At 42.6% G+C, this 144,179-nt stretch overlaps 5 protein-coding genes across 12 annotated transcripts; 3 read left to right on the forward strand and 2 right to left on the reverse strand.

The window, feature by feature from the left end:
- The first annotated feature begins 1,483 nt into the window (after positions 1-1,483).
- On the forward strand, positions 1,484-13,511 carry syncrip (synaptotagmin binding, cytoplasmic RNA interacting protein). 5 transcript variants are annotated; one of them, XM_080526517.1, is made up of 12 exons: positions 1,939-1,952; positions 3,173-3,332; positions 4,200-4,318; positions 4,414-4,521; positions 5,442-5,555; positions 7,697-7,873; positions 7,996-8,131; positions 8,414-8,619; positions 9,232-9,381; positions 9,499-9,620; positions 9,790-10,313; positions 11,705-13,511. In XM_080526517.1, exons 1-12 carry the CDS (start codon positions 1,950-1,952, stop codon positions 11,728-11,730), a joined length of 1,845 nt encoding a protein of 614 aa, XP_080382643.1. In that variant the 5' UTR covers positions 1,939-1,949; the 3' UTR covers positions 11,731-13,511. The 5 variants fall into 5 exon arrangements, with proteins under 5 accessions (XP_080382642.1, XP_080382643.1, XP_080382644.1 ...); XM_080526518.1 differs by having other exon boundaries at positions 9,790-10,156; positions 11,702-13,511; XM_080526519.1 differs by having other exon boundaries at positions 9,790-10,156.
- Positions 13,512-14,471: 960 nt separating this feature from the next.
- snx14 (sorting nexin 14) lies at positions 14,472-30,430 on the forward strand. 4 transcript variants are annotated; one of them, XM_080525227.1, is made up of 30 exons: positions 14,472-14,608; positions 15,011-15,142; positions 15,431-15,551; positions 15,899-15,975; positions 16,357-16,435; positions 16,522-16,565; positions 16,656-16,743; positions 16,887-16,971; positions 17,110-17,266; positions 18,055-18,130; positions 18,311-18,355; positions 18,445-18,525; positions 18,765-18,879; positions 19,016-19,171; positions 19,317-19,441; positions 19,769-19,827; positions 20,102-20,128; positions 21,243-21,375; positions 21,613-21,799; positions 21,898-21,981; positions 22,142-22,242; positions 27,470-27,581; positions 27,681-27,721; positions 27,892-28,011; positions 28,402-28,525; positions 28,775-28,939; positions 29,305-29,400; positions 29,518-29,609; positions 29,711-29,767; positions 30,286-30,430. In XM_080525227.1, exons 2-30 carry the CDS (start codon positions 15,021-15,023, stop codon positions 30,325-30,327), a joined length of 2,811 nt encoding a protein of 936 aa, XP_080381353.1. In that variant the 5' UTR covers positions 14,472-14,608; positions 15,011-15,020; the 3' UTR covers positions 30,328-30,430. The 4 variants fall into 4 exon arrangements, with proteins under 4 accessions (XP_080381353.1, XP_080381354.1, XP_080381355.1 ...); XM_080525228.1 differs by having other exon boundaries at positions 15,902-15,975; XM_080525229.1 differs by lacking the exon at positions 20,102-20,128.
- A 3,243-nt stretch (positions 30,431-33,673) lies between these two features.
- On the reverse strand, positions 33,674-43,447 carry nt5e (5'-nucleotidase, ecto (CD73); the record flags this gene model as incomplete). Its single annotated transcript, XM_080527389.1, has 11 exons — positions 33,674-33,840; positions 34,120-34,320; positions 34,659-34,808; positions 34,939-35,047; positions 35,161-35,315; positions 36,021-36,218; positions 37,792-37,980; positions 38,166-38,388; positions 40,881-41,157; positions 42,076-42,095; positions 43,163-43,447. The coding sequence occupies 11 exons, from the start codon at positions 43,445-43,447 to the stop codon at positions 33,674-33,676; spliced, it is 1,974 nt and encodes a 657-aa protein (XP_080383515.1).
- Positions 43,448-65,630: 22,183 nt separating this feature from the next.
- mei4 (meiosis-specific, MEI4 homolog) lies at positions 65,631-100,655 on the reverse strand (the record flags this gene model as incomplete). Its single annotated transcript, XM_080527390.1, has 4 exons — positions 65,631-65,897; positions 92,502-92,633; positions 99,271-99,800; positions 100,412-100,655. 4 exons carry the CDS (start codon positions 100,653-100,655, stop codon positions 65,631-65,633), a joined length of 1,173 nt encoding a protein of 390 aa, XP_080383516.1.
- A 4,323-nt stretch (positions 100,656-104,978) lies between these two features.
- On the forward strand, positions 104,979-106,127 carry LOC308154221 (5-hydroxytryptamine receptor 1B-like; the record flags this gene model as incomplete). The annotated part of the gene is made up of 1 exon (XM_080527391.1): positions 104,979-106,127. One exon carries the CDS (start codon positions 104,979-104,981, stop codon positions 106,125-106,127), a length of 1,149 nt encoding a protein of 382 aa, XP_080383517.1.
- Between the last annotated feature and the right edge of the window lie 38,052 nt (positions 106,128-144,179).

Here is a 144,179-nt window from a genome sequence, read left to right on the forward strand (position 1 = left end):
TATGGCTATATATTTTTAATATGAAAATGAAAGTACATTCCATATACTTATGCCAGATTGGCTGTCCACCTACCAAGGACCCCACCGTTGATTTAAGAGACTGCTGATCCACTAGGGGCAAGTGGTCATGATCTACTACACCATGTACAGAAACGATACATGGAGGCTGATCTGAAGAGTGTTGCTTGTATGGCATGCAGCCACAAAACAACATGGAGTCAGAGGGGACCCACGAGAAAGGTAGGTTCGATTTTTCTTTATTCCTTGTCTTTTTGCTTTCAACTCATTGGAGGATAATCAGTTTTGAAGGAAACATGGAAAGGGGTTGCAAGGAATGGGGGACATGCTTTTGGGAACACATGGACAGTGTTTTTGTCCCCTCATACAATGAACACTTGATTCCATGCTTTGTGATGCCAAAACATGTCCCCCTGCCTACTCCCCAGAAAGAGGAAAGTGTGACTGAAGTCATCCAAGGATTGCAAGACCAGTCTCCAGCAGAACCTTCACTATTGTCCCAAGAACAAGTTAGTCTTCCTCTTACGCCAAAATAACCTAATTCCTGATGTCTTTTAGGTTGTGCACCTCAGATTTCATTAGGTTCAGGCATGGATGAATATGAATATATGATAATACATGTACTCGAACAATTTTCTCTTGCATGATAGGTACATGATGACAGAGAGCATCGGTGTGCTGACCTGGAGGCAAGGTCTGGCAGAAGACAGCCCGTGTCTGAAATCAGGGCTGAATTGGAGACAAACACTGAATCTGATACAAACTCAGATTGGGATTTGTCATCTGATTCTTCATGTGATTCTTCATCTGAATCTTCCTCTGATTCTACCTCAGAATCATCTGAATCTTCCTCTGATTCTACCTCAGAATCATCTGAATCTTCCTCTGATTCTACCTCAGAATCATCTGAATCTTCCTCTGATTCTACCTCAGAATCATCTGATTCTTCATGTGATTCTTCATCTGAATCTTCCTCTGATTCTACCTCAGAATAAGAGACTTCATTGTCTGAAGCAGATTCAGAGTCTGAATCAGATTAATACAAAATAAGACGGACAACCATCGATGCCACTGTAGTGGTTCAAGTCTTTTCCAAGTGTACTTTGCTTCATTAAATTATGCCTATAGGACTGGTTGTGACTGGCTGTCTTATTTTTGGCCAACACCTGGGAGCTCACTGCACACTCTTGAAATGAAACACAGATTAGCCCCCCCCCCAGTTTATTTAGAAAATGCATTTATGTATGATAGACAAATGCCAGGAAAAATGATTTCCTATGTAGTAGGCCAATGTTGCTTTGTGGGGTGACTTTTTTTGCTACCTGGTCTGCAAGAATCCGAGCCCCTGGCCTCCCGCCTGTGCAGGCTCAGCTGTGGACCAGCCCGTGTGTGTCAGTTGCAGAAACCCCATAGATGTGAGTACACTCGCGCAGAAACGTAGTCGCCATTTTACATCTACGGGAGTGAAAGAACTCAACCGGACGGACCTACGCCGGGGAGTCGTAGATATTTCCTTTTTTTTTTTTTAAACACCCTGATATCAGACGAAATCAGCACCTCGCAACTTAGTGAATAATCGGAAGGCAAGTAGCTATTCGCTAATTATGTTAACGGGTTAGGGTAGTACGCGAAGTTGTCTGTGCTGCCAGTGTTTTTAAACAATATGGAAAATGTCTTGTATGTGGCTAGGGAGGCTAGTAAGCTAGGTAGCTAGGACTAGGAGGATGGGATACTCCTATCCGGCATTTTGAGAATGGATTCCAGTTCATGGAGTAGATTTTGGGCGGCACGTCAGGATTGCGACTTAGTTTTTTGTAGTATATTGCAATGACCCAACTGGGTGCTTTCTATGAAATGTCACAACTTAAGAAGTAATTAGCTACATGAGCTAACCCTACCTAGCCTAAGCTCCTTTAGAGAGGCGTGGCTACATGGTAAGGACTTTCAGATGGTGGTGATGCTGGATTCACACTAACACAAACACCCATCGCCCTTACTGGAATCATTGTATATCGTCAGTGAAGCGGTTTCATATGCATTTCCATTTCTATAACAAGGTCGCACTAGCAATGTGTATTATTATTGTCATTATTATGTCTTTGTCATTATTATGTAATTTCTGTTACTTAGTCTCATGGTCAATTTGATATTCACTTTGCACATAGGCTAAGGCTATAGTGGGATTGCTTCCGTTTATTATTATCATCCGTTAGCCAATTTCCCCACTCTCCTTTTACAATTTTTAAGCTACGGTATTCACACCAATCCAATTTTACCAACTCGCGTTGCTATTACTTTATTTTTTATTTTTTACTCAAACTATAATTACCATCGTGGCATGATTATTTGGGTCAACATTCAGAGAGCACCATTGTAAATGCAACTGCTATGAAACTTTCACAATTTCGGGGAGACTTGCAGAACAAATTCTTAAAATGATTACACAAATGCACTCTTGTCTACCCATTCTACCCCTCTCAACCGCTAAACCAAAGCCAATCTGACAAAACCAACCATCTCTACCACTCACAACTACTAACCTACCAACTCTCTACTCACTCCACTGAACTATCCCATGCTCATCCTATCTAGGCTATATCTATCTAACCGTCTGTCTATGATATCTATCTGTCTATCCCACCCTAACCATCTTTTACCCAACCATCTTTAAACCTTTTCCACCATCAAACGAAGACTTTGCAAGCCCACACATGTTCTTCCAGAACTTATTTTTCAAGTTTTGCATGGCACTTGTTCAACATACATTATTTTACTATTGGCCAGAGAGTGTCAAATTTCTACACTAATTGCATGACAATATTAGGCCTGGTTCACTTGTCATGACAGTTTAATTGCATCTGTAATTGTATTTATTTGAACAGACCCCTAATGTTTTAGAAAAGTTCTTGATATTTATGTATACACCCTTGTTAAAACTATGACACTCTTCATGACAATGAAAATGCTTAGCATGCAATGTTTGAGGCCTGTAATCCAATAATGGGGAGGGGGGGAGCACCTAAAGGTGAAACTGAGTTGGCTACAACATTGACATTACAGTTATGCAATGCAAGCGCAGTAGGTAGAATGTATTATTTGAACTAGTTTTAATCTTTTGAACGATCAATTAATTTGACTTATTGCATTTGCACAGATGTCTGAAGACATGGCTACTGATCATGTTAATGGGAACGGTACAGAAGAACCAATGGACACGGCTGCAGCAGTTACCCATTCTGACCACTTCCAGACATTATTAGAGGCTGGTTTACCACAAAAAGTTGCTGAAAAACTAGATGAAATTTATGTAGCAGGTAAGCCACATTTGATCAACAAAACACTGTTGTTCTCATTATTTATTTTCTCCAGTGCATGTTCTGATCATTCAACCTCTTTGAAGTTTGTATTAATATATCAAGGAACCTTACGGAGTTTACTGTCAACATGGGTTCTGCAGAATTGTATGAGTGTAAATGTGAGTATGTTGTCTAGGCCAGAGCTGAGAACAAACAGTTGCTGAATGTGGATGAGAGTCTGTTCAGGAGTAGAACACTGTTAGAACAGAGAAGCTGAATGTGGATGATAGTCTGCTCAGGAGTAGAACACTGTTAGAACAGAGAAGCTGAATGTGGATGAGAGTCTGTTCAGGGTTAGAACACTGTTATAACAGAGAAGCTGAATGTGGATGATAGTCTGCTCAGGAGTAGAACACTGTTAGAACAGAGAAGCTGAATGTGGATGAGAGTCTGTTCAGGAGTAGAACACTGTTAGAACAGAGAAGCAGAAGGGGGTGGATCTTGATATGGTCTCAGGGGAACCTTGGGCCAGCTGGGCATATGCAAGAACAATAGCTGCAGCTGTCTGAGGCTGGAAGAGGTGATGTCCCCCAAATGCACAATGTGTGGTGGACATGCTAATTACAATACAGGATTGCTTGTAATAATTTGTACAACCATAGCTAACACTTATATCAGAAAATATAAATGGTCTTGGTTGTTGATGCTGAAGGTGATGTTTGTGCCCCCCCCTTATTGGAATTGTCATCTAGATGATATCTATTCTCAAATATAAAGTAACTTAATATTACTGTGATGGTTTACTGCGGAGATCTGATTAAATAATTACGTCCTTGTGTTGTCAGTGACAAAACTGGTTATCCTCTGAAATTCTCTGTTCTACAGGACTGGTAGCACACAGTGACCTAGATGAAAGGGCTATTGAAGCGTTGAAGGAGTTTAATGAAGAAGGTGCACTGCAAGTCCTGCTTCAGTTTAAGGAAAGCGATCTGTCACATGTGCAAGTAAGTGGACATTGTGTGTTACACTTCATCAGGGTTAATTTGATGTAAGCCACATTATGGCAGAGTTATCCTAAACCGTGGACGTTCCTTTACAGAACAAAAGTGCCTTTCTCTGTGGAGTAATGAAGACTTACAGACAGAGGGAGAAGCAAGGGACCAAAGTTTCAGATCCCACAAAAGGACCAGATGAAGCAAAAATCAAAGTATGTCAACACCAAAAAGTTTACATTTCATTCTCTTTCAAAGATATTTAAATTCAAAGATGTTCAATGTTTTTTTTATTTTTTTTTATGTCCCATTATATTAAAATCAAGATGAAAGCCTAGCTGTTACTCTATAAATTGTAGATGTCAGTCTGTCTAATAGTTACAGTGAATTAAATTTGAACTCCAACTACAATTAATCAGAGTATTATACCTGCACTCACTGAGCACTTTATTAGGAACACCGGTACACCTTTTCATTCATTCAGGTGGAGTAATGGTGTGTGGAATGTTTGCTTGGCACACTTTGTGCCCGTTAATACCAATCAATCATGGCTTGAATGCCACAGCTTATTTGAGTATTGTTGCTGACCATGTGCATCCCTTCATGGCCACAATGTACCCATCTTCTTATGGCAACTTCCAGCATGATAATGCACCATGTCATAAAGCAAAAGTCATCTCAAACTGGTTTCACCAAGACAATGAGTTCAGTGTTCTTCAGTGGCCTTCCCAGTCACCGGATCTAGATCCAATAGAACACCTTTGGGATGTGGTAGAATGAAAGATTCACAGCTTGAATGTGCACCTGAAAAAAATCAGCAGGAATTGCGTTATGCAATCATCTCATCATGAACCAGAATCCAAGGAATGTTTCAACATCTTGTGGAATCAATGCAACAAAGAATTGAGAGCAAAGGGAGGCCCTACCCAGTATTTTTATTGTGTTCCTAATAAAGTGTTCAGTGAGTTTCATCAGGTGTATATGTCCTATAGATAACTGACCAAAGTTTCATCAGGTCACATGTCACTCCTGGCTCCACTAAGAGAGATTTGTTAGTAATATATATATAGTAATAGTAACAGTCAATCTGTGTTTGTACATGATAGTAAAATTATCTTTTTCTTTTGACTGGCAGACTTTGCTTGAGAGGACCAGCTACACACTGGATGTGACAACAGGTCAACGGAAGTATGGTGGCCCCCCTCCAGAGTCTGTGTACTCAGGTGCCCAACCCACTATTGGAACAGAGGTAAGATCTTCACTAGGCCTGTAAAAATGATGAAATAACTGTCTAATGGCAATTTATGTGATCGCGGTTTCTTTTTTGAACCGCGGTCAAAGCATTTAATTTTTTAAATGTATTTATGAGATGGGGCAAAGGCAAAGCCATGACAAACCAGAGGGGAGAACCTGTACAGAAAATCGCTTTGAATCTAAACAAACAGACACACTGGTTTCCGACTGTGCTCCCACAAGCTAGCTAGCTAGCTAACAACAAAGAACATCGCTTTAGCTAGATAGCTGCTCTGCATGTTTAGCACATATTACAACATGCTGATAGAACATGAACATGCTAAAAACACATAACTATACATAACTAGATGACACACGGTTCCTTTTTTATTGATGAGGATACATGTTAAATTTTATGTTCACGTTTTATGATAATTAAGAGGCATGGATTACTTCATAGGTTGCTGTGTTATTACATTATCTGGGTCACATAACAGTGAAACAATTATATTGTTAATCGCAGTTATTTCTGAGACAATTAATTGTACAGCAACATTTTTAATTGTTACAGGCCTAATCTTCACATAAAGTTGTCACTAAGCAAACATTACTGTTTTGAGTAATGAATGAAGCCATCACATTAATACAGGTGTTGGCTTGGTTTTGCTTAATGATGATTGTAACAATAACTAAACAACAAAACTAACAATAACTAAATTAAATTAAATTGAAAGGACTGTATAATTATTTTGACTCTCTACACTAAATATTATGACTGCTAAACCTATAAATTAATTAGAAAGGGAGATGTAAAGCTACCGGCATACCTCTATGTATAATATTATATATGTAATTTAGATAGGTGGACACTTGGCTAAATAACTGGGGGAGGGACACAGGGATAAAGAATACACAAACATAAATACCAATAAATATGTAAATACAAATAAATACATAAATGTCAGATATCCTAACTATGGTACCAGGTTGGAGCTCTTGGATGGTGACACGTAGAGGGGAGAGTTCAGTGATGTGGAATGATGGAGGGGATATGGGGGATAACAGCGACGTTGATGGGGAACTATCCTGGAATGATCGGCGGGAGATGCAGGGGGGGCCACGCACACAGCTACCCGGAACGCAGGACGGTGGAGGCGGGTGTATCTCGCCCACTGTCCCTGGCAATCAGCGTCCCAAGGTCCGCGATACGTTGGTGCGGCTATGGCTAGCTACTGTTGGAAGCTCCGTTAGCAGCTAGCTAGCGCCTCCTCGTCTCTTCGCTGCACACAAGGCAGCTGACAGTCCAAACTATATTTACGTTCTATCCGGTTGTTAAGTCTGACGTCAAACGTGACGTTTTGCAAACCAGAAATTCTCTGCACCAGAATACCAGTGTACTACAGCGGTAGAATGACAGTTTAATCGTTTTTTAGACTCGGATCTATTCATACAACAAGGGACACAGCACTTTCCCGTTTTCCCCATATTGTCAGGGTATTTGAGCCTCGGAAAAGCGCTATATACATATAATTAATTATTGTTATTATTGCGGCATTTCGAAGACAGCGCCTCAGCCAACTTTGGACCCGGAAACACGTCACGACTTAACAACCGAATAATAACAACGTATAATAACGTTGGTTATTATTTCTCAGCTGTATCACTCACACTAAACACAACTAAATAATGTACTTTATTTTTTTACCGGCTTTGGGCTCCAAACATTCAACTTTCTTCCTCTAACCACTCACTGCTCAGCTCACTCACACACATCAACGTATCTAGACACTCGCGCGAGCACACACACATCAAAGAGCTCGCGCGTAGTTCAAAGAAAAGCCACCAACTGAACTACGGCATCATTACTTAGACACACAACATGTGTTTCAGACAAATGGCAAGAAAACAATAAACGAAATCAAAGAGAAAAAAGGGGGAAACCTAGCTGGGCGGGGGCAAGGTCATTTCCTATTAATTATTAATGACTCAAACTGAGCTTAATCAAACTAACTAATCGATGTGCATCTGGACCGTCGTAACAATGATGGTTTCTACTTCTGAAGTGACTTTTGGTTTACTGTTATGGTCATGCATTTTAGGCACTTTCTCCCCTGCTAACAAGACCTTCCTTTGTTTAATTATTTTGTTCTTTTCCAGATATTTGTCGGGAAAATCCCTCGGGATTTGTTTGAGGATGAGCTTGTCCCACTTTTTGAGAAGGCGGGGCCAATCTGGGATCTACGGCTAATGATGGATCCTCTCAGTGGTCTGAATAGAGGTTATGCCTTCGTCACTTTCTGCACTAAAGAGGCTGCCCAAGAGGCTGTGAAGCTGGTATGTGTATCCCTGTGTCCCTTGATCTCCTGTGATATCTACTTGAATCATAATTCTGTGCCATGTTTTGTTTGAATCTTGTGTTAGATGTCAACCTTATTGAATTTGAACATCTTCCACAGTGTAATAATCATGAAATTCGCCCCGGCAAGCACATTGGAGTGTGTATATCTGTTGCCAATAACAGGCTATTTGTCGGCTCCATCCCCAAGAGCAAAACGAAAGAACAGATAGTGGAAGAGTTCACTAAAGTCACAGGTAGGAAACTTTAAAATGGTCTCTGTGTTTGCAAGACAAATATTCTCTTCAGTTTGACAACTAATTTACTATTCGCTGTCATTATATTTCTTTGATGATAATCTAAGACTAACAAGACTGGTTTAACACCTAAGACTGGTTATGTAATTCAATAATATGAATGTAAACCACTTCAAGATCAAATTTGTTGTGTTAGCCATTAGTAATAGGGTATTAATGTTCGTGCAACACAGTGCAAACCTAACCAACTTCTTCCTCTCCCTCTCCCAACCCTGCCAACAGAGGGTCTTAACGATGTCATACTGTACCATCAACCGGATGACAAAAAAAAGAACAGAGGCTTTTGCTTTTTGGAATACGAAGACCACAAAGCTGCTGCCCAGGCCCGGCGCAGGCTACTGAGTGGCAAAGTGAAAGTCTGGGGGAACGTGGTTACTGTGGAATGGGCAGACCCTATCGAGGACCCTGATCCAGACATTATGGCCAAGGTAAACCTGAGCGTGATTTAAAATGTGATGAAGCACAACATGAATGAGGCTTATTGTATAACAACACATCACTTACCGGTACTTACTGCTAGTTCAGGTTCATTTGAGGCATTAGAGAGGGATACATTTCTTGACCTGTTTATAAGCTTTAGTTAGCTTTACTTCTGGCTTGCACATTAAAGCGTAATCTTACCCTGTAATCCAATGGATTTGTTCTTTTCATTCACCCAAAAATTATCTTTGAGTCAAGATGTCTTGCGTCATTTCAGATAAATTCCCACAACTCCTAAGATTTCACTCTCTTTCCCACGCGAGGCCCATCTGTTGAACAGCGCAAGAGCTAGCGCATACTGCTCTCTGGGAATCACAAGAGTTTTTTAGGAAGTAAACACAGACCTTGCATTTTGTTAGCGATGATGCAGCTGCAGGCTAAATGAAGACATTTCTAGACGTTATGCATTGACCAGAAATACACATTAAAAGGGATTTTGGGTAAACTTCGTCTTTAAACTGAATCAAACAGAAGTCAAGTAAAGTACAAAAACATTTGTGAGGAGCGCACTAATTCCTAACCCTTTCCCTTTTTTAATCCCTGTTTTTTTTAATCCACAGGTCAAAGTGTTGTTTGTCCGAAACCTTGCAAACAGTGTTACGGAAGAAATACTTGAAAAATCCTTCGGCCAGTTTGGTAAACTGGAGCGAGTGAAAAAATTAAAAGATTACGCCTTCATTCACTTTGATGAGAGGGACGGTGCAGTCAAGGTACTGATATACAGGTGTGATTGAATATGAGAATTCAAAGATGTAGTGTAAGCACATTATAATGCATTGAGGGTGAGTAATGGTATGAAAGCTGTAGTTTGTCCTTTTTCACCACAGGCGTTGGCAGAAATGAATGGTAAAGATCTGGAGGGAGAGCACATTGACATCGTTTTCGCAAAGCCTCCTGATCAGAAGAGGAAGGAACGTAAAGCCCAGAGACAAGCAGCCAAAACACAAATGTAAGAATGTCTCCAAAGTGTTTCTAAATGTAAACACCTTTGTCTGTGATGTGTATAGTGCACTCACTGCACTTTCAAACGTTGCTTAGTAGAATTTATGATTCCATGTACTGTAGGCATGTGTGTTGAAAATGTGGGGTTGTCCCCCCTCTACTTGTGTTTCTCACAGGTATGATGATTATTATTACTATGGGCCCCCTCAAATGCCCCCTCCCTCCAGAGGCCGGGGTAGAGGTGGTGGTAGAGGTGGGTATTCATACCCCCCTGACTACTATGGCTATGAGGATTACTACGATTACTATGGCTATGATTACCACAACTACCGGGGCGGATACGAAGACCCCTACTACGGCTATGATGACTTTCAGGCTCCCAGCAGAGGAAGAGGGGGTAGAGGTGCACGGGGCGCTTCCCCATCCAGAGGCCGTGGTGTTGGCGCTCCCAGGGGCAGGGCTGGCTTCACTCAGCGAGGTGGTCCTGGATCAAGCAGAGGTGCGAGAGGTTCCAGAGGAGGTGTGCAGCAGAGAGGCCGCGGGGTACGTGGTGCGAGGGGTGGCCGCGGTGGAAATGTAGGAGGAAAGCGCAAAGCTGATGTTTACACCCAGCCAGATTCCAAACGGCGCCAGACCAATAATCAGAACTGGGGCTCTCAACCTATTGCTCAGCAACCGCTCCAAGGGGGTGATCATTCTGGTAACTATGGTTACAAATCTGATAACCAGGAGTTTTATCAGGATTCTTTTGGGCAACAGTGGAAGTAAAACAGTAGGGCTTTGATTACACATCTTTTCTAGAGGCGTGATCATCTGATTGGCCCTTAATCCCTACGGTTGCCTCTTTTTCAAATTGGTGACATCTGGCAAGAATTCTTTTGTATATATTTTAATAATACGCTTGGACTTGGAATAGTGGTCACACTCCTACCTGCTTCTGGCGAACTGGTTTTTATTATTTTTAAGTTGATGGATCGTAATCAGGTTTGAAAATTTAGATTTGCAATCATGTGCTCCAGCTGTCTATTTGGCTATAGTATTATGTATGTTTTTAGTGACTGGTCCATGTCTTAAGTAGCTGACAGCAACAAAGCGTATGTCTCCTAATCATGTATTTAAAACAAATGAAACTACAATTTGTATGTTACAGAAGATAATGCTAGGAAATGGCGTGTCTTGTTTTGGAAGAAAAAATGGACGATAGTCCAATTTTTTGGCTTTACATTTTGGCTTGTATTCTTTGCTGTTTGTCTGCTTTAATAAACATACACACACAAGTGTACAAAACCTCAAATTGTGTTGCAAATTCATGTTTTGGCAAATTCTCTCTTTAAATTGCCTTCAAATTTAAGGCTCCTTGTGGAAGAAATGGACCAAAGGTTTGCCTATGCTAGCCGCATCACCGTGCATGCCATAAAATTCTAAATCACTATAGTTCTATAGTTGGCATCTATCCACAATTCAGGTGTTATGTATGTGTAGTGGCATACTTGATTAAGTGAAATTTTCAATTTCAATTCACCATACCCCAACAAAAAGGTTAAAATCTCACAATATTCAAAATCTGTCTCTGACAGCCACTTAAAACCTGTCATTAAAGTCTCTGTGGCTACTGAGAGAACACAATTTGATTATTTTTAGTGAAGCTTTTCTTGTCCCAGAAGGATGTATGTAGTTATTGGAAACCCTAACATTCTAATCTTGCATGATTGTCTCAAATTCAGCAATGGGGGGAGATAATACGCATGCATTGCTTGCTGTACTTATTGCTTATAGAGCAGGCATAACTTTTAACAGCCATGACTCCCAATCTTTCTGCATCCCAACAACTCATCTTTTAAGAACACAGCTAGGTCACTGTTCTGCTGTATTTTCCTAAAGGCATCGGCTTGCATGTGAAGCTTTAAGGGTGTGGACATCTTTGTGAATGCTTAGTGACACATTTAGCTTTTCCTTACTCAAGTACATTTGTTTTGTCTTTAATGTGCAGACGGTTGTTTGTAGTTACTATCTTATCTTGTGTGTGGATGTTATGATTTATTTGGTTGTGATCTCTCTTCTAATTGCATCCTTTTGTTACCTGACTAGCAGGGAAAAGGGGTCGAGGCCGGTCCTGACCTGTTACTATGAAGACCGACCTGCTATGTGGGGTTACACCAGAAGCTGCCAATGGATATGATGGTAAGACGAACTCAATGGTCCAATGGTCCGACTGCCACGTTAGAAGATAATCAGAAGAGCATACTCAAGTTGCTTGCTTGGACTTTTTATGTTTTTATATGAGCTTGACCCCCCCCCCCCTTCCCTGTAGAGTACTGAGGGATTTGCATTTATAAACCATGCCCAGTTCCGGAAGACTATTCTCCATTAATTTGCCCTGTCTGGATATTTAAGATTCATTATTGTAAAATGTTTAGTTTTTTCCTTGTCTGTGAATCTAGCCAACATCTTCAGAGTCTGCTTACTGGTTTAACATTTTTATAGTAATCTAACTTTAGAGTTGTACATGTCACGACAGTCATCGGAGTCACTCTAAACAAGTGACTCATCTCTGAAGATCTTGAATGAGTTCATGCTTTCAAATGTGATAAATCATCACTTTCATACAACACTAATGGCAAAATGAATGAGGTAATCTCGTCCGGAACTGACATGATGAAATCAACTCACCACTCTATATCCCCAAAGATAATGCCATTTTAAATTAATATGTTTAGAGTTCAAAGCGAACTCTGCTCCCGAAATGAAATGTAGTATGTCTTTTGCACTTTGTCTAAGTTTGAAGTGGCTCAGTGGAGCTTGATGATGCTAATGTATATTTTTGTTCTAACTGCAGCTTTATGATGGAATAGACATGTTAATCTTGTTTTGATTTGGATTGGTTTTAAGATAATGTTTTTAGGTGTAACGACCTGGCATAAATGGTCAGGCATTCCAGGAAAGTGGTTCTTTTCAGAACCTTTCTTTAGAGGGTTGGTTAACTACCTCAGTACAGAGGATTAAACTGCCCCGTCTGTACTGTAAATAGGGAATCTTCATTGATGAAAGTAGGGCTTGTTCACCCAAAAAATATGCACAAGGGCAACAGCAGACACATGTTCTTTGCTTCTTATAGGTGTGAGCTGTTGGTCTGACACTGCCAACAGTCAAACTGGGCATGTTACCTAATCTCATATAATGAGACTGAACAAGCCTTGCTGTCATCTTTATTTTTTTACTGAATTAGCGACATGCTTCTTCAGAATATGTAGCTACAGCTACCGATTGTATGATAGTTTAGGAAAATGTTACTTTTGTATAAGCTTGAACACCAGAAATACATCTACTTCTTAAGAGGCTTTGCAGTGTCCCTTTTCTTTCCTTGATGGGAAAACAGTAAGTCTTAACTTGTAATTGATCGCATCCCCTTATGGAGGTTTGCATACACAATTATGTTTGAAAGCCATCAGCCTAGTTTGTGTACAAACATTTGCCTAATCATGCACAACATGAAAGATCATTGACATCCAACGAGCTGCCTTTTTGTCACATTTGACATAATGTGACAAACGTCTTGAATCTACGTCATGTTGAGCATGTGATTAGTAGCAGCATTAGCTGGAAATGACTGGGTTTATCCAGTTCAAAAGGGATACTGCAGCTTTTCTTTCTTTTTTCTCTCCACGGATTGCAAAAAGGAGACTGAACAACTTGATCAGGTTTTGTACACAGTTGACTTCCTCTTGTACACAGTCTGTATCATCACAAAACTCTTTTGAAAATGTTAGCAGTTTTAAACTATAGTTGGTGGCTAACAAGTGTTTTTGCATTCTTGCAAATAAATTGTTTTTATACTGTAAAGTGAGGCGAGTGTAACTTATTTTTTTAATAAAGTTATTGACTTTCATCAGTGTCGTATAACTGATTGCATTGCTCTTGTGTTTTGTGTCCTTGTCTATATGGGAACTTGACAACTTCAATTTAAATTAATAATAAATAAAAAAGTATACAGTAAACCTGTGGCCCCCCACAAATTATGTAGCACCCCTCTTTGTGTGATTTGGTGAAATTATTCAAATGTGTGTTTTGTGGATTAATCTGAGAGAATAGAACAATTAATAGGTGGTAAATAAATAAATAAAGTTATAGGTAGAAGAGGGACATTTATGCTGATATAATTCTTGTTGGACTATATGCTACTGATACTGATAGTAACATTATGGTTCAAAGTTTGGGCACTCTGTCATTTCCGAATTTCGGTTGTTTATTTACTATAGCACCCCCCCGTGGGCCAATCAGTGTGAAGTGAAATGAAATGAAATCGGAGAGGCGACTATGGATCGATCGATTCCCGTTCGTTCGTGGGGCACAGCATGTTTACTGTACACTTGTTTTGTAAATGCCAGATCTCTACGGCAAGACGCATCATTTACCCAAGTTTAGTCAAAATTGTCTCAGTGGTGTGTGATATCGCGTGTGACAGGAACGAACGAACGAAGACAGATGCACAATCTCAAAAATATTAATTGTTGAACATGAGTCTCACAGTTCTACCAACACAAAGGTCCTGGCTTTAGAAGGCATGCGAATATACCTAGATAGGCAATTCAAGAAATTCCATAGGGAAATGGTCAGACTAAATCAAATATGGTGGGGAATACAGTCAGTACTCATGGCACACTACAATCCATTTCAGATGAATGTTAGGGTAAGGTCGTCCCAATATGGAGGTAGATTTGTGACTATGTTGCAATAAAACGTTCTAATGTCTAACAAATCTACCTCCATAGTCCCAAAGAACCCGTTAAGCGTCTGCCGCGACGACCGGAAATGACATCAGTTGGATTAAGGAAACCGTCGATCTGCTGTCAACAGGAAAACAAGCCACACAGTACTCAACATGAAGATAGTACTGTACATTGATTCTGGAAGAAACTATGTATCTGTCTGAAATGTGCTCATAGTTAAGACATGGATTTATGCTTGAAGAACTAACTGGTTTACATGTTATTATTGGTAAGGTCGCAATTTTGTCATGATAACTTTGCTAAGCAAAACATCTAGCTAGCTAGTGGCTACTAGTAGATAGCTAAGCTTGTTGAGCTATGTGTTCGCTGGTTACTGTGTAGCGAGCTATACATGGATTCAATTGAGCAAATGCATTCCGTGACATTTTCACATGCAAATACCACTTGGTGTTTATGCGTCTGTAGTGTTTGAGGAATTGTAAGGAATGACATCAAACCTGTTTTGAAGTTATGTATTATTTGCTTGTAAGGGCGAGCTCCTCTGGCAAACGTCATACACAATAGAGTAGTGTCTCCTGTTTTGGTTATAATAATGTAGCTAAGAAGATTTGACTAATCTCATTAGGATATCTATATGAAGTCATATTCTTACTATTTACCCCCTCAACAGATCATTGACAATGGAAGGTGTCCGAGCATATTTGGAGAAATTGAAGCAAGGACTGGGGGAAGTTGGGCGTCAATATCCTGTCCTTTGCTTTGTTTTGGTGTTTATGCTGTCATCAACTATACTCCTTAATAGGTATTTTTGCAGACATATAATGGATATTTCCAGTGTGTTTCACTCTGTTATTCTATGCTATGTGTTATTTTAAGAATGATGGAAATAGACTACCATGCTGTTTTTAATTCATTGAATAGAATCTTCATCAAGGCATTTTTTTCATCAAAAAATGCCTTGTTACAGTTCAGCATCTCTTCTCTAAACATTGAGTGCCATTTTATAGTTATATATAACATTTTATATATCTGTATGTTATCTATCACATCTATTTCATAATGTCTGTGTCTGACAATATTTCTGTTATAGGTATCTACACATTCTGATGATATTTTGGTCCTTTCTGGCTGGTGTGATTACATTCTATTGCTCCCTTGGCCCAGAGACCCTTCTGCCAAACATTCTTCTCACCTTTAAACCCAGGAATAGAGTAAGCCAAATATAAAAAAACACAAAATGCCAGTAGTCAGAGGGCAACACAATGCAGTGCAGTCATATTAATAATGCGAGTCGTGGCCTGGGGTGGCCCAGTGATCTAACACTGCGGTCTACAGTGCACACATATGCTCATGTCGGCATGGGTTAGAATCCTCTCTCCCTTCTTCCCCTTACTTTCTTGTCTGTCTTCACTATATCTGTTCAAAAAATAAAAAGATATGTGTGGGACTGCCCCACTCAGAAAAAAAAGAACTTTTAGTTGAAAGTTGCTTAACTAGTATAATTTGCTAATATTAAAAGTATGTGTGAGGTTCATGATCTCCCCTTCTATTTCTCCAGCAGCAAGAACAACATGAGTTGTTTCCATTAGGACACAGCTGTGCAGTTTGTGGAAAAGTAAAGTGCAAACGTCATAGGTATGTCTGACCACTCAGTATAAAGAAGAACACACAGGATTCATCACATAAACATTTATGGTGACTGTTTGGAAGTTGTGTTAGTGTTGTAGTGAACTTGACCTTAGTCAGTGTTTGCCCCAAGGATTGCAGGTGATGTTTTTGTTTGCCGTAAGACAGCGATGGCTTTGACCATGCAAAATAGTAGGTAGTACATGTCTGTATTGGCCAGGGTTGCATCATATCTTCCAAAAAGATATGTTCTCTGAGATCTCTGCTGTAAAAGATTTCACTTCTATACCACCACTTTCTAGTAAGGGTAAAACTGCCATCTAGTGGACCTTATGAAGCAGTGCTGCCCAGGATGCACTAATCATTTGTACTATATCATGTACTTCACAGACCAACATTACTCCTTGAAAACTATCAGCCATGGTTAGACCTTAAAGTGTATTCTAAAGTGGATGCATCCATGTCGGAGGTACAGTAACAATTCCATTTATAACCAAATAAAATGAAATGTATATCATATATCTGGTAAAACTTTTTTTCTTCTTTGACCTGAAGGTGCTCGAGTTGGTTCTGGAGAATTTTGTGTATCCTTGGTACAGGTGAGCAGATTCTGTCTTTGTTTTGAAAGATACGACTTTGGCAGGAGATGTATTGGAATCTGCTATATTTTGCTGCCGTTAATTTTTCAGGGACATCACAGATAATGAGGCTTGCGTGGACGAATTGAGAATGACCTTCCGTTTTTTTACAGCTGTGTTGGTCCGACGAGCCCAAAAGGTGATCAATTGTTCTTAGTTGCTTTCATCTTCCCTTCTGTTCATGTGAAGAAGTGAAATATTATGCAGTTTGAGAGATTTTACAAAGCATTTACATTTATGTTAGAATCAAAAGAATTTGCACTAGTTGCTTAATTGTTACAGGTCGATGTCCCGTCTGTTGTTGCTGGCAAAATGATGAAAGCTGCCTTGAAGCACCTTGAAATCATTGCAAAGGCGTGGCAAAAAGGTTTCTGGCCACATTATCGTACACATAATACAAAATATTCCTGATTGCAAGACATTGGTCAATATTCAGAGAAAACTGAATGTTTGTATGTTATCTGTCTCTCTTTGTCCCTATCCCCCACTCTCTCCATCCATCTAGTGAAGAACTCTGAGGGTTTGCAACAGGCTGCTCTGGATGAGTATGGTCCTGATCTGCACACTGCACTGCGCAGTCGAAGAGATGAGCTGCTTTACCTCAGGAGACTGACAGAGAGGCTCTTTGCCTACGTCATGCCTCCCAAAGCAACTGACTGCAGGTAAGGCCACCTCAGTCAGACAGAGCAGATGCTTCTGGAGGAGGAAAAGAAACATGCATCCATGCTCCACAATTGTTCATAACCACTATGTCATTATCAGGTTTATTGAGGTTAAACTGTTAATTATTAATCAATCACCAGAAGTGAAAACATTCTGGTGATTCAGGTCTTTCAAATAGGAACCATTGAAATTCTTCCATCATTTTACCACAGGGTATAATCATTTGATTGTCATGTCAAGCAGGGCTGCACGATATTGGAAAAATAGATAGCTGCCTAAAATACAGGAATTCACATGACTTGAATAGCTAATTAATTATTCTAGAATGATTGGGGTGATTTTGTAGGAGGCCATCTGCATAGAAAAAAATGCAGAAAAAATACTTTTTACTCTGAAGACTCAACTTATGCCTTGCATGTCTCGTACAGCTCTGGGATGGCATTCAGATCTGGCTTTGCACTCGTCATACAGAGCTTTGTGGTGCCGACTTAAATGGTCAAAGAAATTAGTTGTGTTACAGCAGCACCACGACTATTTATTTTGGACAATTGCTAGGCACTGTCGACAAAGTAGCTGTTTTTGGTCAACATCATCTTTTCTGTAGCCGTAATAATTCCATACAGTTGACGTTGCTTTTCTTTTCGGAAGCAAAATATTGTGCTGCGATGTGACTATTGCACATGCGCACAGCTCGATGACAATGCTGGAACAATATATCGTGCAGCCCTAACAAGTCGCATGGTATTTGTTGCTGTGCTCATATTTTGTGTGACTCTTCTTTTCTCAGATCTCTTTCTCTGCTGATGCGAGAGGTCATGACAGGGTCTGTGATCCTCCCCACCATGGACTTCATGGCTGACCCTGTAAGTGTAATACTCTATACCGCACAGGTGCTTGGTGCAATAGTACTGAATTATACACAATTAGTACACAGCAAAATGTCCTCTCTATGTACTCTTTACATCAATATTTCATCAATGAAATGCATGAATCAAACACTTTTTGATTTTGATGATAAAAAATGTGTTCTTGTTTATTTCTAGGATACTGTGAACCTCATGGTGCTTATATTCATTGATAACACTCCAGTAAGTAAAGACGCATAATACTGTAGTCTACAGAAGCACCATACTCTGTTTGGAGCTCATGTGCTCACCTCCTCTAACTGTTTTCCCAGCCTGAGCAGGCCACGGAGCCCCCATCTGCTCCAGTTCCATTTCTGCAGAAATACGCTGACCCCCGTAACAACAATGCATCTGTAAGTATGTGGTCCTGTGGTTCTGTTAAGGGGCAAAGAACACCTTTCTCAGTTGTATATTATTTTGTATTTGTATTTCGCTCTCTGCCATAAAAGGTTGCACATTAACAGCCCTTCTTTTTTTTTTTTTTACAAATGATTCATTGAAAAATGACAGGACTGAAGAATTAAGTATTGGTGAAGAGTTTTGCATCAACAACCACAGCTTCTAAACCCAATCCTCCTCTCTTCTTCCCAAGGTGCTGAAGCTGGATCTGAAGGAGATCCGGGAGCAGCAAGACCTGCTCTTCCGCTTCATGAACTTCCTGAAGCAGGAGGGGGCTGTGCACGTGCTCCAGTTCTGCCTCACTGTGGGTAAGGAGCACCCACCTACCTATAGCAAAATATATTTATGCTGAGGAGTTTACCCATTGAAGACAATGGAAGAACCCATAGTCCAGGCCATCGCTCCCTTGGCCCATAGAGTGACTTTTACTTATTTTTTATCCAGAGGAGTTCAATGACAAGATCCTGTGTCCGGAGCTGCATGACGCTGAGCTACAGCGTTTGCATGGAGAGGTGCAGCACATTTATGATACGTACTGCCTGGAGGAGAGCATCGACAAGATCAGCTTTGACCCCTTCATTGTGGAGGAAATACGAAACAGTAACACTCATGACTTAACCATAATCATTGATTGCATAATGTAACATGAGCACCCTTTTCTGAATCTCATGTACATTTTCCTTACGTCTACATAATGTAGAGTGTATATTAAATAATATGCGTTCTATACCATCTATTTCATCAGTTGCAAAGGGACCCTACATGGGGGTGGAGAAGCTGCAGACCATGCGCTGCTTGTTTGCGGCCTATGAGCACGTCCTGTCTTTGCTTGAGACTGTTTTCACCCCCATGTTCTGCCACAGTGATGAGGTGAGCCCAAGTCAAGCACTCTGTGAACATAAATCACCCCATAAACTCCTACATGATCATGATGAAAGGGGTAGTGGCGGATAGTGAGTTGGACTGGTGATCGGAAGGATCAAATCCCACCTGGGAACATCACCACTAGTGTGCCTTTGAGTAAGGCACTTAGCCCTAAATTACTCCAGGGAGAATGTCCCTGTAATCTCTACTTGTAAATCGCTTTGGATTAAAGTGTCTGCTAAATAGTAAATTATTATTAAATCATTTATTTATGATGAAATGATAACAGTGACTGTATATAGATTTCACCCTTCCTTTACTCTTTCTGTGCAGTACTTCAGACATCTGCTGAGGGGAGTAGAGTCTCCAACCAGGAACTCGAAAATGAACAGGTTTGTGTTTCTTCGGCAACAAGTTTAATGGGAGAGCCATCGTTATAATCCAAGATGTGATTTTCTGCATAGTTTATTTTCACTTATATATTACACAAAGAGTCCATTCTAAGATGATGTTAATCACAATCACATCATGATGACATTGGCCTCAACAACGATAACACAGGCTAACTAATTACAACTAAGGTCTCTAGGAGTGTGTAGCCTTTTGGTGTGGTGGGCTGGGCATGTTATCCTCGCAGCCTATAATTCCTTATGCCTATTGTTCCAGGGGTAGCCTGACTTTGGATGATATGAGGTAAGTATTATTTGTCATGATGCAGGCCAGTGTTACCAGGCTGCACAGAGTGGTATTTATATATGCAATTTATACAATAATTTGCCCAGAATGCAGTGAAAATAAAGAACATTGTGGAGCAATAAGAACTAGGCTTGTGCAAGTCAGTGCTTGTGTTTTGAATGCCTGATATGTACTGACAACTTACCTTGTTGTATTGCAATAGCTTTTGAGTTTGGCTTATGTTACAGTTTTGAAAGATATATATATATATATATATATTATATATCAGTTAATTGGTGGTTGTTGAAGATATGCAATGTATCTCTTCTTCACAGTCCAGTATCAACAATTGTTGGTCTTGGGCTTGAAAAGTCATGCATAAACTCAAGAGCCACGGAATGGAGGAAGTGAGAAAGATGGCATTGTCTGTTGTCCTCAAGCCTCAAAACTTCCCATGCTGTCTCTTGGTTGATCCGTGCCTTGTGTGTGTGTGTGTCCATGGTTTTCTTGTGTATAGTGGGCGCCAGTTCCCCTCAGTGGGACAGTGTTGGAGGCCCTCAATTTCAAATCATCTCCCATTTATTTTCAACTCTCATTGTGTGTCCTTAATACCTTAAATACTTAATAACTTTTCCACCCAACATTTTAACCTAGATTTAATTTGTGATGATGAAATACGTCTATTTAGGAATGTGCCTCTCTCTCAACAAGCATGGGCTCCTGTAATACACAACTACCAACTGTTATTCCTTGCTTGTGTGTACCTGTTCCCATTTGTCTGCTTGCTATTAGATGAGTGTTTTCCCGGTTTTCATGTGTACTCCTTTGTGTGTTTTTATTTGGATTTGGACCTCAGCTTGGCATTCTGACTGTCAATATCACCTCTGGGATTATAAATAGGATTTGGGTATAGCACCATTAAGGGGCAATGCTGATTGTTTTGCTGTGCACAATGTATGGGTTAGTTAACTGCTCTCCACAGCTATTGACAGAAACACAGGAACTCTCACACCGCTGCCTTTCTGACTGGTCCTTGTTCATAGACACTGACTGGTCCTTCATGGAACCTGCCTCTCCTCCAAGCTTGTCCTAGTTTGTGTGTTCACATGTGTACATGTTATTCTGTGCACAGGAACACGTCCAAGCGCGGGGAGACCTTTGGCATCAGCAGGATTGGCAGCAAAATCAAAGGGGTCTTCAAGAATACCACCATGGAGGGCTCTATGCTGCCGTCTTACCTCACAGTCGATGTAGAGGAGGATGTGGTGAGAACTTCACCTCGAAAGCGAACATATCCAAAAGACAAAAAACAGTCATGACTTTCATTTCACCATTTTTGTATTCTATTCCTTAGTATGAACATAGGTTTTTGTTGTGCTTCTCACACACTGACTAAAATCCCTTTTATTTCGTATCACTTTCAAAGTTTCTGCTCCGTGATATTCTTACTACAGGTTTCCCCATTATGACTGACACATGCACTCATTTTCCATGTCCTTCAGGTAGAGGAGGCCACAGTGGTGGTAGAAGATGACTCACCAATGGAGGCAGTCAGCACTCCTGGGGTCCTGCGGAACCTCTCAGCCTGGGGCATCTGCATCCCCTATGTAGATTTCTTTGATGACGAGGTGAAGAGGGAGAGGATCCCTGTGTTTTGCATCGACGTGGAGCGCAATGACAGGAGGGAAGGTTAGTGAACGGGCCTGTCTCTCATGTGCATTAAGGAATTATGACTAAAATGTTAATGCGAGAAAAAAACATCTTGTGGTGTTCTCTTCTTCTTTTAGTGGGGCATGAAACTGAGAAATGGTCTGTTTACAGAAGATACCTTGAATTCTATGTCCTAGAATCAAAACTGACTGAGTTCCACGGTAAGATGGTTTCCTCTTTTTGACAGAAGTGTACTCTTTTTTTTTTTTTGCTTGATCAGTTTGTGCTATGGTTTCATGTCCTGTAGTTAGGTAGTGAAAACACACTACCTTATTGTACTGTTTGAAAGTGGATCTGAATTTCTCTAACCCTTTTGTGTAGGCTCATTTGCAGATGCCCAGCTCCCATCCAAAAGAATTATTGGACCAAAGAACCATGAGTTCCTGTCATCAAAGAGGGAGGAATTTGAGGAGTATTTGCAGGTATGCGCAGGATAAGTTACATTAAATGTCCATGCCCAATGCCCATGTACATTACATTTAGTAAATAAACAGAGGGTAGGAAGGGAGGGAGAAGGCTGCGAACGGTGTCACAATAAAACCACAGCCCTATGCTTCCCTACACCTCTAATCTAGCATATCTACCTAGGTACAGAACTGCTAACTAATCTACCCGGAACCTAAATCTAACTGCTACAAAGGATGAGTGACATCCGCTCGTTCTTACCTAGTGTGTTTAGACAAACAGTTACCTACGTGATGTGATGTAAACCCCAGGGTATCTTACCTAGCCCTCTCCCATGATAAGGCAACCGGGGACCATAGGTAAACCAAACAAACACTAGACAGACAAATGTAGCAACCAACTAATATACTAAGTAACAAAACAGAATGAAACAGAATTACTCAAAATAGAATGAAACGAATGAAACAAACATAGCCTCTTCCCTCTAACCTACACAAGTAACAAACAGCCACATATATAGGGAACAGGTAGACAGGTGATTGGTTGACAAGACAGGAACACAGGTGGACTTGATGATGGATGATTAACAGGGAGACAATCAAGGGATCACGAACACCTGGGAGAGAGAGAGAGACACAGACACAAACACAAAGCAAAAACAGACAGGGACGTAACACTCCCACCCATAAAGAGCAAACCCAGGGTTTGTGATATTAAAGGCCAATAGGGGTAGTGCACTTACCCACTATCAACAACCCAAAAATCATGAAGCCACTAACACAACAAAGAAAAACAAGTTACCGTACATCAAATTCAGGGAAAAAAAACATATTAACGGTCTGCCAATCAAACAAATCTCTGCATCTAAGCACGAGAAAGTGCATCAGCTATTACATTCTCTGTCCCCTTCTTATGGCGTACAACCAAGTTGAAACCTTGAACCAGCAAGGCCCAACGCATAAGGCGGTGATTATGGTTGTACATGCGGTCGAGAAAAACCAGAGGGTTATGGTCTGTAAACACCTCCACGGGGTAAGTACTAGACCCCACATAAACTTCAAAATATTGTAAGGCCAATAGTAAGGCTAATGTCTCCTGCTCGATGGTCGAGTACCTGGTCTGAGCTTGATGGAACTTACGGGAGAAATAACAGACGGGATGATCCACTCCATCCGCATCCTCCTGTATCAGCACAGCACCCGCACCAACGGCACTGGCATCAACCTCCAGCTTGAAGGGCTTCTCAAAGTTTGGAGCAGAGAGAACAGGTGAATTACACAGTAATACTTTGGCTGACTCAAATGCACAGTGGCATTCAGCAGACCAAAGGAACGACATTTTAGGACTTAGTAGACTGGTCAATGGCACAATCACAGTGGAAAATTTTCGGCAGAAACCCCGATAATACCCAACCATTCCCAAGAACCGGCGCAACTCACGCCGAGTGGTGGGGGCTGGAAACGCCGCTATTGCAGATACTTTGGTCGCCACAGGGCGCACTACACCGCACCCAACCTCTTTACCGAGGTATGTCACGGTCGCCTTTCCGAACTCACATTTTGCCAAGTTCAATGTCAACTGAGCATTGGCTAGACGCTCAAACACCACCTCCAACGATCTAAGATGATCAACCCATTTGGAAGAGTGACCAGGTCATCCAAATAGGCTGTACAGTTGTGAACATCATCTAAAACCTGGTTAACAAGTCGCTGGAAGGTGGCAGGGGCGTTACGTAAACCGAATGGCATGACAGTGTATTGTAGAAAAGTATCCGGGGTAGCAAAGGCGGAGATCTCAGAGGCCCGAGGTGTGAGCGGAACCTGCCAGTACCCCTTCAACAAATCTAGTTTGGTCACAAATTTAGCAGCACCAATAGTGTCCACGCAATCATCAATACGGGGTAGGGGGAATGAGTCTGCCACAGTAATGGCATTCACCCTACGATAATCAGTGCAGAATCTAAATGTTCCGTCAGGTTTGGGAATTAACAGACAGGGCGAGCTCCATGGGCTAGAACTGCGGGTGGCAAGGTTGTTCTCTAACAAATAAGCAACTTCCTCCTTCATGGCCTGCCGTTTTGACATGTTAACCCGGTAGGCGTGCTGCTTAATTGGGGCTGCATCTCTAACATCTATGTCATGCTGTAACACAGAGGTACGTGAAGGAACATCAGAAAACAGACTTGAAAAAGCATGTACTAAATTCACAATATCTGCTTTTTGGGTCTGATCTAAATGGGTTAGATGAGAGGGCAGGGAACTCAGCATCTCTGAGTTACCGAGCCGAGCGCATTGCTGGGGCAGGTTGCGCAGGACAAAACCATCCTCATCCACACCACCACTAAACACTGAGGTGAAGTTAACCACCGGGGCGACGGAGACAGCAGCAAGGGGAGTAACCTTTCTCTGATGGTATAACTTCAACATGTTAACATGACAAACACGAGACCGCCGTCTACGGTCGGGAGTCTGAACCACATAGTCAGTGTCAGTTAGTTTCTTCTCAATAACATAAGGACCGAAAAAGCGAGCTGAAAGAGAAGAACCTAGTATGGGCAACAACACTAAAACCTTGTCACCTGGCTGGAAAGACCTCAGGACAGCCTTCTTATCAAAGTGGGACTTCATTGACTGTTGAGCTGAACCAAGAGCTTCTCTGGCCAGAGCGCATGCATCATGTAGGCGCTGTCTCACTTTACTCACATAGTCTAGCACGTTTATGGGACCAGAACTAGTGGACATCATCTGATCTTTTAAGATCTTTAGCGGCCCACGCACAGTGTGACCGAATACTAACTCAGCTGGACTGAACTTCAAGGACTCTTGAACTGTCTCACGAATGGCAAACAGAACAAAAGGCACTCCCTCATCCCAGTCCTTGCTGGTGTCCATGCAGTATTTACGGAGCATGGACGTCAGAGTTTGGTGCCAACGCTCCAATGCACCCTGACTCTCTGGGTGGTACGCACTGGAGATTTTGTGCTCTATGCTGAGGGTCTTAAGGACCTGAGCGAACAGCTTTGACAGAAAATTGGAACCTTGGTCGGTCTGTATCACCTTAGGCATGCCAAAGGTTGCAAAAAACGTAGTTAAAGCTGACAGAACTGCCTTGGAGGTGATTTTCCGCAGAGGAATGGCCTCCGGATAACGGGTAGCAGCACACATTATAGTGAGGAGGAATTGATGGCCTGACTTTGATTTAGGTAAGGGACCCACACAATCCACTATAACCCTTTCAAATGGCTCCCCCATCACAGGGATTGGATAAAGGGGAGCTGGAGGGATAACCTGGTTAGGTTTCCCTGTGATCTGACAGGAATGGCAAGTTCTACAATACCCAGCCACATCACTCTTTAACCCAGGCCAAAAGAAATGTTGCAGGACACGGTCATACGTTTTTGTCACTCCTAAATGACCGGACCACGGGATGTCATGAGCTAAGGACAACACTTGGGCTCGGAATGGCTTTGGGACTACGATCTGGAACACTGCACCCCAAACTCCATCCGACCCCCTACGGGACATCCACTTGCGTAACAACAGCCCATCCTCAAGGAAATAAGCTGTGGATTCCTTATCCACTTCCTCACGAACTACGATACCAGAAAAACACTTGACACTTTTTTTTAGCTGATGACATTCTGGTGTTGCACAATATTATTGCACAATGACTCATTTAATTTAGGTCAAAGTATTGTATGTGTATTTTAGTCAATACATTCTATTTTTTTAGTTCCTAAAGCTAGCTCCTTTTTTTAGCTCCTCCTAAAACGATTTGTCACATGCTGTGACATATGACATCTCATACTCAGAAGTGAGATGTGCCTAGCCTAGCGCCTGTCTTGTAACGTTAGCGCCCAGAGTCAAATATAAACCCACTTACCTGGCTTTTTTGTGACTTGAGTCAAACAACCTTTTGTCACATTTTATTGAGAACTGCTCCTATATCTGACGTTACTTTCCCAAATAGCTCCATGTAAGGCAAGGCAAGGCAAGTTTATTTGTATAGCACATTTCATACAACAGGGGCAATTCAAAGTGCTTTACATGCATTATTTAAAAATACAGCAAGAGGAGCATCGGAAAATAAAAATTACAATGAATAAAAGCAAATATAAGAAGTAAATAGATAAAAATAAAAAAAGACAATAGTTAAAAAGACGTTGATAGAAGTGTTTGTGTTTAATCATAACTGGTGCAAAACATGAAGGTTTTTAGCTTAGATTTAAATATGTTAAGGGTTTGGGCCTGTTTGATTTCTTCATGAATGAATGAATGAATGGTCTTTATTGTCATTAATACAGTACAGGTACCATACAACGAAATTTAGGAGGGGGGGCTCCCCTGGTGCTTGGAAAAAAAGACTAAACAAGAGGGCCAAGGGTAAAATAAAAAAGGGAAAAGAGCTGGTTTACATAAATAAAGGCTATGTACACTATCTACTATACTATACTACTATACTATACAATAAAACACTGTGCTGTACTCTATGCTATGCTATAAATATCCTAACCTTTCCTATATCTGAACCTTATGTACACAAGGGTTGTCATATTGCACATAGTATTATTGCACATTCATTTAAAGTGTCGCAGTTAGCAGGTTTGAAATGTTCACAGTTGTATTTCAATATTGCACTTATGTTTACAATCTAGTAGCTGCCATCAAATTGTCTAGATTGTCCAGGGCCTAGAACCTAGGTCTTTGCTGTGTTCAGGGCCTGAATGGCCCTGGGGTAGAAGCTGAGCTTCAGTTTTGTCCGTGCGAACATGGTCCTGAACCGCCTGCCTGAGCGCAGCCGAACAACAACGAAGTGTTCGTTCCCAGGGTGGGATGGGTCCCTGGAGATCTTGGAGGCCTTCCTGAGGCAGCGTGTGTTGTAAAGCTCTTCCAGAGAGGGGAGGGGGGCGCCGAGGGAGTTTGTTCCAGGAGCATGCAGCAGCGTGACTGAAAGCTGCTGCACCGTGTTTTGTTTTTACTCTTGGAATTATTAGCTGATTTGTCTCAGCTGACCTTAGGGACCTTGCGGGAATATAGGGTGGGAGGAGATCTGATATGTATTTTGGTCCAAGACCATTTTGTGATTTGTATGTAATTAGGAGGATTTTGAATTCAATTCTCTGAGAGACTGGTAAGACTAACGTCACCACTCAGTGCTTCTGTCCTTTGAGTATGTTTTCCTATGAAAAAGGCATTTGTGTGTTTTCACTTATCATAATCTGTGTCTTTTTGTGTTTTTAAACAGAGACTTGTGCAGCACCCCGAGCTGAGTAACAGTCAGTTGTTAGCCGACTTCCTGTCCCCACATAGCATGGACTCTCAGTTTGTGGACAAGATGCTGCCTGATGTAAATTTGGGTATGTAGACATTGCTATTTTATGCACTATGTTACATAATGTTGTTGATGAGCTAGATTATTGATGCATTATTGTGTTACTGATAATTGTCCTTCTCAGGTAAAATCTTCAAGTCTGTCCCTGGAAAACTAATCAAAGAGGTAAGGCACATTTGGTCTAAATGGCATAGTTTATACTTTATCTCTTTGGGTTGCAACAGACCTTACACAATATTGTTAATTTTGTTGATCGTTTGCACTTTACTTTAACTTTACTCAAAGGAATGCAAATATGATCAAACAATAGTTGCCTGATTTCCTCTGCATTCCAGAAAGGTCAAAACCTGGAGCCGTTCATCCAGTCCTTTTTCAACTCGTGTGAATCGCCAAAGCCCAAACCCAGCAGGCCAGAGCTTACCATCCTCAGCCCCACTGCTGAGTACAATAAGATGGTGAGCACAGACCGTAACCGTAACCTTGTCACTTAGTGTTAACTCCCCATGTGTCCTTGGTCATTATGTCATACACACTACAGAGGGTACACTGTTTACGTGAAGGGGAATGTATACATTTTCTGGGGAAGTCTATTCATTTCTGAACTCTGTGTATATCCCTTATTATCCCTTATGAATACACTTATGGTAACTGATGTATCTTAGTGTACATCTCTTGGTTACTGTGGACAGAGCATGTTTGAAAATTGTTTTACCTCCTCCCTCAGTTTTAAATTAAAATGGACTTTTTCCGATCTTGACTGGCCTTCTAGCTAGAATTGCTGGCCTGTTAAGTGATATCTTTCATTGCCTGACAGTATAAAAGACATTATCTCTCTGACCATTTAGCTCTTTAGTGATCTTTTCAAAAACAACGCCAACCTGTCTGAGAGTATGGAGAAGAGGCACAACCAGAACTACTTCATGGAGATGATCTCTCTGAACGGGATGTATGACTACATGATGTATGTGGGTAAGTGACCAAGCACAAGAGGAGACATACATTACTTTCACAGATAATAAGTGAGCCATGAAATATGTCACTAATGCAAACAGTTCAAAGAAAAATGGCAAATAAGTAAAATGTTAGGAATTTTGAGCATTGGTACTCTGCTTGCTGTCATTTAAAAGAATCAAGGATGATAGTATGATGAGGGTTGTCAGATACCCAACCCTGTTGCTCACTTACCATTCTCTCTGTTTATTTGTGCTGTGTTGATAGGTCGAGTTGTGTTCCGCATGCCAGACTGGTTACATCACCTCCTGTCAGGTGGACGGATCCTGTTTAAGAACACATTCGAGGCTTACATGGACCATTACATGCAGTCTAAACTAGACCACATCCTACAAGAGCATCGTATGGTGTCGCTCATCACCCTGCTCAGAGGTGTGTCTGTGTGTGTGTGCGTCAATAGTGTGTCCGTGCTTCCTTCTCAAGACACATTGGAGTAAAAGATCCAAGGTTTCTCCCCATAGATATTCACCTCCATGCTTTTTAAGAAGGGAGAGGGGAGAGAGGATATGAGGAGGCACACATGTCTTCAGTAATGCCCAGTTCAAGGACCTTAGAGTTTGTCTGTTGATGTTGTCCCTACCTCTTTCAATTTCCTTCCTGCAGCACTAATCACTGAGGTGCAGTTTCAGTTCAATGCACGTCCATGTTCTATGGTTTGTTTATTGACCTCATGATTGCCTTTCCATGTCTGACCCACCTCTCCCAGACTCATGGTTACATTTCCTCAACTATCTTAGATGCTGTATTTTGTGAGACCAGTGATGAGCGCACCACAGAGGACAAGCAGAGAAGAGCCAAACAGACGTTTGAAGAAATGATGAAGTATATGCCAGGTTAGATCCAAGATGTTTATCGTCTTTGTCTTGTCAGTCATATGCATTTACATGACACAGAGGACTTGGAACAATCTACATTTGCTTTTGACAAACATGTGTCTTCTCATCCTTTAGACATTGTGGTGAAGTGCATCGGAGAGGAGGCCAAGTTTGAAGGGATTCAGCTTCTCTTTGATGGCATCCAGCAGCCACTTCTCAACAAGCAGGTAAGCTGAAAGCCAAACAAAGAAGACAACATCCCACGGGTGGCCATGGTCTCATCGGTACAGTAACATCTGCTCTGCTTCTGTCCTCTGGCTTTCCTCAGATGACTTATGTCCTGCTGGATATCGCTGTTCAGGAGCTGTTTCCAGAACTTGGCAAGGTAAAGATAAAGATACACAAGGCGCTTTACATGGAGTTGCCTGTAAGCCAACTAGTGAATCTATAACCACTGTGGTATGCAGATTGGAAACAGTCACCAGAGCAATAAAACAATAACTGAATTTTAAGGAAAGCCAACTGAAAGCCAAATTCATCCTACGGTTAGTTTATATTACAACATATGAGATAACTACAGCATGAACTAGTTAGAATTCAAATGTATCACATGGTATCTGTGCAAATTAATGTAAAACAACTTGGGATACATTTAGTATTTTAGTTATCTTATTGTACGCATTGCTATGTTATGGATCTACTAAACCCTTGAAAGTATACAAAACAAAAGTTAAAACAGGTCTATTGGCTTCACTTTGTGTTTAAAGTTTAAGGTGATAGACCTTGATGTTTTCACCAAATTCCAAATATTTACACATTGAAGACATAATACTTTCTGAAGAATGGAAGTAGGAAGATACCAGTCTTCTTGCTGTATCTCATGGGGATTTGTTTTGTCTACAGCAGAGAGAGCCAGGACCCTCGGACATGAGTGATTGGATGTAGAGAACAAGCTTGAGGCGTCTCTTCCCCTGAGCCAGAGGAACTGCAATAAGCTTAACATATTCCAATGTCTCTGGGAGAATATCAACATTCCAATGTATAATAATGCACTAATAAAGATATATTTATTGATTTTATAGGATTGTTTGATTTTATATATATTTTTGGCTTGTTTTGTATTGGACACAGAAAGGCCTTGCTGCATACCTGTCAGTTTGATGACACAGAGATTATGTTCTAGAGATAAAACAGATTAAGCTGTCACAAAAAAAGAAGTGTTATTCATCTATCACAGTTATGTATTTTGGGACAAGTTGTATAATTGAGAGAAAAAACTAGGGTCAGACATTTGGTTGGAGGCATCTCGCATAGGTTAAACATATTTTTTGGAAAACTTGCAATAACTTTGAAAACTATCAAATATACATGTTACGGTACATAAAAAAATAAAATAAAATAAAAACTAGGGTTAGGTGCTAGGGTGCTACGGTTAGGGTTAGGGTTAGACATGCCAGCATGTACCAAGTCGACGTAGCACCTAACCCTAACCCTAGTTTTCCCACATGTACCGTAACATACATACTATAATAATACATTCATAATTTAAATCGGCCAATTGAACATTGGTTTCCAGCACTGTCAAATGTGTCACCTGCAGGTGTGTGCATGTTTGGTTAGCTAGTATAGAGGATATAGACATTTGTAGCAATGGCATTTAATTCATGTATGCATAATTTTTTTCTTTAGTTCATTCTATTATAAAAACCTTTTAATTATATAGAAAACAAACAATTCTTTGGATGACTGTACCTTCCGGAAAAGATCAATATGCAGACGGTGGCTTCAAATGCATGAGGGATGTGTGACGAGGGCCATTCCAGCTCTCACCATTCAACAGACCTTCCAGGGATTTTCTGAAGACAAGGCCACTCTGTCCCCAAACACAAAACAGGCTTTATTCTCAGGGAGCAGCGATTAGTCTCCACAAATGGTCACAACACTGAATGGAAAGTATCTCTTTTATAATGTACTGAAACATTATCAGGGTAGAAATGCAACGATGGAAAGACGGAAATCACAGCTGGCCATAAGCAGCAAACAACCATATCAAGGGTGACATGGATGTCAGGTGGCCGATTTACATTTTGTTTCTTTTGTATGAGAGCCAGCAGTTCTCTCTTTTTGAGGCTCTGTTATAAGTGAGTACCGTAACTTATACAACTCACATACAATACATTGCTTGTAAAAGAAACCAAGATGTTTTGAAATGCCTCAATGTTCGTAAAGGTTTTAGCCTGTCTCATTTATTGCACCGTGGCAACACTACCCCTCTGGTAGGCCAACAGACCTTCCTAATATTTAGAAAGTCTATTTATTATTAAATCTCTCCCATAAACTGATGGACTATTTTCTATAATAAAGCTTGTGAAAATGCAAGAATTATTATTTTTAGCTGGTTTGTTATCTATTTGTTATAGACACTATATATATTTTATTGTTCAAAATATGTGCTTTTTTGGTCTAACAATGATTATTGCTAATGTAACATAACAACCCTCTGTAGCAAAATAACAATTGTAAAGTCCCAGTCTGATACCTGACACTTGAAGGAACTCTCCTGTGCTCTCGCCATATCTCCTGTATATCAAAAACCTTCCCCAGAGTGGATCTTTTCACCTGCACATTTGAAATTATAAAGACATGAGGAAAGACATGTTATTATAAAAGCTCTGGCAGACAGACTAGATAGAATAGCAAACAAAAGAAGTCAAACTCAATAACAACATTCACTGCTGACTGAAGCACTATATCTGCTACAGTAGATACAGTAGCAGCATGATAAGGTTAGTTCAAACACCTGTTTACACTCATGTTACTCAACCTCTGGTACTCTGATGCTATGCAGCAGTACATGGTTGCCTGTAAATGCAATTTTATTTTGCCCAAATATTTCCCAAAGACATAGGCCTGTATGTATAATGGTATAATGGTGTATTGTCAACATGGTATAATCGCTGCTCCCTGAGGATAAAGCATGCGTTGTGTGGGAGATTTGGGGACAGAGTGGTCCGGCTGGCCTTCGTCCTCAAAAAAGTTGACCCTGTGTTCCTGTCACAGTTGTTAATGGTGAGAGCAAAAACAAAACGAAAACTTTTTTGTATGAAGACTGTTCTTGAAAGATTGTTACGGCTGAATTGCTACAGTTGAGTGACTCAGAAAACATTGCTCAATTATATTCATAAGTAGATATTTCTAAAAAAGGAGTGAACAAACATGAACAGTCCATTTTACATAACAGTAGAAAATGTAAGCAACACAGCATCTGGGTGATTGGAGTAGTAAGAAGTGAGAAGTAACTAGTAGTTCCTTTACTCTTCCATTAATTGCATTTAGCAACAGCTAGATTACTACCATCAAAGTGCATGCAGAGATATAACATGGTATTAAATAATCTGACTCTGGGTAAGTAAAACACATGAATTGCCAAAATGACAAACTATCCCTTTACAAATCACAATAGAATAAAATCTCTTCCCTTCTACACAATAACTGGGTATTAGCAGAACAAGCAAACATATTGAGTAAAATCCTATCTGAAAGGCATGGGGAGAGTGGAATCAAAGATTTGTTACTTTGTTATGAGCAACAACTTAGCCCTAAGGATGTCCTGATTTGTCTCATGTTTACAAAAGTTTGATCGCCAACTCATTTATTGAACTTTGTGGTATCTCAATACCTATCAGGGTAGGACTGATGTGTATCTAATATGTTCACAAACTAAAACAGGCTCTGGTCATTATTAGCTGCAATGTTCTAGCCATAGAATAGAATATGAAAATGTTAAGCATTGGATTCAATGAAACCAAAACTAGCCATATTTTAATTAACGGAAGGTTAATTACATGGGCCCGTATCGTCCTGAATATTTGAACATATTTGATAGCGTGTATGTTTGATTAAAACTACATGACATGGCTAGTAGTAAGTCATCTGACTGTAAACCAACAACTGTTAAAGGTGGTAGTGGACCACCTGATGTTAGTTTTGACCAGATAATGTGTTTTTATTATGCTCATAATCATTTATTGCTGTTTTTAATCTGCTACTTTATTCTTTCTTTTGCACTGTATTAGTTGTTTTTCATTTATAATCTGTTCTTTTGCACTATATAAATCAAGTTTTTAAATTATTATTATTGAAACATTTATCCCAGCTTAACTAGATTTCTCTGGATTGCGTCTATTATCATAATAATATAAATCGCTGTTTGTTCCCTGAAGTTTTGATAGGATGCAGAGTTGGTGAGAACATCCAGCAATTATGTTTTTACCATACAGGGATCAAGCTCTCATAAGCTCACAGACAGGGCCCAGACCAGCCCCAGTAGAACCAATACAGTCATGTGTCCAGGTCTTCCTGAGGTGGAGTTGGAGATCTTGATGCGTCCCTCTACAGATGGATGCACCTTCTTCCTTTCAGAGATGTAGTTGGCCAATACGGCAATGTCCAGATCACCTAAAAGAGAAACAGACACCTCCTCTGTTAAAGCACTTTCACATGTACTGTGACTCATGACTTTGACTTTTGGTCTAACCATTGTTATCACAGGCCTCCACTGAATAATAATAATAATAATAATAATAATAATAATTAATTAGACTTATATAGCACTTTTCTAGACACTCAAAGACGCTTTTCACAAACTGAAAAGATTGAGTAGTAAAATAAAAAGAAAGAGTCGGTAAACTAGCCTACTTATAGATCAGTATATTTCTGTGCAGGAGAGGAGCTCACCACTGTCATGTTTCAGCTTTTCCTCTTTGATCATGGAGAATCCGTCTCCACCACCCACCAGGTAGGAGGGCAGGGCCACCTTGTACACCTTGTGGAGGTCCAGAGGCTCATAGTGAGGCACCCGGCAGTCAGTACAGAGGACACTGATACTCTTCACACGCTCCCCTGAGGACTTCAACATATCATACTCTACATGGAATCCTAGTGAAAAATGTAAAAGTGCATACTTGTAGACAAAAGACCTCTTTCCATGATGTTGTTTGAAAAAAACATGTCTATAGAAGTGCACATGCTCCAGAGTCATGGCATCTCTCCTCGGGGCGCCCCAGCCGCTCCACATATTTGATCTGTTCCACCACCAGCACACCTGATTCAACTAATCAAGTCCAAATCATAATTGCTTTGGACTTGATTAGTTGAATCAGGTGTGCTGGTGGTGGAACAGATCAAATATGTGGAGCGGCTGGGGCGCCCCGAGGAGAGGGTTGAGAAACACATCTGTGGCAATGTAAAACTGATAAAGACATCGAAAAGTCTACCTGATACTTGAAGGAATTCCCCAGTGCTTCCACCATATCTCCTCACTGAGTGCTCAAAAGCCTTCTTCAGAGTAGATCCTTTCACCTGCACCATGTCAAAGGTGCCACCAAAGGGCATTACAGCGATAACATCCTCCATCATGATGGAACCTAGAAAGAGATTCACATTTCAGTGATTATTCACTCTCTCTCTCTCTCTCTTCTCTCTTCTCTCTTGCTCTCTCTCTCTCTTCTCTCTCTCTTCTCTCTCTCTTGCTCTCTCTCTAAAACAGAAACCCACCGTTTCGACTACGTTCATCTATGGGTGACCTTATCGCTCCACCATTGAGGAGGCAGCAGCTGACATGGTTCCACTGGACCTCATCTGCATATTTGATGTTTTGGTGTACCTACAGTGCAAAAAGAGAGAAGATTGAATCAATATAGACAAGAGAAAAACGTTTTTTTTTTTTAAAAGGTACCAGCCATGTTTCCTGAGAAGGACTTACAGTACAGGACTCACCATAGCATCACAGATGAGATTTCCCAAGTTGCACTCACGGAACCTACACTCTTCAGAGGTTCCATTGAGGTAGACCAAGGTTTTCCCCACATACTGGAAGGAGTAGTTGCCAAGGTTCTTTTTCCACTCGTCTACGTCAGAGAGAATACTGGGATCTAACGAGAGGGAATAATCATATCCAGTCTTTATGGTAAGAACCTCGACTGGCTTTGCAAACTACTCACAATCAAACATCTCGAAGATGAGGCAGAACAGAATGTTTAGTAAATAAGCTCTTATCCCTAGTAAACATGATATAAGCCTGAAGACGAAACTCAACATGGCACATATGATATTGTAAGGACATTTGATCAATGGTGATCAACCATGAGTCACCATAGGAACAATGGGCCAGGGGCCTCAGCAAAACCTCTAACACTGCTCATGCACATCTGCACATCTGCTACTAGGATGGTGGCAGGAAGGCTATTTATAACAACCCCCACTTTCAGGTCACCACATCTTTGTCTCTCTCTCTGTGTCTCTCAAACATGTACAGTATTTTGAACTGCCTTTCATTATTCGCTCTACTCTGTGTACTTGTTACTTGTCTAAACGTCTTTGGAATCTTATTTCTTACAATATCAATAGTGTTCCCATACAGTCTTGAAATTATATTAAATAAGGACAAGGACAGAGGTGCTTTTTATAATATTATCAACACCACAACTTCTGGCAAAGAGACTAGATAACATAACAAACACATTTATCATGACTTACTTCATAAGTGATATAATTACAATGTATAAGGAAACTATCAGCTACGGTTATTGCAGCATTATCACGTTAGTTAGAAGACCATCTGCTGACGGCCTACTCACCCTCTGGTACTGTGCTGTCCAGTAGTATGGGGTTGCCTGTGGATTTGAGCACATTGCCAGCCTCATCAAAGGTCACCTTGAGGTAACCCAAATATTTCCCAAAGGCATAGGCCTGCACAACAGGGACGTCCCGCCCGTCCTCGGATTTCACCACAAAAGGGTAGGGACCCACTGGAACCTCGGAGGAGGGGGGTTTTCCTATGAAGAGAGAGTGTAAACAATGGAAATCTCTATAGTCAGTCCCATTATAAATGTAGTTATATAACTGATGTTCATAACACACCACCTCAACTCACCACAACCAATTACCTACGATGCATATACTGTATATACCCACTCAACCTACCTGTTACCTGTGTGTTTTGTGGGTGAATATAGAGATTATTATTGAGTAATGCTGTTTACTCCTCTCCTGACTTACTCTATGACTTACTATACTATAACACCAAGCCAAGTGGCAGTTTGAACCAACCAGGACATTGGTGCGAATCAGCCAGATAAGACAGTCACGCTCCTGTGTGTCTATGTCTGCAACTGAAACAATACTTGACTTGTCTGTACCAACAATTAAGGAAATTACCTCAGCCCTCAACAAAGAGCTGCAGATAGTATTTAACTGGAAACTGAAAGCAAAATTAAAACACTCGTTAAGCAATAAACCACAGCTGAATTTGGCAATGAACAATGCTGTACAGGAACTTGGTGTAAAGCTTCTTGGTGTAACTTTGGATTGTAAACTAACATGGTCAAGACATAACAGACTCACTGGTGCAAAATATGGGAAGAAATATATCTGTAGTCAAGAGATGCTCTTCTTCTTTAAAACCACATCAAACCAAACATGTCCTGCAGACCTTAGTATTATCGCAATTAAATTACTGCCCAGTGGTCTGGTCATACTAATGTTTTGAAAACTCCTGTCTGTTTGTATAGGCAGCTTACACTTAGCTCTGATGCACACACATGCAGTGGCTATAGAAAGTCAACAAACCCCTTCACTTCTTCCACATTCTGTTGTGTTATAGACTCAATTTAAAATGTATTAAATAAATCAATCATCAATCCACACACAATACCTCATAATGACAACGTTTTTAGAAGTTTTAGCAAATGTATTCAAATTGAAACACAGAAATACCTCAAGTGCAAAAAAACCCTAAAATGTCATCAGCAATCACTCAATAAGTTCAATTGAGTCCATCTTAATGCAAGGATAATAGTTAATGTAATTTTGGAATCAATATCTTAGTTTTCATAGGGTCTCTGATTTGCTTAAGAATCAATTACACACTGTGTGGATCAGGTTGTCATTATAAATTGAGCAAATGGAGAGGAACAAAACTGCTCAGGCCTGGGGAGACTTACAAAAATCTACAAAGTTGAATGGTGGAGAGGAAAAAGCACAGTCGATGGGACAACACCATCTCAGTCACTCTACAAAATTGGTCGATAACCAAGTGGCCAAAAAGAATAGAGCACATGCAATGCAGTTTCTGCACCATCTCTTGTGTGAAGAATAGTGGTAGCAGCATCAAGATATGGGCATATTTGTCACTGGCAGGGACTGAGGAGTTTGTCAGGATCAAGAGAAAATTATTACATTTGCTGAGTTCCAGAACAAAAACACACACAGGCACCAGGGTTCTTTCCCTAACAGCATTCTAGATGACCAGATATGGGCTGTATTGGTACATCTTTAGGAGAGGCTGTTTGAAGGTATTGTCATGTGCTCTAGAAAAACAGATGGTACACTCTCATTCATGCCACATACCCGAGTACAGGAACGTGTTGGTGTGTCCTCCGATGACCACATCCACACCCCTCACCCTCCTGGCTATTTCTTTGTCCACAGTGTAGCCAGAGTGACCGAGGGCAATGATCTTATTGACACCCAGTGTGAGTACTTTATCAACTTCGCGTTGCAGGGCACTAACCTCATCTTCAAACTGTAAATGTGGTCCTGCAGCAGATTGAAGAAAGAAAATCATGTCATGCTAAACTGCAAGTAAAAGCATTTTAAGTAACAACATTTGGATATTGCTCCAAGTACTAATGAAGTCTTTTTTTTATAGCGACCTGGAGAGACATAATGCAAAATAAATAAATCACCTGACAGACTTGCCATCAGTACTAAAATAACTTTACCTGGCTGTGACAAGGCAGGAGTTTCCATTGATGTGTACCCCACCACGGCCACCTTTTCAGCATTTATTTGAAATATATGATATGGAAAATAATGTCCCCTTATTTGTGGCGCCAGTGTGTCATCTGGCTTGATGTTTGCACTGAGAACTGTGCAATTCACCTGCTGTAGAAACGGCTTAATAAGTCCTTCCACTCCGTTGTCAAACTCATGATTCCCCAGAGCCTATGAAGGAAAACATCAACCACCATCTCTAGTCAGATGTAAACAGGAGAAATGAGTGTCCCTGGTGTGGTCTATACTCCCTGACAATAACATGAATATGCCTGCAATTACCTCCGGCCAGTGTCATACAGGGAATTGAAGCTATTTGTCTGGACTAATATTGCCCACTACCTCATCAACACCTTGCATGTTTCCTGTCCCTTCATCAGAGAGGAATACATCATGGAATACCCGGTCCCCTAATATATCTTTTTTTGTATCTAAGGAACATATCTGACAACACACCAACAGACATAATGATTCAAAAGCATACAGTGCAGTTTGTCAGGATCAAGAGAAAATTATGAAATTTGTTGAGTTGGTAGTGACATCCTAATCTACACAGTATGTAATTGATTCCTATGCAAATCAGAGACCCTATAAAAACAAAGATATTGGTTCCAAAATTACATGAACTATTATCCTTGCATTAAGATGGACTCAATTCAACTTATTGAGTGATTTGTTGATAACATTTTTGCATTTTAGCTCATTTTAAGAGTGTCATTGCATTTTTTTTTTTTTAAATCACTTTGTCATTCTGGGGTATTGTGTGTGGATCTATGGCAAATGATTTAATTTAATCCATTTTAAATTGAGTCTATAACACAACAAAATGTGGAAAACGTGAAGGGGTCTTAATACTTTCCGAATGCATTGTATACAGTGCCTTGCGTAAATAATGGAACAGTGAAGCATTATTTCTTCTTTTGGTTCTTTACTCCAAAAATGTGGATTTAAAATCAATCAATTACTATGAGATCAAAGTTGAGATTCTCAGCTTTTATTTGAGGGTATTTGTACATATTGGTTTCACTATTTAGAACACCTTTATACATAGTCCCCCATATTTCAGGGCGCCAAAAGTAATGGGACAATTGTCCCTCCTAAAGACGTCTTCATCCCCACTACCCCTCTGAACAGTTCCTCTACTGTTAATAATAATAATAATAATAATAATAATAATAATAATAATAATCTTTCCTTTTTCTAGCATTATGACTGCCTGGTCCTAGCATAGATTTTTGCTTATGGCTTAGGACTGATATATAGATGATTCACTTACTTTAGACAAATGTAAGTCGCTTTGGATAAAAGCATCTGCTAAATATATATATATTAAAAAAAGAATTAGGGCTGTCAATGTTAACGCATTAATGCTTGCGATTAATCTGGAAACCTTAACTCGTAAAAAAAAACAAAAAACATGCAAATTCATCATATTACCAAGTTCTACTAACATGAGTGCCGAAAATGTATGGTTTGGGCATGTGCCAATAGCTGCCACTAGAACTAGCTAATTTGTCTTAATTGTTGATGTAACTGCTGACAGAAGCAGCAGAATGTATTCTGTAGTGTACAGAAACGTGTCTGTTCGAGCTCAAGCTAATGCCTCCAAATTCATCGGATGGTACTTCATCATACAGTTAGACAATGACCCAAAACACACTGCCATAGCAACTAGGGAGTTTTTCAGGGTCCCATGACTTATGGTGGCCTGTAATAGGGGGTACGTATACAAAGTGTTGTCATTTCTAAATGGTGAAACCAATATCTACACAAATACCCTCAAATAAAAGTTGAGAATCTCTACTTTAACCTCATAGTAAATGTTGTCCAAACGTGGGGTATACAGACAAAAGAAATAGCCTCACTGTCCCATTACTTACGCTGGTCACAGTATATCCAAAGCAAATATAATGGTAGGAGGAAATCAATAACCTATTATGTTGAGGTGAATCACTCAATTCATTTTTCTATAAGTTGGAACTCTATTTAGATTAATATTAGGAAAGGTCATGAACTCTTCACCTCTGCAAAAAAGACTATTCTTCAACATTGGATACACCTGATTTCAGTATGAACACTTTTTGGTTTTACTCTTTACAGAGGATTGTGAATCTTGAGTGCACAACGGCCAGATTGAACAAAGCAAGGCCCAGTACAGTTGATGCGTGGAAGGCTTATTCGTTGAACTTGACCAACCTGACTGCTCTGTGATTTGATTTTCCATTTACCCCAGTCCGGATTGTGTTGTATTTCTACTATTTGGCTGTGACTTGTCTTCTTTTCTCCCTCCCTCCCTTTCTTGTTCTGTATTGTCATTGTTATGTGTTGTTAAAAGCAATAAAAAATCTTGATCACAAAAAAAAAGGAAAGGTCATGAACTCTCAAATCAATACATACTGTAGCCTACTGTACTATAGCTACTCTCAGTGAATATTGAATGGAGATCATAATAGTGATTTCATTCTAGTTATGTTTGCTAAAAGTGACATTTTCTCTGTAGAATAGAACTCTGTAGAGTAGAACTACTAGGGTATCATATCCTACATAAACGTATTATTCTAGCCTAAAAAAGGTCTAGTCTCTCAATTCTTATAAGAAGTATGCCATTCCTTGCTACTCTTACAGCTTCTTAACTGTGCAACTGGAATATGTAAACTACTTACCATCGCATGATATCCCAGTTTATTCATAAAATGAGCAGCTTCGGCACCCTTATATACATTAAACCAAACAGTTCCCTGAAATTGGTCGCCTGCGTCCAATAGCATCACATTTTTATCTCGGCTTCGGATCTCCTTTATTTTTGAATATCTCCTCGCCACTCCGGCAAAACACGACCCCTTGGTGCATTTGCCCGAGTCACTGCTTGTCTCTTCGACTCTTGCATGGACATCGTTGGTGTGAAGTAGAGTAAGTTCCCAAGTCGCCGCAGAAAAATGACTACAGACGCTAATGCAGAGACAGAATAAAACGGACTTTACCGGGTGTTCTACTTCCATCTCCTCGATTGACAGCGCACTTTACTGTCTACTGACATTCACGAAATAAACTGAAAAATAAGGCGTCGACACTAAAAGAGGTGTTCCTCTTCAAATCCTTGCGTGGAGTTTACATTGCCAGAGGTTCCCTCTTGGTTGACTTGATTCAATATATTTAGGTTGTTTGGAGTAGGAGTATACATGAGACCACACTCCGCAATTCTGGGACGCACATCGACACACACACACACACACACACACACACACACACACACACACACACACACACACACACACACACACACACACACACACACACACACACACACACACACACACACTGTCTGTCTGTCTGTTAGCTTACTCATGTCATGTACCAGTGTGTATTCAATAGTAATCACATTAGTGTCTAATAATTCCACATAGGGTGATGTGCCGCATCAGGTCGGTTACACATGTGAAGAACCATCTCTCTATCTAAATAGTTTACTCAGACCCACAAAGCCCCTTGGATTACAGACCCCTCATACTGAGAGGGATTTCTATAACCGGTCCTCTCCACCTCTCACACAACCTCTGTGTAGGCAGTTCCTGTTATTATAACATTGAATACAATACAAGAAGATTAAACGCTGCCCCTCCCCCAATATATTATTATGTATACAGTATATCATAAATAAGTTATTAGAGAGACATACAATATAAAGTAATTAGAGAGAAACATTCACTGTTCAGCTTTCCTGTCACTAAGCCTGCCTCTAAGTAAAAAAAATAAAGAAAAACACTGACTCTGCAAAGGGAGGAGGCTATAATTACACTCCTTAAATAATGATGTGTGTCACAACACATGGCAAATTGTTTACAATTATTGCACACAAACATTTTTTGGTGCACAGGCGTCTGGGAGGACACAAAACAGCAGAGGTGTGTGAACATTTCGGGCGCAAAAAACACATAGGGCACAAATTATATTTTTTAGATATATGAGTGAGTTTGTTACAATGGATATTGCTTGAGATATTTTGCTTTTGGCCCAAACATGGCCCAAACATATTTGTGGTTACGAAATACTGAACAATTCAACTTGATCATCTAATCAAATCAAGGGCATAGGTTTGGTCTCAACTGGTAGGAATACAACATCGGAATGATCTAATAATAACTTTGCTCCAAAGATAATGTGAATGAGTTCGCTCAGTAGGAACATGTCCCTACCATCCATATGCAAACCTACGCCCTTGAATCAAATGAACATGCCAATGCTTTTCACTGTTTCCATAACAACTTTGTGTGTGCAGGGAATTACTACAGGTTTCCCAATCCACCACCACGAAGCTCACTGAATTCCCATAAACCTCTAAGGAAGGCTACTATGTTTAATAATAATAATAATAATAATAATACATTTTATTTATAAAAGCACTTAACATATGACATCTCAGAGTGCTACAATTAAACACAGGAAGATAAAGCAAAAAAAAAAAACATTTTCAATTAAAAGGCAAAAAAAAGGCTCTATTAAAAAGGTGGGTTTTAAGGCCTCGTTTAAAAGCATCCACAGACTGTGGTGCCCTTAGGTGGTCAGGGAGAGCATTCCACAGCCTGGGAGCAGCTGAGCAGAAGGCCCGATCTCCCATGGTGCGGAGCTTGGTCCTGGGGGTCTTGAGGAGGTTGGTGGCAGTAGAACGGAGGGTGCGTGAGGAGGTCTGAGGGGTATGGAGGAGTTCCTTGAGGTAGGGGGGGGCAGTTCCATGGATGCACTGGTGGGTGAGGAGGGAGACCTTGAATTCAATTCTGAGGGAGACGGGAAGCCAGTGAAGTGATTTGAGGATGGGGGTGATGTGATCATATTTGCGCACCCTCATCAGGATCCTAGCAGCGCTGTTCTGGATGTATTGAAGTTTCTGGAGGCAGCTGCTAGGAATCCCGATGAGGAGTGCATTACAATAGTCCAGTCTGGAGGAGACAAAGGCGTGGATGAGCTTCTCTGCATCTGCCAGAGTGAGTGCAGGACGGAGTTTGGCGATGTTCCTAAGGTGAAAAAAAGCTGTTTTGGATATATGTTTGATGTGGGTCTCGTAGGTGAGGTGAGGGTCCATTTTTACGCCCAGGTTAGTAACAGATGAGGAGAGGGGAATGTTCTGGCCAGAGAAGGTGATGCTGGTGATGGTGGATGACCGGACCTGGTGTGGTGTGCCGACTAGGATGGCTTCAGTCTTGGAGCTGTTGAGTTGTAGGAAGTTGAGCTTCATCCACGCCTCTATCTCCTCCAGGCAGGTGGTTAGTGTGGATAGTGGCAGGGGTGCAGAGGAGGTGGGGTTGACTCTGAGGTAGAGCTGTGTGTCATCCGCATAGCAATGGAATGACATTCCATGCCTGCGGATGACACAGCCAAGGGGGAGCATGTATAGTGTGAACAGGGTGGGGCCCAGCACCGAGTCTTGGGGGACACCGCAGGTGACGTTGTGGGTGTGGGATTTCGCCTTTCCCAGGGTGACGTGCTCAGTTCTGCCAGTGAGGTATGAGGTGAACCAGTTGTGGACTGTTTCTACCCCTTATTCTTCCTATGTACATTTAGCCTACAATATGCTACATTTATTTGGTACGTACTTGATTGATTGTTAATATACAAATCTGGGTGAAAACCTTTGGTTATTAAGACATGCTGTAGGAACATCTTTGACGCACAAGGTGGCAGTAGATATTAATTAATGGAGTTATTAAATGCAGAGTGAAAGTACACTGCATGTCAGAGAATTTCAATGTGTACTGCGATATTCATTTCTGGTCTGTGATCAACATCTCTCAAAGCATAAATATGACAGTTCAAGTAAAAGAGAATATCATTAGATTGAATGTTTGAAATGAAACCTAAAGCTAAGGCTGTTACAGGGCCGGTCCTAGGCATTTAGGTGCCCTAGGCGAAGTATGATTTGATGCCCCCCCCATTTTAGGGCCGCCACCACATTAAGCCACCAGTACTGCCTCATCACCACCCACACATTCAACAGTAAAAATATGGACAACAATGGTTTCAAGACAAAAATAGACAGTAGGCTGAGACATATTTTCATAGAGACATGAAATTCATAGAGCCAAAACTATTTAAATGTAAAAAAAAATAATATATATATTTGTTTTTCTTTTTGGGGGCATTTGGCGCCCTAGGCGACCGCCTAGTTCGCCTATGCCTAGGACCGGCCCTGGGCTGTTATATGAAAAACAAAAAATGTGATGAGAAATGTCGATGTACAGTACATCTCACAGCTTTTCAAGAGAAATAGAGAGCATTTCATGACAGCTGCTTACAAACTGGCTGTGTGGGCTTGAACCTGGCAAAGCAAAGCATTTACATTTTTGCCATTTAGCAGATGCCTTTATCCAAAGCGACATACAATAAAATATATTTGACTAAGTAAGTGAATCATCTATCTACTAGTCATAGCAGGAAAAAGTAATCTATGTTCAGGCCTGGGGCCATTGGCAGTCGTCGTGCTAGAAGAAGGAAGATTTTTCTTTTTCTTTTATGACACTGGAGAAACTGTACAGGGGGGTAGAGGGTAAGTAGATGTCTGACGGACAGGGCCGCTTTAAGGGGGGGCTAGCTGGGGCGGTGGCACAGGGCGTCGCGCTTTGGAGGGCCTCGCGTGAGGCAGGGTAAAAAATAAAAAAGTAACACATTTATATATTTTTTTTGGTACCCTGGCTGGCGAGGCCCTCCAAAGTGCCAGGCAAGGGACCATATTATTATTTTTGCCTTTAATACATTTCTAAATGTTCACACATGTGATAATCATTGTCAATCATATATCTAAAATCTAGCATACCTGTAGGACAGGGAGATTCTTAGCAACAGAAAAAAGTAATTTCCCCCTATGACACCTTACGTGAAACGTGAATTTTGGGCGCGCGTTGACACTTGTTGTGCATAGTGACTGCTTAGTGCAACGGACAAAATGCAGAGGGAACAAGACCAAGGAAGAAAATGTTAATCGGGTGCTGAAAAAATAAATAAAAATAAAAGAAAGGAAGGCTTCAGGGCCTCGCTTAGAGGTTCGTTCGAAACATTTCTAAAAACAAGTGAGGCTCCCGTTAGCACCGAAGAAGCTAACGTTACTGCTAGCACTAGCAATGCTAGTAGTAGCACGGCACAGCCCCCCCTGAGAGGCAAAGATGATGTCTCGGAGGTGGAGGAGGACAACAGCTACACCGGCAGCAGTGGGGCTGCCCAGCCCCAGGTGATGATGGTCAGGAGTGGCGAAGTAGAGGATACGGAGGCGGAAGATGGAGCTACTCAGAGCAGCAGCAGCAGGGCTGAGAGTGATGGAATGCAAGACGAGCCTACGGTGTCAGATATGTCATGTATGATGATCCTGGTAAATTGGCCGGTACATATGGACTCTACAGTTACAGAAGTGATCATTAGAAGAGGTCCCCCAAAGATGAAACCTGGATTTAGTTATCTTAAAAATAATGAGAACAGAAACTTTAGTGAAACTTTATTTCTCCGAAAACTACCAAATGGGGAAAAAATAGAAAGAAAGTGGCTTGTGTACTCTCAAAAACGGGACATGTCTTTTTGCTTTTGCTGTAAGCTTTTCAACATAAAGGATAGGCCTACATGGTGGTGAGTAACATCTCTATTCATGTCAATAATGGCTTGTGCGTATTTAATGTTGGGTATGATGACTGCTTTATCCTAAATCCTAATCCTTTACGAGTATAAAAGGTTTGAAATGAAACAAACATGGTTGTAAACTATCTAAATAAGTAGATATTCTATTGCCTATCAGCACAGTGCGTGCGTGTCGCGCGGTTATAATAGTAGCCTACATCATTATAAAAGGCCTCGCAAATCTGACTTCGCACAGGGCCTCGCATATCTCCCAAACGGCCCTGCTGACGGACAGTTAAGGTGTAGCCTGAAGAGATGGGTCTTCAGTCTACGGTGGAAGATGAGGAGTGATTCTGTAGTCCTGACAGCAGTGGGAAGCTCGTTCCACCAGTGGGGAGCCAGTAGAAGAGAGAAGGATTGGGTGGTTTACTGTGTCGAAGTAGTTCTCAGCCTTAATGCTGGATGGGTGGGAGTCAAAGAGGTTGTTCTGAAGGAGATGAGAGGAGTGAGACAGCTGGTTAGATACAAAATCAAGGGTTCAAGGGTTTTAGATAAGAAGGAGAGAAGGGATACTGGCCTGTAGTTTGGGCAGAAGACGGGTCAAGGGTTGGTTTCTTGAGAAGAGGCATGACTGGCTGTCTTAAAGGCAGCCGTGACAGATCCTGTGGATAGGGAGGAGTTGATTACAGTGGTAAAGAAAGGAAGGATGGAATGGATTGGAGAAGAGGATAGGGGACGGGATCGAGAGGGCCCGCTTAGATGTGATCAGTTTTAGAAAATCATCAAGGGAGAGGGTGGGAAAGAGATGATAGCCAGAGACCGAGTGTAGTGCAGAGGGTCAGGGGGGGAGCTTTTTTTTCAAAGTAGGTGAGTAAGTCATCCGCAGACAGGGAGGAGGGAGGAGCGGGAGAAGGTGGGTGGAGGAGTGTGGAAAATGTGGAGAACAATTTCCTAGGGTTAGAGGCAGAGCATTGTGTTTTGGAATGGTAGTAGGATGCTTTAGCAGCTGATGCAGAGGAGGTGTAGTTGTGGAGGAGAGAGAGACAAGGGTTTAGGTAATCAGGGAGGCCGGTTTTTCTCCATTTCCTCTCAGCTGGCCTGAATTCTATTCTACAAGCTTGTAGGATTTCAGAGAGCAAAAGAGTGCATGGAGAGGATAGTGCAGGCTTTGAGGTCAGTGGACAGAGAGAGTCGAAGGCTGAGGAAAGAGCGGACAGGAGGGTGGAGGATGCTGAATAGGTAGGGAAGATAGGACAGAGGAAGAAAGAGGGGCACACCATTAACCTTTTTCACATGCATCCTCCTTCATCGCAAATTACAAATACAGCCGGGTAAAAAAATTAGGACACCCCATGAAATATTTCTAGTTTTATTTCTAGTTTATATATATATATTTTTTTTTTTAAAGAAATATGGACATATCAATATTTGATCTTCTTTCAAACAATATCTATAGATAAAGGTAATGTAATTGAACCAAAAACAATGAACTTTGTTATCATTTATTTAACAACAAAAAAAAGATGCCAATTCCTACTGAGGAAAAAGTTAGGACACCCGATGCCCTAATAGCTGGAATTACCCCTTTTGGCTGAAATAACCTTAATAAGACATTTCCTATAACTGCCTACCAGTCTCTGATATCGACTGAGAGAAGGTTCTTCCCACTCCTCCATGCACAGCCCGTTTCAAATCACCCGTCAGCATCTCAGTAGATTTAGATCTGGGCTTTGACTTGGACATTCAAGAACTCTCCATTTCTTTCTTTTGAGCCATTCCTTGGTGGATTTACTGGAATGTTTTGGGTCATGGTCCACCTCCGCTTCAGCTTCAATTCTTGGACAGATGGTCTCATATTTTCCTCAAGCACCCTCTGATACAATAAAGAATTCATAGTGGAGTCTGAGATGGTGAGCTGGCCTGGCCCTGCTGCAGCAAACCAGCCCCAAACCATGACATTTCCAACCCCATGCTTCACAGTTGGTATGAGGTTCTTGTGCTCAAACATATCTTCTGTTACTGTGGCAAAATAATTCAACTTTGGATTCATCTGTCCAAAGCACATTGTTCCAGAAGTCATATACTGTATACGGTAGGTGTTCTCTGGCAAACTTTTCCAGAGAACCCCTCCTTGCACACCTCCCATGAAAATCAAACTTGTGCAGTCTCTTGTATGCATGTACTTTGACATCAACTGTGGCAAGAGCTACCTGTAGGTCCTGTGATGACATTTTAGGATTGTTGGGACAGTTCTTTTAAATCCCTTCCCAGACTCATATGCATTTACAACCTTCTTTCTGAAGGCCTGAGAGAGCTCTTTTGATCACACCATGGTGATACCACTCACTTCAACAATCAAGAGCAAACCAACCTAAATTACTGAGGTTTAAATAAGACAGGCTCCTCCAAATCCTCTCTAACAATGTTCTAATCATTTGCACCCGATGCATTTGATTCTAATAAATCCTATCCTATCCTTGTCCTCACAAGAAAATTGCATTTCTATTACATTTTACAAATCGTTTTATTTCTTTAGTTATATTACCTCCATCTCTCAATATTGTTAAAATGAAGATCAAATGACCATATGTTTAAATTATGTTGAAAAAGACAGGTTTTTCACATGACTGTACATCATTAACCTGCTGAGTCTCATAGACATTGTCAGATAGATCTGATCCTGGAAAGCAAAAGATAATCCGGATCATTCCGATCCAGATTAAAAGTTTTTAACAACTGGGCCCTGGAGGTTTGGCCAGAAATGTTCTATTTTGAAAGAGGTTTTGGTTTGGCCCTGAGTTGAGCACTTTTAGTGTGACTAATGTGGAAAAAGTGTAGTAGAGCCAAACAAAATAGGGTGTTGGTCAGGGAACCTGGCACCCTTGCCTGCCTCATCCACATGCCACGTTTTATGCCGCAGGCACCCTTGTGGGTAGCTACATGGATCAGTGCGATGTTGCTGGAAAAATTTGTTGGAAAAGAATGTCCTCAGAGAAAGTGTGCAAACTAACTGAGATCTCAATATCTGTCGGTCATCAGTACTTCTGAAGACTAGAGATTTTCATGAACTGGATTAACACAATAAATTACACCTACACCTAAACTGTCCCTCCTGAGACATCTACTACCCCCGTACTGTTTCCCCTGTGTCATAATAAAACATTTAAAAACGTCCTTCTTCTAGCAAGATGACTGCCAATGGCCCCTGGCCTGAGCATAGATTACTCTTTCCTGCTATGACTGATGGATAGATGATTCACTCACTTATCCAAATGTATTTGTTGTAAGTCGCTTTGGACAAAGGCATCTGCTAGTACTAAATGCCAAAAATGTAAATGTAAATGTAAATTACTGAAAAGGAAAGAGGAAAATCACCCCAGTTGACCCCATGCTAAGCGTTTTAAGACCAGGCTTGGAGGCTATTTCACAAAAGATGAGTACCCAAATGTACCCATTTATTTAAAGTTATTTTTCTGAGTGGGGCAGTCCCACTCATATTTTACCTTTTACTGACAGATACAGTAGAGACATAGACAGGAAGGTTGGGTGAGAGAGAGAGAAGGGATGACATGCAGGATATGTCCGCAGCCAGAATCGAACCGGGAACCCTGCGGTTACATGGTCGACGCTTAACCCGCTACGCCAGCTAAGCACCCCATGTACCCATTTATACCCACTGTACCCAAAAATGAGTACCCAAATGACTTTTCTTAATTCATTGAGAACAATTGATCTAGCATTAATCATGAAAGATGAGCAGTGATTTTGCAATGTTTACTCATATTCATGCATGCAGGTGTGCACATTACCGAGTATGATATTGGTGTTGTTTTTTTTCTACAAGTTGAATCACACAAGTTAATATGAAATCGAGGAGGGATCATTATATTTAATGTTGACTGAAATAGTATCAGATATAGCCATACCTAATTTCCTGAAAGAAAAAAAGGAGAGCATTTCACTCTCGGTCGATGCATCTCATTATAAGAGTCGGGAGTTCTATATTCCCTGTCTGAATGTCTCCTTTCCTTTAATCCAACATGGTGATGGTGTCACTCAAAAGTTTCTCTCGTGACCCCTAGGTCACTCTCCTTGATAGAGAGATGAAGCTGATTAAATCCCCTCAGAGCCACTCACTGTCACAGATAACTCGTGCTGGACTGGAGGAGCTACTGTCTGCATTTGAAATATTTAGACTTTCAACAGAGACCATCTGTACTGCCAGTCTCCCTAAATGTGTGTAGAATATGGAAGTATTATTGTATAACCAGGAAAGTGTTATACGTGCTGCAGTCAGGGAGCCTGACAGTTGGAAACAATTATAGTACAATTGTCCATTATAAAGACTGCAGTATGGCAGTTAAGATGAGCAAATCCTGCTCTTATTCCCGAAACATTGTTCAACATTCAGCACTCGGATGACAGAAACAGTCGGCTGCTTTCGTAAATTCGCTGCGATTCGATGGGACAAGAGGCATTCCATGAGTGCTGATCAGATTTCCAGAGCGAATTTACAAACTCAGCCTGTGTTTGCTGAATGAATTGCATTACAAGCCCCTCCCTCCCCTCCAGTCCTCTCTCCGCTCAGACTTCCTTTTGATACAGACACAAACGCACGCATCCACACACGCATGCACGCACACACACACACACACACACACACACACACACACACACACACACACACACACACACACACACACACACACACAGCCACCCACATCTTCCAAGAGTCCTACAAACCAGTGTGATGGAGGAGCTCTCCTCTGACTGCTGCTGCTCACTGGCTGATTATTACTAAGAGGGAGTGATAGACAGAGGCAAGACAGAGGCATCAAAAGAGCACAGCAATCAAACACTCCCGCTATCAGCCAGGCCTGAGACACCCAGATAGCCTCTCAGTCCACCACTGCATAATCCACAACTGCACTACTTATTACATTTCTTTTTTGCTCTGTGTGATGTTGGCTATGGCCTGGCAATGCAATTATAAACAGCTGAAGGTGTGTATGTTTTTTTGCAGTGATCAAACAAAGACTATATTTATGCAAATGTTTCTCGATGCAAAAATACTTCTGCAAAATGGATCTGTTACCTCCATTAAACGGGTCTATTACCTATGATTGTGAGGCTATATCATAAAAAAAAGAGGAACAATTCAAAACTCCTCAACGTCAAGTGCAGTTCTGGAGAAGCCAGCCTTTCTTTCTTTCCCTGTCTCTCTTGAACCATCCCATTTTTACCTCTAAGCCACTGAAGACAGCATCCTAATCATTCTTTCTTCTTTTCAGAGCACAAGGTTGGGCTACAAAGGTATTTTGCTCACTCGGTTGGCCAGCTCCAGGGGCCACCATGGGGCTGACCTGAGATTTAGCCCAGATTCCAGAGTTCAAGCATGTGGTGGAGCTCATCATAGGAGCTCGCTGCCCTGATGGGCGGGTGCAGACGCTTCCTTCTCGGGGCTGGATGTGGCAGGAATACTAATCACCTGCTTCAATGAGACGGCCCCAGGCATCTGGATTGCCCCTCTGATCCCGTTGCCTGCCTCCCTCATGAATCTTTAAAGCGCTCAGCAGTTAAAGTAAATTCTACAGAGGACCCATCAATCTCTCCACCACTTGTAATTGTGGCGATTAATCAAGGATGTAACTATTTCTCTGTTTGAAGTACGGTGGTTGAGTGACCGTAGCCTTCACACACTGTGTTCTAATTGTGTACAGTATACAGTACAGTTAGTACACTATGTTGACATATCTGTTAGGCACTGTACTTTACCACAAGCTATGTAACTTTGTTTCAGAAATATTAGCTGTTGTCATGTCAAAACATAAAGAACACAGAGTTAAAGCAACAGCGAAGAGATTGATGCTTTAAGTTAATCAATCAATCAATCAAACAATGTATTTTACTTTGAGAGATGCAGAGCAGAGCTCAATGTCAGGAAATCAGATGAATACATTTCTATGATTCTGTGCTCTACACAGATAAAAAAATGTTCAGCATGAATTTAACAGTACGTGTACACACACGCATCCACACCCCCACCCACACCCCCACGGCCACGGCCACTCCCACGCACACACACACACACACACACACACACACACACACACACACACACACACACACACACACACACACACACACACAGACACGTGCACACACTCAATCCCCTTCATTGGATTAAACAATGGTACATTGAGAGTGATAGGACAAGAGAAGGGGGTAAAGGTTGTCTAGTTAATTGCTGTGTCCTTCTGGAACAGTGCCGTCTCTCCTCCTTAAACACAGAACCCAGGGCCCACGCCTGTCTCACAAGACCCTGACAGCACTGGGGGCCAAGTCAACCTCCAGTGATGAGGCAGTGATGTGACAGACCAAGACTCATCAAGGCCTGGGCTACGCTCTGATTGACTGCAATTTCTTGGGCACAGCTCCACAGCAAGCCTCACTGTACCACGCCTCAGTGGTCATCTGTGTCGGTCCACCTCAGTCCACATCTCCCTGGGAAATGAGAGGCTAACCATCAGTCTAGTATAGACCAATCCCCAAAGTGCCACCCTCGACTCAATAAAGAGCAGCGCAGCATGGATTCAGCTTGGTGGTTTAAGAAGAAGGATTGTTTTAAGGAAAGGCTTTTTGCAATGTTGTCAGTACCGTGCATTAAAGGCACAGCAATCAAAGGCACAGCAATTAAAGGCAAAGCAATTGGCATGCTGACTCCAGAAATGTCCACCAGAGCTGTTGCCGGTGAATTTATGTTAATTTCTCTACCATAAGCCGTCTCCAAAGTTGTTTCCGATTCCAATTCCAATTCTTGGAAACGCCTTTGGAGACGGCTTATGGTAGAGAAATAAACATTCAATTCACGGGCAAAAACTCTGGTGGACATTCATGCCAATTGCACGCTCCCTCAAAACATGCATTGTGCTGTGTGATAAAACTGCACATTTTAGAGTGGCCTTTTATTGTGATCAGCCTATGGCACATCTGTGCAATAATCATGCTGTCTAATCGGCTATTCATGTTTCTTGTTCATTTATTCATTCTTGTTTCTTATCATGTTCTTGATAAATAATTTACTTGATTCAGCGTTTTATAGGCTGAATTACGCAAATGTTGTCAAAAGGCCTCTTCATCCCCACTACCCCTTGTACAGTTTCTCTACTGTAAATAAAAAATTAAAAGTAATTCTTCCTTCTTCCAGCATTGTGACTGCCAATGGCCCCTGGTCCTCCTAGCATAGATATGTTTTCTTATAATGACTGATGTATATGATTCACTTACTTGTAATTATGTACTTGTCGCTTTGGATAAAGGCGTCTGCTAAATAAGTATTGTGTTTGTCAGTGTGGTGAGTTGGCAGAAAAGAGAGACAGACAGACAGACAAACTGACTCTGGGGATCAGCATGAAAGGGGTGCGGTAAAGGCATTGATGTCTGATTGTGGGCTGGACACTGCAGTGGCTAAAAGTGTTTGTGTGTGTATGCGCCTCAATTGAGCAAAGTGCTCTTCCCATCTGCTTTCATCTGTGTGCTGCCTGGGGCAGGTGTGCCCTCAAAGCGTTTTGTGTCAAGCCTTGGTGGCGGGGACCGTCCACGGGCGGCGAGAGAGAGAGAGAGAGAGAGAGAGAGAGAGAGAGAGAGAGAGAGAGAGACTGCTTTTTGATTTCCCTCATCAGTCACATTACAGAGACACATGAAACAGCCCACCACAATGATATGCATGGAGGCTCCTCTAACAGCCAATGTTATGATTTAAATGCTTGGGGAGTTTATGATTAGCCTCTCAGTGAACAGAAAACTATTGGGACGGTTTTTCAACTGTCTGGTGATTAGGTGATACATTAGCAGCTCTGCAATTACTAGTTTGCAGTTACAGAGAGGCGACTTTTTATTTCAGAGATATCTCATTCTATCTACAGTTTGGAATGTGCTGAAAACAGAAAACTGCATGATTCACGGTGCTCTTCTGTAATGCTGTAATTTTATTTAATACAGTGTTATAGAATTATTTATGTATCTAAAATATTAAATCAAAAGGCAGCCTGCTTCATTTCCAATTGCATAGAAAATTATTCCACCACAACAGCTAGTTATCAGGGCCGTGCTAAAAGCAAGAAATTATGTTTAATTTTGTATCGCCCACCTGAGAGTTTGCAGGATTAACAGTTTCCTAGTGTTTCCTGGGGGTTTATACCTTTAAGAGACTGATCTCTGGCGTTCAATACGTCATGTGACAGCACAATAACAAAGACAGCTCAAGCACATTGTTACAAAAATACCCCCATGTTACCATGGTTTTAACAGACAGGATGGAATAACAAACAAGGGTTTAAAGTGCTCTTGTCCATGTCATCCAAATGGCTCATCATTTATGAAGGTAATCTTTTCTGTTCATTTATGCTGCTCTAGATGGAGACAGAACAAAGAGGAGAGCAACTCATAAATAAAATGTCTGTGTGTGTGTGTGTGTGTGTGTGTGTGTGTGTGTGTGTGTGGGGGGGGGGCTAATGAGACAAATAACTAATTAGATGGCATCGTACGAAGCAAATATTCTAATGAGATAATCAGTAAGTGGATCTGATGCTACAGAGAGAACATGCTGATCAACGAGAGCCCCCCATCCTAGATCTGTTTACCCTCTAGCACCCCTGGGAAGGGCCATTTGCTGGGCAACCTCCCAAGATCCATTGTGGATCCAAGTTATCTCAATTAGATGACAGCTTGCTTGCTGAAAGGCGATATGCCAATCAATGATGGATTCTACAAATGCTTGTGATACCCGAGGACCCACAGGCCAAAGTAATCACAATTCTAGCATGATAACCTCTCCTCTCTGTGTCAACCCCAATTCCCTCTCTCAACCCAAGTTCACTGTCACCCTGCCACCTTGATTTTGCACCAGTCAAAGCTACTTACAGGTAAACAAGACTAACCAAAGAGAGCAGAATCCTCCTCACAATGTGGAGTGTAAAAATGCAGTTAAATTTGTTTATTTAAAAAGATGTTGGACATTGGTCATAGCAGTTGTGAGTGGATTCTTACTAAGTGTGCGCAGAACAAATACATTTCCATGTTATTTCATAAGAAGATATTAGTGACTTTTAGTGTTTAGTGTTTTCTCATATATTACCATATTGACTGTAACATCTATTCCACAAAATAATGTGTGCTCTCTCATCCGATCTGTCATCAATAATAAGAATAGATGAATACACAGTATTGTATAATCATAATGATAATAATTGGAGTCACTTGCTCAATGAGAGCAATGTTGGAATCTCTTATTGAAGAGAATTTTATTATTATGGAAATCTATACATGGAGATGTCAATCTGGAAGATGTGTCATGAAAATTACTGATTCAACCAAAGCTCCAACCACTGATTTTAATCTCATAAAAATGTCAGAGAAGCGAAAGGAAGACAGTTCTGAGAGACGGATGGAGCAGCTTTCACAGAAAAATGTCATAAAATGATTGATTAATACCAACCTGTCTGGCCTCCTGTTGTAATTAATACTGCACATAATTTACCTTGATAGAATCATTACTGTCAAACTTCAATTCATTTAAAATTGGTGACTGAACAAGCAACCTGAACTTGCAACCTGTTTGACCAGAGTAAGAAGATTAGTTGAGGGGTGAATTGAACCAGAAAGGTGTGAGACAACATGCCACCTGCTATTGATTCCTATTTTTCTTGTGTGCGGTTCACAGTGGACATATCTGGCAGCAGGATAGCAGTCTCATTTAGCAACTCGTGACGTTAGAATTATAAGGTTCTATCTCCATTTTTGTCCAAATTTTGTTTTTTACATAATCTGATCCATTAGGTGTTTATTAATGCCTGTGTGGTGTTATTTTTAAAATGTTTACATTTTTTGAGTTAGTAATTCATAAAATACAAAGGTTCCATCTCACAAAACATAATGGAATGTAAAAACGTTGACGCTCAATATCTCTGAACTACCCTAAACGGAGATAGAACCGTATAATTCTAAGCTCACAAATTACTGCTTGAAAACATCACAACCTGTTTAGTGTGAATAACAATAGCTCTAAATTAAAACTATTGTAAGCATAGACATTTAGACATTCTGACCAACCATTAAGAACAAGTAGTACATCTGCAACCCATGACCCCTTAGGGTTCCCATTCCCATTCAGTGCCACAGCTCTCTGGCTCTCCGCTGTTCCCTAGCCGAACAGTTGTTTTGTTGTGAAGTCTAATTTATGTATCTGTGAACATTGTTAGTGCTCTGGCAGCCTCTGGGGCCATTACTGACATTGTCAAGGAATGCTAATGGTATGCAAATCCTCTTAATTATACCATGTTTACTCCTCTTCCCCTCAAGCTATAGTTTGATTGGAAAGTCCACGCTCCGCTTTGAGTCCTATAAGGAGGAGCCTGAGGCCTGTGGGAGGCCTGCTGAAATAGTAGCAGGGCCAGAGAAAGTGGACCTTGGGATGGGATTCCAAAGAGGATTTATAGAACAGGTGCAATAAGGAGTACAACATATTATCCATCTAATTATAAAAACATGGTCTGAAGGAATTTCACAATTACATAATGCACACTGTTGTATTGAAGACAAAAGTTTTCGGATTAATTACCGAAATGGTTTAATTGACACAAGCCCAGCTGTTTCTTTTAGAGGACGACGATGGAACACCATGTGTGTGCACTGTTGTTCTTTAGTCCGATAAATTCTGCTGATGTTTTCAACCGTTAATGCAAGGCAACGATTCAGTAGATACACATGACATAGGCCAAGACCGTGTCCCAGAAGTGTCCAGTGATTATGCATAGTTGACACAACCTTGTTCCGGTGACATTGACATTGGTGATCACATTGGTAGGCAGGATGGCAGCCTACAACTTTCAACCTGGGAATCCTGAGATTCATTTTCAACAACATTTTGAAAATGTCAACATTTTCATTAGGGATCAATCAATATTCAATACTTTACTGATGGACATCAACAGCCAAAACACCAATAATTGTTCTGTGTAGAAGGGTACACATTTGAGTAATAGGTGAAATAAATACTATCATTACTTAATAATGATGTGAGAGAAAATAATTACCCATGGGTAGTCTTAGTAGATCATGGATTACCTTTCTGTTTACCCCAATGGAATCTTAAAATGCCTATTGCATATAAAGGTCTGTACTCTGGTGCTGGTAGGGCATGTGAGTGCATTAATAATGGATGGAATGAAGTGTATATAGGCCTAAAGTTCCTGATTGTTACTGTGAGCACAACATCCTCAAGATCCAAACAGGCAATGTACTCATTGGCCTCGCTGAGAGGCTCCCAAAATGTAGGTGGTAACGTGTCCTCAGTATGCTGGGGTAGTGCCAGGAGGTGGCAATGTTGTTTCTGACTGATGGCTGAATCAATACACCCAGGCATAGGACTCTTTTTCAAATACAGACTTCGTGAGCTTAGAATTATAAGGTTCAGGGGCGCTTAGGTGGCGTAGCGGGTTAAGCGTTGATGCGGGTTAAGCGTTCGATTCCGGCCGGGGACATATCCTGCATGTCATCCCTCCTCTCTCTCTCACCCATCCTTTCTGTCTAAATCTTCACTGAAACTGTCAATAAAAATGAAAAAAAATATGAGTGGGACTGCCCCACTCAGAAAAAAAAAAGAAAAAAAAGGAATTATAAGGTTCTATCTCCGTTTAGGGTAGTTCAGAGATATTGAGCGTCAACATTTTTACATTCCATTATGTTTTGTGAGATGGAACCTTTGTATTTTATTAATTACTAACTAAAAAATGTAAACATTTTTAAAAATAACACCACACAGGCATTAATAAACACCTAATGGTTCAGATTATGTAAAAAACTAAATTTGGACAAAAATGGAGATAGAACCATATAATTCTAACGTCACGAGTTGCCATCTCAGTCCCTCCATCATCCTTTGGAAGCAAACATTTTGGATGGTTTTCAGTGTATCTTTCCCCTCAATCAGAGATATAAAAGTGAGATGAGTAATAACACCGCAGCCCTACTGAAGGTTCTCTGCTAATACAATCATGTATTAACACTTGAATACACCAGGGCAGAGCAATACAGAGTTCCGGAAAAAAAACAAGTGGAATCTGAAGAGATTTTCTCAACGATGGTTTACTGCAAAATATATGGATAGGTCACATAGTGGGTGGGACTAATGAAATTTCACTCTCAAGTGAATTTTGTGAGAAAGGGATATCACATATCCCAGTAACACAATAGGCTCTGAGTGTCCTGTCCTCACCATTTCACTTTAGCAGTGTTGGTTATTAAGATATTCCCACAGGTTCAGCGTTAGAAGCAAAAGCCAAAATTGCTTTAGATAAATTAAAACTGAATTCCAACATATGGTGTCATGCTCGCTAAATTGAAAAATCTAATCATGAACATTCTGGAAGTGGTAATTTATAGCCGAGTTGGTCTGGTAGTGAAAGTAATTTTGTGTCAGAGACAAGGAGAAAATAGAGGTCTGTCTTGGAATGAGAACGTTCTTCTTGAAGAATTCCAGCTCCTTGTAACCTGGGCGCCTTTAGACAACGTTATCATTTATGACTGATGAGGGTTGTTTGTAATTATCAAACCAAACACTGGTGGTGCTGCATCAATAACCACTAATTAATGATAAGAGTGTGGGCTGTTTGGAACACATAGCAACACCATAAAAAGGTATTGGCAACATAATAATGCACTTAGCACATTTTCTTTGGGGGACCAAGATCATGTCACATAACTCAAACCTAATAAGGATACTGTTTCATTAGGGGTTTTGGTGAATCATCCACACATAAAACAGAAACAGACACCCTTGATTATTCTGTCTGATGAGTAAGCGCGTTATTCAAATCCCGCTCTTCACTGATATTGGACCTTTACACAAATGAAATCAGGATCTCTCTCAGCCACATAATGGCTGAGTGTGTGCCAGCATGGATATTCTGCCACTACTCAACCCTTCAAGGCTCAAGGCAATGTCACAGCACTCAGAGCTTGACAGCATCGTCTAATGCACAGCTCTCTGAGACGGATGATAAAGACATATTCGTGACGCAGATAATATGGCCCTCCATAAGAACATTAGTTCCATTAAGAACAGCAAACTACCCCATGTTCCTGTATGGTGAGGACATGGGTCGTGGCAGTTTAAGCTGGTAAGCACATTTTCGTATTCAATGTATACAGTGGGGTGCAACAATGTGGGCACCCCTAGTCAAAATGCCTTTTAAAATTAATATCTAAGTGAAAAGAAGCAAACCTAACCTCTAAATGGTACAAAGTTAAACATGACACATTTCATCACATTTAAAGCAAAACATTTTTTAAAACTTTTTACAGTTTCAAAATAATAAAACAAGGAAAAAGGCCTTGTGCAGAAGTCTGGGAACCCTGTCTGCTAGTACTTTGTAACTCCTCCAACTATAACAGCTTGCAAACACTTCCTGTAGCCAGTTACGAGTCTTTCAATTCTTGTTTTTGGAATTTTTCCCCATTCTTCCTGGCAGGACACCTCTAGCTCAGAAATATTCTTCGGCCTTATTGCATGCACGGCATGTTTGAGATCTCTCCACAATAATATTCAAGTCTGGGGACTGTGACGGACATTCTAAAACCATCATCCGTCTTTCCCGGAGGTACTTCATGGTTGATTCTGTGGTATGCTTAGCGTCATTGTCTTGCTGGAATACCCAACCTCTCTTCAACTTCAATTTCTGGACTGACCTTCGAACATTAGCCTCTAGAATGTCTTGATATTTGGTGGAATCCATTCTTCCTTCCATCCGCACAATATTGCCTGTGCCCCCCGCTGCTACACAACCCCAAAGCATAATGGATCCACCTACATGCTTAACAGTTGGCACGGTGTTCTTCTCTACAAATGCTTCACCCTTTTTTCTCCAAACATACCTTCTTTGGTTGTGGCCAAAAAGTTAAATTTTGATTTTGTCAGTCCAAAACACATTGTTCCAATAGGCTTCAGGTTTCTCAAGCTTTTCTTTTACATACTTCATACGCTTAATTTTGTGTTGAGGCCGTAGGAAAGGCTTCTTTCTGGCAACTCTGCCATGTAGGTCTTTGTTGTTTAAGGTATGCTGTATTGTTGTCCTGTGAACAACTAGACCGGTGTCTGCTACTCTTTTTTGCAGTGATGTGTGGGTTTTTCTGAGCATTTCTCACTAGATCTCGGGCCATTCTATCAGAAAAATATTCTTGGTCTTCCAGATCTTGCCTTGACTTGAATTGTTCCATTTATTTTCCATTTTCCGATGATGTTTCTGACAGTGGAAATGGGTAGTTTGAAACGCTGCGAGTTTTCAACACCAGACACAATAGCCACCGCAGTCGGATACTTTAGAAGGCATGGAGTTACTTCAGAATATATAGTTCAACCCTGGAATTATATTCACCTGACTCATCGAAGCCCTAACGAGTAAATCACCTTGGTCTGGGCCTTAGTAATCATCTTCTCAAAAGGTAACAAATAATAATCGAAAAGGGTTCCCAAACTTTTGCACAGTGCCCTTTTCCTTTTTTTAAATGTGCACAAAGGTGTCATGTTTAACTTTGTAGCATTAAGTGTTCAGGGTTGCTTTCAATCAGATTAATTGTAACAGACATTTGTGTAGACAAATGTGCCCACATTTTTTGCACCCCACTGTACACAGGGATTCAACAGTCTTTGTAGTCTTGTTGACTTCCCCATAAATCCTCCTATAACTCTCTGTTATTACACCAGTTGAGTCTGGAGAGCTGAAGGAAGACCTACATTTTCTCACGTCAAGATTGATGGACACGTGGAGGTTCTCTTGAGTGCTCTGACTATGGGCAATTCCTCTTCCCTTTCCCGTATGTTCTGCTTACACTAAGATGTAATATTTCAGCTTTATGAGGCGGTGGAGCAAATAATGCTGTCATCTCCCAGAAATGCAAAAACATGTCAAATTAAGATGAATGAGGAGAAATCTGTCTCAATTGACAGCTTGCCAAAATAAATTACACTAATCTGTCTCTTTCCAACATACTAGTAAAGTGAGCATGTCTGTAAGAGATGGAGGGCGGCAGTGGAGCTTTCAGTTGAAATAGCGAGAGGAGAAGGGGACATCAAAACACTATTCACAGTGGGTCTAATTTATACAGCGTCATTCATTATGAACACCATCTGAGAGGGCACTGATTACATTTACATTACATTTTTGCCATTTGGCAGATGCCTTTATCCAAAGCGACTTACAAGACAGTCATCATAAGAAAAATAAATGCTATGCTAGGACCAGAGGCTATTGGCAGTCATATCCATTGTTGAACACCTCATAACACTGTGTGTAATGTTCAAGAGTGCGGGGTTGTTGTATTTTCACAATGCACGTGTCAGCAAATACTCTTTCAGAGGGCTCCTCTAAAGGTTTAACAAGGACACCTTTTTATTCTCTTATGGATGAAGATGCCTCACAAATGGATGTGCTGAGAACTTTTAATCCTGTCTTTGACATCGTCTGACATGGAGATTTCAAGAAGGACAGGCAGGACTGCTAATGGCTTGTAATGATCGGCATAGACAGTATAACCTTGAGAAGGTGTGTGTGGCAGGGAGATGTCATGAAAAAAGCCTAAGCTGGGTCCCTCAATGGCTGTTGCCTCTATTATCTCACCTTTCCATCATTACTGGAAGTGCTTTGTGTGTTTTAGTATAACAAAAGGATGGACTCTTTGAAAAATATCCCAATAGGGCTAAAAGAGATCCAAATCAAATCAAATCAAATCAAACAGTCCCTCTTGAAAAAACCACAGCACCAAATCACCCCTGCTTTCACAGGCCAAAGAGGGACCTAATACTGCAAGAGTTGTCTTCAGAACATCATGAAAGCAAGTCTAAAATAAGCTCAGAGTGCCTCTTTAAGCAAACATAAATCACCACTAGTTTCATTACTTTTTATCAAACATGAAGACTAGGGGCGCTTAGGTGGCGTAGCGGACTAAGCGTCGACCATGTAACCGCAGGGTTCCCGGTTCGATTCCAGCCGCGGACATATCCTGCATGTCATCCCTTCTCTCTCTCTCACCCATCCTTCCTGTCATTATCTCTATCACAATTAAAAAAAAACATGAAGACTAGGCTAGGTCAGATTCGTCAAATTAATTGTACTATCGCGGTTACTATGAGCCATTGCCCCAACTCAGGAGTGACAGTGCTATGGGCTCAAGGTCAGTCCTGTGATCTACAACACAGAGCCTGTAAGGTGAGTGACCTAACACCCCAGGATAACTGTCACAAAACACACATACTGGACTATAACCTTTTCATATGTAATGTATTTTCATGATATTTGTATTGCTGACATACAATAAATATATAGAATTTGACCTACTCGGGTTCAGCTCTTAATTTCTTAGGATAATAAGCCTGTCACTGACCCCTAGTTAATGTTTTAACTTGAGATGGTAATTGCTATGAGATCAGATCAATAAATCATTACATAAATACAGCTGTTGTTATAGTATATAACAGCTGCCAAAATGTGTGATTCATATAATAAAAGGGAAGAATCTGGAACAGCTTGGCAACAAAACGAGTTCCTACGAGATGAAAATCTGTTGTTAAGACTTTGATGGAATCAGTCATTTTCTTCACACCTTCTGTGTGAACCATCTTTTTCATCAGCTCAGATAGTAAAATACATTATGTTGTGATTAATACGTGTCTGCAGCTATTTAAAAAATCTAGAGTCAAGAGTTTTTGTTCCTCAGAATAAAATGTACTACTCTCAGGAAGTGATGTGTGTTAAGTGAGAGTTTGTGTCCCTTTTATGTAGAGATTAAGCTCTTGAGAGTATGTGTACGGCATGACACAGATCTATAAACAGGGAGATCATTCACCTGTGAATGCACCTCTTTGTGTCCGTACCATGGGACCTGTCCAATGGAAAGTCGATACTATAAAAAGTTGCTAAATAGCATTCACCTGGAGGTAAAAGGAAATCTAAAACTAAAAGGCACTGGCTGGATATGACCTTGGCCAGTAAGAGATGGGGACTGTAAACAATGGCACTTTACACATCTAGTCTACATTCATCATATTTATCAGCACAGCTTCCTGAGATAAAAGTACATTTTATTCTGAGGAACAAAAACTCTTTACTATAGATTTTTTTAAATAGCTGCAGATAGTGAGTTCATATTCCAGGCTTCGGTTACCTTGACATTGAGCGCCTCTATGTGTGGCATCACCTGGTCCATGAATCTACCCTGTGCAATGGTCTGTCTACTTTTGACGTGCTAATGGACACACAAGCCTCTGCACAAATTCAAAGAGCAGCAGCATTCGCTGACATTGTTGCAAGTAGTGAGCAATTCCGTCCTTGGGAATCACGTTTTGCCTCTCCCTAGAATCTAAGACACATTAGACGTCTAAGCACGTATAAGCTGTCTGTTTTTTTTCTCATCCTTGCGTGTCCCTCCCTGCCCTGCTACCAACAGGATATGAAAGATGAGAAGATCCCAGTCGGAGAGGCAGGAACCCAGAGCAGAAACAATGGGAGTGATGGCTATCAGCAACAACCAGCACCCCGAGAGCGCGAAGTAATTCATGATGCAGCGGCGAACTTATTTAGTGCTGCCACCATTTTGGTCCGAATGTCTCTGCTATTATTACACACACAAATAACCTGCGGGGGCACGTTGTCCCAGGTAGCCTCCCTGACTCTTGAGAGGATAAGAGACTGGAGGAGAGGGTGATGCAGCACTAACAGGTCAGTCTGATGGGACTCATTCTCTGATGTAGAACCCCAGCCCTGCAGTGAGTGCACTCAATGACGCTCCTGACTCTTTTTTGGGCCTAAGCACCAGTGTTTTCTTTTGGTGTGCTGTGTTCCCACCACCCACGATAATGGTATGTTTGTTTGGTTCTCGTAGCTCCCAGTTGGTGAAGTCATAACTCTAACGACATTAATGCGTTCGAGTGCTTTTGAAGTGGGAACAACTCTTCAACCAATGACATTTTATTTGCAATTCGTAATAAATGTTAACAAACTAAAACCATACATGATGCATACACGTGTGATTGCTAACAATTAAATCCCCACCTGGAACTCCGACCTGGAGGTTCGTTCTAGTGGTTATTTCCCACTTGATAACTCCTACAGCTGCTTTAAGCACCTTTGCGTCACAGGCCTAATTAAAATCCTAATTGTAATCACGGTATGGATATAGCAGCACATTTCAGCCAGACTACTTTTGATCTATCCCATGACAGCGAGATACAAGACAGATCAGTGCAGACAGAGGAGCATTAAGACAATGCACTGTTCTAACTCAAACAACAACAACAACAACAACAACAACAACAACAACAACAACAACAAGATAACTTCAACCAGATCATTTTCTTACAGATGCAGCCTTGCTGCATTTTTTCTTTTTCCTTTTTTTTTTTTAAAGATGTTTTTAGGGCATTTCTGCTTTTATTGGGATAGAGACAGTAGAGACATGTAGGATATGTCAATGGCCGGAATCAAACCTGGGACCCTGCGGTTACATGGCAGGCGCCTTAGTGAGCTACGCTCCCAGGCTCCCCCATTCTTGGTGCATTTTACCACAACATTTTAAATGGCTAGTTTAATGCCCATTTAAAATTCAGCTGTTATCGGTACCTGCCTGAAGCTGTCAACTTTGTGCACTGCTACTGCTGGCTAAAACATAAATAAATGATCATATTGATTTACTTCATTGAGGTGTACTTAGGTGTCATTGGTGTATTACAATACTGTTATACCGGTTTAGACTACATGGCCTCTTTAATTGAGGGGTAGGGTAATGGATATTTTTTTCAAGTACAAGGGGAGGGTCATGTGAATATATTTTTAACGTTGAGGAGAAGGGTGAATTATTTTTCATGACATCTTGAGTTGGACGTTTTTTTGGGTGGTGCCTCAGAGGTGGAAACACAAAAGTCAGAGATTTTGGGCCAACTGTGGAAAAGCGCATAAATAACTGATAGTGTGTGATTTCTTGGATAAACAACTATTTCATGGGGCGCTTAGTTGGCGTAGTGGATTAAGCTATTTCATTCAATTCAATTACAGTCTCCTTTGGAACCAATTATGGACAGAACATGAAACAATAAGGACAGACATAATCTGATAAAATAATGTTTGAGTTTATTTATTTTTCAATTCTGGTGTTATAATGTAATATATCATATATCATATCATATAATATGTAATATATTACTGCATCTGATAAAATAATCAACAAATTAAAACTTCTATGCCTGAGCACAAACCTGTTGCTTATTGCCTCCTTAAGGAAAACTTTTAAATAAGAATTAATTAATTCACAATACTTCTTATTCACAATACAATGCTATTCATTGTTTATTTTCTTGTGCCAGTTCCCATAGTGAACATCGCCTTACTTTTTCAACAAGAATAATGATGGGCTTTTAGTTATATAGTATTGTACTTTATCAAACCTCGTCCATGACACTAGACTTTTTAGAGGTGCTTCGATGAATAAGGCAATCGATGAATAATGGAACCACCTCATTATCCATTCGTGTCAAGTCCTGTCCTTGATTCCTGCAACGTCATTCAAGTCTTTGCGGATTGGAACTGCATGACTGGAGGATTTTCTGCAGCCCTTTGAAGTGGAAAGCCTAGAGGAGGAATTACAGGCGTGTGTGTAGTGCTGTGGTTCTTGGAAGGCAGGGCTCAAGTCTCAGTTGTGTCAGAAGGCAGGGCTCAGGTCTCAGTTGTGTCAGAAGGCAGGGCTCAAGTCTCAGTTGTGTCAGAAGGCAGGGCTCAGGTCTCAGTTGTGTCAGAAGGGGAGAGGAGAGTCCCTATCCTCCACATGTAGAGAGAAAACAGAGGGAACTCGTCTGAGAGGAGCAGTACACTGCGCTCCAGATGCCTGAGCAGGACCCTCTGCTCTTGGGGACAGTGGTGCCCTGTCCCCCCTGCCTCGTCTGGTCCCGGTCCACCGTGAAGGAGCTGCTCCAGGACCCAGAACAGGTTGAAGGAGTTCTCATACAAGGCTATTTCAAACTGGTTGGACCCCTCGCTCTCCCCCTAAAAAAAACAAATGTCACAAAAAGAATTATGCTCCTGGCTGTTAGTCTATTTGTCTATTTGATAACTCCACCTGGAAAGACACAAAACAGTTATTTCATTTCACAGGCGTCTACAATGGGCGCTGTAAGAGTAATTTACAACACAAAAGATCTTCTGGCCAGGCAAAAGTTAGACTCCTGGATTATGTACAGCATGCACATGACACAAACACCAATGTGTACTGTTAATGCAAGCAGATTTTCAGTTGACCATGGTTGTCACTGTGTGTGTGTGCATGTGTTGTGTTTGTGTGCATGTGTCATTATGTGTGTGCATGTGTCGTGTGTGTATGTGTGTGTGAGTGTGTCACAGAGTACAACAGCATCCAGATGGCTGTCAGGTGCTCCTCCAGGCTAAAGCCTCCAGAGGGCTGACAGGATGTGACATACTTCCTCCGCCAGGATTAGATCAAGTACACCTCTGCGGTGCTAATGCACCACTTTCAAAATGGCTGCCTCAAAACTTTCTGAACAAGTTTCAGAAGGGCTTGTTTACATCTCTGGTAGTACTCCTAAGAGTCTAAATCCCCAACCCATAATCAAGTGTCTCCAGGATGGCAGCTTACATAGTGAAACCAGCTGGTGAAAGCGGGAACAAGTTGGCAATGCAATGGATTCGGTAATCTCCACTACTCTACACTAACTAGGTAGTAGTGGGGATTACTCACTGAATCCATTGCATTGCAATATTTTGGCTTGACTAGCGAGTGTGTCATTGATTTTCAACAACGTTGACATTTATTTAAATTTTTCAAAATAGATTTTTTTTTGTCGGTTCCCAACTTGTTCCTGCTTTCACCAGCTGCTGTCACATATCTCAAAATGCTATCTATTTTCCCCAGTAGCATATAGTTGACTGCTACAACTCCCCGTCAGATCATACAGAACAAGATTGTAGATTTAGTAATGCATACCGTAGTGGTGTGTCTTTGATATTGAAACGGATTTGGACATGAAAATGTAGAGCCCAAAAACAAACCTATGTTTGTTTCTATTTGTAGGGCATTATGCAGTTTTCTCCCTCCATAAGGACTGAGGTCAGAAGGTATCCTCAATATCCCACTATTACAATACATCACACGTTTTAATGAGCTGACCAATCCCACCTAGCCTGAACAACAGTCATTATTTCTGCAGGACAACCGAAAAAATATGCTGAGAGAACAAATCATTCCAAGTAAGCTAGTTACTAATAACACCCAGAACACCCTGTAATCCTGCCGATAAAAGCATCCTGGGGAAAGAAATCTGCACAAAGGCAGTCAAGAGACCAACAGACTTACTAAAAACAACTTCCTACTCTCCACCTTTAGGTTGAACCCTAGGCTTGATCTGTAGTGCACAACACAAAGTCTGTTCTCTGTTGGGAGACAAGCGCTCTACAGTGCTGCCCCGAATCAGAGGGAGCGAGTGAGTGAGTGAGTGAGTGAGTGAGTGAGTGCAGGAGGCAGGGGAGGTGTGAGTGAGTGATTGAGCACGGCTCCTCTGGAAGTAGAAGTCTGAGGTAGCCTGCTGCTCTGGTTGGCGCTCTCCTGGGGTTCTGACAGAAGGGCCATGCTTCCTGCCTCTCAGCCAGCGCAGAGCTGTTGAGGGGCCCTCTCTCCAGTACGGACCACATGTCATGTATCTGTCTTTTGGGATCCTGATGTGCTTCCGAACTTGATAGCATTAGATGCATGATGCGATAATGAAGTGGGCCCTGAATGAAATTTAATCGGCCATTTGATTAGACTGGGCCGGCCGTTGGCATTAAACAGCGCATGTTGCTGTTTAAACAGCGGCTGTTTAGGGCCACAACAGCTAAAGGGGGCCACACTTTTGCCGTCGATCTAGAGCAAGTTACCACCCGTCAATAAAAAACTCTGCTACCCCCGTCGATAAAGCACCCGTCAATGCAAAACTTCGCTCCCCCTGCCATGCCCCCCCCCCTTCCAGCAAGATTTGTATTGTGCCCTGTGTGTGTGTGGGGGGGGGGGGGCACAATAACATTCTTGCTTAGGGCCATAAAAGTCCTCAGGCCGGGCCAGCGTTCAGACACTCCGATTCTGATTGGAAAGCTAGCTATAACCTGAGACCCATCACCTGACACAGGATGAGATACTGTAGCTAGAGTAGAGTAGAGTAGAGAGAGAGAGAGAGAGAGAGATAGAGAGGGTGTGTGTGTGAGTGAGCGAGAGAGAGAAAAAGAAATCACATAATAAAGCTTAGCTTAGAAGACTAGAGGGAACGATAGACAGACTGACTCAGGCCTGTGAAGAGAAGAAAGCCAAGAGTGTGGTTTAAACATTGGAGGGGAGAAGAGCAGGAGAGGGAAAATAAAGAGCCCTCCTCCAAAGCTGCCTGCTCACTTTTGCCCTGCTCACTCACAATACTATGGTCAGACGGCCAGTCAGTTGGCCCAGTATTAACACTCTAACTAACCTATGGTCCTCCAGGGCTTTGGTCCACACAGTGTGCCTAGTACACAGTTGGTTACTTGTTGGACCAGTTGGATCTCTCCCTCAGTTCTGCTTATTTTTGCCTGCACTGAGTCACACTCCATAGCACCTCACATGAAACAACCTTCCTAATCTCGCACCTGTGACCATGATTCAACATTTAGAATAGCATTATAAATAAATGACAGAATGATAAACAGAAAGAAAATGATAAATAGCATTAACGTTGTTTGGTGGTTGGATTGACCAAGAGGGCGGTGCGTGTAAAACACGAGGCCGTGTGTCTCACCAGATTATGCAATTTAGCCTAGTAATTATTTGCCTACTAGTTTCAAGTCTTCACTCAGTACAACCTTGCGTACACTTCATACAGCCAGCAAGCATTTCTGAATACTGAATCTCGATGCACAAACTGTGTATTCGACAACCTTCAGCTTCCCCAAGAGACCGCCAAATCACCAGCGCTCCAACTGCCCCGGAGGGGGTTGCCGGTCGCCGGCGGCGTGATGGTAAACATCAACGAGAACGGCACGGGGGTCTCCGGGCCAGTCTGCAGCGAAATCCCCATCTGCTATCGCTACCTGGCATCTTTCTCGCCAATGTACACTCCCTAGCGAAGAATTTTTATGAGCTACGACTTTGGATCATCTCACTCACAGACAAGGTTTATGGGCTGCAGCATGATGACTTCCCCCCGGAAACATGGTTCAACAAGGGTATCCCAGTGTGTGATTGAGCTAGAGGGTATCCCAGTGTGTGATTGAGCTAGAGGGTATCCCAGTGTGTGATTGAGCTAGAGGGTATCCCAGTGTGTGATTGAGCTAGAGGGTATCCCAGTGTGTGATTGAGCTAGAGGGTATCCCAGTGTGTGATTGAGCTAGAGGGTATCCCAGTGTGTGATTGAGCTAGAGGGTATCCCAGTGTGTGATTGAGCTAGAGGGTATCCCAGTGTGTGATTGAGCTAGAGGGTATCCCAGTGTGTGATTGAGCTAGAGGGTATCCCAGTGTGTGATTGAGCTAGAGGGTATCCCAGTGTGTGATTGAGCTAGAGGGTATCCCAGTGTGTGATTGAGCTAGAGGGACGCAATGGAAATGGGCGGAAAAGACGGCAAAGGCCTCAGGTAAAAACAGAGGCGGGGGACTGTGCATTTATGTCAACAAAACTTGGTGCACAGACACTGCTATTACTGAGTGTCACTGCTCTGCCAGATCTGGAGAACTGAGTTTAAATGTACAGTGGGGTGCAAAGATTTGAGCACCCCTAGTCAAAATGCCCTTTACAATTAATATCTAAGTGAAAAGAAGCACACCTAACCTCTAAATGTCTTGATATTTGGTGGAATCTATTCTTCCTTCCACCCTCACAATATTGCCTGTGCCCCCAGCTGCTACACAACCCCAAAGCATAATGGATCCACCTACATGCTTAACAGTTGGCATGGTGTTCTTCTCTACAAATGCTTCACCCTTTTTTCTTCAAACATACCTTCTTTGGTTGTGGCCAAAAAGTTCAATTTTGGTTTCGTCAGTCCAAAGCTTATTGTTCCAATAGGCTTCAGGTTTCTCAAGGTTTTCTTTTGCATACTTCAGACGCTTAATTTTGTGTTGAGGTCATAGGAAAGGCTTCTTTCTGGCAACTCTGCCATGTAGGTCTTTGTTGTTAAAGGTACGCTGTATTGTTGTCCTGTGAACAACTAGACCGATGTCTGCTACTCTTTTTTGCAGCTCGTTGCAGTGATGTGTGGGTTCTTCTGAGCATTTCTCGTCAGATCTCGGGTCATTCTATCTGAAACCTTTCTTGGTCTTCCAGATCTTGCCTTGACTTCAATTGTTGCATTTATTTTCCATTTTCTGATGATGAATCTGACAGTGGAAATGGGTAGCTGGAAACGTTGCGTTTTTTGTAGCATTATATTTTACATTTACATTTTTGGCATTTAGCAGATGCCTTAATCCAAAGCGACTTACAATCAATATATTTGACTAAGCAAGTGAATCATCAATCCACCAGTCGTAGCAGGAAGAGTAATCCAGCTCAGGCCCGGGGCCATTGATAGAAGGAAAAGCCTTCTTCTATCACCTTCCTCTAAACCTAGCCTTTTTTTCTATATCTATACTGGAGAAACAGAGAAACAGTACAAGGGGGGCAATAGAAGTTTTTAGGGGACACAGTAAAGGGGAAAAGTGGGTGTCTTCAGGAGACGCAGTGCTGGGGGGCAGTCGATGTCTCAGGAGGGGCAGTTAAGGTGTAACCTGAAGAGATGGGTCTTCAGTCTACGGCGGAAGATGGGTAGTGACTCTGCAGTTCTGACAGCCGTGGGAAGCTCATTCCACCAGCGGGGAGCCAGTGTTGTGAAGAGACGTGATCGGGCTGCATGACTGCCGTGTTGGTGTAGAGGTGGTGGGGCCAGTCAGCCAGCCGAGGTGGAGGAGCGGAGTGAACGGGCTGGAGTTTGGGGGATGACCATTTCCTTCAGGTAGGCGCGGGCTGTCCCTCTAGCTGCCTGGTATGCAAGCACCAGGGTCTTGAATCTGATGCGAGCTGCTATCGGGAGCCAGTGCAGGGTGCGAAGGAGAGAGGTGACATGAGAGTATTTGGGGAGGTTGAACACCAGACGGGCAGCAGCATTCTGGATGAGCTGCAGAGGTCTGATGGCGGAGGCCGGGAGCCCAGCCAGGAGTAGGTTGCAGTAATCAAGGTGGGAGATGACCAGTGCCTGGGTCAAGAGTTGCGCTGCTTCTCTGGTGAGGAATGGTCATATCCTTCTGATGTTGTAAAGGAAGAATCTGCAGGAGCGAGCCGTTGCTGCAATGTTCTCTGCACAGGATAGTCGGTTGTCCAGGATCACTCCAAGATTCTTGGCTGGCTGTCATGGAGGGGGTTACAGTAGAGTTCTTCACTGTGATGGAGAAGTCTTGGAGAGGGCAGGCTTTCCCGTAGCCTTCTCCTTGATGGTGGAAGTGAACTACCTTGATTCTGACAACCTTGGACAACTGTTTAGAGGAACTCATGGTTTTTAACACCAGACACAACAGCCACGGCAGTCAGATGCTTTAGAAGGCATGGAGTTACTATATAGTTCAACCCTGGAATTATATTCACCTGACTCATTGAAGCCCTAACAAGTAAATCACCTAGGTCTGGGCCTTAGTAATCATCTTCTCAAAAGGTAATAAAGAATAATCCAAAAGGGTTCCCAAACTTTTGCACAGGGCACTTTTCCTTTTTTATCATTTAAAAACTCTGAATGAAGTGAAAATAAAAAGAAACCATGCTTTAAAATTTGCAGAAAGGTGTCACGTTTAACTTTGTAGCATTTAGTGTTCAGGTTGCTTTCAATCACTTGGAGATTAATTGTAACAGACATTTAAATCAGGGGTGCCCAAATGTTTGCACCCCACTGTATTAGGTGTATGTAAACTTCTGACTTTAACTGTACCTCAAGACCTAATGCCCTTGTTCTATACATATCATAACTGTACATACTCATGTATTTCACTTCTTATATTCATTTATTTATATGTCATACTTGTACTGTGCAATGAAAATAAAGTAGAATCTAGTCTAATCTAAAAGTGGTGTGGCCTACTAGGAGTGAATGTACAGCAATATGGGACTGATGCAAATAGTATAATAGTAATGCAACTACTCTATTTTAGACAACTAAAATCAATATGAGTCAGACACTTTCTGGATTCGCGGATGCACAGCAAAAAAGGATCACGATCAGCAGAATGACAAATGTTTGTCACGATCAGCAGAATAACAAAAAGTTTGACTTTGTAGCTGCCTTTCAATAAAAAAGAATCTCATAATCTTAAATGATCATTAAATGAAATGTCACACAAGACACCGCAACTGGCAGCTCTAGGCCTATAGGAGGGTTGCTCTTTCAAACTCCTGAGTTTGGTTCAGGTTAGGGGATGATGACTAAGCCTTCTAAATGTAATAGCCAAGGAGTCACAATAAAGACAGATCAAGTTCCATTGTTTCAGCAGAAAAGGGAAGATAATACCACATTTTCAAATTGTTAGAAAGATGCACAGTACGCTAAACATTTGAACAAAAAAAACTTTCAATCATTTTAATATTTCCATCAATATCATGGAACTACTGAAGAGAATCACTCATATCCATATCAATGATCTCTCTGCAGGAAGAGTTAAGCTACACACCATGGCCTGAAAATGAATCAAAATATGTTTATTATGGAATAGGTCGAAATCTCAAACAACAAAACGGAGGAAACATAGCAGCCACTTCCTAAAAAATAGCTTTTCCATGACAGTTGGCCTTTTTTTGCAATCGCTTGCTATATCATCATGAGTTCTGTGAAGCTTTGGAGTGGAGAGCAGATAATGAATAAAATCCTTCCTGATATCCATCTGACAGAGCTATTCTAGTGTGTAGTATGGGGAACATTAACACAGAGCACTAGTCCATGAAAGAAAACAAGCCCCTGGAATTGATTCTTTCTGCCTCAGAGAAGCTCTGTTGCAATGTTTTCATACCGTGTCTTTCGAGGCAGTGCCACTGACAATATGAAGATTTATCAGACAGCAAATCGATCTAATCTAGTCTGTGAGCTCTTTCTCTGAATGCTATCTAACGGCGTCTTGACTGCTTTTTGTGTGAGTACATTGACGTTTTGTCAGACAGGATCACCCAAAAATAAACCCACCCAGTTCCTCAAGCTGCCTCAAAATGACCACTGCCAAAATCCATTATCTATTATGCACTTCTTAACTTGCCGTCTTAAGTCTTAATTAAGACGCACCGCCAGGTTAAGACCTACCGCCACCCTTATTATGCGCTTCATACGCGCTACTGCTATTATGCAGGTGTCGCTTGGCGCCCACACATAAGACGTAAGACTCCTGTGCATATATTACTCATTGTGGGAGTGTTCATATGTTAATGAAGTGCGCTAGGCGCCCCTGCTATTATACGATCTGACTTTGCGCCTAGCGCTAAGAAGTGGTTTGAAAAGTTCTTAGCGCGCATGCGCAAACCGCGGAGGCGCGCTCGTGTTTCAAAACGTGCATGAAGTCTAGCGCCTATGAACTGCATAATAGCATAGCGCTTATGACTTAACGCAGCCGGTTCTTAAAGGGAATGGCACCTGGCACGCTGATTGGGTTGATTGAGAAGACGCCCAAAACACACCCATGACTAATTTCTGGGCTTAGCGCCGGGTCTTAGGCGCCCACTACCGCACGCATAATAGCAAAGTGGCCTTGACCACGCCTCCACGTCTTAAGTTTAGATCTACCGCCTCGTCTTATTGCTTAAGACTTATGAAGTGCATAATAGGGCCCTAAATGTTTTTGAGAAAGTGTCTCTGGAAGGTCTATGATGTACCGAGCCACTCCACAGGCTAGCTGCATTGACACTTCTACCCATGCTAAGGAGCTCCGATGTGACACCAACTTTCACAGGGCCTTTTCTCTAACTAAATTTATTTTAATGGTGCCTTTTTTTTTTTTTACTTTTTAATTTGTTATTTTATACATTTTTATGTAAAGCACTATGAGTTTGCATTCGGTTGTATGAATGTGCTATATACAGGGTTCCCACACCTTCTGAAACATCAAATTCAAGCACCTTTCAAGGACTTTCAAGACTCAATTCCCTCAAATTCAAGGACCCAACACGGCATAGTGTGAGAAAGATCTAGATGAGAATGTATATAATACGAACTATCCGCTCACAGACAACAATTAATAAGAGAGGCTTGAATGTGTGAACACTAGATGGTCTCTTGCCTTCTCTACCACAGCACAGCAAAACAATATATTGTGAAATATGTTTAAAGTTAAGCAATACAGAGACTTATTTACTAGTTGACAAGCTAAGTAAAACATTTTTGAATATAGATTTTAAAAATATTGAGAGAGAGAGAGAAGGGAATTCAAGCACTTTCAAGGACTCATGTTTATTTTTTAAAAACCTTTAAGACCTTGATTTTTCCCCCCAAATTCACAAACTTTCAAGGATTTCAAGGACCCGTAGGAACCCTGTAAATACATTTGCCTTGCCTTGCCTTTTATTACAACTTCCCCTTGGGTTGGTGGTGCAATATTCAGTAAATTTTACAAATAAAACAGAAAATGCCACAGGCTACGCCGTTGGCCTGAAACCACAGTCCTTTTCCTCATTCCTCTCCCCAGACTGTCCTCTGCACCTCTCTGCTCTATTTGCAAGCCGTTCTTTCCCATTAGTATAGAGGAGTCCGTCTGCCCACCACAGCGTCAGCAGTAGCCCCTGGTCCAGCAGCTTGCAGGCAGCCAGGACAGGTCACACTGCCACTAGAGCCCTGATTCATGTCAACATAGCCACTAAACCAATGACATATAGAGGAGATCTCACTCTGGGTGCAGGGGAATGCTGATGGCATGGAGCTACTGGTGAGTAGAAAGACAGGGCAGGTCTGTGTTGTCCTTGGAGGCTTTTTACATACACTGAGCCATCTAACAACACCAAAGTACCATAGTCTGCTAAAGGGAAAGAACACATGCAAAGAGGAAAACGCAAGCTGTCTAACATGACAGAAACTGTTAGCCTTTCTCAAGGACAGATTTGCTTGCTTGATTTTGTAATCCTGAATGTAATCCAAATCTTTAACTCAAATGTCTATGTTATTTAACCTGGCTCGCCTGTAAGGATAAAGCAGTGGGGAATTCACTTAAAATAAAGGCCTGTGCTTGTACTTGTGTACATCCCTAAGTCTGTGGCCCGCCTGCCGCAGATTTGTTTGCTCCAGTGCACAGATCGCCAGAGTCTGGCGGCGGCGGGAACCATTTACCATGGCCACAGTGTCTCCTGGCTTTTGTCTAATATGACTTTGATCAAACAGCTTAATTTCCCTCTCGGTTAGAGGTCTAATGAGATCTATGTGCTTTGAGAGAGGAGAGGACTACTTTGATCCCAGCTATTTAACGGCCCAACAATCCCTCTGCCACGGCTCTTAATCTGATCGTTCTTCAAGTCTGTCACGAGTGAAGGAGTGGAGGCGCTGGCGAGATGGAACAAACTATGAGACCGGAGAGTGAGAGTGGCAGCACTGAAGAACAACCTCTCGTGAATGGAGGCAGACGTGCAATAGATCAAACTCAGTCAGAAATGCCAGGAATAATAATAAGCTTCACCATGATGAATGTGCTGGGAGCCATTACTAAACGTCCCCCCATGGTGCCTTGTAGGCCTGCTATTTACAACGGGGGGAAGGGGGGTTCAGCTATGAAGCAGACCACAGATCATTACTGTATTTTCTTTAAGGTACTGCTAAATATGAAACAGAAGAATGTGGACCGCATTGTCAAAAAGTGATGTTTAAATTCATCAGCAAATGATATGTTCATGAGCATTATGAATTCACTCTCACCACCTCGCGAAATACTCTCGATAGATAACTTAGTAGAGAGCTTCAAGAACAAATTGAGAACTACCCTTGATATTATAGCTCCAGAGAAAATCAAGCTCATCAACCCCCATACTTTAAAAACAGTTGTTTCACAAATGAAATCCTCAACATGCCATGCTCACTTGATCCAATCCCATGGTTCTTCAAAAGTGTTTTTAACTGTTTAACTGACGATGTATTAGAAATTGTGAACTGCTCTCTATCAACTGGCATCTTTCCCACTCCCCTAAAATCTGCCATTATAAAACCACTACTTAAGAAAAGAAAGCAAGATAATTCTGTTCTCAGAAAGACCAATATCTAACCTTCAATTTCTAAATAAAATCCTTGAGAAAGTGATTTTCAGACAACTTACTGATTTTCTTAGCAAAACAATTTTCCTTTAGAAGTTTCAATCAGGTTTTCGTTCTAACCACAGTACTGAGAATGCATTAGTAAAGGTTGTAAACGATCTCAGTCATAGATGCTGGTGGTGTATCAGTTCTTGTCTTGTTAGATTTGAGTGCTGCTTTTGATAGATAGATAGATAGATAGATAGATAGACTTTGTCATTGTTACAGTACAGGTACCAAACAACGAAATTTAGGAGGGGCGGCTCCCCTGGTGTTTAGGAAAGGAAAAAGAAACACATTTTGGAAAAAGCATAGATGCATAAAATCACAAGAAGGTAAGGAGCTGGTTTACATCAATAGAGGCTATGTACACAATCCACTGTACTATACTGCACAGATAGTCAACTAGGGTTGTCATATTTCACAAGAAAGTATTTTTTCACATTATTTTAAAGTGTCACAGTTTGCAGGCTTGAAAATGTACATGTTTGTGCCTCAGCACTAGCTGCCATACAATCCGTCCGGACTGTCCTGGGCCCAGAACTTAGGCCTTTTCTGTGTTCAGGGCCTTGACGGCCCTGTGGTAGAAGCTGTCCTTCAGTCTGTTTGTCTTAGCGGCCGGGGTCCTGTACCTCCTGTTCGAGGGCAGCTTGACAAAGTGTTCGTGCCCAGGGTGGGTCGGGTCCTTGGAGATCTTGGAGGCCCTCCTGAGACAGCGTGTTTTGTACAGCTCCTCCAGAGAGGGGAGGGTGGCGCCGGTGATCCTCTGTGCTGTTCTCACGACTCTCTGTAGATCGCTTCTCTCCACTGCCGTGCAGCTGTGGTACCAGTTGGAGATGCCGAAGGTGAGGATACTCTCCACTGCGCCGTGGTAGAAGGCCACCAGCATCTCCTGCTTGCTGTGTTGTTTCTTGAGGCATCTCAGGGTGTATAGCCGCTGTTGTGCCCTCTTGATGGTGCCTTTAGTGTTGTCCTTCCAGGCCAGGTCATCCCGCATGTTGTGTCCCAGGAATCGGAGGTTTGAGACTATCTCCACGCTCTCTCCGTCGATGAGCAGGGGCAGGATCTCGGACTTTTTCCTCCTGAAGTCTACGATGAATTCCTGGGTCTTTGACTTGTTTAGCAGCAGGTTGTTAACCTTGCACAGCTTGCTCAATTGCTCTACCTCATCCCTGTACGCCGCCTCGTCCCCCCCCGAGATACATCCCACCACGGTGGTGTCGTCTGCAAACTTTACGATGTAGTTGCTGGGGTGGATGGGGGTGAAGTCGTGGGTGTAGAGGTTGTAGAGGATGGGGCTTAGCACGCAGCCCTGGGGTGACCCAGTGCTGAGGCTGAGGGCTGTGGAGGTGTGGGGGCCCACCCGCACCCTCTGGGGGCGGTCGGTCAGGAAGTCCTTGATCCACGCACATATAGAGTGTGATAGACCCAGGTCTAGTAGTTTGGTCACTAGCCTGTCTGGAAGGATGGTGTTAAAGGCGGAGCTGAAGTCCACGAAGAGCAGTCTCGCGTAGCTGTTTCCCCTCTCCAGGTGGGATAGAGTGGCGTGGAGCGTCGTCGCTATGGCGTCCTCTGTGGACCTGTGGGCTCTGTAGGCGAACTGGTATGGATCCAGGTTGGGCGGGAGGCGTGTGAGTATGTGGGCCCGGACTAGTTTCTCGAAGCACTTCATGATGATTGGTGTGAGTGCCACCGGGCGGTAGTCGTTTAGGCAGCTCACCGTGCTTTTCTTCGGGACTGGGATGATAGTTGAGGTTTTCAGGCAGGGTGGGACGGTGGCCTGGGACAGGGACTGGTTAAAGATGTTGGTGAAAACCCCGGCCAGCTGGTCGGCGCAGTCTCTCAGCACCCGTCCCAGGACGCCATCCGGCCCCGAGGCTTTCCTGGGGTCCACCGCCTTCAGTACGCGTCTCACCTCGTGCTCTGTGAGGGTGAGGCTGCTGAGAGCTGGAGAGAGTGGTGTCTGTGTTGTGGTTACCTCCGTTCGCCCCTCGTCGAACCGGGCGTAGAAGGTGTTCAGCTTTCCCGCCAGCAGGGGGTCGTCCTCTGCGGCTGTGAGCCTGTTGGCTCTGAAGTTTGTCATCTGCTGAACCCCCTGCCACATCCGCCTGGAGTCGTTGCTCAGGAGGCATTCCTCAATCTTCTCTCTGTGCTCTGCCTTGGCCGCTTTGATGCCGCGCTTTAGGTTGGCCCTGGTGGAGCTGTACAGCGGTGTGCGCTTGCCTGCGAAGAAGGCGTTGTCCCTCTCATTTAACAGTTTTTGGACCTTCCCAGTCATCCATGGCTTCGTGTTGGGGTAGACCCGGACCCGTTTGTCCACGGTGACTGAGTTGGTGCAGTTCACTATGTGGTTCAGAACCGACGACGTGTACTGTTCCAGGTCCTCATGCTCATATTCCTGCCATAGGGTGTCATTTAGGCAGATCTGCAGTGGAGCGGACCCTTCTGGCCAGGTTCTGACAGTCTTAGTGGTGGTGGGAGCACTTTTCCCCATTGTGGTGTATGCAGGAATCAGGAGGATTGACACATGGTCAGACCATAGGTGAAAGTGGGCCGGAACGGTCCGGTGCTGCGTTCCGGCAAGACTTTCTGTCCCGGAACGCCGTTGGGGGAAGAGATGCAGCTGCCTGTCAATCAAAATCCGATTGCTTCAGAGTGCAGAAGCAATCACGATTCACGATCCATAATTTCCACCAAGGAAACACATGGCTGACGTTATGTTTCGTTGCGTCTATTTTAATACCTTTGAAAAGGACATGTTAACCCGCTTTACAGTAGACCCGACGCGACGCGACGTGGTTGGGTGGGCAGCACTGGGCACTGAGATAGTTCGACCGGGATTACAGTCGCGCCGTATGGAAGCATATTGTGGACTTTATTCAAATGTTAATGCAATTTGAGATTGCATTTGTATGTTCCACTTTTGCATGCATTCTTTCAGACAATATTCAAATTCAAATGCAATTCTAATGATTTGCATTTTCATTTTCATGTACCTGATGTGCACATTCGCTGTCAATATTAAAATGATAATGCAAAGCCATTTGACATTTAATTTTCAAAGTCATGCGCTGCTTTGTAGCTGACAAAATTCAAAAGTTCATTCTAATGTGAAAATTACTATGCAATCCCAAAATAGCATATTCATTTGCCACTTTTGCCTGCGTTATTTGAGTCAATATTCAAATTGTAATGCAATAATGTGATACGCAATTGCATTTACATGTTCTAGTAAACACATCCGCTTTGTAGCTGACAAAATTCAAATTTTCATTCTAATGTGAAAATGACTATGCAATCCCAAAATAGCATATTCATTTGCCACTTTTGCCTGCGTTATTTGAGTCAATATTCAAATTGTAATGCAATAATGTGATTAGCAATTGCATTTATATGTTCTAGGAAACACATCCGCTCATTAGAATTGCATTTGAATTTGAATATTGTCTGAAAGAATGCATGCAAAAGTGGAACATGCAAATGCAATCTCAAATTGCATTAACATTTGAATTTGGCAGCTTTTAGACTGGTTGGGCTGGAAATTGTCAATTCCATCTGGCAACCCTGGTAGCAAAATATGTGCATACGTATCTGGTAGCCTACTGGTACTTTCAAATCGCATCGTATTATTATTATTATTATTAATAATAATAATTACAATTTACAATACAAATACAACAATTGGGGGTCCCTCAAAGAAAATGTGGGCGCACTGCGCGCGCACAACATCAACCTCCAAGGCTTGATTCGGACCCAGGAAAAACCCTGGTATGTACTGTATAACATGATAGCCATCTATGCACTGTATATAAGATGATGACCAAGGGTCTTTCTGCTGCTGACCAAGGGGTTGAGTTCACTTGATGAGGCCCAATTTTGTTTTAGACTCTGTAGGCTACTGTATTTGTTTATTAAGACTTAAGATATATTATCTGAATTTCTCTTGTTTTATCAAATGTTCCAATTATTTTCATTTCTTGTGCTGGTTTAAAATTGCAGGAAACTAGCACAAATAATTGTGTGGGAGAGAGGGGCCGCCGCTACCAAAACGTGCAGTTTTGGGTCGCTCCACCACCAAAAACTCTCACTCCAAACTTTTGGTGAAACATGGCAGCCCTAAAGTGTTTCTAATTTCGACACCAACACCACGATGTGTGTGTTCAGGGATGCATGAAGCTGGGGGCAGGAGGAGAACAATATGAAACGATGAAGGTTGGGGTAGTAGCCTATAGTTCCTGTAAGAAACTCAAACCACTTTCACCCCTGGGTCAGACATGCCTAGATGAGCTAGCGGACTAGCCTTGTAAGCACGTTTGATGTTGGTGTATACCTTATCCAGTGTTTTTTCTCCTCTCGTTGCACATTTTACATGCTGGTAGAACTTGGGTAGTACTGCCTTCAGGTCGACATGATTAAAGTCCCCCGCTATGATGTGGATAGCCTGTGGATCAGTACTTTGTTGGCTACTAATGACGTCGTATAGTCGCGCCAATGCTACTTTGCTGTCTGAGCTAGGTGCAATATACACACATGTAATTAGCACCGCGTTAAACTCCCTAGGCAGGTATGTGGGTCGGCATTTAACAGTCAAGTATTCTAGGTCTGGTGAGCAGTGGCTACTTACAGTTTTCGTGTTTAGGCACCAGCTATCCTTCGTCGATATTATGATCCCACCTCCTCTTGACTTCCCGCTACGCTCCGTACGGTCAGCGCGATGAAGCGTTCGGCCCTCTAAGCTAACGTTAGCGTCCACAATGTTGTCATTTAGCCAGGTTTCGGTCAGAATAATCACACAGCTATCCCCTACGATGCTGTTTTTTGCCACCTGTAGTCTCAGTTCATCCATCTTATTTGTCAGGGATCTGACATTTGAGAGGAAAATGCTTGGAATAGCTGGCTTGTTTGGGCTTCTCCTCAGCCTTGCTAGCAGGCCTCCCCTGCGGCCTCGCTTTTTCCTACGATCCCGCCGCCGGCGTCTCCGCCTCAGGGAGGGGACTATGAACCAGGGCTCTCCCGGTAGCCTGGCGATGTCCGTATCAATGCTGTATTGCTCCAGGAAATCCGCCCTAACTATCTTGTCGTTTTGCGTGCCGACTTCTAATAAGTCGAGCCTGCTGTAGGTACTATATACACAACTGTTCCCTATAAGTACTAAAAAAAGAGTGAACATACAAAGGTAATTAAAAACACAATGAAACACCAGTGTGGTCGCCCCCCGAGCCTCAGCGTCTAAGCGCGCGGCCATCTTGGATTCTATACAGTAGATCACAGTATTCTAATACATTGTTTAGAAAACTGTGTTGGTCTCTCAGGACTTGTATTAGAGTGGTTTAAATCGTATCTAGCTGGTAGGCATTTCTCTGTTGTCCTGGGAGACTCTGTTTTTGATATTGTTGACATCACAAGTGGGGTCACTCAGGTGTCTATTCTTGGTCCCTTGCTCTTCTCCCTGTACATGATCCCATTAGGTGGAATCATCAGAAAACATGGTGTACATTTTCATAGTTATGCTGATGATACTCAGTTGTACAGTATTGCCTGATAATTCACATGGACTCAGCTCGCTGGAGAATTGTCTCCAAGATATAAAACTCTGGATGTCTAAATAATTTCTACAACTAAATCAGGACAAAACTGAGATTCTTGTCATTGGACCAAAACCACAAAAAGACAAATTGTTGAATACCATGGGAACCTTGCTTTCAAACTGCAAACATGAAGCTAAGAATTTAGGTGTGATTATAGATTCTGACTTCTGGCTTTTTATCATCTAAGGAATATTGCAAAAGTTAGACATTTTCTCCTGATGCAGAAATGTTAATGCATGCTTTTGTTATTACCCGTTTGGACTATTGTAACGGTCTCCTTTCTGGTCTTCCGAAGAAAGCTTTTGGCCAGCTGCAATTAGTCCAAAATGCAGCAGCGAGAGTTTTAACCAAAACAAGCAGAAGAGCTCATATAACTCCTATTTTAGAGACTCTACACTGGGTTCCTGTTAAGTTCAGAATAGATTTCAAGATCCTTCTGCTTGTTTATAAGCTCTCACTGACCAGAATATCTGAAAGACCTTTTGCTAGCACTGTGTACCACATGTACAAAAGAAACTCTCAGCAAATATTTTCAAGTCAAGACTAAAAACCCATCTTTTTAATATTGCCTTTAAATGACTAAATAATTAAATTATGATTATATAATGATTAAAGCACTTTGAGCTGCAACGTTTGCAGGACAAATACAAGTTATTATTATTATTAGGGATGCTCCGATCTGGATTTTTGGGGCCGATACCGACCACCGATTTTTTTCCTCAAGATCAACCGATACCGATACCGATTTAAAAAAAAAATACATAACTGTAGGCCTACTGACTGGATAGCCTACATATTTTTAGCTTTTTAGACAAAAGTTTTGATCCATTAGGCACCAAGCAAACGCAGACCCATTTTTATGGCATAGTAAAAGTCTGGCCTATCACCCAGTTAGGGCCTGAAGCCCAAGTCAGTGATATGGCTGTATAAAAGACATCATAAACGTGGCCTTCATGGTTTACATACTGTTACGTCCTCCTATGTTTTCTGTTCAGTTATCTGTCTTCCCCAGGAAAAAAAAAATAAAATAAATAAAATCGTTTTTTGCGATCGGCCATTTTTGCCGATCACCGATTGAGTCATTTGGAGTGAAATCGGCCGATTTAAATCGGTGGCCGATAAATCGGAGCATCCCTAATTATTATTATTATTATTATAAGAAGGAAAGAAAAGTGGTATTCCAGGAACACTGGTATTACAAATGGGGTTCTATAAAAGGCTTTGGCTAAGAATGTGTTTGAAACACAGAAGTAAGGGATCTACAGAAAAGAAAAAAGAAATTTCTTGAGCTAAACAGAACAAATGTTGCCTGCTGTTGCCCTTCAAAAGCATCAGCGGTGAGGCTCATCTCCCCTGGCTTTGCCATGATAACTGAGCTCTACATGTCTGATAAGTCGCATTCATCATCCTGGAGACAAACTAACAGCAGAAATCCCTAGAAATTCTTCCCAGACATCCCAAGACTGGGCTACCAAACTGACTGTAATTAACAGGCAATAAAATACAGAAGGCCTGGTAGATCATTTTTAAAGTCTCTGGGACTGACTATAACCACAGTGTTAGTCAGTGAAGAATAATAAGCAATTAATGTGCCTAATAGTTACACAATAACAGGTCAAGTAAGATGAACTGCTTAATTTATAGCCACAGAACAACAAAACATGGTTTGAATCTGTCAGAGACTAGGACTAACTTACTGAGGTTGCATAGTGATGCCACCACAGTGTAATTGTTTTACTGCCCAGTGTTTTAGTGTTATTGCAGGTGGATAAGTGTTCTGTCTGTGACTGTTGGTCCTGTGGGGTTGTGGTGGGTACTGTGTGCTCTAGCCCTATGCTATGACAGAGAAACACAGGGTGTTTCTACCCAGATGGTAGGGCTTATCTGTATGCTGCACTAATCCAAGAGCAACGAAAACCAGCCACTGAGGCACAGACATGGCCAACAGACAGACAGACAGACAGCCCACTGCAGCACCCCCAAACTTGCAGCTTGGACTTAATCACAGAATGACTGCATAATTCAACCCTTAATTGCTATACAACAGTGCTGAATGGTGATGAAGCGTTTTATAAATGGTTCTCATCACTTGAAATTGGAGGGGACAGCACTCTGTGATCCAGAAAGCTTAATTTAGCTTAAAGTGCATTTTAGCTCAAATTATACATTCAGCCAACATGGCCATTTTGATACTGATGATTACATCATCAATTGGGGAACAATTATCCTTACTGTGCTGACAATCCTACTCCAGCAAAGTGGTTGATTAAAGCCCCTTCAAGCCAAAACAGTTCTCCAGTGCCTCATACCTTTATGTAACAAGTATCTTAGAGAAAACTGTTTACAGAATGCTAATGATCAAGTTATGGACCAGATGATCAGAAAACCCTAGATTCCACGGTTTCGTTTGGAGAATTTTCACGACCAGACTACATTCTAAGCCATACCGCTCGCTCCCACAATGCATTGCGAATCATCCACAGAATTCTGAACAATGACATTTATTTTCTATAAAATGATAACTTTTGTCTTTAACAAAACAACAAATTCAGAGTTGGTCTGAATAGTCAATGCAACAAGTCGTATCTCGTTTGTGTGGCTTACTTTGGAAACTTGAATACAACAATAGGGCCTATAATAGGGCCAAGTCTAAGCACAATAGGCATTGTGCTTCTTAGTTCAACAAAAAGTCAAAGAATTTGATTTCAACCTTAGACAACAAAACATGTTTCCTCGCTTATACAGTCCCTGTGTGTGGGAGCTGTGAATGCAAGCTTTATAATAGTGGAGGACATAGCAAGCAACATAGGGCTGGGTTCAAAAAAACGATTTCCCGATTCTGAATCGATCTTCATTGAATGAGCGATTATCGATTCATAAATCCCAAGATCGATCTTTCATGCATTTTCCTGCTTGCAGCTTCAACCCGCAACGAGATCTCGTGACCAGATAATAATAACGCTCATGCTTCGTTTCGAAATGCCTACAAAGGTAATACTCTTTGAAAATTGCCAATGACTCTTGACAAACGAGACACACTGGCCTCTGTTCCCCTCTGTTTGCCATCTTTCTTGAAATTGTCGATATTCATTGTCCACTTTTCTTTTTTGGCCATTGTTTATGCTAGCTACTTTCGGAAAGGTAGATTCATTTACATTGTTTATATGGTGGCCTAGGTAGTCCATTTGGCCTTTATTAATTCTCTGATAAAAGCATGAGTGGAGCGTGGTAGCGCCTCCTGTGTTTCAATGTTGTATCGTCACAGACGTAAATTTAAACACCACTGCATGGGCCACATTAAAATGTGTCAGAATTTATTGGCGGGCCTTGTAATTGACGTGTGGTTTAGTGTATGTGTATGTCTAATAAACTGTGTGAATGTTTACTAGGCTCTATACGTCTGGGTTACATTTACCTGCCACTACCATGTGTCTGAGTTACCACAGGAAGGGCCCTGCAGACAGATGGACATCCCTACCTCTTCTCTTGTGGCTGGGTGGTGGTAGAAGTGGGAGTGGGAATGGGAATGGGAATGGGCGTGGGGGTGGGAATGAGAGTGGGTATGATAATGAGAGTGGGAGTGGGAATGAGAGTGGTGGTATGGTGCACCAGCTGTGGAAGACTGACAGTCTCTGAGGAGCAGCCTCAACAGAGTAACTCTGGGCTGAGTGTGTCAGGCCAGAGGGGCTGAGTAGGAAACCATATGGTTCCGTCACCCCATGTGAAGGGTTAACAGAATCTACAGACGCTCAAAAACTATACCTCAGCAGGTCTGCGTGTAGCACATAGAATCATATGGGAGGGGAGACAGGGACTCAGGAACACACAGGGAAGATGTCCTGGATTCGAGCTAGCTCCCACTCTTCTCCCTTCGCACAGTAGGCTATACGTTGTCAAGCAAAATGAGGAAGACAAAAAAAATAAAATAAGGAAAAATCTCAGTAGAACAGCAAAAGCTTCAAAGATTCACGCAATCAAACTCAGGCTTCAAGCAGCAATACAGCCAGTAGTAGTGTTAGTGCTCAGAATAAACATCATAGAGACTTACATACTCTGTGGGGATGTTCCAATTAGACAGACTGGTTTCTAAGAAAGTCCTCACACGAACCAAGTCTTCAAAAGCGATTTAGACACCCCTTCTTCTGCACTGACAATTTGGCGATTGAGGGAGCTGTGCAGAAGGCTGCCGGGGAGGCGGGGGGTCAAGTGCCCACATTCATCCAGGGGCAAAATGGCTTCAAAGCGCATTAAAATGTTAAGCCTTCATGTACGAGAGGTCTGAGGCAACACAATTAAGTGAGCAATTACAGGTCATCTGGATACATAAGACCAGACGACAGAGGTCGGCCCCAATCTGTGGCCCATTAATTCTCCAGTGCATTCTCTGTGCTCTTATTCCCTCTGGCCTGCTACACAAAGACAATTATAGCTGTGCAATAATTGATATTATGTTATTGTACATACCATCATCAGCACTTACAGCTGACAAAAGGTACTGAAGCTATTGGCTTGAACTCCTCCCAGACATACTGCATAACGATGTGATCCTCCCATTCACTTGGTGCGTTTGTTGTGTTTGGCTTGGCTTGAGGCCTGATAAGAGGCTGTTCCAGGGAAGGCTGGTGGAAGTAATGTGTGGAATGGAAGGTATCAAACATGTCCATTCCATGCATTACAATGAGTCTGTCCTCCAATTTCTATCTCCAGCAGCCTTCACTGAGCTGTTCTGAACAGGAGGAGGAAAGACACACAAATGTGAATGACTGGCTTGCTGCAGTGGGAGTGAAGTACGACAGAAGGGGAGAATAATCTGCTTTCCTCTCCTATACACACATATCAATTTCACAGGACCCCTGGCGGCTCTCTGCACAAACTGCTTCTCGGAGAAGAATGGCCAGTTAAACATTGCCTCCCCTCACCAGGCTTTTAGGCACAAAGCTCTGAGGACATAGGTGAAAGGATACTGTCTGGAGCCCACATTGGCTTTTATGTAAAGGCATTTACTAATCAAATTTGTCTAAACTCATTTCCTCTACCATTTCTATCATGACACCTGTTGCTTGAGGATTTTTAAAGGTCTTCCAGACAGGACAAAACGCAATAATGACAGCCTCTCTCTCTATGTACTGCATGTCTGTGTGTACGCAGGGCTCTCTCTCTCTCTACGTACTGCATGTCTGTGTGTGTACCAGGGTTTCCGTTAGAAAAATTTGCCGCCGGACAAGTGTCCGGGAAGATTTCGATTTACCGGACAAACGTGAATTATTCCGGTCATCATATTAAAATATAATATAGCTGTTTGTCGCGGTGATTACTGTTGTGTAGCGGCCTATATATGCCATTTAATGTCTATTTCTCATCCGATACGATTAGATGCGAGCTATATAATATATAACATGATTCGCATGCGCGCTATGCCATTATGTCCAGCGCTGAACGGGCGCCTCACTGGGAACTGAACAGACAGCATCGATCAATGAACGGACTCCACATTACGTTAACTGAAGTTTGTTAAATTGTTTGGGATTAATGTGAGTTTTCTATTTTCTCTTTCCAGTTTTACCCTTTTTTTTAAATCAATAAAACAACGTCATTTCTATAACCAGGTCTCGCTGGTTGGGAAGGCATTTAGTTTAGCTGCCTGTCAAATCATACTTAATCGGACTCGGGAGTATGACAATGAGGAGAACATAACTGTTTATTGATAAACAATTGATAGGCAGGTTGGGATACGATGAAATTTTAATTAGGTTTTTTCTCTCTCTCTCACTCGCTGTCTCTCACACACACACACACACACACACACCCACACACACACACACACACACACCCACACACACACACACACGCACACACGCACTCACCCGTGGTGGTCAGCACGGTGCTGGTGAAAAACAGGGAGGAGATGAAATCCCAGTTGGGTTCGCTGGAGTTCCCCAGCACGGACACGCCGTAGTTACTGGTTACCTACCTCCAGCGCCCGGGCCAGCAGCTCCTCCAGCCGGGCGTCGGACACGCACGCGTTGTCCCGGAGGAACTCTGCAATTGTTCGCGCAACCGGTGCGACGGCGTCAGCCGCCTCCATCTCTTCAGAGCCAGACTTCTCCTCATTGCTAAGCTTACTTCTCCTCATTGCTAAGCTTACTTGGTTTTGCCATGTTTACATTAATTTAATCGCTCGCTATGGTGCACTTTGAGCTGCAACGTTTGCGTATGGTGGCCCGCTGCGCAGGGTTGCCAGATGGGCCGGGTTACCGCCGAATGGGCTACTGGGTTTAGCGGTAATAGACTGGTTAGGCTGTATTGTCAATCCCATCTGGCAACCCTGCCGCCGCTGTTTCGCATCTAGGCAGCCGCTAGCCTACACATTAGGAGTCATCATCATGCCGGCGTCAAATCATATAATAATAAAAGAAATACATAGCCTATATATTCGTCTTTTTTAAAATAGAAGGAATCAGAATGTGAACTTTAGCGAATTGTATTCAAATTGTGCTTAGAGGGAATTATTTTCACCGGACAATATGACCGACGAGTTTTAAATTTGTCGGACTTCAACAAATTTTACCGGACAAAGACCGGTAATTACCGGTTAACGGAAACCCTGGTGTGTACGCAGGGCTCTCTCTCTACGTACTGCATGTCTGTGTGTGTACGCAGGCCTCTCTCTCTATGTACTGCATGTCTGTGTGTTTACGCAGGCCTCTCTCTATGTACTGCATGTCTGTGTGTGTACGCAGGCCTCTCTCTATGTACTGCATGTCTGTGTGTACGCAGGGCTCTCTCTCTACGTACTGCATGTCTGTGTGTGTACGCAGGCCTCTCTCTATGTACTGCATGTCTGTGTGTGTACGCAGGCCTCTCTCTATGTACTGCATGTCTGTGTGTACGCAGGCCTCTCTCTCCATGTACTGTAGGGCTGGGTTCAAAAAAATCGATTTCCCGATTCTGAATCGATCTTCATTGAATGAGCGATTATCGATTCATAAATCCCGAGATCGATCTTTCATTTATTTTTTTTATTTTTATTTTTCCTTGCAGCTTCAACCCGCAACGAGATCTCGTGGCCAGATCTCGCGCTACAAGAATTTATCATATCTCACGCAACGACCAGGCTTAAAGGCAGATGTCTGGGTGCATTTTGGATGTAAGAATTATGACGATAGAGATGAGCAGGACAAAAGCAAAGCCATATGCAAGCTGTGCGCAGTGGAGGTTAAATTTAGTGGAAACACCACAAATCTACGGAACCACTTATTGAGGCATCACCCTGACGTGAAACATGGAAAAGCGGATCCGAAACAAGCCTCGCCGATAAAGACGTTTGGTTGCAAATTACAATCAAATTCTCCGCGTGCCCAACAAATTACTACAGCGTCGTCAGTGTCGTCAGTGTACTAGAACCACGCTACGTGTTACCGACACGCAAACAGTTGAGTGAAGTGATAGTCCCAGACATGTCCGCGCAGGTGAAACGTGACATCGCAACTTCACTCCAGCCAGCAGAGAGAGTTGCCATAACGTGTGACAGCTGGACATCCAGAGCAATGGACTCGTACCTGACAATCACTTGCCACTTTATCAGCGAGGCTTGTTTCTGATCCTCTTTTCCTTGTTTCACGTCTGGGTGATGCCTCAATAAGTGGTTCTGTAGATTTGTGGTGTTTCCACTAACTTATTGTTACTGTATACTACAGTATTTTAATAATCATTGATTTTCCAATTATGTTTATTCCTGAATAAAATCTTCCAATCTCCAAAAAGTGAGAAAGCAGTAATGAAGGGCTTTAGTTTCATGGACATTATGGTTTACAATGTGTTTTTTTGTTCCCCAAAATACCCTCATCTATTGCACTATTTTCGTTTGAGTTTTGCACATTTTTATTTTGTATATATACTGTATATATATTATGCAAATAAGCTATTTGAGACAGTCCTGAGGGATATGTGATGTCTTGTTTACCGATAGGCTATGTTTGTAGCCCCTTTATTTACACTGGCTGCAGTAAAGCACGTTAAAAAGCACTTTTTGTAGTGTCTGATTTAGCAAAATGTTGGTCAATGATGTTAATTTATGTTCCAATAAGAAGTACATTCATGTAACTGCTTTGGAGTCAATTCTTAATGTAAACATTGATATGTTTAACAATGCTACATGTTATAGGGTTCCTTGAACCATTTATAGCATTAGTTCTGAGAATCTCTTCATATTCAAGGAAAATTGATATTGTAACTAAATCGAATCGGAATCGAATCGAATCGAATCGGGAGCTGTGAATCGGAATCGAATCGTTTTGGGAAATCAGTGGCGATACCCAGCCTTAATGTACTGCATGTCTGTGTGTGTACGCAGGCCTCTCTCTCTACGTACTGCATGTCTGTGTGTGTACGCAGGCCTCTCTCTATGTACTGCATGTCTGTGTGTACGCAGGGCTCTCTCTCTATGTACTGCATGTCTGTGTGTGTACGCAGGCCTCTCTCTCTACGTACTGCATGTCTGTGTGTGTACGCAGGCCTCTCTCTATGTACTGCATGTCTGTGTGTGTATGCAGGCCTCTCTCTCTATGTACTGCATGTCTGTGTGTACGCAGGCCTCTCTCTCTATGTACTGCATGTCTGTGTGTGTACGCAGGCCTCTCTCTACGTACTGCATGTCTGTGTGTACGCAGGCCTCTCTCTCTATGTACTGCATGTCTGTGTGTGTACGCAGGCCTCTCTCTACGTACTGCATGTCTGTGTGTGTACGCAGGCCTCTCTCTCTACGTACTGCATGTCTGTGTGTGTACGCAGGCCTCTCTCTATGTACTGCATGTCTGTGTGTACGCAGGGCTCTCTCTCTATGTACTGCATGTCTGTGTGTACGCAGGCCTCTCTCTACGTACTGCATGTCTGTGTGTGTACGCAGGGCTCTCTCTACGTACTGCATGTCTGTGTGTGTACACAGGGCTCTCTCTATGTACTGCATGTCTGTGTGTACGCAGGGCTCTCTCTCTATGTACTGCATGTCTGTGTGTACGCAGGCCTCTCTCTACGTACTGCATGTCTGTGTGTACGCAGGGCTCTCTCTCTATGTACTGCATGTCTGTGTGTACGCAGGCCTCTCTCTACGTACTGCATGTCTGTGTGTGTACGCAGGCCTCTCTCTATGTACTGCATGTCTGTGTGTGTACACAGGGCTCTCTCTACGTACTGCATGTCTGTGTGTACGCAGGCCTCTCTCTCTATGTACTGCATGTCTGTGTGTGTACGCAGGCCTCTCTCTACGTACTGCATGTCTGTGTGTGTACGCAGGGCTCTCTCTACGTACTGCATGTCTGTGTGTACGCAGGCCTCTCTCTCTATGTACTGCATGTCTGTGTGTACGCAGGGCTCTCTCTACATACTGCATGTCTGTGTGTACGCAGGCCTCTCTCTCTATGTACTGCATGTCTGTGTGTACGCAGGCCTCTCTCTCTACGTACTGCATGTCTGTGTGTACGCAGGGCTCTCTCTCTATGTACTGCATGTCTGTGTGTACGCAGGCCTCTCTCTCTACGTACTGCATGTCTGTGTGTACGCAGGCCTCTCTCTCTATGTACTGCATGTCTGTGTGTGTACGCAGGCCTCTCTCTCTATGTACTGCATGTCTGTGTGTGTACGCAGGGCTCTCTCTATGTACTGCATGTCTGTGTGTGTACGCAGGCCTCTCTCTACGTACTGCATGTCTGTGTGTACGCAGGACTCTCTCTCTACATACTGCATGTCTGTGTGTGTACGCAGGCCTCTCTCTCTACATACTGCATGTCTGTGTGTACGCAGGGCTCTCTCTACATACTGCATGTCTGTGTGTACGCAGGGCTCTCTCTACATACTGCATGTCTGTGTGTACACAGGGCTCTCTCTACGTACTGCATGTCTGTGTGTACGCAGGGCTCTCTCTACGTACTGCATGTCTGTGTGTACGCAGGGCTCTCTCTCTATGTACTGCATGTCTGTGTGTCCAAAAATTCTAAGAGTGGCACTGCGCCATGCTGTGAACACTATGTGACAACTCCCAATGAAAAGGGCTACCTGTAGGCAAAATCATTTTTCAGTTTTTTACATGTGCTTAAACTACAGATTGTAAGCTTTCAAATGATGCATCATACATTGAAATCGAAGACGACATGAGTATTTGAAAGTTGCTACACCTGAAATCACTAAGCACAGAAAATCCCCATCAAAGATAATGAATCCCCATCAAACAACAAGAAACGAAGTCATTGTGTTATAGATTACACTTATTTAATGAACGTAAAACTGTTCGGAAAAATAACGAGTGGGTACTTCACATCTTCGAGTTGAATGTTAGCTAAAAAAACGAAAATCTGAAAAAAAAACAAAAAAACTTTCAAGACGAATTTGACGTCTTTCTCATTTCCGAGAGGTGTCCATTTACATCAGGATCAGTCACCTATGTCAAGATGTCAAGGCAAATTAAACAATATGTATTTAGTAATGATAGAGTAACTATGTTTGCGACAACTTTGTTGTTAAAAATAAAATCGAAAGTGAAAGTGTTATGTTACACAGTGAATTTTAGGGCATTTATTTTGGTGTGCATTTTGACACCAGTAAAAGCTGGATTTTGATAATGCAATCCAGCGCAACATTTAAAAAAAAATCCTGGGGAGATGCCTGGTATGTGTATATGCTTGTGTTTATAGTGCTTAATCTCCATAAATGTACATAAGTAGCAGCTCTCATTCCTCCTCTAAGCTGTTCCTCGCATCCTCCCGCCCCTGCTTTGCCCCGACCCTTACCTGGCAGGTGTCCCAGAGGTGGTCTGCTAGGCGGTTGATCTCAGAGAGGACATGACGGATGAGGAAAGACTTGAGCAAGCTGCTCCCTCCCAGGTGGATCAAACACTCCGTCAGCTTCTCCTGCATCTGGACCTGTGGGAGAGAGGCAGAGACAGAGGAACATGTGTTAACACAGCACACTCTAACACTCAAACCCCCCCCCCCCCCTGTACCATGAGCATGTTGCTGATCATAAAACATCATCAAAAAGTGCCACATAGACCTTAAGACCTGGGAAGACACAGCAACCAATAGGGCGACCTGGAGAACCCTTGTCCGGGAGGGTGCTACACTGTACAATGAGGACCTCCGCCATGCTGCAGAAGATAAGCGCAGACTCCGAAAGGAGAGAGCCTCCACCAAAAAGGCCCAATCCAAAGCCACCATCACCACCACTTTCCCCTGCCCACACTGCACCAAAATATGCGGCTCCAGGATCGGTCTATTCGCCCACCTGAAGACCTTTAATATGTAGCTCCCTCTTTTTCAAGGGACCAAAAGTAATTGGACAATTGACTCAAAATCTGTTTCATGGGCCAGTGTTGGCTATTCCTTCATTATTTCTTCAGCAATTAAGCAGGTAAAAGGTCTGAGTTGATTCCAAGTGTGGCATTTGCATTTGGGAGCTGTTGCTGTATACACACAACATGCAGTCAACAGAGCTCTCAATGCAAGTGAAACAGGCCATCCTTAGGCTGCAAAAACAACCAAAAAATCCATCAGAGAGCCAGCGGGAGCTACCCTAATTTCTTCAATTACATCTTGATTGTTTCATTTCAAATCCATTGTGGTGGCATACAGAGCCAAAATTATGGAAATTGTGTCACTGTCCAAATATTTCCGGACCTAACTGTATGCTTTTAATTTGCATACATTTGGCTTCGACGTCTGATCAGTGGTAAAAAAAATATTCTAACAATGTGTTTGGAACGGAAAAGAATGATACATAGAATGGCATCTACAGCAATATCATTCTATGTCTATGTTGTTATATTTAGTATACGTAGTATTTTGTCTACATTAAGAGTACAAAGTTATCGGGAAATAACATAAGACTGAATAAGATTGTATTTAAGTAACAGCCTATGAATGAATGAATGGACTTTATTGTCATTGCTACAGTACAGGTACCAAACAACGAAATTTAGGAACTATACAGTACTGTACCTCTCTGTGCATTTGAAAACTAGGACTATCCATTAAAATAGTTAATAATACTGAACTTTACTTGGGGAATGGTCTCACAGCAATATTGCCATTCTAAGAAAGACACAAAATAGTGATAGGTATCGTGGCAGTCAGGTTTTCAGAAAAAGAAAATGAGCTTGAGACACAATGTACATGAGAGCTGGGCAATAAACGGTCTGTCTCAGAGAAAAGGAGGCCATGATAATAAGGTAGGAGGCTTAGCTATGCGAACGGACGGAAAACTAAACTGTGTGTCATTCTCAAAGGTTATATTACATAAAATAAGTCTACGTTTGAGTATTTTTAACCAGAATAGTGCCATTTGAATGATGCCGCTTGGGAGCCAGGATCTGCAATTACATTGTCTGGGCATTTCATCTTGGCCAATCCCCCATCAGACTGGACTGTCTCCTCTAGTCCTCAGTCACAATATGGAGCCATTACACCCCAGCATGTCTATCATCACTGATGGGGCTTCAGCGGAAGCATTTAGGCTCCTTTTACTACTTCCCAAGATGAAATTCAAGCCAAGATGTAAAGGCCTCTTGAGACACCTCTGTCTTGTATCGTCACAATATTAACTGTCGTAGTGGGCGATTGGCCTGGATGAGACAATGTGAGTGCTTTGGGTGTCTAGAAACCCACTTTATAAAAGCAATCAATTAATTCTCACTCTTACTCAAGATGATGAATGTATTTAGAGACAAGATGTTTGACACGCAGATTATACAGTAGGCTATTACAGGCCAAAGGACTTTGGACCACAACAACTTCTAAACGCACTTCACTCACCCACAGCACTGCACAGCTACTCTGAACAACATACGACCAGGCCACCACGCATTAGACAGCAATAGGACGGATCTGGAATAATTTCCTGGGTTTTAAATTGAAATATAATTGAACTTGAACAAATGTAATTAAATGAGTAGTAAAAATAAAAGCCATGGTACTGAGGGATCCCGCTATTTCCAGACACCACTGTAAATGACATCAACCACCGGCATCAGTCTAAACCAGAGGAGACTGCTCCAATTACACTAATTACAGGATGGACCTGAAAATCATTTCGACGTCTCATTGTTCTTCATCTCTCCGAAAAAAAGACCACATCAGGGTTACTCTTTCTCGAATGGCATTGCTATAGTGTCACTGCAAAGCTCCTGGAATGGAGTGGAAGGGGACTGAATAATGAGACATCTTCCATCCGTGGTGAAGACGCCCCACCTCGAAACTGTGTGAAGCGTCAAAAACTATTAGCAGTGACTACGCCATCGCACGTCCTAGGACCAACTGTGTGAGCGGCCCTCAGAGCCATTTGCATAGAAACAGGCTGACTGCTGTTTTGTGCATAAAATCTAATTGATACAGGTAGCCGGGGCAGAATTAGGCCTACCTGTCTAACGACTTTATTCACTAGCAAGCAGTTCAGTCTGGCATGATCAGAGCCAATAGATCCACGGAGGACGCCGTGAACATGGCTCTGCACTACGTACTAGAACACCTAGACACTGCAGGCAACTACGCCAGGATCCTGTTCGTGGACTTCAGCTCGGCCTTCAACACGATCCTCCCACACATCCTGGAGCACCAGCTATCCCTGCTGCAGGTGCCGGTCTCCACCTGCAGGTGGATCACGGACTTCCTGACTGACAGGTCTCAGCGGGTGAAGCTGGGGAAGAGCATTTCCAGCTCCAGGACCACCAGCACGGGCTCCCCGCAGGGCTGCGTCCTGTCTCCAGCACTATTCTCCCTCTACACCAACAGCTGTGTCTCCCGCCACCCCTCGGTCAAGCTCCTGAAGTTTGCAGACGACACCACCCTGGTGGGCCTCATCTCCGGGGGGGACGAATCTGCCTACAGGGGTGAGATCGAGGGGCTGCAGAGATGGTGCAGTTTAAACAATCTGGAGCTAAATGCTCTAAAAACAGTGGAGATGGTGGTGGACTTCCGAAGGAAAGCAGCCCTGCCCCCTCCCATCACGCTGGGAGGTACCCCGGTGGCCTCCGTGGAGTCATGCCGCTTTCTAGGCATGACCATCTCCCGGGACCTAAAGTGGGAGCAGAACACCGAGGTCCTCACAAAGAAGGCCCAGAAGAGGATGTTCTTCCTCCGGCAGCTGAGGAAACTCAGGTCCATGATGGTCCAGTTCTACACGGCCATCATAGAATCCATCCTCACCCACTCCATCATCACCTGGTTCCCTGCTGCAACGACCAAGGACAAGGCCAAGTTGCAGCGGGTGCGACGTTCAGCAGAGAGGGTGATCGGCTGTCCCTTGCCCTCCCTCAACTCCCTGCATGACACCAGGGCTCTGAGGAGGGCAAGGAAGATCATGGCTGACCCCTTCCACCCCGGCCACGGCCTCCTCACCCTGCTTCCCTCTGGAAGAAGGTTGCGGCTGCCTAAGGCACTTAAGGCCCGCCACAGGCTCAGCTTCTACCCCTCAGCCGCCAGGCTGTTAAATGACTCTGGCTTCCCCCCCCCCCCCGCCCCCAAGTCTGCCCAGGACTGAACTGGACTCACTGTAAAAAAACTCTGCACTGCACTTTACTTTATACCGCACTATCCAATGCACTGTTGTCTGTCCTGTGTTGTTGTTGTGTTGTCCTGTTTTTTGATATGTGAAAAAAGTATAAACGCACTTGCTGTGGTGACGAAGCAAATTCCTATATGTGTAATGCATAGTGGCAATAAACGTTATCTCAATCTCAATCTCAATGATGAGAGTACTGTATCACAAGCAGTGGATTTCTGGATGGCAAATGATATGCTGCACCTTAAAGCAGTCTCAGTCAGCCAGGACCCGTATTTCTCTATTATGCTGTCACAGCAGTGTTGTGTTCTCTCCTGTCGCCAAAATCCCATCCATCCCAAGCCTGTGATTCATGTATGCGGGACTGTACCCTTCCAATCAATCACAACCAAGTAAATTGCAAGTCATGTAAAAGAGAGTTACAGTGTTATTGCATGCAAGCTGCCTTAAGCTGGACATTATTGGACCAAAGGAGCATCTCTATTACCAAGCCTGGTGGGCTAGGGAAACGTAAATAAAAAAAGCATTTCATAAAATTGGTTCTCAGTCAACGGGTCCCATTAAAGGTGCAATCTGTAATAAAATCATGAATGTTAATTGCAGTGAAAAGAGGGTGGCAATCCTCCATATGGTGCCTTTAACAAAAGTAGCCTAATCTTGCTACGTTACAATATTACTTTGCATGGAAAGTAATATATTACATACAACACGTTAATTTTTACGTTAATGTTTTTTTACGCTGTCCAGTCAGCAAGGCCTACCAATATATCCAATATAGGCCTGCCTGTTTCACATGAGCCAAGGTGTAGATTTTCCTTTTGTACTTCTGATTTTCACCATTGTTCGATTGAGTTTGTCTGACTTACATGAATCATTGATGATAAGTAAAGGAGCACACATGCCTACCAGTAGTCCAGGACTGGTCAAGGAATGTAGGCTAACAAGAGGATTGCTATTTGCTAGTCAATAGCAATTACCGGTACCTTTAGTGGTTGGCATTAGGCGATTGTTTATGGAAAATGCTAAGCTAACAGTGCCCTCTCTTTCCTACTTGCTTTCTTGTTGACTGATTATGATTTATTTGACTGGAACCCCTGTTCTCAGTGGACACTTTCCATTTTCATTGACAGTAGCAATCAGTTTATTACTCAGTGGTCCTTGCAGGTCAACTCAACCATGCTGGCCCTTCACACCTAGGTGTTTGCCGGGGTCGCCCTAAGTGATATGGAAAAATACATTTGACAGAGATCATTTAACACAGTGGCGTATTTGAAAAGTAGCCTAATTTGAACTGCAAGCTGCAGAACATATTCATGTTTCTATTAACATAAATCAAAGCGTTTCTCCTTATGTTATTTTTATTCATATAGCATCAACAACATCTTACAGTAGGCTAAATGTTGCTGGTAATTTTCATAAAGCTAATTAGGCTTAGGCTACATCAACTCCCAACAATGATACAAAAATAAATATATATATTACACTCTTCTTACAGATTGTTAATGAGGAGGGTCTCCTCTAGACAAACAAATCCTATTCCAAACATTCAAAACCAGTAGATTTGATCAACAGAGACATTGAGAGTGCTCTCCAAAGTCACATTGAAAGTCATTATGTTAATTTGACATTCAGCTGACTTCATATCTTTAGACTGGCAATGTATCTACTGTCTTTCAAAATAACTGTAACCTGGAGAACATGCAAAGGTATTTCAGGGGATAGACTGTAAACATTGGAACTTCTTTCTGCTTTATTTCAACCACCAGTTGAATTCGTTCCAATGCATCTTACTCTCATCACAATGGCCTACAGTATATGGAGAAATAGTAAATGGACTGCACTTATATAGCGCCTTTTTTCCTGCTCCAAAGCGCTTTACAATGGCCTCTCATTCACCCATTCACACACACATTCACACACCAATGGCGGCAAGCTGCCATGCAAGGCAATTTTGGGGTTCAGTGTCTTCAGTGTCTTGCCCCAGGACACTTCGACATGTGGCCAGCCGGGGCTCGAACCGCTGATCTGCCAACCTTGCGATCATTAGACGGCGACTCTACCTCCTGCGCCACAGCCGCCCCATAGTTCTCACATGTTGTAGCCTACAGCATACAAGGGTCTAATGGTATTACAATTGCACCAGCAGACTGCTGACCATTTATCTGATTTGATGCCAGAAATTACCAAATGCCACAAGTCAGTGGCCCTCAGCCTCAATAATTTTACCATGAACCAGAAATCAAGAGTGATTCATTCAATAACTAAACAGTGACAGATTTCTTCAACTTTTCTGACACTAAGATGATTGCCTACCTCCTAAAACGCTAATAAGTATTGGTGCAGCCAGTTATTATAACTCATACGTAGGAGAAGGGGGTTGGGTAGATAAAAAAGACATATTTCTTCTTTTAGATCTCATTCATTTTCCATACTCTTCTTTCCTTTCTCACCAGTTCTGGGAGGAGATTTTAAATTATATATTATTATGTTCATTTAATTATGAATGAGTCAGGTTCACCAAACTCATCATCACTATCCGCAACATCCCAATCGTCCAAATGACGATTATGTTATATTATGACTGGCCATAAAATGTGTGTGGGTCAGTGCATTTTAATGTCCTAGCAATGTAAAAGCAAAGGTAATTTAATCTGTTATAAGCTAAAGTGGGCTTTGAATGAAGGTTAACAACTGAGGAAATGAACATCTATAAACCTAAATTCTACTTGATTATTATCATTTCCATTTGAGGGCAGTGGTTAAAAGCTGTGCTCCGATGCTGGAGTAGTCATTTTAAATTTTCAAGTAATTTTCATCTAACTTTTAGCTATAGTGATCATCTCAATTTAGACCGAAATTGGTCATGACTGACTGTGGTACACTCACTTTAAGTAGAAATACTGGCATTAGACTGTACAAAAGATACATTTCATTTCCGAATAAAAATGTCAATATCATGACCAAAACAATCAATTTAGTGTTATATAGTATTGCAATCTCTCTTACCCTGTTGCGCTGGTCATTGTGTAACAATACACCAGTGAGCTCTTTCAGAGAGTCTTCGACGGGTGTCATAAAATGCACAGAGGGCAGGCTGCTGGAGCGCAAGTGGTCCACTGCCTGAGCAGCCACGCGGGACGCCTCGAGGAGTAGATTGTGAGGAGGCAGGGGCCGAGCATCCTTAAAGCCTGCCACCACACAAGAGAGTAGCTGGCACACTGAATCTGCCACCACTGACCTGTCCCTTCCCAGGCTAAGCCCTTGATCCTCCAGACACCCGGCCCCCTTCACCCGGCCCAGGCCACACAAGCTCTGGAGGAACTGCATATGGAAGAGCATTGTCTTCCCCCCAGGGCCTCCCTCACATAGGGTGGAGAAGGGGAACTGGGCGACCATGGCTGTGATAGGTGGTAAGGTGGTTCCTGCAGAATCCTGAGTGGCCAGCAGTGTCTCGGTGTTGTTCTGAGTCCCACAGCCAGAGTCCCTGTCTGAGCTGAGGGAGCCCATGAGGTCCTGGGACAGCAGAAAGCCATCTCCTGAGGGAGATCACAGATAGTCAGATATGAGCTTAAGAGTAAAACATGTTTTCTCATAATACATAACATGATATTACATGGTACATGGTAAAAGTCTCCCATTGTAAGCCTTGTCCATAACATCCTTTTCACCAAATTAGCTTCGTCATTAAGTACATTTAACATGTCTCTCCTTTTCAAACAATACACCTTGAGCGATATCATGTATTTGCTTTTCACATCAAAGGACCTGGTTTCCAAAGTAACCTTGTATATCCATAATGCTCAACCTCATTATTGTGTGAGTTTAATAATAACACACCAACTCTGAAAATATCTAATCACTCCTCATATATTGTGATCTAATTACCACCCAAGCCAGACATGCAGAGCAGCACTTCCATAACTAAAAAAAGAGCTACATTTAATGAGCATGAACTCTACATCGAATGGACAATAAGAAACTTGAGACTATCCCTAATACACAGCTGTGTAACTAAACTGACAGCAGCCCCAATGTATAAAGGTCTACTTTCACAATGTGATTGACTTGGGTGACAGTAAGTGTGCATATGAGTCACACTGTAGGAGGTGAGCCACTGAAGGGGGGCAGGTGGAATAAGGAGGCCTACCTGTAGTTTCTGATCCAGTGGTATTCCTTGGCTTTGAGAGCATCTTGGTGAGTTGGAGCTCTTGTCGCAGTCTCAGTACTTCCTCCTGAAGTCCCTGGGCTTTGATCTTCCAGGTATCATCCTGGCTCCTAAACTTGACGGCCAAATGTTCAGCATGCTGCTTGCCACTTTTCCCCGGGGGCCTACTCTTTATTACCGCCACGGCCACAGCCAGTCTAGCGTTCCTGAGACGCCACTCCGCCATGCCTGTTGATGAAAAGACATCATGTCAACTAGCTAGTTCAGTAGATCTGTCCATGGTTCTACGATCGAGACCGCTCAAAAACCATCAAAATGACCATCTGTTCGAAATTGAACAAGATAGCAAATGTATTTTTTAGCTAATCTGAGTAGAATGGAACTAGCTAATTCAAGTAGCTAACGTGCACGTCCCCCCTTAATCAAAGCCACATAACTAGATCATTTATTCACCATTGCTAGCTACACATTAGTAACTTTTCCCAATCAATCAATAGATTTGATAAGCATACCTTCTGTCTGACGGGTCCTGTCCGTTTCACCATCCATCATCAGGTCCAGGTCCACAAACAACCCACCCCCAGGTTCTGATCTTACCGATGGTGATCCTTCAATCAAACCTAGAACATCGCTTCAGTGTATGTTCGTTTTTTTGGTGAAGTGAAATAAGCTGTATTGATGCCCACTTGCCCAGTATTGTAGCAATCTAGCTAGCAATGTAAATGTAGTTAGCATGCGACCCAGCTGCTCGAGCATATCGCCCCAATCACCTCTCAAACTCCACTGGTACAAAGTCAAAGGAGTTGACTCCTACTCAGCTGCGAGCGTTATGGAGTGGCGTCCTATGGGGCAAGTTGGTATTTTATCACTGCACGTGTTAGGATGAGTGGTAAGTGATTTTTCCTTCCTTTCCTTCACATTTTGTATGTTCTGGTTTTCATTGAGTAATGTGGGTGTTAAGCAGTTGAATATGGCTGTGATCGGAATAGCGTACTAGCATACTACTCATACTAGATATGACGTAGATTTTGAGTATGTAGTACGTTCGAACTGTACAGTATGCGAGATTTGAGTATGCGAGAAATTTAGTAGGCGAGCAGTTATTTCCGGGAAATACGACGTGATCGTTCTGATGACAGGGAGAACGCGCAATTGCTCTTAGAATCGGTGCTCTATTATTCTACCTAGCCCAGAGTCCCCGGATGAGTGCCTCTAAAACTGAATTGTATTTTGAGAAAAACCGAATTGTATTTAGAGAAACTGAATTTGAAAACTGAATTAAAATAATGAAAACTGAATTGAATACAATTCAATCTGTCAAATACAATTCAGTTTGTGCTCAGATTCAATTCAATCTGTCAAATACAATTCAGATCTGTCAAATACAATTAAATGTGTGCTCATATTCAATTCAATCTGTCAAATACAATTCAATTTCTGATGGCACTAAAATAGCTCCATAGAATACATTTACTTTGTAAGTAATTCTGTAATAAGTAAGTAATTTCTTCTTTCCTTCATACTTTGTTTTTGTATGGCCGTGAAATAGATCTTAAATTATTTTAAGGGGTCTTAAAAAGGTCTTAAGTCTTAAATGTGACTTTTTGAAACCTGCAGGAGCCCTGTATTATGAGGATCAGTAAATGACTTATTCCCAAACACTATGCTTGACAAAATGGTGTGTCAGCAAAGCCCGGAGGATCATAAAGATCCCAGCCGCCCGGAGCCTCAGGGCCAAAACTCAGAGGCTACTTCCCCCAGGCGATCAGGCTCATGAACAAGCCCATTGTAGACAATTGACTATCATCCTCAAGTACACTCCATGCATACAGACTACCTTAAGCTCACAGCTTGTTTAAATAAACAAACAGCCACTTTACTACTTATGACGAACTATCTATTTTATTACTTACTTTATTACTGCTAATTGTATCCTGTCTTATTTGTCACTTATGTCCTGTACTATTGTCCCCCCCTTTTAATCTTGAATTATGCCTATTGCTTTATTGTCTTGTGCTGCAATGTCAGGAACTGAAGCCTAAGAATAATTTTACTCTCTCTTACACTTGTGTAATGTGATGTAACAAGAAACTTGCATCACCTAGGATTGGGGAGGACTTCATGTCACATTTACAAAAGTAATTTCAGTCTAAGAAAGATGATGGCCCCCTATTTAGTAGACTGTTGGCCTGTCTGATGGAGGGTGTTCCACAGGGGGACGGGGCTGCGGCTGAAAAGGCCCTATCACCGCAGGTCCGGAGCATCTGGACATAATTGGATGTGTGGTTTACAACCACTATTGTACAGAACCCAACAAGACCAAAGCTTATCATGACCAAACCAAATGAGGGCACAGTCAGATTAAATGTGAAGTAAAATAAAATAAATCGAGGTTAAACTTCGCTGAATAGCCTAATCGAGAACATAAACTGACAACGCTGTCCAAGGTCCTGAAGTTATGGAGGACGGATCGTGCGTGCAACAATGAAATACAATGCACACATAAAAAATGTAATACATGTATAAAAATGCAAATGCAAAAATACGGAATATTTGTGCCAAAATTAAATCAATACAGCCGTATTGTATTTCGAGATGTGTAGGCTACATTACATTTCCAGATGTGTGCATTGTATTTCGAGATGTGTACATTGCATTTTGAGGTGTGTAGGTTGCATTTCGAGATGTGAGTTTTGGCACTATGTACATTTTAGTCATGTTAGGCTGATTTCCTCCATAAGGGAGTGGCTGTTTGGAACTTGGCTAGTTAACTCTAGCAAACAAACCCACATCACATCAACCAAAGTAGTGATGAATATAATTCCCCAACCCTACTACTTCATTTCCAATCATAGCTAGCTAGCTTACTTACTTAGCTGGAGCTAGGGTTAGGTCTGGAGCTAGGGTTAGGACTGGAGCTAGGGTTAGGACTGGAGCTAGGGCTGGAGCTAGGGTTAAGGCTGGAGCTAGGGTTAGGGCTGGAGCTAGGGTTAGGGCTGGAGCTAGGGTTAGGGCTGGAGCTAGGGTTAGGTCTGGAGCTAGGGTTAGGTCTGGAGCTAGGGTTAGGGCTGGAGCTAGGGTTAGGTATGGAGCTAGGGTTAGGTCTGGAGCTAGGGTAAGGGCTGGAGCTAGGGTTAGGTCTGGAGCTAGGGTTAGGTCTGGAGCTAGGGTTAGGGCTGGAAATAGGGTTAGGGCTGGAGCTAGGGTTAGGTCTGGAGCTAGGGTTAGGGCTGGAGCTAAGGTTAGGGCTGGAGCTAGGGTTAGGTCTGGAGCTAGGGTTAGGGCTGGAGCTAGGGTTAGGACTGGAACTAGCATTAGGGCAGGAGCTAGGGTTAGGTCTGGAGCTAGGGTTAGGTCTGGAGCTAGGGTTAGGGCTGGAGCTAGGGTTAGGACTGGAGCTAGGGTTATGTCTGAAAATATGTAGGGGCGTGGACAACATGCAAGATACGCCCCCATATATTTGCATACAGATCTGATAAAGTGGAAAAGAAAGAATGAATGTGGAAAAGAGAGAATGAATGTTGAAAACAAAGAATGAATGTGGAAAACAAAGAATGAATGTGGAAAAGAATGTGGAAAACAAAGAATGAATGTGGAAAACAATGAATGAATGCGTAAAAGAATAAATAAATATAGAAATGTATTTCATTATTACTGTGTGTATTCATTCATTTATTTGTTCAATACATTCATTTATGTATCTATATATTTATTGTTAATTTTGACAGACTTGTCACTTGGTCCTCCATAGCCGTTGGGCCTGACTTTGTGAAGTGGCAAAGAGTACAGTGTGCTTCAGGCGAGAAAGATACATGTAGGATAAACCTTTTTACATATTATGTGGGGGAAAAAAAGTGTGCAATACTGTAGTAGGATAAGCCTAGTTCTATATGTTATTTAATATCACATAACATGGCAAAACTATAATAACGATGATATAACGATAGAGACTGAATACAAGGGCGTTATGACCCAGCGGATGAAACCGCTTGCTCAGCCTGAAGAAAGAGGACATAGCGCGATCACTGATATCTCCTGTCAGAGCGTTCTGTAGAAAACCAAGAGTGGAGCCTCGCCCGCGCTGAACTTCTTGAAGTGCAGTAGAATCAACACCATGGCTCGGCGAGTGGATTAATAGCCAAACGAGTAACAATATAGCGAATTATTAGGCCTACGATTATAATCTTTTTACTTTGAAAGCTGTAGTAGTTAGAAAACATACTTTCAACTATGCATACTGTCAAGACAATCAATAGGCTATTGGTGCAGGTGATTTTAATGCTCATATTGAATTGAAAGGCAGAGTGCTACAGTCAATAGAGTAAATTAATGGGAAGTCAAGACAAAGGGGATATTTCAAGAACAAGGACACATATGATTCCTGTTACTGTTGGATAATCAACGTGCGTCTGATGAACACCGATGGGGATGGAGCTGTGTTTATTGTGCAAAAGATGACAAGAAATGCGACGTTTTACGTTGGATAAGCAATCCTTTTTATGGGCTTACTTTTAAAGCTCGATGACCTCTATTAAAAGAGTATCGAGGGATGGAGCGCTCCAGTCAGTTCAAGCCAACGCCTACTTATGGAGAGTTTTTTGATCTTTCATCCAATGACACCAATGTCAATTTCACATCAAAAGAAGAGAAAGAGGCGAATTTAGCTTTTCAAGCAGGGTTATCTGTAACGTTAACCCTTATAACTCTTGCAACAACCCTATCAAATGCATTTGTTATTGTTACTATATATAAATCCAGAAAATTACACACTCCTGCAAACTTTCTGATTGCATCGCTTGCCGTTACAGACCTTTTAGTGTCCATATTAGTGATGCCAATAAGTGCTCTATACACAGTTAGTCAAACGTGGACTTTAGGCCAAATTATATGCGACATTTGGTTGTCTTCAGACATAACGTGCTGTACAGCATCAATTCTTCACCTGTGCGTAATTGCGCTGGACCGTTACTGGGCTATCACTGATGCTGTTGAGTACTCCAAGAAGCGCACACCAGCGCGCGCCGCGGGAATGATCGCCACTGCATGGGTGATTGCCATCTCAATTTCACTGCCGCCCTTCTTTTGGCGTCAGGTCAAAGCGGAGGAGGTTACCAGTTGCAATGTGAACACTGATCATATTTTCTACACCATTTATTCAACTTTTGGAGCATTCTACATCCCCACTTTGCTACTCATAGCCCTTTATGGTCGGATCTACGTGGAAGCCCGAAAGATGATCTTAAAACAGTCGCCTAGTAAACCTGGAAAAAGACTCACCTCCGCCCATTTGATTACAAACTCACCAGGCTCAGTGGCATCAACCACGTCTCTTAATTATGGTACTAATGAGACCTCCTCTTGTGAAACTATATCCTCTGCAAATGTAAACCAAGTGAAAGTCACGATATCAGACGCCCTTCTAGAAAAGAAGAGGATCTCTGCTGCCAGGGAAAGAAAGGCGACAAAAACTTTAGGAATAATCCTTGGAGCTTACATCATATGCTGGCTCCCGTTTTTCATATACACGTTATTAGTGCCCGTCTGTGCGTCATGTTTTCATCCAGAATTATTTGACATATTTACTTGGTTGGGTTATCTTAACTCTTTAATTAACCCTATCATTTACACTATGTCCAATGAAGATTTCAAGCAGGCTTTCCACAAACTAATACGCTTCAGATATTGCAGGTCCTGGTAGGGAACCAGGCATACCAAATCAAACAACTTAATTTTGTTTTAGGTCAGCGCCACAAATGGCTCAATAAGTGCAACCCAACGACTCAATCAAAGTAAAACATCCTTATTGCACAAACAGATGCAGTATTACATTGCCTCCTTCTATAGAGAATGCACACTTTAAAAAGCAACATAATTCCATTAAAAGGTAATGATAATAACTGCAAACATGCCTGCTGTACTGTATATGAATTATTCTTAAAAGAAGATTCTCATTTGGCAGACCAAGTAGGCTAAACAGTCACAATAATTTAAGAATGTATAACAGGTTTGTCACTGCCATTATTTAAGTCTAATAATCAGAAATATATCCATCTCTGTATTCCCTCTGATTGACAGCACCCATCCATTCCCTTAAGTCACTGCAATTAATATTCCATCCTACACTGTCAATCTCTACTTTCATTATTGATGTCCAGGGTTTGAAATCGAGTTAATTATTGGGGGGAAAGTATACTAAAATTGAGATATTGTCAAATTAAACCTTCAAAGATTATTATTATGATAGTCATTATATTATGATAGAGTCTGTCAATGGTGCGATGGATAGGAACAGAGGGCCCCATTTTGCAATGATTCTATTGGCTCTGGATGAAATTAGACTTTCATGACAATATAATCCAATGTGGACTGTAATTTATTCCATAATGGTCAATGTAAATAATCATTATTACTTTTTTGCGAGTATAGCTTTACTTCAAAATGGACTCTAAGCCGCATTGTTTCTAGTCTCAATGTATACTGTATCCGTATGCATTGTAACATGTGTCTGTGGAATTCTTTTATTGTGGCATTTATGTTACATGTTGCTATGAAGCTTGAATCATCTGTGTATTCAATCAAACGGCTGCAACATGATCTGTATTACACAATACTGTTAGAATTCTCAAATAGGACAAACAAATACTGCAACACACCCAGCATTGGCCATACGGATCATGTTTAAAAAAAAAACTCCACTAATGCTAAACATTCCATGCCAGGCTGTTTGTGGTACAATACCATGCAAGAGCACAGTTCAGAATTCTATAATGTGACACTGTTGAATGGAGCCATTCAGATGTGATTGGTAAGCATTACAATACATTTTGAGGAGTACAACCACAAAAGATATGAATTGCATCGTAAGAGCCAAGATAACTCAATATCATATGCCCAGTAGTGATGTATTGATACAGTTCCCATGTTGTAATGAAATGATGGTCATTATGGTACTATACTGCTTGCAGTGCAATGAAAATGATATTTGATCAAAGTTGCTGTACAATAATGCTTCTCTGCACATTAGCAATGCAACTGTAATTGCCTTGGCCCTGTGGGTAGAAGTCCATCCCAGTGGAGTACCAATCACTGCTGCTATTGTGAAATACTGTACAATAAATAAAAGTTCAATTGAATCTGAGGGTATGGTAATTTTCCTTGGAGAATGTGGCAGAGATGAGAGACGATAATGAGGTTTCATTCCAAACACCTGATGGAAGTATTTCAAAAGCACAAATTAGACAACGCATTTGAATCAATATACTGAGGATAGTTAGGCTAACTGCCAAGCAAATATATGGTGTGATATTGTTGACTCATGAGTAAATAATTAGTTTGCTGTGCTTTTCCATTACCGCATTGCTTTGGAGAGGAGAGGTACCTGTACTATTCATTATTTTTTATTTGGAGGATGGTTTCTAGTCTTTTACAAATGTCACTGTATAATGGTAGGAACTGGAAGAATGCACACTTTCCTATTCTCTTATTTCAAAATCAAAAGGACAACGATGTGGCAGTATTATTCTGACACAGTCCCCCCAAAAAAATCCTGCTCTCCTACTCAGATCGATTAGGCCAACTGTGACAATTTCAGACTCTAACCTCTGATTACTGTTTCCATGGTTTCCGTGCTTTATTAAGAAGTAACCTAACTTTAATTTAATGACAGGCTCAGTAGATAGCGTGTCATTCTGCCGTATCGGAACATGAACAATAACACGGGATGGAGTTATGACATAATTTTACCCCAATCTGATGATCAGATCATCTATCCAGACCAGTATCCTGAGAGACTGCCAACAAACGGTCTCTTAGTGTTTGCTGAATGAGCTGACACTTTCGCCCACAGTCCCCACACTCTAAATCCTATTTTACGCCTTTGTACTGAACTCTGTGTTCCTTGCTAAGTGATGCTTGCTGACAGTCATCTAACTTGACTTCTCTACTGCCTGTGTTGACAAAAGCTAATATTTCAGATGAAAACCACTATGGTTTTGTAACTACAACATCTCTGTTGACAGTAGGGGCTCATGGCCTTGAATTTTGCATGTACTGTATCATTTCCAAGTCAGAAGATAATCTTTTCTTCTTGAGCATTTCTGTCCTGTACTGTAAGTTTAATGTATCTGTTGTGACTACAGCATCTAATTTTGTGTCAGCCAGGGTATTGTGGAATGAGAAAAGCTTATGGGGATATCAAGATTATAGTTTGATCTTTTTGTCTCAAGCTGGTGCTGGTATGAGAAGGGTGGGATCAATTGTTGATGGAGATTTGAACCCTGCCAGGAAGCTTTCAGCCTGCCTACCTCCACAGCAAGGTCTTTACTTGCCACCATTTACCCGCTTCTCAGCCGCTACACTGAGAATCATTTCCAGACCTTGCAGTGGATAATACTGTATTTCCACCCTCTCAAGGAGATTGCAGCCACATCACACGTTCAAAGCACAGATCCATCTTTTTGGAGAGCTCACCGTTTTTTTTACATTGCCAAGTTACAGAGAGGAAAAACCCCCCAAAACTGTCTCACTGTGATGTGGATCACCTGGGAGTATCACCGAGCAAGTTACACTGCAAGGGACACACTGAGTGACTGCAGAAGGAAACAGATTGATTTTAAATGACTTTGGATTGTTTTTAAAGCACTGAACGGGCAGGCACCCCCGTACTGACCTATTGCGCCTCCACACTTCATCCAGAGCCCTTAGGTCAGCTGACCAACTGCTTCTGGAGGTCCCTAGGACTAAACTAAAAACAAGAGGGGATAGAGCCTTCTCCAAAGCAGCCCCTAGGCTCTGGAATAGTCTCCCTCTCCACATCAGGTCCACCCAGAGCATTGAGGCTTTTAAAAAAAACTAGCTAAAACACATCTCTTCTCCCTGGCCTTTGACCTGAGGTGAGCCTGCCTCCCGACAATGCACTTTTTGCACTTTTATTTGTATTGCACCTTGTTTTTAGTGTATTTTATCTATTTTATCTTGTTTTTCTCTTTTACCAGTGTTTTCTCTTTTTATCTGTTAAGCACTTTGGGCGGCTGTTTGTCGTTGTAAATGTGTGCTATATAAATAAACGTTACTTACTTACTTACTTACAGAATATTGACTGAAATGTGCGTTCTACAGCAGATTATGTCATTATAACGGCGTGTACATGCTCCATAACAACATCCACAATGAACTTGATTCATCTGTCACACCAGATTATACAGTAAGAAATGTATCAATATTCTCAGTGGGGTGGTCATTTATCTAGCCTCACGTGGGGAGCCTCCTTGGCATAGTGACGTGTCAAACCAAGTTATTGAACCCAGTCACTGGAGCTCATACTGTTCCACTGTCAGCGCTCTCACATGCTGGGAGAGATCTCTTCATCCCCATCCCCTCCCTCCACAGTAATCACTGCTATATTTACACCAAATGTTTACCTAGTTACAGCTCATTGTACCCCAACATATCATGTACTAATCTCAGCTTAATATGGGCCTCCCTAAGAACAACAAGGACCACCTGAAAGATAACAACACCTGCCTACTATCGCCAGTCTACCCAGATGTCTGAGTCATCGCACAGGTGCACAGCTCACCGCAAAGCCTCTCCACTCTAGTGTCTTTCTGCTGCTGCAGGGAATTGTTGACATGGTTATTTTCTGCCACAGCGCAAACAATAGCAGACTGATGAAGCCGGGGAGGGAGTGGGGGGACGAGAGAGAGAGAGAGAGAGAGAGAACACAAGATTGACAAGGTGGTGAGGGGGATTGCTCCTCAGATCCCCACAACTGCTTTGTCTCAGGAGGGCCCCAGTGTTGTTGTAATGAGACGCTCGCCAAGTGCACAGTGTGATACATCTGGCAACTAGAGCTGAAGCCCCTCTTTGACTTTGCCACCCCGCATTCTCTCTCCTACCCTGGCTTTTTAAAGCATGGACCAGCTAGCTGCCAGCTAGCTTCCCCCCTTCCCACTTTGGCCAAAACCATATAAATTTCTCACAATTGAGAACTGTTAAAGTACTGAAGGAGTGTCTGAATGTTTTTCTTTTGTTTCTGCTTTGCTTTTGTATTGTGAGATGTCATTGCGCAGGAAATTCAACTAATCTGAAATAAACAAGTTAAAAAAGGATTTGCTGATGGCACGGTTTGCTGTAATGCCATCAAAGGCACAATCCCTGATGTAAGACCTTAATGAAGCCTGCTCCTTTGTTTGGAGTTGATTCATCTTGTGTAGCCATACATCCTGGTTACGAGTGGATAAAAGAGAAAAAAAATCCAGGTTCAAGGGAAAGGCTTGTGCTTATTTATTTACTGTATGATTTTATGTGTGTTGTCAGACAACCCAAAAATGGTGGTGGTGGTGTAATGGTGTGAGGGATATTTTCTTGGCACAAATCTGCAGCAATTGTGTGATGCTATAATGTCAATATGGGCCAAAATCTTGGAGGAATGTTTCCAGCACCTTGTTGAATCAATGCCACGAAGAATTAAGGCAGTTCTGAAGGCAAAAGAGGGGGTCCAACCCGGTAATAGCAAGGTGTGCCGGTGCAAGTGGCCGGTGAGTGTATGTTAGTGCAAATAACTAATTTGACTACTATTTATTTTTTTTAACATTTTTTTTTCTTTCAGATTTTATCCCTTTTTCACCCAATTTGGTAGCCAATTGAACCCAACCTAGCATCCAATTATCCCCTGCCTATTGCGAAGGATCCGCCGCACGACCCCGTGGCCGGCAGTCCCAGAGGAGGCCGCCAGGCAGACTAGCTGACTGGCTCCTCGAGCCCAGCACCGTTATTCCGGCACCCCGGGGGCGCTGTTGCGCGACGGATCCTTGTCCGGAAATACTCCTATACCGCCCTCGGGAGCGGCCGCCCAATATGCCGCTCCCCGTGTGTGCCCCAGCCATATCTGGATCTGGTGAGCTGGGATTCGATCCCAGTCCCCGGTGGGCAGCTTGCACTAGTGGCCAGTGCTTAGACCGCTACACCACCGCGGGGCACTATTGATTTGATAATAATGTATCCTTTATATAAAAATGTATTAATGAAACAATATTTTGTAATTATTTAAAATTATTATGATGGGGTAATCAGTGATTTATTTTAGATTAAGATTGACCACAAGAGGTATGAATATTTACCACCTACGGGCCGCCGTTTCTGCCTAAAATTGTCCAACTCAACTCAATAGAAACGTTCTCACCCTCTTACCTTCAAATAATGCCTTTGCCGGTGTTGTACCATTTTCCGACTCCCCCTTCGTATTACTTGTAAACTATTACGTGGATGTTATAGCGTACATTGTTGGTTGCCTATCACCAGTGCCATTCTGAAGTTTGCATTGCGATGTGTTCGTCTTACAACTTCAAACCTAAAATATACGATCGCATTGAACTACTTGAAAATAAGCGGCATTGAGAAGAAGCGAATATGTGTTCACGCAAATGGCACTAGTGATAGGCGACCCACAATGTCCACTATAACATCGACGTAATGAACTACGAGAGCACTTAAATGGCCTCATAGGCAGCGAGAATGAGGTGTGCCATAGCTTGCTAATACATCTTTTACTATTCAGATCGGATGGAGGAATGAATTTTTTGCTGATATTTTTAACACACATTGATTTCTTTATTTGTTTTGACTTGTCCGTCGGACAACTGCAGGAGGAAGTCCACTTGTCCGAACATAAAATATACTTGTCCCGGACAAGCCTTAATGTCGAGCCCTGGTATGTGTTCTCCAGTGCCTTTTGTCCGCTATAAGGTGGTGGTAAGTTGAAGTTTGTGGTGTCGCAGCAAAAAAAAGCGCCAATTTTTACCGGCAAGCTGTGCGTGCGTTTCATTACCCATCTGGGCTTAGCCCCGGATCTCCTACAATCCTAAATCCGCCCCTGGCCTAGACTACATAATGTTAATCTCAATCAACGATGAAGACTATTTCACCATACAAGCGCATCATAGCTATTAACGATGATCAGTATCGGATTGGTGCAACAAGTAAATAATGCAAGGCAAGTAATGAGTTCAGTAAACCTCTGAGTACCACCTGCTTATATGCCAAATATTGATCGTTTGATAGTATCATAGAGCACTGTAAATGCTCAATATTTAATATGATTCATATTGTATAATATCTCGTCTGAATCACCAGACATTTCCATGATCTGAAATATCATCTTGTTTGTGGATTTGAACATGCTATTGTGCTGCCTGTGGCGAAATTCAAATACTCACCTCTCTGACCACAATATGTGACTGAGCTTCAACCATGTAGACTCCTTGTTCTACTCACTGCTTTAGATGATATATGAGGGCATACAAATAGGCTGAATTTAAAGGCATTGGCCATTTATGTCTGTGAATCCACATTGTAATTGAACATCTACATGTATGATGAACAGCTACTGCATACTGTAACTACAGGATAGTCAATTCTATTATATATATTGAAAAATACATTAATATCGGATTGGCTTTTATGATCACCATAATTCATGCTGTTTTGTAAAAAAAAAAATATATATATAAATAATAATATAGATACTCATTTCCTTGGTCATATGAGACTTGATTCATGAAGGCTCCACAGTGGCAGCAGCCCAGTATTTCACAGCTGTTGGCCTGGAATAAGGAGTGGATTGCCTAGTGTGTTTCTGCTTCCTTATCTATGCTGCTTCCCTCAGGACGACGACTGCTGTGTTTCATTGCACTATGCTAGAGACTCTGGACATAAATGTCAAGATATTGCAATAAAGCGTCTGTCTTTTAACACTAGGACAGCCGTGCCTTTTTACTTACTAAAAGTAGGTACAGCAGTGCCTTTTTACCCTCTTTAAAAGTGTGCAAAGAGTGCAAAGATATAACATTTTTCTTTACTCACAGCGGTCAAATGACTCCTCATGGCTGATTAAGTGTTAAGCTATGCTGTGTTAATTCAGTTTTTGCCCTGACACACATTTACATAGTTTAGCCAATACAGTACACACTCAATCACATTCAGACATTGAAATTATATTGTGTTTTTGTCATCATACTGTCAGTGCTGCAGGATACACTACCTGTTGTATTTCACCATTAGCACCAACCCCACCTGCCTGCGTAGACCTAACATGTTTTTGGACCGCTCACAGGCGTAATTAATTTACCCTATTATGACTACCGTGTAAGATGATTACCATATCGCACTGTGATATAGCAATGTTGACTCATGAACAACATTTATTGGTTGATGAGTCCTTTGAGACTGCCAGACCAACGCAGGAGATAAGGTAATTGTAAAGTCAGCATTGCTCATCACACCTCAGAAAGTAACTTTTATGCAATGGTGACTTGATAACATAATTATCACAGTTTTCATATGGAGAAGCATCGTTGATCCGTTGAGATGAAGTCACGGCTCCTTAATGACAAACAAGCAGTATGTTAATCACTCTATTTTTGCGGATGGCTAGAGGGAAAGATTGAACAACCTTTTAAATGATAAACAGCTAATTGGAAATGAGAATTTGGTGATGAAACTGTTTGTCTAGCTACACTTATGACAGGGGCAGGGCCAGTACTGGTGTTGGTAAGTGTAGTCTCCTCTGTCAAACTCAAACTTGAATGTGCTTTCAGGCTTTATAATACTATACTGTATTATTCTAAATCTACAATAATATCATCAGTATCATCTATCTGTGTACATTCACACTCCCTATTCATTTGTTATAGTGTTCATCCTGAGCGTGAAATATTTGATCCTCCCACAATCTTCCTTTGTCCTCATCACAATAGTCTAGATGGTGAATATGTGATTGTTGAGTGTGAGTTATTTTGCTTCGATGTAATCAGCCTCCGTAGAATAAAATCTGTTGCTTCACATTACTGCCATTCCTCTGCAAGCATCTCAGCTAATGTTCTGTTATGGTCACTGTCCACTGTGTGCTACAGTGGGGTGCAAAGTTTTGGGCACCCCTGGTTTAAATGTCTGTTACAAGTAATGTCCAAGTGATTGAAAGCAAACCTGAACACTAAATGCGCCAAAGTTAAACATGACACCTTTTAAAGCAAAGTTTATTTTTATTTTTATTAGGGTTAGGGTTAGGCCCTACGAGCCAGAACGATCGCAAGGATCCTAACCCTAACCCTAAACCTAATCCTTGCGAGTGAAACACCAGCCTAATGGTCAGCATCTAACCCAGCTTGAAATTGGTTTGTTACTATGATTAGGTCTATTTACTTTTCCATAAATCGTTTGTGCTAGTCTTTCACTTACTGGGTGGTGTCTGAAAGGACTGCTAGGCTGTATTTATTTGCTCTTTTCCTAATATGGCGTTTAAAATGCAATGGCCATAGACATAACTCCAGAGCTCAATTGCTTCTTTTTGCAGTGTCAATCATTTATCATCATCTTGATTGAGCCCATCAATGCTACGAATAACTAATGTACTTGTGCCCCTCCCTGTAATGTGTTTTAACCCTGTCTTTCTACGTCTTGTCCCTGTTTATGTATTCTTGTTGGAACAGTGGTAACATATCACTGAATTTACATATAAAAGGGCAATACGAGTCCTCCATTTCTCATATTGACAGATTTGTGTCAGCATGCCAAAAACATTTGGCATTGCTTAAAAAAGCATTTTTAAGAGGAACTTGTCAGTGTTATGTCCTTTGCTCACAATATAGGAAATATCAGGGGTTTAGTTATAATAAAACAATTCTTGCAACTGTTTTCAACTAAGCCTAATTTAGTATTACATTTTATGCTCTGCCATCTGTCAGTTATTGCAGTGTGAATTCATGACATGATTCCTTGTCTCTCTGAGAAAAATAATTTCTGTCAGTATTGACATTTGTGAATTCAAAAGCAAGTCTACATGATTTGTTCTCTCTGATCAAATTTACACATCTAGGCTATGACATGAAAAAGATTGAGCTATCAGCAGATAAGCTAGCTAATAAGCCTTTCAGTTTAATACAGTACAAAACGAATGTCCCTATTTGATCTTAGTTGTGTCAAACTAAGTGTTTTGTGAAATATGTCCAGAGGATTGTAAAAGCCTTGTTAAGCCTCATTATGTAATAACTGCACATTATGTAATAAAATCCCAAAATGTAATAAAAAGTCACTTTCAATATGTAATAACACCGCATTATGTAATAACCTGCACATTATGTAATAAATCGCCTGAACGCAAAATGTAATAACGTTTGCCTTATTATGTAATAAATGTATTACATATTGTGCAGGTTATTACAAAATGTGGCGGTTGCACTTTTTTGTAACACAATTGAAAAAAAGGAAATGTAATAAATATATTTGACCATGAAAGGCATTTTAATTCTCCAACATAAAAAAAAAATCCAGAATTGCATGTGATGAAACTAAATAGTATTTCTATTGACCACGTATATGCTGATTTGGTTGCTTTCTTCTCAAGTTATGAAGCCCCCAATGGTAATTTGCTTGTTTTAGAGACATTCTGAAGACCTGATAACTCATTCCTTCAGGGGATCATATTATTGTTATAGGGTTAGGGTCAATTAACATTATGCGTCTTTTCAAAGCATTTAAACGTACTGAGTGCGCTTCGGTGCTTGTTATTATTTTTTTTATTTTTTTACTTTTTAAAAATCATAGCCAGGGCTGAAAGTGGATTGAAGTTCTTGCAGGTAGCCTAACTATACTACAATACAAAGAAGTAGAGTCCGCACACTGCTAGAAGACTGCTCCCAGTAGATTCATTTTGATGTTTCAGTCATACAAGACCTCCAGAAAATGTACAGTTAGGTCCATATATATTTGGACACAGACAGAATTGGTGTTATTTTAACTGTTTACCAAAACATCTTCAGGTTAGAGTTATATAATGAATATGGGCTTTAAGTGCAGACTCTCAGCTTTAGGGTAAGGGTACACATCCAAATTGAAGGAAGGGTTTAGGAATTACAGCTCTTTAATATGTAGCTCCCTCTTTTTCAAGGGACCAAAAGTAATTGGACAATTGACTCAAAAGCTGTTTCATGGGCCAGTGTGGGCTATTCCTTCATTATTTCTTTATCAATTAAGCAGGTAAAAGGTCCGAGTTGATTCCAAGTGTGGCATTTGCATTTGGAGCTCTCAATGCAAGTGAAAAAGGCCATCCTTAGGCTGTGAAAACAACCAAAACATCCAGAGAGGTAGTGGAAACATTAGGAGTGGCCAAATTAACTGTTTGGTACATTCAGAGAAAAAAAGAACGCACTGGTGAGCTCGGCACCACAAAAAGATCTGGACGTCCATGGAAGACAAGAGTGGTGGATGATCTCAGGATCCTTTATATGGTAAAGAAAAACCCCTTCACAACATCCAGCCAAGTGAAGAACAGTCTCCAGGAGGTAGGCATATCATTATCCAAGTGTACCATAAAAGAAAGACTTCACACAAGCAAATACAGAGGGTTCACCACAAGGTGCATAAGCCTAAAGAATAGAAAGGCCAGATTAGACTTTAAACATAAAAAAAAAAAAGCCAGCCCTGTTCTGGAACAGCATTCTTTGGACAGATGAAACTAAGATCAACCTGTACCAGATTGATGGGAAGAAAAAAGTATGGAGAAGGCTTGGAACGGCTCATGATCCGACGCATACCACATCATCTGTAAAAAAACGTGGAGGCAGTGTGATGACATGGGCATGCCTGGCTTCCAATGGCACTGGGTCACTAGTGTTTATTGATGATGTGACAGAAGACAGAAGCAGACAGACGAATTCTGAAGTGTTTAGGGATATTCTGTCTGCTCAGATTCAGACAAATTCAGCAAAGTTGATTGGATGGTGCTTCAAATACAGATGGACAATGACCCAAAACATACTGTGTAAGCAACCCAGGAGTTTTTTTAAGGCAAATAAGTGGAATATTCTGCAATGGCCAGAGTCAATCACCTGATCTCAACCCGATCAAGCATGCATTTCACTTGCTGAAAACAAAACTAAAAGCACAAAGACCCACAAACAAACAACAACTGAAGACTGCTGCAGTAAAGGCCTGGCAAAGCATCACAAAGGAGGAAACCCAGCATTTGGTGATGTCCATGTGTTCCAGACTTCAGGCAGTCATTGCCTGCAAAGGATTCTCGACAAAGTATTAAAAATGAACATTTTATTTATGATTATGTTCATTTGTCCAATTACTTTTGAGCTCCTGAAAATAGGGGACTGTGTATAAAAATGGTTGCAATTCCTAAATGTTTCATACAATATTTTTGTTCAACCCCTTGAATTAAAGCTGAAAGTCTGCACTTCAATTACATCTCAATTGTTTCATTTCAAATCCATTGTGGTGGCATACAGAGCCAAAATTATGGAAATTGTGTCACTGTCCAAATACTTCCGGACCTAACTGTATATAGCCTACTATACTATACTATATACTATACTATACTATACTACCCCAACCTTCATTGCTTCATATTGTTCTCCTCCCGACCCCATGCCAGCTTCATGCATCTTGAACACACATATCCATTTTGAATGCCTGCATGGTATAGAAATTAGAAACACTTGACAATGTGTATAGAACATTATTTATTGAAATACTGTAACTTAACAAAACTTAACAAGTCTCCTTTATGAGTTTGCTCATAACTAAATAAACAAACAAATAAAGATGGAAATGTGCAAAATCATCAACTATTCTTAGACATAGTTTTTGCATACAGTAATGGTTTGAGCATTTATGTTTAAACTTAATGTTAGTTACTTGGCCTATAGAAAACTCTAAATGATAGCATTTTAAAATATTTTAAAGTATTTGCATACCTTTCAACATGTTGCCTTTTATCAAGTGATAGACACTATGGCCCAATCCCAATTCACCCCTACGGCTTCGTTTTCACCAATTCATATTTCATCGAGGGCTAGGGGGAAGGGGGAGGGCTATCCACGGCTTCGTTTGGAGCGATTTCACAAGCAGACTACCTTCGGAGCCATGATACCCCTACCTTCCACCATGCATTGCGAATCATCTACAGCAATCTTATTTCACTGTCCAATGCGGAAGACAGCCACAAATGTCATTTACTTTGTCTGTAATTACTAACCCGTTAACCGTTTATAAAGATCAGAAAAATTATGATAACCATCTTATTATCTTAGTTTAATGTAATTTAAATGCATTATAGACCTTTTCTTTATAACAAGCATAACAAAAGAATCGCTTTTATGCCGATGTGCTGTGTCTAACCTTACAGGCTGATTTGTGGATGACAGTCGCGCATATGACATATTTCCATGTCTGATGGCATATGACACCTACTAATGTCATTTCAATGCATTATAGACCTTTTCTTTACAACAAGCATAACAAAGTCCAGCGCGCAGGGAATTGCCGACATGCGTGAAAGGGAGCAACACGGGTATCTACCGGTATTTGGCTCATGTGTGAACGGCGAAAATACCAAGCACAGCCTTCCCATAGAAGGCATGGCACAGAGCGCGATTCACATTTCCGAGATGTACAATCCTGTTTATTTAGAAATAAATGATTACCTGTGGCGTTTGACATCGGATGATGGTAGACATATTTAATGTTAAGTTATCTAACATTAGGCTGACTTGTGCATGATAGATCATTCGTTTTGACCTAGTTCCATGTAACATTCCCCCCCCCCCCTTGATGGTATATGACGATATCAAGGACGTGCCGTCCATATAAGCAGAGTAAGCAGTGCTTACCCAACGAAAAAATAAAAAAGGACTGTGAAAATATTAAAATAAAAGTGCATGTAACCGTTTGTTTGATTTCATTAAAAGAGTCGTATTTTAGGTCCCAGGGCAGCAGAAGTCATTCATTTTGACGTTGCATTTTTAGCGCCACCTGCAGGAGTAAGCACTTCCTACTCTGCTTGCATTGCGTTGCATTATAAGCACTTCTCTCTCTGCTTTCCCTCGCGTACATTCGAATGCGTGAAAATGTATTTTTTATTTTTTTCCGATGCCTCAGCCCGCTGTTTAATGTGGCCAGGGTAAGCATGCTTACAGCCAATCAGTAGTTCTTTAATTCCGATAAGAGCTACTGATTGGCTCTTATCACTTTCAAGTTCACTTAACATTTCACCTCTCGCCCGGCAGAATAGCTTATGCTAGCTAGCTCAAACGATCTAAATAATAATAATAATCAATAAGGATAACTTGCTTGATTTTGTGAATATGGACATTACTGTCAGCGACCTAAAGGGATTTCGTAGACTGGACTGGACTGGAGCCACCGCTCACCGATCTTCACACCCAGAAAGGGAGAGTCGCTAGGGGCTACAGCAAGCCTGGTATGAGCGGTTTATATGATTTATATGATTCGCGAGGCTGGTGGCGATCTGTGCTTGTTTATATGGTTTGAGTACTTTGAGAGGGAGGGTTTGTGATGTGATGTCAAGTGCCTGTGTGACAAAGTGTGAAAAGAAAGTGTGTTGTGAGTTTACTATGGAGGATGTGTGTCTGTGTTGTGCATGTGTGCGTTTGCGATGTTGAAACTGGACTTGTAGATTTCAGCAGGCTGGCTACTTGAAAAGATCTTGGTTAAAAAAAGATTGAACAATGAGCACCCCTGATATAGTCAAAACTGGCAACTGTTTTTTTAGTTTTTGGTAATCTGATCACAAAGTGACACTACAGTTTATTAGCGGGTTCTAGGGCATCAAAATTGCATTTCCTTGAAACTGCGTTCACTGATAGCGTGTATGTGTAATTACGCGTATTTCTATATCTTATGCTTACCCAATCTAAAAGCTCACTGCACGTGCCTGGACGACATAGCTGTATAGCGGCAGTTATTAAACCAAAACAACCCGCAATCTAACCCAAGCAGTTGTTATTATGTAATATTATTGATGGATGTGCCATTTTTGATGGAGAGCAGTAAGCGGGAGACTCATCAGGAGCATGTAGTTGTCCTATCTCAGTGCAGACTGGCAGGGTAGGAGCACAGGTTGCATAGCCTACAGGTTAGAGCACCGTTATTCTGTCATGGTCTGATAATGAAGCATTGTTCTTTTTTATTTGATGACTTGTATGATCGATTTATAGCGTAAAACGTAAGTTGTGAATGAATCGCGAGCGTCAATGCTTTTCTATGATACTATTGATGACGTATCAGGGTCTTGAAGGGTTGTCCCATTTCATAGGGAAAGATTTCAACCACTATGGCTTGTGGCTCTGTTCCGAGGCCTTGGCTCAAAAGCGAGTGGCACTCGAAAACGAGCCATAGGGGTAGAAAAGGGAATCGGGATTGGGCCTAAAGCCTACCAAAGGTTTTCTATGAAGGAAAACCTAAAAAAATCAGCAATTGAATTTGCTCATGAACGCAGAACAAGTAGATGTTAAACAGAGTGCAGAAAAACGTTTTGTTTTGTGTTTTGTTTTCAGTCTATTTCTGCAATAACTGCACTTTATGGATGTTTAAACTCGACGAAAGTTGACATTACTTCCCGGGGCGGACAAGAAAGGATGCATCCTAGCACATTTCCTGATTGGCCGGTTACGATGTCAACTACGAGACGGGTCGCTGATTGACTCTCGCCCCCAATCGCTGACCATACGACTCCAAAAACGATACGTAAACACCCTGCCAGCGTTATCGTCTCGTCACAGTCTCAGATCACAAATTCGGTTCTATATCGTGGAGCTCCGCCCCATAGGGGAGCTCTGCTCCTATTGGTTTACCCGCTACCTAAAGTAGCCAATGACTGAATTTTTCAATGCCTGCGCCCGCCTGGGGTGCTATATAAAGGGGCGTACTTCGCTCCATCATTCTCCCAAAAAGTTCAGCACGGGTTTATATCTGAAGACTGAGAAGGACGACTACTAAGACTGGAGAACCCGCTAGACTTTTCCCTTCAAGATATGGATCGTCCGCCGCCTATGGAGAAGTTCCTCCGGGACGCCTGCCGCTGCGACTTCCAAGCAGCGGAGGACACTTTTCAGCGGAGGAGACTTTTCCCTTCAGCGATGGATCGTCCGCCACCGACCACAAAGAAGTTCCTCCGGGACACCTGCCGCTGCGATTTCCTAGCAGCGGAGGACATGCACGACTTCTGCCACGTCTGCCTCGGCCCCGAACATGCCGAGGCGGCGTTGGTCGCCTCCCCCAGCTGCCTCCCCTTCCACCTCCTTTCCGTCGCGGAAAGGCGAAAGGGGATGGCCTGGTTCAAGGAGAGCGTTCCCCTGGCGGGCGCTATCTCGGGGATGCTATCCGACTCGAATAGCTCTGCCGATGATGCGTCCGGACAGGCCCCAGAGCGGCGTTCTGGGCAGGCACCTCCCCATGTAGGGATGGTCCCGCCCGCTCAGCCGGCCCTGACATCACGCCGCCCTCACCCAGCTGAGTGGTCGGTGCCGGTGTCAGAATCAGAAAGCTCTGATGAGCTCGGTGCGCAGGCGGCGGCGGCGGCGAATAACATCGCCGTGTTTAACGCCGCCATTGCGAAAATCACCACAGACCGACCCAACGGTCTGTCTGCAGCGGAGGCGGAGCTTCTGAGCAAGCTCAGTGCCGCGACGATGTACCTGGTCCACCTCTTCTTCTTCCGCCGTGGTGACGACTAGGCCGTCAACGGCTGCGAAACTGAGTTTTCGGCGTGATGCGGCACTGGCTCCACCTCTACCGACGGAGCCATGCCACACTCGGCATCCCCAGCCCCCGCCGCTGACCACTGGGAGGGCCCGCTACGGCCCCCCACGGCAGCGTGACCCAGTTTCACTGGCGGAGGGGTTGGTAATGACCCCACCACCGGTTTCCTCTTCATGGCTGTTACCTCATAAAGAGGCAAAGGAAGGAAAATCCCCACCTTACTTTTTCAGTAAAGGTGATTTTCCCATGTTATCTACCAGAGCGGAGACCCGCCTGCCTTGTCAGGGCGTGGTCCAATCGCTACCGGTTAGAAACAAAGCGGAGACTAGCCCAGCTTACCAGCGTGTGGCCAGCTCTCTGCCTAGTGGACTAACCCCTATCACGACACAAAGGGGGTTAAACACCCCTGTCTGTAGCCGTATGGAGGGACCGTTATTTACATCAAAAACTCCTCCATGTCTATCAAGACCTGGCCCAGCTCATGAGCGTGCGGCCGTTTTTTTGGTTATCAGGCATAATAAACCTACGTCGATAAAGGGCATTGTTACTCAAAACAAACACTCTTTACAGACGGCAAACCATCCCTAAGGAGGATTTTCCATGGTATCTACCAGAGCGGAGACACACCTGCCTTGTCAGAGTGTGGTCGAATCGCTACCGGTTAGAAACAAGGCGGAGACTGGCCCAGCTTACCGGCGTGTGGCCAGCTCGCTGGGGATGCCCCACTCGGCATCCCCAGCCCCCGCCGCTGACCACTGGAAGGGCCCGCTACGGCCCCCACGGCAGCGTGACCCGGTTTCACTGGCGGAGGGGTCGGTAATGAACCCATCACCGGTTTCCTCTTCATGGCTGCTACCTCATAAAGAGGCAAAGGAAGGAAAATCCCCACCTTACTTTTTCAGTAAAGGTGATTTTCCCATGTTATCTACCAGAGCGGAGACCCGCCTGCCTTGTCAGGGCGTGGTCCAATCGCTACCGGTTAGAAACAAAGCGGAGACTAGCCCAGCTTACCAGCGTGTGGCCAGCTCTCTGCCTAGCGGACTAACCCCTATCACGACACAAAGGGGGTTAAACACCCCTGTCTGTAGCCGTATGGAGGGACCGTTATTTACATCAAAAACTCCTCCATGTCTATCAAGACCTGGCACAGCTCATGAGCGTGCGGACGGTTTTTTGGTTATCAGGCATAATAAACCTACGTCGATAAAGGGCATTGTTACTCAAAACAAACACTCTTTACAGACGGCAAACCATCCCTAAGGAGGATTTTCCATGGTATCTACCAGAGCGGAGACCCACCTGCCTTGTCAGAGTGTGGTCGAATCGCTACCGGTTAGAAACAAGGCGGAGACTGGCCCAGCTTACCGGCGTGTGGCCAGCTCTCTGCCTAGCGGACTTACCCCTATCACGACACGAGGCGGGTTAAACACCCCTGTCTGTAGCCGTATAGAGGGACCGTTATCTACCAGAGCGGAGATCGACCTGCCTTGTCAGAGTGTGGTCGACTCGCTACCGGTTAGAAACAAACCGGAGACTGGCCCAGCTTACCGGCGTGTGGCCAGCTCTCTGCCTAACGGACTTACCCCTATCACGACACGTAGCGGGTTAAACACCCCTGTATGTAGCCGTATAGAGGGACCGTTATTTACATCAAAAACCCCTCCATGTCTATCAAGACCTGGCCCAGCTCATGAGCGTGCGGCCGGTTCTTTGATTATCAGGCATAATAAACCTGCGTCAATAAAGAGCATTGTTACACATAACAAACACTCTTTACAGACGGCAGCCCATCCTTTTCGAAATGACCCCACCTTGGGCTGTGCCACCTCCTCGGTGGGCAGCGGCGGCTGGGGTCATACAGAAATTCAAGTTTTTTCTGTCGACTGCACCACAACAGACGGTCCAGCCGCTGTCGTTGCGTTATGCAGAATGACTAGAAGGGACAGGTATTCTGTCGGGCTGGCTAGACAGGACATTGAGGAGGGGATATGCACTACAGTTCATTCAGCCTCCTCCGCCCTTCAGGGGCGTGAGAGAGACTGTTTTTTGTCCTGCCCGATAAAGACACGTGCGCTCCAGGAGGAGATTACGAATCTCCTAACAAAGGGCGCAGTGACATTGGTTCCGAGGGACCAGTGGGACATGAGATGGTACTCCCCGTATTTCCTTGTCCCAAAGAATTCGGGAGACATGAGACCCATACTAGATTTCAGGGTCCTCAACGAGAGAGTGGCGAAACGCCCCTTTCGTAGATACCTGAGGGTCGCGTATTTCGTGTGCCAATCACAGAGTGGCACAGGAAATTCCTACGTTTTGCTTTCCAAGGGAAGGTTTACGAGTACACGCGCCTGCCCTTCGGGTACGCGCTTGCTCCTCGTTTTTTTCTCCAAATGCGTGCAGACAGCACTCGAACCACTGAGGCGAAACGAGATACGCATATTAGCATATCTCGACGACCTACTGGTCTTGGCCCAATGCCCAAATCGAGCCATTCGGGACGCAACCTCACTGGTGCAGCACCTCACTCAGCTGGGGTTAGCTGTAAACTGGACAGAGAGTGCTCCGTGGCCGGCTCAACAGTTTTCCTATCTAGGCATTCAGTTGGATACTGCCGAGATAAGGGGCCAGTTTATCGGCACCACAGAGAGCGACACTGACGTCAGCTCTCCGGGTGTGTCGAGTGACAAATACAATCACCGTTCTGTCAAGGATGTCCTTACTAGGACTGATGTCTGCAGCCCATGTAGTGGTCCCCTTAGGCCTGTTGCACATGCGCAGACTACAGAGGCGGTTCGCACGACTGCGACTGGTTCCAGTGAGACGCCGTCGCAAGTTGATTGTAATACAGAGATCGGTCAAAACCGACCTGAGCTACTGGAGAGACCCGCACGTCATCGCGCGCGGAGTCGCCTGAGTTCGCTGAAAGCTCTCCACTTTCCAGGTCTGCTCAACGAAGGAGCAGATCTGTTATCACGGGGAGGCCCGAGGGACGACGACTGGAGGTTAGCACCCTCCATTGTGTCGCTGATTTGGGCACGGTTCGGGCAAGCAGAAGTGGTTCTGTTTGCGTCACGGACGAATGCGCAGTGTCACCTTTGGTTCTCCCTGCGCGAACAGGACAACCCGCCATTGGGAGTCGATACATTCGCACACCACCCATGGCCGAGGGTCCTGTTATACGCGTTCCCACCCCTGACATCTATCCTCCCACTGTTGGCACGAGTGAGGTCAGAGAGGCTAGAGTTAATTCTTGTAGCCCCGGACCGTCCCGGAGCCCCGTGGTTTCCGGAACTGATGGAGATGTTGGTAGAGGGCCCATGGCCCATACCTCATCGACAAGATGCACTCTCTCAAGCCGGAGGCTTGGTGAAGGGGCCGCCTATGAGGGGGGGCCCCTCATGGCCTGGTTACTGAGAGGGATTGTTAGAACGCAGGGGTCTGACAGACGCGGTCATTCAGACCATTCAGAGTGCGCGCGCGCAATCCACTGCAAAGGGATATGCGGCGCACTGGCGAGTTTACACAGTGGTGTGAGGGACAGGACGTTGACCCTGTCTGTTGTCGGGTCGAAGCGTTCTTGTGCTTCTTACAGTCGCTGTTGACAAGGGATTGGCGGCGGGAACTATTAAAGTTTACGCGGCTGCCATCTCAGCTTGTCATGAGGGTTTTGCGACAACGACACTGGTTTTTCAGTCATTCGCTGGTTAAGCGTTTTTTGACTGGAGTGTGTAGGCTTAGACGCCCTCATAGGACTCTAATGCCAAAATGGGACCTGTCAATTGTGTTAGAGGCGCTGTGCGTGCCCCCATTCGAACCCATTGTCACTGTGTCGTTGCGTTTTATTGTCTCTCAAGACGAGTCTACTCCTCGCCTTGACTACGGCTGAGCGAGTGAGTGATTTGTGCGCTCTCTCGTCACGGGCAGATTGTTTGATCATATCTGATGACGAAACAAAAGCTGTATTACGCCCTAACCCGGCTTTTATCCCTACGGTTAATCGTGGGTTTTAGGGTTCAGAGCTGTGCTCTGAGCGCCTTTTTTTCCTCCTCCTCACGACGGAGAGAGGGAGAGGCGTTTTACATTGTATTGTCCGGTGCGCGCGTTGGCACAATATGTGAAGCGCACGGCAGGACTGAGATCTTCTCCCCGGCTTCTGATCTGCTATGGCGGACAGAAAGCCGGGACACCACTCTCGAAGCAGAGGCTGTCCTTTTGGATTTGCGAGGCTATTAGCCTTGCATACGAAACGAAGGGGCAGCCCGTGCCGACTGGCATTCGGGCTCATTCCACCAGGGGCATGGCCACATCAGTGGCCATTCTCAGGGGAGTGGGAGTGGAGGAGATATGTGTGGCGGCGTCTTGGTCGTCGCCATCACTTTTTATACGGTATTACTTGAAAGATATTTCTTCCTCATCCTTTTCTCATTCTGTCCTCAGTTTTGCTGATGACTGATGTAGTGGGGAAGGCACTTGGATTACCCTGGTCATGGGGATTCTATTCAAGTGCTGTCAGGATGAATACGGATGTGCCTGGGGAAGGGACCCTCCTCCAGGACATGTTCCGTTAGATCAACAACCCTACGTGCTCACGTAAGGGTTAGGTCAGTGATATTCTTCCTCAATCCTTTCTCATTCTGTCCTCAGTTTTGCTGATGACTGATGTTGTGGGAAGGGCACTTGGATTACCCTGGTCATGGGGATTCTATTCAAGTGCTGTCAGGATGAATACGGATGTGCCTGGGGAGGGGACCCTCCTCCAGGACATGTTCTGTTAGATCAACAACCCAACGTAAGGGTTAGGTAAGTGATATTTCTTCCTCATCCTTTTCTCATTCTGTCCTCAGTTTGCTGAGGACTGATGTAGTGGGGATGGCACTTGGATTACCCTGGTTGGGGATGCTATTCAAGTGCTGTCAGGATGATTACGGATGTGCCTGGGGAGGGGACCCTCCTCCAGGACATGTTCCGTTAGATCTACAACCCTGCGTGCTCACGTAAGGGCTAGATCAGTGGAGCAGACTCGGTGTGGGTTGGGCCAACTTTTTAAGGTTGTCTTGAACCAACATCAGTGGTCAGCTCCGGGTGCCGCTGAGATTGTTTTCGGATTAATAGTCTCAGTGGGGGTACATTTGGCCTCGCTCGCTCCGCCTAAACCAATAGGAGCAGAGCTCCCCTATGGGAGGGAGCTCCACGATATAGAACAATAGTTATGGAGATAGACTCCAGTTCTATGAGTGGAGCGGAGCCCCATAGGGCTGCTGGCCCACTTCGACTCGTTCAAACCCGGCTGTTTTGTATGTTTGGGAGAATGATGGAGCGAAGTACGCCCCTTTATATAGCACCCCAGGCGGGCGCAGGCATTGAAAAATTCAGTCATTGGCTACTTTAGGTAGCGGGTAAACCAATAGGAGCAGAGCTCCCCTATGGGGCTCCGCTCCACTCATAGAACTGGAGTCTATCTCCATAACTATCGTATTCGTGAGTTGGAGTCGTGAGAGTAACAAGCACCGCAGTGCACTCAGTACGTTTAAATCCTTTGAAAAGTTGCAGAATGTTAATTGCCAGACAAGGCATTTTTATAACAATAATATGATCCCCTGTTATCGGATCTTAAAATTGCCATTGGAGGCTTCATAACTTGAGAAGAAAGCAACCAAATCAGCATATAAGTGGTCAATAGAAATACTATTTAGTTTCAACACATGCAATTCTGGATTTTCTTTATGTTGGAGAATTAAAATGCTTTTCATGGTCAAATATATTTATTACATTTCCATTTTTTCAATTGTGTTACAAAAAAGTGCAACCGCCGCATTTTGTAATAACCTGCACAATATGTAATACATTTATTACATAATAAGGCAAACGTTATTACATTTTGCGTTCAGCCAATTTATTACATAATGTGCAGGTTATTACATAATGCAGTGTTATTACATATTGAAAGTGACTTTTTATTACATTTTGGGATTGTATTACATAATGTGCAGTTATTACATAATGAGGCTTAACAAGCCTTTATGAGAAAGATATTGAAGCCATTCTTCATGAAGTCAAATGTCCTCTGGCTTCCTCGTGGTCAGTATGGTCCTTTAATTTCTGTTAAATACTAATGTACATGAAAATGAATCATAATAAAAATGGTCAATTAAAAAAAAAAAAAAAATGAATCATGAATATCACAAATTGGTCTAATTCCATTAAATGCATGTGCTGTCTTATGTTCATTATGATGGTGAATTCTGCGATTATCCCGTAAGGGAGAGGCATCAATATTTTAGATGGTTTCTGCTTCACTAGCATACAGATGAACTTGGGTAGCAAAAACTCATTAGTGCAGTTCATGTGTCTGCCTACCAATGTAGGCTCAAAGAATAGGAAAGTCAACTTTGATCATGACTCATTTAAGAGAGCTTCCATTTGATAAATGTGAATGTTTCCAATGCCTGAACATGATTGATTTTCTTTAGCCTATTTTTACATTTTTGTGAATCAGGTGCTCACTCATATAACAGCTTTTCTCCCACAGACAATGTTTATATCCTTTAACCTTGGAATAGGAATGTTTTTCATTAAACTGATAGTTAATGTTTGTTAATGTTAATGCAGTTAATGTGAAGTCACTAACATAAACATCAGAATATGCCCTTGAGCCCTTGACCAAGGCAAGATGCCCAAATGTGAGGCCTTTTTCACCCTTCTTGAATAACAAAGCCCTTGCACCTTCAATAATTACAATTTTGAGTATGGTTTACAAAATAATATAGGCCTAACTATTCTTTCCGCCATTGGCTTGAGGTTGTTCTCGGTCGGCCCTCCTTGGCAGTCAGACAATGTTCTGTAGTGCCCTGCAGTAGTTCTTGTTAGTAGTTCTTGTTAGTAGTTCTGGCGGGGGGGAGGGAGAGAGAGAGAGATCACAATTAAGTTTGAGACCCAAAGCTACCTATTATAATAAATGTGACGAGAAAAAATAGAGCTCTGGAGTGACTTGTAAAGCTTTCTTCATACTTTGTGATAGGTGGGTTGACAACATGCCCTGGCCTGGTCTTACCTGTCCTGAACACCTGAGGGGGAGCCTTAAGACGACTCAACCAAGTCCAGTACGTCCTCTAACTCTGTTGCACAGTTTGAAGAGCTGTGATTGTTCGACTGTTGACACCTAGCCCACTGCGTCTGAAGGTCTTGTCAAATACTTGCTTTTGGTGTATAACATTGTATGTCTGTATTACATTTATGACATAACTTCATGAAAGTGGCCTTTACAGAGTCAGATTTGAATCTCCACTCTCATGCTCACTGTACTGCTGTACTTTTCTGGAAGCTGCTAAATTACTTTTCTGTGCTTCCTTGCCAAACAAAGTTTCAGCAATGGTGATCCAAGACCTAAGTTTGATATAAAAACAATGTACCAGATGTCTTGCATAAATGTGCAAAGAAAATAAAACCTTGGGACTCATTGCGTACAGAACTTCTGTCTCAGCCTCACTGAGTTACGTTGGGATGAAAGGTCTTTTTTTTGTAGAGTAAATAATAAAGTATTGAGGAGAGATTGTGGAAGATGAAACAGTACTGATACAAGAATGCCATGCAGAATACATTTTGACTCCCTTCACAGTTCATTTCTAACACAGCACAACAATTATAAAAGAGAGGAAGAAACAAAGCTTTGATCTCTCCTCACTCCAAACCCAGAAAGCATCCACCGCTGGCAGCACACCAGATTGTTATTGGCTATTACACCTAATGTTTACCAATGGCTCTACAAAGGTTTTAGCTTATCCCATAATGGGGTTTATTCAAATGTTTATCACTGACAAAGATCAGAAGACATTTGCATTGCAAATGTTTGGGGACCATTCAATTGAATAATTCACATTTATATATTTTTACATTTACCAGACGCCTTTATCCAAAACGACTTACAACAAATACTTTTGTCTAAGTAAGTAAGTCATCTGTCCATCAGTCATGGCAAGAAAAGTTACAGGTCCAATGAACAGTGCGGCATAAGAGAGGAGTGTATATATGGTTTCAATATATCCTCTATAACCAGCTTACACTGAAGGTGTACATTTTCAGCATTTATTTCAAGTACTGTACTTCCACATTTAACAACTTTTGGTCCCAATATTGCTAATGATTGTGCAACATTTATTGTTTCAGTCTTCATATGTCTGTGTGTTGATTGTTTTTAACAATGTGGCAAATTTTGCAATAACTTAAGGATTTTTCATTTCATGTACTTCAATCATGTATTAATCTTGAACATAATTACATAATACAAGAATTATTAGTGGGCTTGCTTCAGCAAGATATGACTCACTTTCTTTCAACTTCCCAGCAAATCTGTTCATCGTCAAAAACCATGTTTTAACTACCAAATAAGACTTTGCAAGCCCACAAAGATTCTACTGGAACTTACTTTTCTCGTTAGATGTGCTTGCTATTGTTCTTCGACGTACTTATTTTTATTATTATTATTCTAATACTTCCATCTGCTACTCCTCCTACAACTTTGAAGTTATTCACACCAATCCAGCATGAAAATGTGCAAAGGCCTAACTCCTGTTGTTATGACTTTTTGTTTAACTATTCAACTTTTTAACTATACAAACAACAACAAAAATCTAATGTATTACTGTGAAATTCCTTGTGTCTTCTGTTGTAATGTGGACACAGACGGAGGAGAGGCCATAATACTGTACTTGGGTGTCCAAGCCATGGGAAAGTAGGACAACCAAAGGGTTAGGGTTACCCCTACGGTTATCTTCTGCTTAGCACTCAAAGGAGTGGCGATAGCTCTCCATGACAGCTCCAAAGTTGGATCATGGGGAGTCCAGCAGTCCCAGATGATCATACAAGTCAGAGGATGTGTTATTAGGCCTAATGCTTGTCTTAAAAACCCCAGTAAGCTGTCCTCTTTAAAATCATCACCTGTGCCAGGCTGATTAATGGAGGCATATCGTGTCCCTGGAACTGTCGTATCACTTTACTTCACCACACAAAGGGCTCTACCTCTATACTCTACCTTATATGGGCATACTCTACCTTATATGGGCATACTCTACCTTAGGGGAAATATGGGATATGACAATGAATGCATGACAGCTGTTTTTTTATATTCATATCAGGTGCTCCTAGTTTGATCTCCTACCTTCATATGGGGACTGAACTAGAGTGTTGCAGGCCTGTAGTAAACCTCTTTTGATCTACTAGTTATTCTAATAAAAATGTATTTCATAAGATAGCTGTACACAATAGCTTATTATGCAATTTATTCCGACAATACATTCAATTACAGAGAGTGCTTAAATGCATATTTCTACTCCATTTAGGAATTATAGATAATCTAGAGCCACCAACTCAAAGTCAATGAAATTCTGAGAAATACAAAGTATTGTTGTGTTCTACCTGAATAGAAATGATCCTATTTGTAATGTGTGACTGGTAGATTTGATTAGATTAGATTAGATTCAACATTATTGTCATTTTAGAGTACAAGTACCAGACAACGAAATGCAGTGTAGCATCTAACCAGAAGTGCAAATAGTGATCTAAAACATGAAATAAAAAACATGAGGATCCTGTACTTCCTGAGTCCCTTAGATGGTAGGGGATCAAACAGACCGTGGCTCAATGAGATCTGAGGATGTTATGGTGGAAGTGGCCTATTAGAGCCCAGCAGTGTCAACTCACATTTACACTTTGTAACTTGACTTTAAATGATGCAGCCCTGTCCTATAGCTGCTATGGCATCATGAGATATTCACTGGAATCCATATTGAAACTGCTGTGAAAGCAAATTGAGTTAAGAGTCAATGCACAGCCCTCTGTAATAGGATCAACAGTATCTGTACCTCTGAGGGAACCTTTAACTTAGAACCTTTAAATTTAGAATGAATGTGTTATCGGCCATATTCCTATGTCACCCTGTCTTCTTCCTCTGCCAGTCTTTAATGAAACTGACATTTAATAAATTGACGGAACAGTTATATAAGCAAGTCATTTAATTCATCCTCTACCCAGCAATAACACCAACTGGCAACCGGCACCAACAGATGATAATGCAAACTCATGAAAGCAGCACTGCTCATGGGATGCGTTTCTTTTGGAGATTGGTCGTACATTTTGGATGTCTTTGATGTTTATTTGGTCCCTTATTGAGCGAACTCTTCTTGGTTGTTGCTTCTTCAGGGACAGAGGTTACCAGCACATGACCCCTGTTGGAGAACAGCCTTTACCGCTGTCTCAATTAGATAGAGTGTATAGATCCAAAAGGGACTTAATCAGGGATGTCTTCTTGGTTGTTGCTTCTTCAGGGACAGAGGTTACCAGCACGTGACCCTCGTTGGAGAACAGCCTTTACTGCTGTCTCAATTAGATAGAGGGTATAGAGGTGAGAGATTAATGTAAACTTAAACTGTTTAGCACAATCACATAACAAGCTAAAATCCACTTAATGAGCGACGTCTTCTTGGTTGTTGCTTCTTCAGGGACAGAGGTTACCAGCACGTGACCCTCGTTTACCGCTGTCTCAATTAGATAGAGGGTGAGAGATGAATGTAAACTTAAACTTTTTAGCACAATCACATAACAAGCTAAAATCCACTTAATGAGCGACGTCTTCTTGGTTGTTGCTTCTTCAGGGACAGAGGTTACCAGCACGTGACCCTCGTTTACCGCTGTCTCAATTAGATAGAGGGTGAGAGATTAATGTAAACTTAAACTTTTTAGCACAATCACATAACAAGCTAAAAGGCACTTAACGGCCGACGTCTTCTTGGTGTGCCTTAATGCAGTGATGTACATGGTACCAGGTTGGGGATCCCTTAATTTGAATGGCAGTTCCTGTGCAACGCAAAACCTCAAATGGTCCTTCTCGTCGAACATCATGCCACTTGCTCCGGTAGACCTTTACGTATACCTTGTCACCTGGCTGCACCGCGTCCTTCCTCTCCTCCTGTTCCTGTTTCTGATTCACAAAAGTAGCTGACAAAGGAATGCTGATTCATAAAACCCCCCTTGTTAGGAATTTTGGAGACAATAAAAAAGGCAGAACCTAACTATACAGGTCTATGTGTGTGCAATAAGACAGATATCTACAGGTTCTATGCACAGGTCTATGTGTGTGTGTGTGTGTGTGTGTGTGTGTGTGTGTGTGTGTGTGTGTGTGTGTGTGTGTGTGTGTGTGTCTGTGTGTGTCTGTGTCTGTGTCCGTGTGCACCTGTGATGTACGCGCAATGCAAATGAAAGCTGCAGTGCTCCAAATGACACAGTAACCACATGATAGAGCCAACAGTTGTATCAGAGTAGCCTAGATGCCACCATGCCAGACACGACCAAAACAGAATACAGCAACATGCCCAACACCAGACAAGAAAGAGAGAGAAAGAGTGAGTGTCTAACAGCTTTGGGGCCAAAGCTTAGTTCCAGCCAGCATGAATGAATGAAAACCCTTGTTCCTACCTTGTCATGATCCCAATTCACAGTGTATTGAAGAGCATATAGTCCATGCGAGTGTAGTGAAGAGCATATAGTCCATGCTAGTGTAGTGAAGAGCATATAGTCCATGCTAGAGTAGTGAAGGGCATATAGTCCATGCTAGAGTAGTGAAGAGCATATAGTCCAGACAGACAGCTACATGGGACATTGACAGACAGGTACATGGGACATTGACAGACAGCTACATGGGACACTGACAGACAGACAGCTACATGGGACACTGACAGACATACAGCTACATGGGACACTGACAGACAGCTACATGGGACATTGACAGACAGACAGCTACATGGGACAATGACAGACAGCTACATGGGACATTGACAGACAGACAGCTACATGGGACAGACAGACAGCTACATGGGACATTGACAGACAGACAGCTACATGGGACATTGACAGACAGCTACATGGGACATTGACAGACAGACAGCTACATGGGACATTGACAGACAGACAGCTACATGGGACAATGACAGACAGCTACATGGGACATTGACAGATAGCTACATGGGACAAGGACAGACAGACAGCTACATGGGACACTGACAGACAGACAGCTACATGGGACACTGACAGACAGACAGCTACATGGGACATTGACAGACAGCTACATGGGACAATGACAGACAGCTACATGGGACACTGACAGACATGGGTCATTGACAGACAGACAGCTACATGGGACAGACAGACAGCTACATGGGACATTGACAGATAGCTACATGGGACACTGACAGATAGCTACATGGGACACTGACAGACAGCTGCATGGGACACTGACAGACAGACATCTACATGGGACATTGACAGACAGCTATATGGGACACTGACAGACAGGTACATGGGCCATTGACAGACAGCTACATGGGACAACGACAGACAGACAGCTACATGGGACACTGACAGACAGACAGCTACATGGGACACTGACAGACAGACAGCTATATGGGACATTGACAGACAGCTACATCGGACATTGACAGACAGCTACATGGGACACTGACAGACAGACAGCTATATGGGACATTGACAGACAGCTACATCGGACATTGACAGACAGCTACATGGGACACTGACAGACAGACAGCTACATGGGACATTGACAGATAGCTACATGGGACACGGACAGACAGACAGCTACATGGGACACTGACAGACAGACAGCTACATGGGACACTGACAGACAGACAGCTACATGGGACATTGACAGACAGCTACATGGGACATTGACAGACAGACAGCTACATGGGACATTGACAGACAGCTACATGGGACATTGATAGACAGACAGCTACATGGGACAGACAGACAGCTACATGGAACATTGACAGACAGACAGCTACATGGGACATTGACAGACAGCTACATGGGACATTGACAGATAGCTACATGGGACACGGACAGACAGACAGCTACATGGGACACTGACAGACAGACAGCTACATGGGACACTGACAGACAGACAGCTACATGGGACACTGACAGACAGTTACATGGGACACTGTCAGACAGACAGCTACATGGAACATTGACAGATAGCTACATGGGACACTGACAGACAGCTACATGAGACATTAACAGACAGCTACATGGGACACTGACAGACAGTTACATGGGACACTGTCAGACAGACAGCTACGTGGAACATTGACAGATAGCTTCATGGGACATTGACAGACAGCTACATGGGATACTGACAGACAGCTACATGGGACATTGACAAACAGACAGCTACATGGGACAGACTGACAGCTACATGGGACACTGACAGACAGCTACGTGGGACACTGACAGACAGCTACATGAGACATTGACAGACAGCTACATGGGACACTGGCAGACAGCTACATGGGACAGACAGCTACAAGGGACATTGACAGACAGCTACATGGGACACTGACAGACAGACAGCTACATGGGACAATGACAGACAGCTACATGGGACACTGACAGACAGACAGCTACATGGGACATTGACAGACAGCTACATGGGACACTGACAGACAGACAGCTACATTGGACATTGATAGACAGCTACATGGGACACTGACAGACAGCTAGATGGGACATTGACAGACAGCTACATGGGACACTGTCAGACAGACAGCTACATGGAACATTGACAGATAGCTTCATGGGACACTGACAGACAGCTAGATGGGACATTGACAGACAGCTACATGGGACATTGACAGACAGCTACATGGGATACTGACAGACAACTACATGGGACATTGACAAACAGACAGCTACATGGGACAGACTGACAGCTACATGGGACACTGACAGACAGCTACGTGGGACACTGACAGACAGCTACATGAGACATTGACAGACAGCTACATGGGACACTGGCAGACAGCTACATGGGACACTGACAGACAGACAGCTACATGGGACAGACAGCTACAAGGGACATTGACAGACAGCTACATGGGACACTGACAGACAGACATCTACATGGGACAATGACAGACAGCTACATGGGACATTGACAGACAGACAGCTCCATGGGACACTGACAGACAGCTACATTAGACATTGACAGACAGCTACATGGGACACTGACAGGCAGACAGCTACATGGGACATTGACAGACAGACAGCTCCATGGGACACTGACAGACAGCTACATTAGACATTGACAGACAGCTACATGGGACACTGACAGGCAGACAGCTACATGGGACATTGATAGACAGCTACATGGGACATTGACAGACACAACCTACACAGCCCAAAACAAACAAACAAAGTACCCCAACTACAACTATCTGTTAGCAAACACTTATAAAAAATATTCAAAATTGCATCAGATCTGACCAGAGAAATACATGCTGCTTACCAATTAATTGGTTTGTTAATGTTAATTCACACCAAGCCAAACTTGAATCTTTTCTGAGCACAATACTGTACAAATTAGCAGGACATTACATTGAACAACTACAGACCAATTTCAAAGCTTTCTGTCCTAGCCAAGGTCCTTGAGCGACTAATTAACGATCAGATCAAGGACTTCCTAGATTCACACAACATCCTATCGCCCCTTCAGTCTGGTTTTAGGAAGCAGCACAGCACAGTGTCTGCTGCTGTCAAAGTGGTTAATGATATTACTGAGGCTTTGGATAAGAAGAATCACTGTGCTGCACTTTTTATCGACTTGTCTAAAGCCTTTGACACCGTCGATCATGCCATCTTATGCCAGCGCCTCTCTGATATTGGGCTGTCCCCTCATGCTGTTGGCTGGTTCTCCAACTACCTGTCACAACGGAAACAGTCTGTGCAGTTTGGTGATCTCTCATCCAACTTGCTCACTGTTTCCAATGGGGTGCCACAGGGTTCGGTCTTGGGGCCAACTCTCTTCACCATTTATATAAATGAAATAGGTTTAATCTCTAATGCTGCTGTTCATTTGTATGCGGATGACACAATCTTGTATTGCTTTGCATCCTCGATCAACCGTGCCTTCGAGGCTTTGCAGACTGCTTTTGATGCCCTTCAGTCCCAGCTGTTTCAGCTCAGACTGGTGTTGAATACAGGGAAGACCAAAGTCATGCATTTTTCCAATAACAAGCGGGTGCCAAGTGCTCTTCCTGACATTGTTTCATGTCAGGGTTCACCTATTGAGCTTGTACCAAACTACAAATACCTTGGCATTCAACTGGACGACAGCCTCTCTTTTCAATTGCATATAGACAACCTCTCTGGTTAACTGGTCATCTCTCTCTATCCGCCGAACCCTTCACTGGTATATTTTCATTTACAAATCCATCCTTGGTCTGCTCCCTTCCTACCTTTCTAACCACCTGTCACGCAAGCAATCCGTCTACGGCCTTCGCACACAGGACATCATCACATACTCCATCCCCTTGGTCCGGACCATGAAAGGCAAAAGGGCGTTCTCATTTGCAGCCCCTTCCTCTTGGAATTCATTACAGCAGAGTCTGAAACTGTCTCAGCTGATCCCTCTCTCCAGTTTCAAGCTCTTGCTGAGAGGCATACAGTGCGAGTCCATGATTTGTTCTTGCTATTAAATTGACCCTCCCTTTTGCCCATTACTGACCCCTCCCTGTCCCTAGATCTTTAGCTGTCTAGTTTTAGGTTTTTGTAGTTTTAGCTTAGTTTTAGATTATCTTAGACTGTTTTAGACTAGTTTTTGTTTTAGACTGTGTAGTTTTAGTTTAGTTTTAGTCTATACTGACGGAAAGTTTTGTTTATCTTAGACTATTTTAGACTAGTGTTAGTTTTAGACAATGTCGTTTTTAGTTTAGTTTTTAGACTATTTAGGCCAGGTTTTGTATTGTATTTGTTTGTGGTGGATGTTGTATGCCTGTGAACAGGTCACACTTGAAAATGAGCCCTTGGGGCTCAATGTGTTTCTTACCTGTATAAATAAAGGCTAAAAAAAATGTTTTCACATCACACTGCACTTGTCTGTGAAGATCTAGTTTGGGCATTTTCTCTCTAGTTACTGCAACTGTATTAAACCAAGGGGCATTTAATTTATTTATTAATCATCTTTCACATTTATTTACACACAAGCTCTCTTTCACATTTATAAATCAAATCAAATAGTTGTTTGGGGGTAGAAACCCGTTTAATTAATTTATTAAATGATTTCAATTTGTTGGGCTGAACATCTGAGGTATGTTTGACCTTGCTATTGGAGCACACATTTCAGGTGAAATTAGACTCACTCATTCCATTTCAAACACTTTGGTTTAGTTCTGTGTTACCAATAATGTTTGCAACTGAGCCCTGTGTGTATAGTTGTGCAAATTTCCATCAATAGTTATATCATGAGAGAACTAGTTTTCATAGCATGTAAGTTCCACTAGCCAGGCCAAGGATTCAAAATGGTAATAGTTTAGACATTGGAAGACTACAATACAAAACTACATTCAAATTGTTCCATCCATTGAACAGATTGCTGTATGGTTCAGTAATAGTTTCTTATCGACATTGTCATTTGTCATTCGTTAATTAATCGATTTTTTTACAGACCTTGACTGACCCTGTAATACCCTTTGAGGTTCAGTCAGTAAAATGTCCCAGGGTGCTCCAGACGTTCCCCATTACAAGGTCAGATTGGTTAGGGAGCAGGGTCATCTATAATAATGAGCAAGAATTTCAGCGCAAAAGCCTAATTAGATCTATTACAAGTCAGGGCTTATTCTCATCATTAGGGTCTGCCAGACGACAGTTAGTGATAGACTTGTCAGTACACCCTGCCCATGGTAAATTCATCCTCAGGGTGTATTCAAACTATCGTGGATTTGATTCAGACTGTGGTATTGATGCATTTATCTGGTCTTGGGTGTTGCAAAAACTACAGACATTTCTGCATCAACTCACTACAAAATCATACATTTTGATGTGTTTTAAGTGTAAGAGTGTGTGAGTGGTAGTTCATAAACACTGCTAATGCAGATTCTGTTTGAATTCTGGCGTTTGTTACAATGACACAAAGTGTGTGTCTCATTCAGTATTTCACCATGTAGATCCCCAGCAACAACCTATCTGGACACCAAGGTCCCTGTTTTGTCATTTAACAGGCTACAGTATCCAACATTATGCTTGAACAATGATCAGCTATATTTGCATTTCACATTGGCTCTTGGTGTCTAGTATTTACATATTCCCTTTTATCAATTGATATGTTAATCAAGAGGTGCTAATTCTGCATTGAAACCATTATTAAACAAGTGGATGAAATGTAAAATCATTTGCATTGGATTTCTTGATGATAGATATCATTGGTTGAATATATATCCACATTAACCTTTTTGTCATGCCCAACACTCTGTATTAAGGTACTATCTTAAAGCTCTCTACACACTGTTGTATGAATACATATGGTCTAGGCATAAGGGGAGACATTCTGAGCAAGACTCTCCCCATTCAAAACAGGCCTTAACTACTGTATAAATGGTGTGCAGAATATCGCTTATGATGTTTTGGAAGTAATTTTGCCTGTAACTGGTTCCGCATCAAGTGTATACAACCTGGGTATTTTGTTGTTCATGTTTTTGTGTCTTGTGTTCTGGTGTGTTCCGTCCCTCTTACCTATCTCCATCCTTCAGGCGTTCTGGCAATCAATTTGGTTCAGCTGCACATTCCTCATCACCTCCATAGCTAATCAGAGGACGGCCCGACGTATTTAAACTCACAGTTTCAGAGTGTGTAAATTCTTTGTGACAATTCTTTATTCAGACCTCATTCCTTCATAATTCATCCTTTGTATTTTCCTTCCAGTTACAGGAGAAAAGTGGTATAGATGACTTACTCACTTATTACTCTTGTCTATATAAGCTAGTTAGTTGGGGGCAGGTGCTATCTGTTGTGCTTTCTGTTAACTTAGAGTGTTGACGCTAGACTGTGTTGGCACTCTTAGCTATAGGTTAGGTAAGCAATTTACCAGGAGAGGAAGGGGGTTGTGGAGACAGTTCACGTCGTCGGTTCTGAACCACATAGTGAACTGCACCAACTCAGCCACCGTGGACAAACGTGTCTGGGTCTACCCCAACACGAAGCCATGGATGACTGAGAAGGTCCGACAACTGCTCAAGGAGAGGGACAACGCCTTCTCAGCGAAGGACACACTGCTGTACAGCACCACCAGGGCTAACCTAAACCGTGGCATCCGGGAGGCCAAGGCAGACCACAGAGAGAAGATTGAGGAATGCTTCCTGAGCAACGACTCCAGGCGGGTGTGGCAGGGGGTTCAGCACATGACAAACTTCAGAGCCAACAGGCTCACAGCCGCGTAGGACGACCCCCTGCTGGCGGAAGAGCTGAACTCCTTCTACGCCCGGTTCGACGAGGGGCGAACGGAGGTAACCACAACACAAACACCACTCTCTCCAGCTCTCAGCAGCCTCACCCTCACAGAGCATGAAGTGAGACGCGTGCTGAAGGCGGTGGACCCCAGAAAAGCCTCAGGGCCGGATGGCGTCCTGGGACGGGTGCTGAGGGACTGCGCCGACCAGCTGGCCGGGGTTTTCACCAACATCTTCAACCAGTCCCTGTCCCAGGCCACCATCCCACCCTGCCTGAAAACCTCAACAATCATCCCAGTCCCGAAGAAAAGCACGGTGAGCTACCTAAACGACTACCGCCCGGTGGCACTCACACCAATCATCATGAAGTGCTTCGAGAAACTGGTCCGGGCCCACATAGTCACACGCCTCCCGCCCAACCTGGATCCATACCAGTTCGCCTACAGAGCCCACAGGTCCACAGAGGACGCCATCGCGACGACTCTCCACTCCACTCTATCCCACCTGGAGAGGGGGAACAGCTACGCGAGACTGCTCTTTGTGGACTTCAGCTCTGCCTTCAACACCATCCTTCCAGACAGGCTAGTGACCAAACTACTAGACCTGGGACTATCACACTCCATCTGTGCATGGATCAAGGACTTCCTGTCTGACCGCCCCCAGAGGGTGCGGGTGGGCTTCCACACCTCCACAGCCCTCAGACTCAGCACTGGGTCCCCCCAGGGCTGCGTGCTAAGCCCCATCCTCTACAACCTCTACACCTACGACTTCACCCCCGTCCACCCCAGCAACTCCATCATAAAGTTTGCAGACGACACCACCGTGGTGGGCTGCATCTCGGGGGGGGACGAGGCGGCGTACAGGGATGAGGTGGAGCAGCTGGGCAAGCTGTGCAAGGTTAACAACCTGCTGCTGAACCAGTCAAAGACCCAGGAAATCATCGTGGACTTCAGGAGGAAAAAATCTGAGGTCCAGCCCCTGCTCGTCGATGGAGGGAGCGTGGAGAGAGTCTCAACTCTCCGATTCCTGGGGGTGCACATACAGGATGACCTGTCCTGGAAGACCAACACAGCAGCCATCATCAAGAAGGCACAACAGCGGCTCTACTTCCTGAGAGTCCTCAGGAAATACCACCTCAGACAGGAGCTGCTTGTGACCTTCTACCACTGCACAGTGGAGAGCATCCTCATTCCTCACCTACTGCATCTGCGTGTGGTTCTCCAGCTGCACAGCCGCAGAGAGGAAAGCGCTACAGAGAGTCGTGAGATCGGCCCAGAAGATCATCGGCGCCCCCCTCCCCTCTCTGGAAGAGCTGTACAACACACGCTGCCTCAGGAAGGCCTCCAAGATCTCCAGAGACCCATCCCACCCTGGGAACGAACACTTTGTTCGGCTGCCCTCAGGCAGGCGGTTCAGGACCATGTCTGCAAGGACAAATAGACTGAAGCTCAGCTTCTACCCTAGGGCCATTCAGGCCCTGAACACAGCAAAGACCTAGGTTCTAGGCCCTGGACAATCTAGACAATTTGATGGCAGCTACTAGATTGTAATCAAGTGCAATACTGAAATACAACTGTGAACATTTCAAACCTGCAAACTGCGACACTTTAAATGAATGTGCAATAATACTATGTGCAATATGACAACCCTCGTGTACATAAGGTTCAGAGATAGGAAATGTTAGGATATTTATAGCATAGCATAGAGTACAGCACAGTGTTTTATTTGTATAGTATAGTATAGTGGATAGTGTATATAGCCTTTATTTATGTAAACCAGCTCTTTCCCTTCTTGTTTTAGTATTTTTTTCCTAGCACCAGGGGAGCCCCCCCTCCCAAATTTCGTTGTATGGTACCTGTACTGTATTAATGACAATAAAGACCATTCATTCATTCATTCATTCATTCATTCATTTACCACTGGTACAGGGTTGTGGCACGAGGCGAAACCAACCTATAAGACCTCTCCTTCACCCTCTGCTACAGTAAATGATTGCTCATTCCACTGAGTGAAAACGTACAAACATCAGATTGATAAGTAACATGTCAGGGCATTGGGCTTCAGTATGATGGTCATGCTGTTTCTCTCTGAATCCAATACACAGCAGGGATGGTAGCATAGCATGCATTCCCTGTGTAAACCTCTAGAGGAGCTGTTGTCAGATTCTCTGTCTGTAAATCCCCAGACAAGTGATACGTAGGCCTGTCTTGTACTGTGTCTGTCTGTGGCTTGGAGATTCCAGCTTTGATTCCCCTTTGTGTCCATAAATTATTATGTTTCACAGGCTCAGAGCATGGAGACCCAATCAGACCCTGTGTATCAATGACTGATCTGGCCATGGGCCTCTTCACCCATGGAGCCATAATAATATGGCATCCCAGATGTAGCACATTAATAATAATAATAATAATAATAATAATAATAATAATAATACATTAGACATATATAGCGCTTTTATAGACACTCAAAGACGCTTTACCTTACTGAAAAGATTAAGTAGTAATAATAAAAAGACACAAAAAATAAATAAAAGAAAGTATAGGGGCCTAATTAAGGTAGTGCTGGGGACACATGGGAAGGGGAGGGGGAGAGGGACTGCAACCTTCATTGACATTGACATTGACATTGACTGCAACCTTCTCTCCTCACAGGTAGATAGCCTCAATACAGTCCTCAATACAGTCCTCTTCACATGACAAATAATAATTTAAATACATTTTAAAAAGAAACACAACAACAACAACAACAAAAAGAGTAATTCTTCTTCTAACATTTTGACTGCCAATAGCCTCTGGCCCGAGCATACAGTAGTTATGAATACTTATGATGATTGATGCATAGATGATTCACTTACTTAATCAAATGTATTTGTGGTAAGTTGCTTTGGATAAAGGCGTCTGCTAAATGCCAAAAATGTAAATGTAATGATACTGTCTGTCTACTTGTCATTCCAAATAAACAGTGACTAAACAGTGACTCAGATGACTAATATCAAGATTGAGCAGCATATGACCCTAGCTTATATTCTAAATCATGAAGGAATGCTCAACACAGCAGAGAATTCTGAAGCGGCCTCTATAATATTAGAATTCATTTCAAAGCCCTCAGGCAACATTGTATGGAAGCATACAATCCTTCCATAACTTTGTAGCTACAGGCACACAGTAACAAGGGGGATGAATGCCAAGACATAGCATCTTCCCAATAGGAGCGTCACAACTTTGTCTGATAGTATCTGTTCATTGAAGTTTTTTCATATTAGTCAGACAGGACGATTTAGAATAGCTCCCCTGCTGGTGTCTATCCTCAGTAACCATCTGCCCAGGGACACCCTGTCCAAGATGAGCATGTCAATCAGTGTGTCACTCCACCGTACCTCACGGGCCAGCGGGCATCCTGCCGAATAGCCATGATAGACCTAGTGTGCCCTTTCAAACAATCTCAATGAACTCCACAATAGGATTAACCTGTCCAGTTGTTTTTCTACTTGTCAAAGCCGCTCAGTCTTGGTTTCAGGTTTCAAGTGACCTTTGTTTATGCATAGGGCACTGGGAAAACGGAAGGTGGATTATTATTATTATTTTTAGCTGTCAAGAGTTATACTGAGAGGCCTGAGGGGCCTAAATTGACTGGATTAACCCTGTGATAATACTCTTCCACAGATCATAGTATGATTCGCTTGCTGGCTGACCTCAGGGGAGTGCGCTTGTTATTCTAGGCATGCTAGTTCGCTGTGGAATGCTTTCTTCTTGTGGAAAATCTGCAGAAGTCTGCATCTTTAGGTGTTATAGGTGTCACTATACTGTAAGAGAACCATCCTTTTAAATAATGTCAGTCGATTTGTGAAATGGGCTGCAATCTCAAAGGGATTCTTCCTTATCACTTCCTTTTGTTAAAGATTC

The sequence above is a fragment of the Nansenia antarctica genome (genome assembly GCF_963989245.1).
Source record: "Nansenia antarctica genome assembly, chromosome: 3".
Taxonomy (NCBI): Eukaryota; Metazoa; Chordata; class Actinopteri; order Argentiniformes; family Microstomatidae; genus Nansenia; species Nansenia antarctica.

Coding starts and splice junctions, on each gene's coding strand:
- snx14 (XM_080525227.1), top strand. CDS start 15,021: ATGGAAGGTGTCCGAGCATATTTGGAGAAATTGAAGCAAGGACTGGGG. Junction 16,744..16,886: donor TGGTCCGACGAGCCCAAAAG/GTGATCAATTGT, acceptor TAATTGTTACAG/GTCGATGTCCCGTCTGTTGT. Junction 28,012..28,401: donor CTGCTGAGTACAATAAGATG/GTGAGCACAGAC, acceptor CTGACCATTTAG/CTCTTTAGTGATCTTTTCAA.
- syncrip (XM_080526515.1), top strand. Junction 4,522..5,441: donor CAGATGAAGCAAAAATCAAA/GTATGTCAACAC, acceptor TTTGACTGGCAG/ACTTTGCTTGAGAGGACCAG. Junction 9,382..9,498: donor AGAGGGACGGTGCAGTCAAG/GTACTGATATAC, acceptor TTTTCACCACAG/GCGTTGGCAGAAATGAATGG.